The 126,487-nt window shown below is 54.1% G+C and overlaps 1 protein-coding gene across 1 annotated transcript; it reads left to right on the top strand.

Moving 5' to 3' along the window:
- Positions 1 to 24,080: 24,080 nt before the first annotated feature.
- On the top strand, positions 24,081 to 124,017 carry TGFA (transforming growth factor alpha). The gene is made up of 6 exons (XM_029066612.2): positions 24,081 to 24,236; positions 73,331 to 73,384; positions 108,096 to 108,213; positions 109,044 to 109,193; positions 119,781 to 119,893; positions 120,632 to 124,017. Exons 1-6 carry the CDS (start codon positions 24,197 to 24,199, stop codon positions 120,637 to 120,639), a joined length of 483 nt encoding a protein of 160 aa, XP_028922445.1. The 5' UTR covers positions 24,081 to 24,196; the 3' UTR covers positions 120,640 to 124,017.
- The last annotated feature ends 2,470 nt before the right edge of the window (positions 124,018 to 126,487 follow it).

Genomic DNA, 126,487 nt, shown 5'->3' with positions numbered 1-126,487 from the left:
TGATGCTATTTGTTAAGCGCTTACTGTGTGCCAAGCACCGTTCTAAGCGCTGAATAATGAGGATGTTATTTGTTAAGCGCTCAGTTCCAAGCCCTGTTCTAAGCACTAGGGAAGATACGAGGTCATCAGGGTGTCCCACGTGAGGCTCACGGTCTTCATCCCCATTTTCCAGATGAGGTCACTGAGGCACAGAGAGGCGAAGTGACTGGCCCATAGTCACACGGCAGACAACTGGCGGAGCCGGGATTAATAATAATAATAATGATGTTGGTATTTGTTTTTTTTTTAAATAGCATTTATCGAGCGCTTACTATGTGCAGAGCACCGGACTGAGCGCTCGGAATGAACAAGTCGGCAACAGATAGAGACGGTCCCTGCCGTCGGACGGGCTCACGGCCTGATCGGGGGAGACGGACGGACCGGAACAAAGTCACTTCACTTCTCGGGGCCTCAGTGGGAAATGGGGATTAAGACGGGGAGCCCCACCTGGGACAGGGACTCGCCCTACCTGATTAACTTGCATCCACCCCAGAGCTTAGAGCGTGGCATGTAGGAAGCGCTTAACCGCTTAAGCGCTCATCGTTGTTATTGTTCCGCGCCTAGTAAGCGCTCCGGAAATACGATTGACTGAATTGATCTCGTAGACCCTCGCAGTCTTTGTCCCCACTTTACAGACGAGGTAACCGAGGCACCGAGAAGTGAAGTGACCCGCCCCCAGTCGCCCAGTTGACAAGTGGCAGAGCTGGGATTCGAACTCATGACCTCTGACTCCAAAGCCCGGGCTCTTTCCACCGAGCCACGCTGCTTCTCTAAGTGACTTGTCCGAGGTCACCCGGCAGACGAGTGGTGGATCTGGGATGCGAGCCCAGTTCCTCTGATTCCCGGGCCCAGATAAGGCAATTTGCCCGCCATCTATGGAATTTCTCTTGTTTACTTTCTCTCTCTCTCTCTCTCTCTCTCTCGCAAATCGTCATCACTGATGGTACTTATTGAGCGCCTCATTCTGCATTCATTCAGTCGTATCTATTGAGCGCTTACCGTGTGCTCCTTGCGAGCAGGGCCGCTCACTCTTTATTGCTGTATTGTACTCTACCGAGCCCTTAGTGCGGCGCTCTGCACACGGTAAGCGCTCGGTAAATACAATCGAATGGATGCCAAGCACTGTAATAATGATAACGTTGCTATTTGTTAAGCGCCTACTGCGCGCGGAGCACCGTTCTAAGCGCCGGGGGAGATACAGGGTCATCGGGCGGTCCCCCGGGAAGCTCACGGTTAATCCCCATTTTCCAGGTGATCTGTCCATTCCAAGCGCCGAGCCCGGCGCTCTGCACACAGTAAGCGCTCGGTAAATGCTACTGGATGAATGAGGCCCGGAGAAGCGAAGCGGCTCGCCCACGGTCCCGCAGCTGACGAGCGGCAGAGCCGGGATTCGAACCCCTGACCTCCGACTCCTGAGCCCGGGCCCCCTCCGCTGAGCCGCGCTGCTTCTCTCGGGGCTCGGGAGGGTCTGAATCAGCAGAGATGGCAGCGGAGTCCTCCGCCCCCGAGGGCCTCCGTTAATATAAATTCCTGTGATAATAGTGATCGACTGATATATATTTATGACGCAGAGTTTTAGGGAAGGGCGTAGGTGCCGTGGGGGTGAGGGTAGGGCGGATATCAAATTTCCAAAGGCCGCAGGTTGAAACGCACGGACGACGACGGAGACGGGAGAGGGAGCCGGGGGACGGGACGGCTGCTTCGGGGAAGGCCTCTTGGAGGAGAAGCGGAAGCACAATCGGAGAGGCAGCGCGGCTCAGTGGAAAGAGCCCGGGCTTGGGGGCCAGAGGTCGTGGGTTCGAATGCCGGCTCGGCCGCTCGTCTGCTGCGTGACCTTGGGCCAGTCGCTTCGCTTCTCTGGGCCTCCGGGACCTCATCTGGAAAACGGGGATGAAGACGGGGAGCCCCACGGGGGACGACCCGATGACCCCCTGGGTCTACCCCGGCGCTCGGAACGGTGCTCTGCACATAGTAAGCGCTTAACAGATACCCACATCATTAGGAGGTGTCACCTTAATAAAGCCTCTCCCTCTCTCTCTCCCTCCTTTAGTTAGTGTCAACAGACGACACAGACCACTTAACGGCGGGGTGTTTGCCGATGGTTCTCTGACCGACAACAGGGCCAAGCGACCCTTGACTTCTTTGCGGTATTCGTTCGACCGTATTTGTTAAGCGCTTCCTGGGTGCAGAGCACCGTGATGATGAGAAGCGGCGTGGCTCAGCGGAAAGAGCCCGGGCTGGGGAGTCCGGGGTCATGGGTTCGAATCCCCGCTCTGCCCCCTTAACCGTAATAATGTCGTCGGCATTCGTTACGCGCTTACTATGTGCGGAGCACCGTTCTAAGCGCCGGGGGAGACACGGGGGAAATCAGGTCGTCCCCCGTGGGGCTCACAGTCTCCATCCCCCTTTTCCAGATGAGGTCACGGAGGCCCAGAGAAGCGAAGCGACTCGCCCGCGGTCACCCGGCTGACGAGTGGCCGGGCCGGGAGTCGAACCCGTGACCTCCGACTCCCGAGCCCGGGCTCTCTCCGCCGAGCCGCGCTGCTTCCCTTGTCGGTTGTGTGACTGTGGGCGAGTCACCTCCCTTCTCTGGGCCTCCGTTCCCTCATCTGGAAAACGGGGGTGAAGACCGGGAGCCTCACGTGGGACGACCTGATGACCCCGTATCCCCCCCCCCCGGCGCTTAGATCGGCGCTCCGCTCAGAGTGAGCGCTTAACAGATACCAACGTCACGATGACGACGAGGACGACGTCGTCCTCGTCCGTCCGTCTCCCCCCGATCAGACCGTGAGCCCGTCGGAGGGCGGGGACCGTCTCTACCTGTTACCGACCGGTCCATTCCGAGCGCTTAGTCCGGTGCTCTGCACCGAGTAAGCGCTCAGTAAATACTAATGAATGAATGACTTCATTCGTTAAGCGCCGCCTACGTGCCAAGCCCTGTTCTAACCGTCCCGAGCGCCTCGGTAATAAAGCGCGGGGGGAGACGGACCGACGAGGAGGATGATAACGTGCAGAGCGCTGTTCTAAGCGCCGGGGCAGACAGAGGGTCGCCGGGTAGCGTCAGTGGGCCCGGGCCGGCCTCTCCGGCCGTCCCCCGTAGGCCTCCGGGGCCAGGGGAGGCTCCCCGCCGGGCCTCCCCGCACCCCGACGGCCAACGGGAGCAGGACGTGAGCCGGGGACCTGCCCGGCCGACGGGTGGGCACGGCCCAGGTGGGCGGCGCCGGCCGCGTTGGGCCGAATGGGCCCCGGACCCGTCGTCCCCCGCCCGGGCCCAAGGCGGCCGGAGAGGCCCGAGGCACGTGCCGCTGCTTCCCGCGCGCGGCGGCCCAGCCCGGCGGCGGACGGACCTGGCTTCTGATCCCGGCTCTGCCACTCGCCTCCCCCCCCGGGACCCTGGGCCGCCTGACTCCCCTGGGCCTCCGCGAAACGGGGACGGAGGCCGCGAGCCCCGCGTGGGACGGGGACCGGGGCCCATCCCGTTTGCTTGGATCCCCCCCCCCCCCCCCCCCCCCCCCGGTCCAGCGCCCGGCACGGCGCTTATCGGACGCCGTTACCGTTGTCGTCGTTATCACTCATCGTGATCGTTACAAGGGACGCCATTACGGCACCCTCCGGGGCTCAGGGCCCCCGTTTTCGGCAGCGGAAACCGGAGCTGCCGCGGGAAGGGAGGGGGTGGAAATGGTCGTGGTCACGGTCCGGGGCAGAGAACGAGCCCGGGTTCGGTGGCAAGAGCCCGGGCTTTGGAGTCAGAGGTCACGGGTTCGAATCCCGGCTCCGCCACCTGCCAGCTGTGTGGCTGTGGGCGAGTCGCTTCACTTCTCTGGGCCTCGGTGACCCCGCCTGGAAAATGGGGCTGAAGACCGGGAGCCTCACGTGGGACGACCTGATGACCCCGTATCACCCCGGCGCCTAGAACGGTGCTCTGCTCATAGTAAGCGCTTAACGGATACCAACATTATTGTTATTATTAAATTCGAATGAATGAATGCTCCCACTGCCCTGATGGGCACACTGAGGCCAGCGGATGGGGAGCATCTGGCCCCGGGGCAAGGAGCGAGTCAGTTTCAAGGCCTAGAAGAGAGCACGGAGAGACCCACTTGATTTGATCAATTTTCTCTTAAAGTTGCCGAAATCAGCGTCTTCCCTTCTTCCCCTAGAGGCTGTAAAATCTCCTTACGATGACTTTTCACTTAAATAGCACCGTAACATTCGATGGTATTTATTGAGCGCTCACTATGTGCAGAGCACTGGACTGAGCGCTTGGAATGGACAAGTCGGTAACAGAGACGGCCCCTGCCCTTCGACGGCCTTAACGAGATGACGGGGATGTGTTTTCGTCTCTTTAAAAGATCTTACTGGAGAGTTTTAATTCAAGAAGTACTAAAGTGCAGCCGGCTGGGGCATCGATCGAGTGCTTACTGCGTGCAGAGGACCGTACTGAGCGCCTGGGAGAGAACAAGGGAGTTGGCAGACACGATCCCCGCCCACGACGAGCCTACAGACTAAAAGGGAGGTGAACGTTAAAATAGGTTACGGACTGGAGAAGCGGCGTGGCTCAGTGGAAAGAGCCGGGGCTCGGGAGTCAGAGGTCGCGGGTTCTAATCCCGGCTCCGCCGCTTGTCAGCTGTGTGACCTTGGGCAAGTCACCGAAGTGTCCGTTATATCGTTGAATTGTCTTCCCCCAAGCGCTCGGCAGAGTGCCCTGCACACAGTCAATCAACACGACTGACTGGCCGACCGCTTCTCTGGGCCTCGGTTTTCGCAACTCTAAATAAAATGGGGATTAAATAATAATGATGTTGGTATCTGTTAAGCGCTTACTCTGTGCCGAGCACCGTTCTAAGCGCTGGGGTACACACGGGGGAATCGGGCTGCCCCACGTGGGGCTCCCGGTCTTCATCCCCATTTGACAGAGGAGGGGACTGAGGCCCAGAGAAGTGGAGTGACTTGCCCGCGGTCACCCGGCTGACGGGTGGCGGAGCTGGGATTCGAACCCTGTTCCCTCCTGCAGATTAAACACCTGTTCTCGCCTACATAGTCCGGTCTGATCGTGTCCACCCCAGCGCTTAGTGCAGTGTTGAACACACCGTGAGTGTTTAACAAAGGCCATCTATTAAAAAAACAAAAACCACACCGCATGAAAAGAAATCCAAGTACATGCGATGCAGGAGGGAGAGGGAGGGAAATGAGGGCTTAGTGGGGGAAGCCTTCTTGGAGGAGGTGTGATTTTTTTAGGAGGGTTTTGAAGGTGAGATGAGAGAGTGGTGGTCTCGGTGTGAAAAATTAAGAGGGTTTTGTAATAGATTTAAATTTCATCGTACGAGAAGATCGTACCGTGACTCTTGGAGGAATGGATTCTTTTAAGTTGGTTTATCAGAGGAATATGTGTTCTGTTGGAAGCGAAAAGGATCGCTTCCGAAAGCCACTGGAGTTACGGATGACATCGACCTCAAAAAGGTAACAAAGCACATGACTTTGGATTCAGGAAAAAAAACAAAACCCCAACTGGCTGCCCTTTTGTACTTCTTGAATTAAAACTATCCGGTAAAATATTTTAAAGAGAGAAAACACATTCGTGTCAGATGGTTTTCCCAAGCAATTCCACGGTTACGTTGCTGTTTAAGTGAAAAGTAATCGTAAGGAGATTTTTAAGCCTCTAGAAGAAGAAAGGGAGAAGCTGACTTTCCAACTTGAAGGGAAACCTGAGCAAATTCATCCCAAGCCATCCTCCAGCCTCACGCAAAACGAATGACCTGTCATTTTGACTATTTTGCTATAACGCAAAACATTAATACATGAAAAGCTTCCCGATTCAAACCGGCATTTACTAAAACCACCTGCTTCGACGGGACTATCCCGAATGCTCGTATGACCGTTAACGTCTCCGACAGACCATCAGTCTGCACGTAGCGAGCGCTCGGGAGATCCGATGGATTGAACTGCATGTCGATCCACGTGGAGAAGCAGCGCGGCTCAGCGGAAAGAGCCCGGCCTTGGGAGTCAGAGGTCACGGGTTCGAGTCCCGGCTCCGCCGCTTGTCAGCCGGGTGACCGTGGGCGAGTCACTTCACTTCTCTGGGCCTCGGTCCCCTCCTCTGTCAAATGGGGATGAAGACCGGGAGCCCCACGTGGGACGACCCGATGACCCCGGATCTCCCCCAGCGCTTAGAACGGCGCTCTGCACAGAGTAAGCGCTGAACGAATACCAACATTATTATTATTGTTGTTATTATCTGACCCCCCCCGATGAGCAAGTCTTCAAAAGACAATTTAGGGGACCTCGAATGAATGTTTTATTAGAGGATCCCTTTTGCCTACTCTCCCGTTCCCTGGCTCTCCCATGGACCGACTCACCGCTTGGCCGGCTCTCCCATTGGCCTGCTCTCCCATTGGCCGGCCCTCCCATTGGCTCATTCTCCCACTGTCCGGCTCTCCCATTGGCCGCCCCTTCCACTGGCTGGCTCTCCCATCGGCCGGCTGGCCCACTGCCGGGCCCTCTCATTGGCCGGCCCTCCCTCCCGCTGTCTGGTTCCCCCACCGGCTGACCCTGCCATTGGCCGACTCTCCCGTTGTCCAGTCTTGCCATTGGCCATCCCTCCCGTTGGCCGTCCCTCCCACTGGCCGACCCTCCCACTGGCCGGCCCTCCCATTGGCCGACTCTCCCACTGTCCGGCTCTCCCATTGGCCGGCCCTCCCATTGGCCCACTCTCCCACTGTCCGGCTCTCCCATTGGCCGGCCCTCCCAATAGCCTGCCTTCCCATTGGCCGACTCTCCCGTTGTCCAGTCTTCCCATTGGCCGACTCTCCCATTGGCCGTCCCTCCCACTGGCCGACTCTCCCACTGTCCGGCTCTCCCATTGTCCCATTGGCCGGCCCTCCCATTGGCCGAATCTCCCACTGTCCGGCCCTCCCATTGGCCGGCCCTCCCATTGGCCGTCCCTCCCATTGGCCGACTCTCCCACTGTCCGGCTCTCCCATTGGCCGACCCTCCCATTGACCGACCCTCCCATTGGCCGACCCTCCCATTGACCCCCGCCGTCCCCCTCCACCTGCTGTCCCATTGGCTGACTCTTTTCACCCCTTGGCCCTTTCTGCTTTTCGCTGTCCCGTTCGCTGGCTCTGCAAAGCATTGAACAGATTCAATAATAATGATAATGATCATCATGAAAATAATAATGCTTGTTAAGGACTTACTATGTGCCAAACACTATATTTAACACTGGCGTAGGTAACGATAATAATAATAATCATAATGATATCATTTGTTAAGAGCGTACTCTTAGAGAAGCAGCCTGGCATAGTGGCAAGAGCCCGGGCCTGGGAGTCAGAAGGTCGTGGGTTCTAATCCCAGCTTGTCTGCTGGGTGACCTTGGGCGAGTCGCTTTACTTCCCTAGGCCTCAGTCCCCTCACCTGTAAAATGGGGATGGAGACCGTGAGCCCCACGGGGGACGGGGACTGCGTCCAACCCAATCTGCTTGTATCCCAGCTCCGCCCCTTGTCAGCTGTGTGACTGTGGGCAGGTCACTTCACTTCTCGGTGCCTCGGTGACCTCATCTGGAAAATGGAGATGAAGACTGGGAGCCTCACGTGGGACGACCCGATTGCCCTGTATCTCCCCCAGCGCTTAGAACAGTGCTCTGCACATAGTAAGCGCTTAACAGATACCAACATCATTATTACTACCCCACCTAGCGCTTAGTACGGTGCCTGGCACATAGTTAAGCACTTAACAAGTACCATTATTGTTATCGTGTGTCAAGCACTCTTCTAAGCGCTAGGGTAGATACAAGGTTGTCCCCCGTGGGGCTCACAGTCTTAACCCCCATTTTCCAGACGAGGTCACCGAGGCCCAGAGAAGCGAAGCGACTGGCCCACAGTAGCGGCGGAGCCGGGATTCGAACCCACGGCCCCTGACTCCCAAGCCCGAGCTCTTGCCACTGAGCCACGCCGCTTCTCTACAAGATGAGCGGATGGGACGCGGCTCTCCTGTGGGACAGGGACCGTCGGCCAGCTCTCCCATTGGCCGACTCTCCCCTTCCCCGAGACCCCCGCCTTTCCCGGCTGCCTGATTTTCCCGCTCTCCCATTCTCCAGCTCTCCCGTTGGCCGATTCCCCCCTCCTCCAGTCCTCGTTTCCAGGCCCTGACCTGGGAAGCGAGAGGACCACCCTCAGGACAACCAGGACCGGCCCGGCACCGGCTGGAGCCCCCCCCCCCCCCTTCCCCGCCAGCCTCGTGAGATGTTTTCCGTGGGAGGCGCTCCTTTATTAGCATTCGAATCCCGGCTCCGCCACTTGGCTGCTGTGTGACCTTGGGCGAGTCGCTTCACTTCTCTGGGCCTCAGTGACCTCATCTGGAAAACGGGGATGAAGACCGGGAGCCCCGTGGGGGGGGACAGGGTCCGTGTCCAATCTGATTAGCTTGTATAATAATAATGATAACGTCGGTATTTGTTAAGCGCTTACTCCGTGCAGAGCGCTGTTCTGAGCGCCGGGGGAGATCCAGGGTCAGCGGGCGGTCCTACGTGAGGCTCACAGGCTTCGTCCCCATTTTACGGATGAGGTCACCCACCGAGGGACAGAGAAGTGAAGTGACTTGCCCACAGTCACACAGCTCCAACCCAGCGCTTAGACCAGTATTTGGCACTCAGTAAACGCCTAATAAATACCATCATTATTCAGTGCTTAGTACAGCGCCTGGCACATATTCATGCATTCATTCATTCAACTGTATTTATTGAGCGCTTACGGTGTGCAAAGCACTGTACTAAGTGCTTAGTAAACACTTAACCAATACCATAATGATTATTATCACTGTGGCATTTGTTTGGCGCTTAACTGTGGGTCGAGCCTTGCTTTAAGCGCCGAGTTAATCAGGCTGGGCATCGTCACAGTCCCTCATGAGTTTCTCAGTCTAAGGAGGAAGGTGCTGAATTCTCATTTTACAGGTGAGGAAACTGAGGCGCGGGGCTTTTAAGTGACTTGCCCAAGGTCGCACAGAGCACAAATGGAGTTGGGATTAGAACCCAGGCCTCCTGACTCCTCTGGGTTCCAGACCCGCCTCCGTCACTTACCTGCTGGGTGACCTTGGGCAACTTCTCTGTGCCTCAGTTTCCTCGTCTGTCAAATGGGGACCGTGAGCTCGTTGTGGGCTGGGATTGTCACTGTTGATTGTTGTATTGTTCTTTCCCAAGCGCTTAGTACAGCGCTCTGCACGCAGTAAGCGCTTTAAATACGATCGAATGAACGAACGGGGGGATCTGCCCTGCTTTCCTTTAGACTGTGAGCCCCTGGTGAGGCAGGGATCGGGTCTGATCTGATGGCAATCAATCAACAGTGATATTTCTTGAGCGCTTACCGCGTGCAGAGCACTGTACTAAGCCCTGGTAGACCTGTTCCCTGCCCACAAGGAACTCTCAGTCTAGAGAGGAAGACAGACTTGAAAATAAAATACAGCTAGGGACCCAAGCTCTGTGGCGATGAAGGGGGAGAAATATCAAGGGCTTTTAAGGACTTTGCAGAGAGGAAGTACTTCATTCAGTCATATTTATTGAGCGCTTACTGTGTGCAGAACCCTGTACCAAGCGATTGGGAGAGGACAAATTTATTAAATGGAGAAGCAGCGTGGCCTAGTTCATTCATTCATTCATTCATTCAATAGTATTTATTGAGCGCTTACTATGTGCAGAGCACTGGACTAAGCGCTTGGAACGGACAACTGGGCAACAGATAGAAGAGCCCGGGCCTGGGAGTCGGAGGATCTGGCTTCTAATCCCAGCTCTGCCAGATCTTTGCTGTGTGTGACCTTGGGCAAGTCATTTCGCTTCTCCATGTCTCAGTTCTCCTGTTCTCCCTCCTACTTAGAGCGTGAGCCCCATGCGGGACAGGGACTTTATCCGAACTAAGTGACTTATCTCTAACCCAGAGCTTAGAACAGCATTTGACCCATAGTAAGCGCTTAATAAATACCATTTTTAAGAAAGCAATCATTTTTTTTTAGACCGTGAGCCGTCCTGGGGGCCCGGGACCGTGTCTCACCGCCCTCACCTCTGTATTCTTTTCCGGCACTTTGAACCTAATAAATACCACCGCTCAAGACACTCACAGTCTCGCAAGGGAGCCAGGTTCAAAAATAGTTTACAGCGAGGGGGGGAAGGAAGACGATGAGGAGAAGAAAAAAAGAGGAGGGTGAAGAGAAGGAAGAGGAGGAGGAGGAAGAGGAGGAAAAGGAGGAGGAGGAAGCGGTTATGTATATCTTATCAGCTGTGTGACTTTGGGCAAGTCACTTCGCTTCTCCGGGCCTCAGTTCCCTCGTCTGGAAAATGGGGATTAAGACCGCGAGCCTCCCGTGGGACAACCTGATGACCCTGGATCTCCCCCGGCGCTTAGAACGGTGCTCGGCTCATAGTAAGCGCTTAACCAACACCGTCTTTATTATTATTATTGTTGTTGTTGTTATATCCTGCCACCCTGCACTCAACAATCCCCCAGCGATCTAAAGCGCTAATGCTCGTCCCAAAGCGACTTAATTACTAGACTCTGAGAAGATTCATGAATCGATGGATGGTTGGGGCTCACGGTCTCCATCCCCATTATACAGATGAGGGAACTGGGGACCAGAGAGGCGAAGGGAGTTGCCCAAGGTCACACAGCGGGCGAGCGGCAGAGCTGGGATTAGAACCCGTGACCTCCTGACTCCCGGGCCCGGGCTCTTTCCACTAAGCCAGGGACATGTGCTTTGATCAGGCTCTGGAGAGCTCTTTGGTATTCTGTGTCCTTTGTCTCACCACTACCGGCTTCCTTGTGCTTTTACAATAATAGTAACGGTGGTATCTGTTAAGCGCTTACTGTGTGCCAAGCACCGTTCGAAGCGCCGGGGGAGATCCGGGGTCATCAGGTCGTCCCAGGTGGGGCTCCCGGTCTTCATCCCCATTTTCCAGATGAGGTCACTGAGGCCCAGAGAAGTGAAGTGACCCGCCCCCGGTCACACGGCCGATAAGTGGCGGGGGCGGGATCAGAACCCATGACCTCCTGACTCCCGGGCCCTCCCCGCTAGGCCTCGCCGAGGTGACCCGCCCACGGTCCCACGGCGGAGGAGTGGCGGGATGAGAAGCCAAATCCTTCCGACTCCCAGGCCCGGGCTCTTTCCACTAGGCCACGCTGCCTCTCCGCAAGCCGAGGCACGTCGGAGGGCGAAGCGGCCGGCGGAAAGGAGATCCAGAAAGGGGCTCCTCCCCGCGTAGAAAATTCCTGCCATTCCGAAGGGAGGGAATCATCCGGTCCCTCCCTCGCCGACAAAGCCCTTCGCCACGGCATTTTCCCCGTCTCTTTCGCAGGTGGATGGAAACCGTGTCAACAGACCTCACCCAGGGCGGGGGTGGGGAGAGGACGGACGGTCCGCGGGGAACGGATACCGGGCAGGGTTTCGGGGCCCGGGGGACCGGAGGCGGGGCGTGCCACTGCTCATCGTTGCCCCGGACTCGCCCAAACGCTTAGCCCGGTGCTCCGCACGCGGGAAGCGCTCGATACATACGACCCGCTGGATGAACGGACCAACGGGAGGCCGGAGGACGTAGGTCGGGGAGGCCGCCATCTCGGGCGGAGGGCGACGTCCTCACGAGGCCGGCCTCCCACGGCCCGCGGACGTGGTACTCGTGAAGCGCCGACCTGGGTGCCGGGCACCGTTCTAAGCGCCGGGGTAGATACGGGATCACCGGTTGGACCCGGTCCCCCGTAGGGTTCGCGGTCTTCATCTAACCGCCGCCGATCCGTACCCTCCAAGCGCTCGGTACGGTGCCCTGCACGTGGTGAGCGCTCGACAAATAAATACGATGGAATGAACTGGACAGTTGAGGGCCCCGAGCTCCTGAAGAGTGACTTGGCCTCGGTCGCGCAGCACCCTTGGAACCCAAGTCCTTTTGACTCCCGGACCCGGGTTCTAGCCACTAGGCCAGGCCGCTGAGTGTGTGTGAGTCAGTCATATTTATCGAGCGCTTACAGTGTGCGGACCACTGTACTAAGCTCCTGGGAGAGTCCGACAGAACAATAGAACAGGCACAGACAGTCAATCGTCATAATAGTAATGTCGGTATTTTATGAAGCGCTCACCGGGTGCAGAGCGCCGTCCTAAGCGCCGGGGGAGATCCGGGGTCATCGGGTCGTCCCACGTGAGGCTCCCGGGCTTCGTCCCCGTTTTACAGATGAGGGAACCGAGGCAGAGAGAAGTGAAGTGACTTGCCCACGGTCACCCAGCTGACAAGCGGCGGAGCTGGGATTCGAACCCACGGCCTCTGACTCCCTAAGCCCGGGCTGTCGCCACTGAGCCACGCTGCTCCTCAATCGTATTTACTGAGCACTTTCTGCTGAGCACTCTCTGGGCCTGGGCTGCCGGCGGCTTCCGAGGAAGGGCTCCACTTCCATCCGCCGCTCTGAGCCGGGCCCCGGGGGAGACCCGGCCCCCAGCCCCCTGCCCCGCTGGGGCCGCAGCCCCCTCGGCATCAACCGAAACCTCCTCACCGTCGGCTTTAAAGCCCGTCCGGCCCCCGGCCCCCTCCGGCCTCCCCTCCCTCCTCTCCTCCTCCTCCACGCCGGGCCGCACGCCGCGCTCCTCCGTCGCCGCTCGCCTCCTCCCCGGGCCCCCGGCTCGCCCGGCCCGCCGCCCGCCCCCGGCCCCCTTCCCGCCTCGAGTCCCACACACGATGACTCTCCCTCCCTCCCTCCCTTCAAAGCCTCGTTGCGGGCCCACCTCCTCCCAGAGGCCTTCCCTGACCGCGCCCTCTTTCCTCTTCTCCCGCTCCCTTCTGCGTCGCCCCGACCCGCTCCCTTTCTTCACCCCCCCACCCCCACACCGCTTCCGTCCACACCCGTCATTTATTTATTTCTATTCACGTCCGTCTTCCCCATTCTAGTCTGTGAGCTCCCAGTGGGCAGGGAATGTGTCCGTTTATTGTCGTATTGTCCCCTCCCAAGCTCTCGGTCCAGTGCTCTGTAATAATAATAATAATAATAATAAGGATGGCATTTGTTAAGCGCTCACTGTACGCAAAGCGGTATTCTAAGCGCCGGGGAGGATACAAGGTGATCGGGTTGTCCCCTGTGGGGCTCACGGTCCTCATCCCCATTTTACAGATGGGGTCGCTGAGGCACAGAGAAGTGAAGTGACCCACACAGCTGACAAGTGGCGGAGCCGGGATTTGGACCCGTGACCTCCGACTTTCCGCCGAGCCCCGCTAAGCGCTCGATAAGTACAGATGAATGAATAAAGGAACGAAGCCGCTGGCCGAAGCCGTGGTGGACTCTGGGCTTCCCCCTTATTCATTCATTCAATCGTATCTATTGAGCGCTTACTGCGCGCAGAGCACTGGGCTAAGCGCTCGGAATGGACAGTTCGGCAACAGATCGAGACCGTCCCTGCCCAGTGAGGGGCTCGTCTGGGAGAGGACAACGGAACAGACACGTTTCCTGGCCGCGACGAGCTGACGGTCTAGAGGGGGAAGGCAGACATCAATAGAAATGAAGAAATGAGAGCGATGGACATAAGTGGGGTGGGGCCGGGGGAGGGGGATGAATCAAGGGAGCAGGTCGGGGCGATGCAGAAGGGAGTGGGAGAAGAGGAAAAGCGGGGCTTAGTCAGGGAAGGCTCCTGGGAGGAGGCGGGCCTTCAATGAGGCTTTGCAAGTGGATGCTCAGGACAGTGCTCGGCACACAAGAGAGGTCTAGGACAGTGCTCCCCATCCAGCGGGTGCCCAGGACGGTGCTCGGCACACAGTAGAGGTCTGGGACAGTGCTCTCCTTACAGCAGGGGCCCAGAGCAGTGATGATGATGATGATGATGGCGGCACTTCTCAGGTGCTTACTATGTGCTGAGCACTATTCTAAGCGCTGGGGGTAATAATAATGTTGGTATTTGTTCAGCGCTTACTACGTGCAGAGCGCTGATCTAAGTGCTGGGACATCAGGTTGTCCCACGGGGGGCTCCCAGTCTTCATCCCCACTTTACAGATCCGGGAACTGAGGCCCAGAGAAGTGAAGCGACTTGCCCCCGGTCAGCCAGCTGACAAGTGGCAGAGCCGGGATTCGAACCCACGACCTCTGACTCCCAAGCCCGGGCTCTTTCCCCTGAGCCACGCCGCTTCATGCTACAGGGTCATCGGGTGGTCCCCCCGTGGGGCTCCCGGTCTTCATCCCCATTTTGCAGATGAGGTCCCTGAGGCCCAGAGAAGTGAAGTGACTGGCCCAAAGTCTCACACGGCAGACAGGTGGCGGAGGCGGGATTAGAACCCACGGCCTCTGACTCCCAAGCCCGGGCTCTTTCCGCTAAGCCACGCTGCTTCTCTTGTGCCCGGCACACGGCAGACGCCGAGGACGGTACTCTGTTCAGGCCAGTGCTCTACGTACACTAGGGGTGGAGGACGGTGCTCTGCTCACAGTAGGCGTCCAAGACAGCTGTCGGGGCACATGGTAAATGCTAATTCGGTGGCTTTCACGGACTGCCCACCGTCTGGAGGGGGAGACAGACATTGATATAAAGGAACAGATGACAAATTTGGACCTAAGGACCGTTCTCAGGGACGTTCTCTGCCCCTTCCCCATCCTCCGCCGGCGTCCAGGAGAGAGCGGCAGGCCCGGGCCGGGCCCCGGGGGAGGGCCCACCTGAAATCTCTCTTCCGTCCCCTGAGTCTCCTTGGGTTTCGAGACGCAGCGTTGCCCGGTGGCTGGAGCCCGGGTCCGGGAGTCACAGAGTCCCGGGTTCGAATCCCGGCCCCGCGCCTTGTCTGCCGGGAGACCTCGGACCGGTCGCCTGACTTCCCTGGGCCTCGGCTCCCTCATCTGGAAAATGGGGATGGAGACCGGGAGCCCCGCGGGGGACGGGGACGGTGTCCGACCCGCGTAGCTTGTATCCACCCCAGCGCTCAGCACAGTGCCTGGCGCGTAGTGAGCGCCCAGGAGATCCCACCGATTTGATGGCTACTTCCCGGGCTGCGCCGTGGCGATCTCCACAAGGTGAGCGGTCACTCGGCCCACCGCGTCCGGAACCTCCCAATAAATGGACAGTTCGGCAACCGAAGCCAGGCCCGCTGCTCTTTGACCTTGGAGCCATAAATTACAAAAATAAACAAGGGAAACTCTCAAGACTCCACCGGGGAACCCAGACCGATTGATTCGTAGTCACGGAAGATGCCAAAAAGACTCCAGCTCGCTACAGTTTGCTTTTGTGCAAGAAACTGAGAGAGGGAAAATTCAAATGTTTTTGCTTTTCCTCCTCGTTGGGACGTTCAGAATCCAGAGTAAACAGGGCGTCTGGGTCTCTCGCGTAAGACACGGACACACAGAACCCTTGTTAAAAGCCTCCTGCGCTTCGGCCCAGCAGGGCCCGATAATGATAACGGTGTCGGTATTCGTTAAGCGCTTACTATGTGCCGAGCGCTGTTCTAAGCGCTGGGATGGCTACAGGCTGATCAGGTTGTCTCACGTGAGGCTCCCAGTCTCCATCCCCATTTTACAGACGAAGGAACCGAGTCACAGAGAAGCGACTTGCCCACAGACACCCAGCTGACCAGTGGCAGAGCCGGGATTCGAATCCATGACCTCTGACCCCCCCCCAGCCCGGGCTCTTTCCGCCGAGCCCCACCGCTTAGTCGCTAGAGCCCCGGGCCTGGGAGGCAGAAGGACCTGGGCTCTGATCTCTTGTCCGCTGGGTGACCTGGGGCAATTCGCTTCACTTCTCTGCGCCTCAGTTCCCTCACCTGTCAAATGGGGATGAAGACGGGGAGCCCCGCGCGGGACGACCCGATTAGCTTGTATCTATCTACCCCAGCGCTTAGAGCCGTGCTTGGCGCGTAGTAAGCGCTTCAGAAATATCGTCAGGTGAGAGAGGGGAGTAAGGGGAGAAGGAGGTAATAGAGGAGCGGCTTGGGAAAATCCCCGTTAGCTGCCTTTTTCCTCGTCACCTGTGGGCATTTCCTGTCTTTCCCGCAACACCCTCTCGCACCCTCGGACACACACAGGAGGACCATTCACTCATTTCATCGTATTTATCGAATGCTCTTCCTGTGTGCAAAGCGCTGTACTAAGCGCTTGGGAGAGCACTGTGGAAAGATAGCCTCCACCAGACCTCTTCCTCTCATTTTACTTCCCCAAGGGCCCAGTACTCAGTGCATCATTCAATAAAGTGCTCTTGTCCCCAGGAGGTACTCGGCACAGCACTAGTTTTTATGGTGTTTGTTAAGCGCTTGGCAGACAGCGGGGTCGATGTAAAGCGCCGGGGTGGAGCAGCAGCATGGCGCAGCGAAGCAGCGTGGCTCAGTGGAAAGAGCCCGGGGTCGGGAGTAAGAGGTCATGGGTTCTAATCCCCACCCGGCCGCTTGTCAGCTGGGTGACTTTGGGCAAGTCACTTCACTCCTCTGTGCCTCAGTGACCGCATCTTTAAAATGGGGATGAAGACTGGGAGCCCCACGGGGGACCACCTGATCACCTCGTAGCCCCGCCCCAGCGCTTAGAACCGTGCTTTGCCCGTAGTAAGCGCTTAACGAACACCAACGTTATTTTTATTATTAGTGGATAGAGCCCGGGCCTGGGAGTCCGAAGGACCCGGCTGGCTGCCGGGTGACCTTGGGCGAGTCACCTCACTCCTCTGGGCCTCAGTTCCCTCGTCTGGGAAATGGGGGTTGAGACGGTGAGCCCCGAGCGGGACAGGGACTGGGTCCAGCCTGATCTGCTTGCATCCGCCCCAGCGCTTAGTACAGCACATAGTAAGTGCTCAGCAAATACCACGGTTATTCGGCCTGGGGGAGATACAAGGCTACTAACCCTCTCTCCTGCCCCTTCTTCTCTCTCCTTCCCTCCTCTTCCCTTTCCTCCGGAGCGGAAGCTAGAGTATTTAGCTGTCAGCGGATTCGGCTGGGGAATTTTCTCAACAAAGCAGGGAAGAAATTCCCTGCTTTCCTTTGATTCAGCTGGATTATATTTTCAACAGGTTTGTTGATTTACCCGCCGCCCCCCCCCCCCAATGATCTAAACCCAGGTCTACTTTTCCACTTGACTTTCATTTAATCGTTAGTATTTCCCCCCCCCCCCCCCAGCACCTTCGAATCCCGCCTCTGCCACTTGTCAGCCGGGTGACCGTGGGCAAGTCACTTCACTTCTCTGGGCCTCAGTTCCCTCATCTGGAAAATGGGGATTAACCGTGAGCCTCACGTGGGACCGCCTGATGACCCCGTATCTCCCCCCAGCGCTTAGAACGGTGCTCGGCACAGAGTAAGCGCTTAACAAACACCGACGTTATTATTGTTATCATCATGCCGACAGCTCTACCGGGCATCTGCTGGATGCTAACTGGGCCTGGAGTCAGAAGGACCCGGGTTCTGACGCCGGCTCCCCGTCTTAATCCCCATTTTACAGATGAGGGAACTGAGGTGCGGAGGAGATGAAATGACTTGCCCAAGGTCACACAGCAGACAAATGGCAGAGCCGGGATTGGCGCTGCGTGGGGGCGGCGGGGTCGTCTCCGGAGCGGGGCTGAGGTCAGCCCGCTGGGGAGGGGCTGGGAAGTCCGGGATTCTTTCCCCTGGCTCTGTTCCCAAGACTAAATTCCCTGGAAAATGATGAAAAGCGCAAACCACCTCTATTTCCTCTCTAATAATAATGACAATAATAAGATGCGTGGTTTAGCGGAAGGAGCACGGGGATGGGAGTCAGAGGGCCTGGGTTTTAATCCCGGCTCCGCCACCCGTCTGCCGGGTGACCTAGGGCAAGCCACTTCTCTGTGCCTCAGTTCCCCCGTCCGTAAAATGGGGATGAAGACGGCGAGCCCTACGTGGGACCACCTGATTGCCTTGTATCCACCCCAGTGCTTAGCACGGTGCTTGGCACATAGAAAGCACCTAACAGATACCATCATCGTTATAATTACGATGATGATGATGATGATGGTATTTGTTAAGCGCTGTGTTTCAGGTACTGTACTAAGCGCTGGGGTAGATGCAAGTTAATCATGTCGGACCCAGTCCCTGTCCCACAGGGGGCTCACGGTCTTAATCCCCATTTTCTGTCTCGTCTTACGCTGTCGTCTCCGACCCATCGCGCCGCCACGGCCCCACCTCTCCCGGAAGGCCCCGCTCTCCCTCCGCCGTCGTTCCGGCCGTGGATCCGCAGTGTTTTCCGGGGAAAAACGGGGCGGCGGTTGACCGTCGCCGCCTTCCGCGCGGTCAGCTCCGGTCTCCGCCCTCGACCCTCTCCCGGGCCGCCCGGCGCGGGGGAGTTTCGGGCCCGTGGCCGCTCCGCTCCGCTCTCCCTCCCGTAGCCGGGGCCGGCGGGGGCCCGGGAACTCTCCGGGTGCCACCCTGAGAAGGGAATCCCCATTTTCCAGACGAGGTAACTGAGGCCCAGGGAAGTGAAGTGACTTGTCTAAGCTCGCGTGGCAGGTAAGTGGCAGAGCCGGGATTAGAAGCAGCGTGGCTCAGTGGGCAAGAACCCGGGCTTGGGAGTCGGAGGATGTGGGTTCTAATCCCGGCTCTGCCACTTCTCTGCCGCGTGACCTTGGGCAAGCCGTTTCACTTCTCTGTGCCTCAGTTCCCTCATCTGGAAAATGGGGATGAAGACAGTGAGCCCCACGTGGGACAACGGCCTGATTAGCCTGTATCCGCCCCAGTCTTTCGAACAGTGCCTGGCACACAGTAAGCACTCGATAGATACTATCATTATTATTAGAGGACCTGGGTTCTAATCCCGGGGTCTGCCACTCGTCTGCCGTGTGACCTTGGGCAAATCACTTACCGGTTTTTATGGTTCTTGTCCAGGGCTTACTCTGTGCCAAGCACCGTGCCAAGTACTGAGGTAGATAGAAGAATCATCAGGTTGGACACGGCCCCCGTCCCACTTGTGGCTCCTAGGAAGGAGAACGGGAATTGCATCCCCCATTTTGCGGATAAGGAAACCGAAGCCCAGAGGAGTGAAGTGACTTGCGCAAGGTCACGCACGGCGGAGCCGGGAGCGGAACCCACGCCCCTCGTCCGCCGCGCGACCTGGGGCAAGCCACTTCACTTCCCCGGGCCTCGGTTCCCTCGTCTGTCGAACGAGGATGAAGACCCGTGAGCCCCAGGTGGGACGGGGACGGCGTCCAACCCGGTTAGCTTGGGTCCACCCCAGCGCCCAGTACAGCGCCCGGCATATAAGCAGATGCCCGACAGGTACCGCAGTGTTATTTATGGTCCGTAAGCGCTAGTGAGTACGGCGTTCGCTAGGCGCACAGAGGGAGCGCTCAGTAAGTCCCCCCGGACGGATCGACCGGGCCCCATCCGGGGCCAGGCCGGGAGGCCCGGGGCCAGGCGGAGGCTTGTTTTGTAGTCCCGCCTCACGGGGAGGGAGGGTGGCGATCTCTATCAGCCAGAGGTTTCTCGCCGCCTCTGTTTACCTGCCAATATCTCAGTCCTGCCATCTCACCCGCCAAACACCCTGCTCAGCTGGCTTAAAACACCGGCGGGGCGCGGGGAGGAATCAGGAAGGAGGGGGAGGCTGATTACAGTGAAGAAAGAGGCCATTGAAACACAAATATCCCGCTAATAAGCACGTTGAAGAAAGGAAATGCAGCGAAAACGGACAGAAGTGTTGACGGGACCGTGGGTAGGCCTCGGTTCTCCTGTTTGGCGTTCGTTCCTTCGTCCGGTCCTACCGACCGAGCCCTCACCCTGCGCAGGACGCTGTGCCGAGAGCTTGGAAAGTACAACGCGGTAACCGAGCGGCGGCGCGGCTCAGTGGGCAAGAGCCCGGGCTGGGGAGTCGGGAGGACGTGGGTTCTAATCCCGGCTCCGCCACTGCCTGCTGGGTGACCTTAGGGCAGTCGCTTCGCTTCTCTGGGCCTCGGTGACCGCGTCTGGAAAATGGGGATGAAGGCTGTGAGCCCCACGTGGGACCACCTGTTTACCTTGTTCACCCCAGCGCCGAGAACGGTGCTTGGCACCTAGTAAGCGCTTAACGGATAGCAGCATTATCATCATCGACGGGTAGAGACGACGACGGGCTCACGGTCCAGGAAGGTGGAGAGGCGGGAGAAGAGGGCTCCTCCTCAAGGGTCTAGGTCATCCGTCGTAGTTACTGAGCGCTTACCGGGTGCGGACCACTGGGATAAGCACTTGGGAGAGGACGACAGAACAATAATCGGACACGTTCCCTGCCCGCAAAGAGTAGCTCCCATCCCTCGCGAGGCCTGGGGAGGAAACCGTCGATGCCCCGGCAGTGGGGAGGAAGGAACTCAGTGCTCTGCACACAGTAAGCACTTAATAAATATGATTGACTGAATGACTAGTCATCCCCCCTCCCAGCCCTACAGCGGTGAAGTCCCCGTCTGTCATTTATTGATTTCTGTTCACGTCCGTCTCCCCTCTCTAGAGTCTAAGCTCACTGCGGACAGGGAATCTGTCTGATTATTCTACCGTCCTCTCCCAAGTGCTTAGTACTAGTGCTCCGCGCACCTCAAGCGCTCAGTAAATACAGTCGACGGCCCTGACGTTCATCCCCCCTCCCGGCCCCACGGCACTTGGGTCCAAATCTGCGATTTGATTTATTTCTATTCACGTCCCGCCTCCCCCACCGGGGCCGTCGGCTCGACGTGGGCAGGGAATGTGTCCGTTCTATCGTCCTCTCCCAAGCGCTTAGTAGAGGGTGCTGCACGTAGTAAGTGCTCAATAAGTATCACTGACTGACTGAAATTGCAGGGTCGCATCATCTGGGCGGCCCAGCTCGGAACACGCCGTCGCGGCACTCTGTGACCCGGAAGAGGCCGCCGCGTGTTGGCAGATCTGCCCGCTTTCGCGTCACCGGGAGGGGAACGTGACGGGAGCGGAGGCACGTTTCCGGGAGCCGGGAGAGGGATGCGCAGGGAAATCAGATGATTTCCACCCCAAGGAAGAGGAGGCTGCCCCCAACCTGTCCCCCACCACCTGCGGGGACCTGAGCTGGTCTTAAAACTCTGCCCCGGCGTGGGAGTCGGGAGGGGAGAAGGGAGGAGGCGGTTCCCCGTTTAAATGATTAAGGGCTTAGTACGGTGCTTTGCCCCGCAGTAAGCGCTCACTAAATACGATTGAATGAATGAACAGATTCTAAGGCCGAGTAAACCGGCAGGAAGTACTTAAGGAGGAAGGGAAAGCCCGCTCTCTGGTTGAGAAGCCCTGTGGGTCCCACAGCCGAAGAATGAAGTCCAGTAAAGGCCACTGATGCAATTTGTTAAGCGCTCACTACGTGCCAGGCGCCGTACCGGGCGCTGGGGTAGTTGGAAGCGGCGTGGCTTCGTGGCAAGAGCCCGGGCCGGGCAGACGGAGGCGGTGGGTTCTAATCCCGGCTCCGCCACTCGTCAGCTGTGTGACTTTGGGCAAGTCACTTCGTCTCTCTGGGCCTCGGTTGCCTCATCTGTCAAATGGGGATGAAGACCGTGAGCTCCGCGTGGGACAACCTGACGAGCCCGGATCTACCCCGGTGCTCAGAACAGTGCTGGGCACCCAGTAAGCGCTTAACAGATACCATTGTCATTAACAGGTTGGACACAGTCCCTGTCATTCATTCATTCGATCGTATTTCTTGAGCGTTTACTGTGGGCAGAGCACTGGATTGAGGGCTTGGAAAGTACAAAATTCAGCAAGGGAGAGAGCCAATCCCTGCCCACGGCGGGTCCGACCTGGGGCTCGGAGCCTTCACCCCCGTTTTACAGAAGAGGGGACCGAGGCCCAGAGAAGCGAAGCGACTTGCCCAAGGTCACACAGCGGACAAGGGGGCGGAGCCGGGATTGGAACTCAGGTCCACCCGCCTGCCAGGCCTGTGCTCTCTAATAATAGTAACGTTGGTATCTGTTAAGCGCTTATTACGTGCAGGGCACCGTTCTAAGCGCTGGGGGAGATACCGGGTCATCGGGTTGTCCCGTGTGAGGCTCACGGTCTTCCCCCCCCATTTTACAGATGAGGGAACCGAGGCCCAGAGAAGTGACGTGATTTGCCCACAGTCTCACCCGGCTGACAAGCGGCAGAGTTGGAATTCGAACTCGTGACCCCCGACTCCCAAGCCCGGGCTCTCTCCGCTGAGCCAGGCTGCTTCTCTATCCACTAGGCCACGCCGCGGAAGGTGAAAGGGAAACGGCGCGGACTGGTGGTCGGAGGCCCTGGCTTCCGATCCCGGCTCTGCCGGCGAGTCGCCTGCCGGGCGACCTTGGGAGAGTCACTTCGCTCCTCTGGGCCTCGGTTTCCTCATCTGGCAAATGGGGCTCCAATCCCTGTTCTTTTCTTCCCCTTAGACTATGAAGCCCGTGTAGGACGGGGTCTCTAGCTGCCTCGTTTAGCTTGTGTCTGCCTCAGTGCTTAGTGCCGCTCTTGACAGATAGTGAGTGCTTCACATATATCACCATTAATGACAATAATAATAGTAACAAGCACCGTAATCAGCTCCTGTTCCTCTGGGAGGGGTTGGAGATGGTTTTCTCCTTGCAAAGAGGAGGTCGGTCTTAAAGCTCCTTCGAAGCCTTACGGAAGGGCAGCAGCGCGGCTCAGTGGCAAGAGCCCGGGCTCGGGAGTCAGAGGTCGTGGGTTCCACTCCCGGCTCTGCCCCCCCGTCAGCTGGGTGACTGTGGGCGAGTCCCTTTACTTCTCTGGGCCTCAGTTCCCTCCTCTGCAAAATGGGGATGAAGACCGCGGAGCCTCAAGTGGGATCACCCGATGACCCTGGATCTCCCCCAGCGCTTAGAACGGCGCTCTGCACACAGTAAGCGCTTAACAGATACCAGCGTTATTCTTCTTCCTCCGAGAGGCCTTCCCAGACCGAGCTCCCCTTCTCCCCCTACCCCCTCCACCGCCCCCCCTTCACCTCTCCTCAACTTAACCCTCTCCTCCCCCCATCTCCCTCCGCTCCTCCCCCTCTCCCTTCCCGTCCCCTCGGCACCGTACTCGTCCGCTCGACCGTCTCTATCTTCGTCACCCTATTCGTTCCGTTAACGAAACGTACATCGCCTCGATCCTATCTAGTCGCCGTCGTCTTTAGGAGACGTCCTTCCCCTCGACTCTATCTATCGCCGTCGTCCTCGTCCGCCCGTCGGAGGGCGGGGACCGTCTCCATCTGTCGCCCGCTTGTCCGTTCCGGGCGCTTCGTCCACGTGCTCTGCACACAGGAAGCGCTCAATAAATACTACTGAATGAATGAATGAATTGAACCCCATCTGCTTGTATCCACCCCGGCGCTTGGCACATAGTAAGTGCTTAACAGATATCAGCATAATAAAATTATTATTATTATTAGGATGTAGGCCGGGATGGAGGAGGAGGAGGAGAGAAGGGAGGGGAGGGAGGAAGGGGTGACCTGTGTCCGCTGTCTGTGGCCCCCCACCCTTCTAGACGGCAGGCCCGGGGTGGGCGGGGATTCCTTCAATAGTATGTATTTATTGAGCGCTTACTACGTGCGGAGCACTGCGCTGGGCGCTTGGAGTGGACAAATCGGATCGTCTCTGTTGCTGAATTGTGCTTTCCCAGCGCAGTGCTCCGCACACAAGGAAGCGCTCAATAAACGGGATCGGAGGAAGGAAGGAAGGGGAGGGGAGGGGAGGGCGGTGGGTGAGGGAGCCCCGAGACCCCCACGTCCCCCCTGAGGGTGGGGGGGCTCCCCCTGCCCCCCCCCACCGACCCCCGGGGGCGGGCTCGGTCCCCCCCCCCGCGCCGCCAGGGGGCGCCACCGCCCCGGTGTTTCCCGCCACCCCGGGACGACCCTTGACCCCCGCGCGGGAGGCCTCGGCCCACCTGGCCGCCTCCCCCCGGGCAGCCCTCCGGCCTCGCGTTGCCCCTTGCCGGGACCCCCGAGGGGGAGAGGGGCTGTAAGGCCGTCAGAGGGCAGGGACCGTCTCTCTCTGTTGCCGATTTGTCCGTTCCAAGCGCTTAGTCCAGCGCTCTGCACAGAGTAAGCGCTCAATAAATACGATGGGATGAATGAATGGGGGTGAAGGGGGAGGTGGGTGCGAATTTCTCTGCCCCTCCCTCGCTCCTCCTCCCGGCTTCCCTCCCCTCCCTCCTCTCCCCTCCCCCCAGCACCACCTTCCCGGCGGGAGGCTCGGCCCCGCCACTCGGGAGGAGGAGGAGGAGGAGGAGGAGGAGGAAGAAGAAGAAGAAGAAGAGCAGGAGGAGGAGGCTCCTGGAAGATGGTCCCTTCGGCCGGAGAGCTGGCATGGATCGGCCTGGGTAGGTGCTGCGCCCCCTCCCCCTCTCCCCTCCTCCTGCCCCGGCCCCTTCCGTTGCCCCCCAAGGCCCGGGCCGGGCACGGTGGGGGCGGCCCCGACCCTACCCCGCCACTCTCCCCCCGCTCCCTGCCCCCGCCGGGGAGCGGGGGAGACGCCCCCCGGACGGACGGGTGCCCCCCCGGCCCCCCCCACCCCCCCCGGCTGGGCATTCGGGGCTCAGGGGGGTCGGGCCGGGGGTCCCCGTGTGGGTCCCTAAGCGTCGGGGGGAGGGGGGGGGGCGTGTCCACGGATGCGTGTGTCTCGGTGTGTCCGTGGGACCGTCTCTGTGCGTGGCCGTGGATGGGCGCGTGTCCACGCGTGTGCCCGTGGATGTGGGTGCGTCCGTTTATGTGCGCGTGCCCCCGCACGGGGGTCCACGTATGTGCGTGTCCCTGTATGCGTGTCCGTGTGTGTGTATCCATGCATGTGCGGGCGTCCATGTAGGTGTGTCCATGCGTGTCCATGTAGGTGTGGGCCCGTGCGTGGCCATGCATGTGTAGGCATGCATGTGCGTCCATGTACGTGCGTGTCCATGTATGTGCGCGTGTGTGCGTGTGTCCATGTAGATGTGTGTAGGAGGGAGGTGGGGCCGTTTCCTAGGACGCGACGACCCCCGGGGTCGGGTCCGGGCCCCCCGGACAGCTGACCCGACCCCTGACCCCTGGCCCCTGGCCCCTGGCCCCGCCCCCTTCACGGGGCCCCGCCCCCGAGGCAGAGGCTCCGCCCCCTTCCAGGGCCCCGCCCTGCGGCGCCTGCGCGCTGCCCCGTGGCCCCGCCCCCCCGCGCCCGAGGCTCCGCCCCCTCCCCCTGGGCCCCGCCCTTCGGCGCCTGCGCCCTGCCTCCCGGGGCTCCGCCCCCTCCCCTGGGCCCCGCCCCCTCTCCCTGGGCCCCGCCCTCCCGGCCCGGGCCCCCTCCCCGGACCCCCTCGTGTGCACGGCTCAGTGGACCGATCGTTGGCCTGGGAGTGGCAAGGATCTGGGTTCTAATCCTCCCCGTGTCTGTCTACCGCGTGGCCTCGGCCCTTGGCTTCTCGGGGCCTCGGTGGCCTCATCTGTCCAATGGGGACGGACACCGGGAGCCCCACGGAGGCCGGGGGGGGGCCGGGGACAAGCTAGCGTCTCCCGCCGTGTACAGTAGAGTGTGGGGCACGTAGCGAGCGGGGGACACATGCCAGGAAGATTATCCTTCTTAGTGGCTGAGGAGGCCCCGCCCCCAGGCCCCGCCCGCCTCCTCGGGCCCCGCCCACCTCCACATGGCCCCGCCCCCGTCCTACGTCACCGGAGGCCCCGCCCCCTCCCCGCCTCCCGAGGAGGCCCCGCCCTCCTCCCCGTGACTCCTCCCTTCCCGCCCCCTCAGACCCCGCCCCCTCATACGTCTACGTCTGATGAGGCCCCGCCCCCAGGCCCCTCCCCCACCCGAGGAAGCCCCGCCCCCAGGCCCCTCCCGCCTCATCGGGCCCCGCCCACCTCCTCATGGACCCGCCCGAGGCCCCGCCCCCTCCGAGGACGCTCCTCCCGAGGCCCCGCCCCCTCAGGCCCCGCCCCCTCCTCCGCCCTCCGTCACCTGAGGCCCCGCCCCCAGGCCCCCTCCCCCCTCCTGAGGAAGCCCCGCCCCAGGCCCCCGCCCTACGTCACCCTCCCTCCTTCCCCGTGGCCCCGCCCTCAAGCCCCCTCCTCCCCTGAGGAAGCCCCGCCCTCTCCCTTGGTCGCCCCCCTTCCCTTCTCCCGAAGAAGCCCCGCCCCCTCCTCCTGAGGCCCCGCCCCCAGACTCTCGTCCTACGTCACGACACGCCTCCTGAGGGAGGCCCCGCCCCCTGCCCTGAGGCCCCGCCCCCAGACTCTCGTCCTACGTCACGACACGCCTCCTGAGGGAGGCCCCGCCCCCTGCCCTGAGGCCCCGCCCCCCGGATACCTTCCTACGTCACGACACGCCTCCTGAGGGAGGCCCCGCCCCCTGCCCTGAGGCCCCGCCCCCAGACTCCCATCCCACGTCACTACGCGCCTCCTGAGGAGGCCCCGCCCACGGGTCTGAGGCCCCGCCCCCAGACCCCACCCTACGTCACCAGAGGCCCCGCCCCCTCCCGAGGCCCCGCCCCCAGCTCCCGCCCTACGTCACTTCACACCTCCTGGGGAGGCCCCGCCCCCTCCTCGGTCGGTTGCCCTCATTCTTCTTAATAATAATAATAACGTCGGGATTCGTTAAGCGCTGACTATGTGCCGAGCACTGTACTAAGCGCTGGGGGAGATACAGGGTCATCAGGTTGGCCCAGGTGAGGCTCACAGTCTTCAGCCCCATTTGACAGATGAGGTCACTGAGGCCCAGAGAAGCGAAGTGACTCGCCCACGGTCACACAGCTGATGGCCGGCGGAGGCGGGATTAGAACCCACGACCTCTGACTCCCGAGCCCGGGCTCTTGCCATTGAGGCACATTGCTTCTCCCCCTTGTCTTCATGAGAGCACTGTGGGCGGAGACCTGTCCCTTTGTTGGTTTATATTCCTCGCCCGAGTGCTTAGGGCAGTGCTTTGCACCCAGTAAGCGCTCAATATATACGACTGAGTGAATTGAATGATTTCCCCACCAGGGTCCAGACCTGAGGCTCACTCGGCCGGGCCAAGGCAGCAATAACTATAGTACTTGTTAAAGCACCTACTGTGTACCAAGCGCTGTTCTAAACGCTGGGCGGGTCCAGGTTAAGCAGGTGGGACCCAAACCCCGGCCCCCATGGGGCTCCCAGTCTTCATCCCCATTTTCCAGGTGAGGGAACTGAGGCCCAGAGAAGTGAGGTGACTTGCCCAAGGCCACACAGCAGGCGAGTGGCGGAGCCGGGATTAGAACCCAGGACCTTCTGACTGCCAGGCTTGGGCTCTACCCACTGAGCCGCCCTGCTTCGCCTTCACTGCCCTCTCAGGGAGGGCGTTCGTTCATTCTTTGTATTTACGGAGTGTTTACCTCGTGCCGAGCGCTGTCCTGGGCGTTCGGGAGAGTACATCGGTCGGGCTTCGGGAGACCCATCTCGGGTCCGGGCCGACGGACGTCGGCGGGGTCGGTCACCACGGAGACGCGGACGCTCTCTCTTTCTCCAGTAGAATCAAGCGGGCGGTTGTATTTATTGAACGCCTACTAGGTGCAGAACTTTGTACTGAGCGCTTGGAAGAGTCCACCGCCACATTCAACAGTATTTATTCATTCAATCGTATTTATTGAGCGCTTTCTCTGTGCAGAGCACTGGACTAAGCGCTTGGAATGGACAAATCGGCAACGAATGGGCCACAGACTTGGCAGGCGTGTTCCCCATAAAAGCGGCTAGCGGATCGCGCGGGAAGCTTGGCTCCATCCCGCAATGCATCCCGGCTTTTCCGGGTCGAGCCGCTGGAGATTCCCAGCGGGCCTGCCCCGGTCACGCCTCTTCTCTGAGCCTTGAAAAGTCATTTTCCAACCCTTAAGAGGGAGCGGCTAAAAGACGGGGCAAAGGGAAAATCATCCCCAAAAGGGTACACACCGGTGGAATTTGGACTGGAGGGTAGGAGGTGGACCCGAGGCAAACGCACACAAGAAAGAGAACCTTTTGAAGCGTCTCAGTGATAACGATGGTGGTATTTGCTAGGCGCTTACTATGTGCCAGGCACTGGACTAAGCGCCGGGGTGGATCCAAGCAGATCGGGTGGGTCACGGTCCCTCTCCCACCTGAGGCTCACGGTCTCCGTCCCCATTTGACAGTTGAGGGAACTGAGGCCCAGAGAAGTGAAGTGACTTGCCCGTGGTCACCCAGCAGACAAGCGGAGGAGCCGGGATCGGAACCCGCGACCTTCTGACTCCCGGGTCCGGGATCTAGCCACCGGGCCAGGCTGCCTCCCAGCCCGTCGGGAAAAGAGGTGTGAGGGGTCACAGACTTGTTGAGCTCGGTGTTTCCAAGCCTGGCTGAGAGGTGGAGGGGAAAAAGTGGGGTGAGTTTGATTCATCCCTTTGCAATAATGCTGTAATAAGAATAATTATGGTATTTGTTAAGTGCTTACTATATGCAGAGCACCGTTCGAAGCGCTGGGGTAGATACAGGGTCATCGGATTGTCCCACGGGGGGGCTCACGTTTTTTAATCCCCATTTTTACAGATGAGGTCACTGAGGCCCAGAGAAGTGAAGTGACTTGCCCAAGGTCACACAGCAGACAAGTAGCGGAGTCGGGATCAGAACCCATGACCACCGACTCCCAAGCCCGGGCTCTTTCCACTGAGCCACGCTGCTTCCCTTCTGCCATAGGGGTCCTGACAGATTAGACCGTAAGCCCGTCCGACGGCAGGGACCGTCTCTATCTGTTGCCGACTTGTTCATCCCAAGCGCTTAGTCCGGTGCTCTGCACATAGTAAGCGCTCGATAAATACTACTGAATGAATGAATGAACTAATTAATAATAATAACGATGATCGTATCTGTTAAGTGCTTACTATGTGCCAAGCACTGTTCTAAGTCCTGGGGTAGTTACAACGTCATCAGGTTGTCCCCCTTGAGGCTTTCATAGTCTTCATCCCCATTTTACAGATGAGGGGACTGAGGCCCAGAGAAATGAAGTGCCTCGCCCAGGGTCACCCAGCGGACAAGGGGCGGAGCCGGGATTCGAACCCGTGACCTCCGACTCCCAAGCCCGGGCTCTTGCCGTTAAGCCTCGTTGCTTCTCCCCTCCCGGCCCCGCGGCACTTATGTCCGTGCTTGTCATTTTATTGATTTCTATTCCTGTCCCTCTCCCCCTCTGGGCTCCTTATGGGCAGGGGATGTGTCTGTTTATCGTCCTCTTGTCCTCTCCTCGGCCCTTAGCGCAGTGCTGTGCACACGGTAAGCACTCGGTGACTACGACCGCCTGACTCTCTGTCTCGGTGCTCAGCTCTGCACACAGGAAACCCCTAACAATTAATTATTATTATTATTACCATCGTTATTCTTCTTATCACCTCCATGAGTAGAGCAGGTTCCTGCAGCCGGTCAGTTTCTTCAGCTAATCTCTCCTCAAAATAGCAGTCACCGTCCCGCCGGTCACCCAGAGGAATTGAGAAAGGCAAAACTTGTAAAAGTTGGCTTGGCCCGATGATGATGTTTTGTTTCTGTTTTCGTTCTGTTCCGCTTTGCTTCGCCGTCGGTCTCCCCCGTTTAGGTTGTGGGCCCCTCATTGGGCAGGGATCGTCTCTGTTGCCGAACTGTAATAGTAATAGTAACGTTGGGATTTGTTAAGCGCTTACTAGGGGCAGACCGCCGTTCTAAGCGCTGGGGGAGATACAGGGTCATCGGGTGGTCCCACGGGAGGCTCGCGGTCAATTCCCATCTTACAGATGTGGTCACTGAGGCCCAGAGGAGTGAAGTGACTCGCCCACGGTCACCCGGCTGACAAGGGGCAGAGCCGGGATTCGAACCCATGCCTATTAGACTCTCAAGCCCGGGCTCTTTCCACTGAGCCACGCTGCTTCTCATTGTACATTCCTATCGCTTATTACAGTGCTCTGCACACAGTGAGCGCTCAATAAGTAAGAATGAATGAATGACAGTGGGCCGGATCCTGGTTTTCACGCGTATAAGAGCTCTCCCACTCCAGTCCGACAGACCGTTATTCTCTCCAGAATCAAAACCCTCCTGAAACTCTACCTCTTCCAGAGAGCCTTCCAGGGTTAGTTCTCTCTCTCTCTCTCTCTCTCTCTCTTTCTGTCTCTCCCTCCCTCCTATCTCTCTCTCTCTCTCTCTCTCTCTCGCGCGCGCGCTCCCTGTCTTTCTCTCCAGCTCTCTATCTCTCCCTCCCTCCTGTCTCTCTCACCTCTCTATCTCTCTCTATCTTTCTCACGTGCTCTCTCTCACTCTTTCTCTCTCCTCTCTCTCTTTCCCTCGCCTCTCGCTCTTCTACCTCTCTTGCGGGCTATCTCTCTCTCCTCTCCCTCTCCTCTCTCTATCTCTTCTATCTCTCTCTATCTCTCTTGCGTGCTCTCTATCTCTCTCCTCTCTCTCTTTCCCTCTCCTCTCTCTATCTCTCTCTTTCTCTCTTTCTGATGTGCGCTCTCTCTTTCTCCTCTCTCTTTTTCTCTCTCTCTCTCTCTCTCTTTCTCTCATCTCTCTCTTTCTCTCTTATCACTCTCTCTCTCTACTTTTCTCTCTTGTGTGCTCTTTATCTCTCTCTATCTCCTCTCTCTTTCCCTCTCCTCTCTCCTGTCTCTCTCTATCTCTATCTCTCTCCCCAACTGTCTCTCTCTTTCTCTCTCTCCTATCTGTCTCTGACTTTCTGACATGCTCTCTATCTCTCTCCTTCTGTCGTCTTTATCTCTCTCTCTCTCTTAATCTATCTCTATCTTTCTCTCGCACGTGGACTCTCTTTCTCCTCTCTCTTTCCCTCTCCACTCTATCTCTAGCTCTCTCTCTCTCATCTCTCTCTCTCTCTTTCTCTCTCACGTGTTCTCTCTCATTCTCTCTTTCCCTCTCCTCTCTGTCTCTCTCTTTCTCTCTCTCCTATCTCTCTCTATCTTTTTCTCTTTCCCTCTCCTCTGTCTCTCGCTCCTCTCTCTTTCCTCTCTCTTTTCTCTCTTTTCCTCGCTTCCCGCCACCTCTCTCTCTCTCTCTCTCTCACACACACACACACAGTGTTAGCACTAAACTCATTTATACCTGTTCCCGGCCCTTGGGTCCCTATGTTTACTCAGTTGTGTATTAATTGTGATACTTTTTAAGCACTTACTATGTGCCAAACGCTGTTCTCAACGCTGGGGTCGATACCAGTGAGTCAGGTTGGACACAATCCCTTACCCCCTCATGGGGCTCGCCCTCTAAATATGAGGGAGTAGGATTTAAGCAGCGCGGCTCAGTGGCAAGAGCCCGGGCTTCGGAGTCAGAGGTCATGAGTTCGACTCCCGGCTCCGCCACTTGTCATCTGGGCGAGTCGCTTCACTTCTCTGGGCCTCAGTGACCTCATCTGGAAAATGGGGATTAACGGTGAGCCTCACGTGGGAAGACCTGATGACCCTGTATCTCCCCCAGCGCTTAGAACAGTGCTCTGCACCTAGTAAGCGCTTAACAAATACCAACATTATTATTATTATTATTAATTCCCATTTTAATAATAATGGTGTTTTTTAAGCACTTACTGTGTGGCAAGCACTGTTCTAAGCACTGGGGGAGATACAAGGACCCCAGTTCTCACACCGGGGGCCAGCTCCGCTGGCCACGGCAGCCCGGGAAGGCCAGCCAAGGGGGGTTGGAGTCGGACCAGCGGAGCTGAGGGGCGCCCAACAAGTCCCCGCGTGCTCACGTGCAATTTACGCCCGGCTCGAGGACAGGGAGGCTCGGCGGGGACCCCGGGGGCCGAGCGCCTCTCCAGAGGGTCCCACCCCCTCTGCCCGGTCACCCTTTTCGAAGTAACCGAGGCACCGACAAGCGCAGCGACTTGCCTGAAGTCACACAACTAGACCCGTGGCAGAGCCGGGATTAGAACCCAGGGCCTCTGACTCCCAAGCCCGGGCTCCTTCCGCTGAGCCACCCGGCTTCCACGAAGCCCTGCCGGGTCTGGCGTCGTCTTGGCTTCTTCTGTGTTTCTCTCCAAGGACTCAAGTGGAAGAGATGGAGAGGCGGAGTCACGAGAAGCAGCGTGGTCTAGTGGCTAGAGCCTGGGAGTCAAAGGCCCTGGGTTCTAATCCCAGCTCTGCCACTTGCCTGCTGGGTGACCTTGGGTGAGTCACTTCACGTCTCTGGGCCTCTTCTGTAAAATGGGGATTCAAGTTGCGAGCCCCATGTGAGACAGGGACCGTGTCCAACCTGATCGTCTCCTATCTACCCCAGTGCTTCGTTGAGTGCCTGGCACGTAGCTTAGCAAATACCAGGTGGAAAGAGCCCGGGCTTCGGAGTCCGAGGTCACGGGTTCGACTCCCGGCTCCGCCACTCGGCAGCTGGGTGACCGTGGGCGAGTCGCTTCACTTCTCTGGGCCTCAGTTCCCTCATCTGGAAAATGGGGATTAACTGTGAGCCCCACGTGGGACGACCTGATTCCCCTGTCTCTCCCCCAGCGCTTAGAACAGTGCTCTGCACATAGTGAGCGCGTAACAAATACCAACATTATCATTATTACCATAAAAAACTCGCTACGTTCATTTCCCCATGTGGCATTCCCCCATCAGTCGATCAGTCGGTGGTATTTATTGAGCCCTTACTCTGCGGAGCACTGTACCGAACGCTTAGGAGGGTGTAATAGAGGCGGTCGACAGGCTCTCTGGCCTCAAGTTGCTAAAACAAATTCCGGGGAGGAGGAAACAATCGAGAATTAAATATTCATTCATTCAGTTGTCTTTATTGAGGGCTTCCTGTGTACCGAACACCGTACTACGTGCTTGAGAAAGTACAACACAACAATAAGCAGTGACATTCCCTGCCCACGAGCCTGGAGTCTAGAGAAGCAGCGTGGCTCAGTGGCAAGAACCCGGGCTTCGGAGTCGGAGGTCATGGGTTCGAATCCCGGCTCCGCCACTCGGCAGCTGTGTGTCCGTGGGCGAGTCGCTTCACTTCTCTGTGCCTCAGTTCCCTCATCTGTAAAATGGGGATTGACCGTGAGCCTCCCGTGGGACGACCCGATGACCCCGTATCTCCCCCGGCGCTTAGAACGGCGCTCTGCGCATAGTAAGCGCTTAACAGATACCAACATTATTATCGTTAGGAGTTCGAAGGTCATGGGTTCTAATTTCGGCTCCTCCGTGACCCTGGCCCAGTCACTTCACTTCTCTGGGCCTCAGTTCCTTCATCTGTAAAATGGAGATTGAGACTGTGAGCCCCACGTGGACAACCTGATTACTCTGTATCAACCCCAGTGCTTAGAACGGTGCTCGGCACATATTCGTTCATTCAGTCGTATTGATTGAGCACTTACTGTGTGCAGAGCACTGTACTAGGCGCTTGGAAAGTACAGTTCGGCAACAGATAGAGACGATCCCTTCCCAACACCGGGCTCACAGTCTAGAAAGGGGGAGACAAAACAAAAGGTTGTCCCACGTGGGGCTCACAGTCTTAATCCCCATTTTACCCATAATAAGGGCTTAACAAATTCCGTAATTATTTAAGCTCTCAGTACAGTGCTTTGCACACAGTGAGCGCTTAATAAATACAGCCGAATGAAGCGCTTAACAAATACCGTTATTATTGTTATTATTACATTCCCTTCCTGGGTTCTCATCCCGGCTTCCGCCTCTCAATAATAACGGCGGTGTCTGTTAAGCGCTTACTCTGTGCCAAGCGCTGTTCTAAGCGCTGGGGTAGATACAAGGTCATCAGGTTGTCCCACGTGGGGCTCGCAGCCTTCATCCCCATTTGACAGATGAGGGAACTGAGGCACAGAGAAGTGACTTGCCCGAGGTCACACAGCTGACAAGTGGCGGAGCCGGGATTAATAATAATAATGTTGGTATTTGTCGAGCGCTTACTATGTGCAGAGCACTGTTCTAAGCGCTGGGGTAGAATCAGGTTGTCCCACACGGGGCTCCCGGTCTTAATCCCCATTTGACAGATGAGGTGACTGAGGCACAGAGAAGTTGTGACTTGCCCAAAGTCACACGGCTGACAAGTGGCGGAGCTGGGATTCGAACCCATGATCTCTGACTCCAAAGCCCGTGCTCTTTCTACCGAGCCACGCTGCCCCTCGTCCGCCGTGTCACCTCGGGCATGTCACTTACCTTCTCCGTGCCTCCATTTCCGCATCAGTAAAACGGGGATTAAGACCGTGAGCCCCACGTGGGACAGGGACGGGGTCCAACCCGATTTGCTTGGATCCACCCCAGCGCTTAGTACAGTGCCTGGCACGTACTAAACACTTATGAAATGCCACTCTTATTGTTATTATTTGCAGAGCACTGTCCTGAGCGCTGGGGAGAGGACAGTAGAGTTAGACGACTCCATCCCTGCCCTGGAGCAGCGGACACTACTGTGCACTGAACATTGTACTAAGCGCTTAGGAGAGTTCGGTAGGGTTAGTAGACAAGATCCCTGCCCTTAAAGAGCCTGCAAACGGTAGGTCAGTGGATTTATCGGGCACCTTCTGTGTGCAGTGTTGTGAGATAAAATAAATTAGAGATAGGGAAGCAACAGGGAGATATACATAAGGGCCCTGGGGTCGAGGTATCAGAGCGCTCAGTACAGTGCCCTGGACACAATAAGCGCTTAATACATACGATTGAATGAATCAGAGGGCTTCGTAGAGAAAGACCCAAGTCCACTGTTCTGTCTCACTCTCCTAAACGCACAGTACAGTGCTTTGCACGCGGTAAGCGCTCAGTAAATACGACCGAATGAATGAAGAGAGCGAGAGTAGGGTGGGGAGCCGCGGCGTGAGGGGAAGAACGCTCCCTTTCTCGGCACCGTCCGGGGACCCTCGAAGCACACCGACATTTCCTCTCACGACCGACCGCGTTTACGCTCTCGAAGTGTTTATAGATGGCACGTGGGGTCTCCGAAGTCGTGATAAAAGTCGAGCGCGGTCTTTTTAGCTCTTTAGTCTCTCTGTACGTCACGTCCCTCTATCTCTTGATCGTTTCCGTGGCGGTCTTTGAAGCCTCTCCAGTTGCGCCGCGTTTTTCAGGGGCTGAGGTGCCGGTGACCCCGTCTAAATCGGAAACCCTATTAGTTAGCAATCTTATTTTGGCTGATCGAGACCTTCCTCCGTCGGACGGAGAGGAGGAGGAGGGGAGAGCCAACCCCGGGGAAGAGAGGTTCGGAGGCTTCTGTCCAGGGACGGGACGCTTCAGCCGGCACAGGGCCCGGGGAATAAGCACAGAACTTTCTGGAACAATTCCCAGAGTTCTCAAACAATTCATCCCATTAACTCAGCACCTAGTGTTTGCAGGCTACTCTCATAATAATAATAATGATGATGATGATGGCATTTGTTAAGCGCTTACTATGTGCCAAGCACTGTTCTAAGCCCCGGGGGAGAAACAAGGTCATCAGGCAGTCCCACGTGGGACCGCGTCCAACCCGCTCGTTCGTTCATTCGATCCAGCGGATTTATCGAGCGCTTACTCTGGGGATGGTGGTGATGGGATTTGTTAAGCGCCTACTAGGTGCTAAGCGCTGGGAGAGGTACGAGGTCATAATAATGTTGGTATTTGTTAAGCGCTTACTATGTGCCGAGCACTGTTCTAAGCGCTGGGGGAGATACAGGGTAGTCAGGTTGTCCCACGTGAGGCTCACGGTTGATCCCCATTTTACAGATGAGGTCTCTGAGGCCCAGAGAAGTCAAGTGACTTGCCCACGGTCACACAGCTGACAAGTGGCAGAGCGGGGATTCGAACTCATGACCTATGACTCCCAAGCCCGGGCTCTTTCCACAGGTTGTCCCACGTGGGGCTCACGGTCTTCATCCCCATTTTCCAGGTGAGGTAACTGAGGCCCAGAGAAGTCAAGTGACTGGCCCAAAGTCACACAGCTGACAGGCGGCAGAGGCAGAGGGGGTAATAATGTTGGTATTTGTTAAGCGCCTACTATGTGCAGAGCATTGTTCTAAGCGCTGGGGGACATACAGGGTAATCAGTTTGTCCCACGTGAGGCTCACAGTTAATCCCCATTTACAGATTTTACAGATGAGGGAACTGAGGCCCAGAGAAATGAAGTGACTTGCCCACAGTCACACAGCTGACAAGTGGCAGAGCCGGGTTTCGAACCCATGACCCATGATTCCCAAACCCGGGCTCTTTCCACCGAGCGAGGTTTGGAAGGTCGGGAGAGTCGTCGTCTGTGGGATTTGAGGAGGGATGGGCCTTCCAGGCCCAAGGGAGGACGTGGGCTAAGGTATCGTGTCCACAGACTGCCGTATTAGGGAAGCAGCGTGGCTCAGTGGCAAGAGGCCGGGCTCGGGAGTCCGAGGTCGTGGGTTCTAATCCCGGCTCCGCCGCTTATCAGCTGTGTGACTTTGGGCAAGTCAATTCACTTCTCTGGGCCTCAGTGACCGCCTCTGTAAAATGGGGAGTAAGACCGGGAGCCCCACGTGGGACTGCCTGATGACCTTGTTTCTCCCCCGGGGCTTAGAACAGTGCTTGGCACATAGTAAGCGCTTAACAAATGCCATCATCATCATCATTATTATTATTATGAGAGTAGCCTGCAAACACTAGGTGCTGAGTTAATGGGATGAATTGTTTGAGAACTCTGGGAACTGTTCCAGAAAGTTCTGTGCTTATTCCCCGGGCCCTGTACTTCAGAGCCGATGGCTTATTGATTTTTATTTTCTCGAAAACTTCCAAGAGTTTTTTTCGATGAGCTATGATTAGAGGGTATGGAATGAGGTAAAATGAATGCATTTCCTGTATTTTTTGTGGGTTCCGTCGGGTCAGTACCATTTGGTCAAGTAGATGGATTCTTTAAGCTGTAAGCTCCTTCATCATAGGTAACCGATCCTTGATTACTTGATTAATCCTTAATCAATCCTTGTGGGCAGGGAATGTGTCTACCGATTCTATCACACTGTACTCTCCCAAACCCTTAAGGTAGTGGCGCTTTGCAAGTAGCAAGCTCGCAATACGTACGTCTGATTGATTGATTCTAAAGAGATCAGATATCCTGGTTCCTGTTTCTTTCGTCTTTGTCCCTGGGCGATGGGGGGCTGTCACTTTATTTTATTTGTTTAATGATATTTATCAAGCTTTTTACTGAACACGCTGAGAAGCGGCGTGGCTCAGTGGCAAGAGCCCGGGCTTGGGAGTCAGCGGTCTTGAGTTCGAATCCCAGCTCTGCCACTTGTCAGCTGGGTGACAGTGGGCAAGTCACTTCACTTCTCTTGGCCTCGGTCACCTCATCTGTCAAATGGGGATGAAGACCGTGAGCCTCACGTGGGACGACCCGATGACCCTGTATCTACCCCAGCGCTTAGAACGGTGCTCTGCACATAGTAAGCGCTTAACAGATACCAACGTTATTATTCACCGGCCTGGGAGTCAGAAGGACCTGGCTCCTCATCCCGGCTCCGCCACCTGTCTGCTGTGTGACCCTGGGCAAGTCACTTCATTCCTCCGGGCCTCGGTTCCCACATCTGTAAAATGGGGATGAAGACCGCGAGCCCCACGTGGGACAGGGCCTGCACCCAACCCTATTAGCTTGTATCTCCCCCAGCGCTTAGTACGGGGCCTGGCACGTAGTAAGCACTTAACAAATACCGTGGAAATAAAAGGGTGGCAGGGCAGAGGGGGATGGACCCTCTGGAAAGGCGCTCGGCCCCCGGGGTCCCCGCCGAGCCTCCGGGTCCTGGAGCTGGGCGGAAATCGCACGTGGCACGCGGGGACTTGTTGGGCGCTCCTCAGCTCTGCTGTCCCACTCGAACCCCCCCTTGGCTGGTCTTCCCGGGCTGCCGTGGCAAGCGGAGCTGGCCCCGGGTGTGAGAATTGGGGTTTCGGGTGTGAGTCGCAGGAGCCGGGGTTAGCGGAAGCCCACAAGCCAAACGAGCAAGCGAGGCGCTGCCATCCAGAGACCCCCAAGCGAGGACGTGAGACACCCCTCCCCACCCCCACCCCAGCTGAAGAGCTCTGGACTGAGCGTTGGGGAGAGGACAGGAGAGACGTGATCCTTTGTTAAGCGCTTACTATATACCGGGCACTGTTCTAGGTGCTGGGGTGGATACGAGCAAATCGGGGTGGATTTGGTAGATACGGACATAAGGGGCGCGGGGCGACGCAGAAGGGAGCGGGAGATGAGGAAAGGGGGGGACTTAGTCTGGGAAGGCTTCTTGGAGGAGAGGGGCCTTCAGTAAGGCTTTGAAGAGGGGGAGAGTCATTGTCTGGGAGATTTGAGGCGGGAGGGCCTCCGGGGCCAGAGGCGGGACGCGGGCACAGAGGTCGGCGGCCGTGGGCCGGGCGAGCCGGAGGCCCAGGGAGGAGGTGAGCGGCGGCGGAGGAGCGGAGTGTGCGCCCCAGGATGGAAGAGAAGGGAGGCGAAGGGTTGGACGGCTTTAAAGCCAGTGTTCGATGCGGAGGCGGATGGTATTTGCCGGTATTTGTTAAGCGCTTACTATGTGCAGAGCACTGTTCTAAGCGCTGGAGTAGATACAGGGGAATCAGGTTGTCCCTCGTGAGGCTCACAGTCTTAATCCCCATTTGACAGATGAGGTCACTGAGGCACAGAGAAGTGAAGGGACTCGCCCACAGTCACACAGCTGACAAGTGGCAGAAACACGCTGGAGTCTGTTTGAGGAGTGGGGTAACGTGTCCTCAGCGTTTTGTAGAACAACGATCCGGGAGAGCTCAGTTGAGTTAGTAGACACCATCCCCGTCCGCAAGGAGCTAACCGTCTACTGTGTGCAGAGCACTGTACTGAGGGCTTGGGAGAGGACAGTAGGGTTAGCAGACATGATCCCCGCCCTCAAGAAGCTTACAGCCTTCTCTGTGCAGAGCACTGAACTGAGCACTTGGGAGAGTCCAATAGAGTCAGCAGACGTGACTAGACATGATTAGATTGGATTCCCCCGATTCCACTGTAAACCCGTCAGTGGGCGGGGACCGTCTCTATCTGTTGCCCAATTGTCCATTCCAAGCGCTTAGTCCAGTGCTCTGCACATAGTAAACGTTCAGTAAATACTATTGAATGAATGAATGAACATGAATCCCTGCCCTCGAGAAGCTTATGGTCTACTGTGTGCAGAGCACTGTACCGAGCACCTGGAAGAGAACAGTCCTTAGACTGTCGAGAAGCAGCATGGCCTAGCAGAAAGAGTCCCGGCCTGGGACTCAGAGGACCCGGGTTCTAATCTTGGCTCTGCCAGTCGCCTCCTGTGCGACCGTGGGCAAGCTACTTAACTTCTCTGGGCCTCAGTTCCCTCACCTGCAAAATGGGGATTCAATCCCCGTTCTCCCTCCTCCCTAGATTGTGAGCCCCAGGTGGGATCTGATGATCTCCTATCCACCCCGGCGCTTAGCACGGTGCTTAATAATAATGTTGGTATTTGCTAAGTGCTTACTATGTGCAGAGCACTGTTCTAAGCGCTGGGTTAGATATAGGTAATCAGGTTGTCCCACGTGAGGCTCGCAGTTAATCCCCATTTTACAGACGAGGTCACGGAGGCACAGAGAAGTGAAGCGACTCGCCCACAGTCACACAGCTGACGAGCGGCAAGCCGGGAGTCGAACCCATGACCTCTGACTCCGAAGCCCAGGCTCTTTCCACTGAGCCACGCTGCTTAGCGCACGGTAAACGCCGAACGAATGCCGCAGTCGTTATTGTCGTCAATTCAGAAGGGGCGTGTGGCCATCCATTTGAGAAGGTTTTACCTGTTTAGGGACGGCGAGCTTAACTCGGCCCCGCAGCCAGCGGCCGCAATAAACGGTCAACGTTTTGGAACCGTTTCAGACCCGCGCCCCATATAGAAAAAGCTCCTCGAAACCCTCCAAGGGTCAAGCAGTTGTCAGGGAATTTCACGAGCTGCCGTATCTTAGACTCTCGAAGTCCTCCTAAGCTGCCTTGGGCTTGCCAAGGAAAAGAAGAGAAGGGGAGACGTTAAGCGGATTCAAGAGCGCCCAAGTGCCCAAAGGAAAACCATTAGGATCGTTGGGGTTTTTTTTTTTTGTTTTCTTTTGAGCGGAGGCTTCGTTTAGCAATCAGAACGCTTCCAAATTCACTGTGTTTGTCAACGTGTGTGCACAGATTGCAGGTGCTTAGTGATTCAGACATCTGTGCTAAAAGTAGACCGACTTTCAGACAGCCTCTTATAAATATTCGCTGGATTGGAATTAAGGACCACGGGGTTAAAATCCTGGTTAAAAATAAAATGCCGTAAACCATTTTAAGCAAAGGACCAAAAATATCAAACAAAAGGGATATTCTTTTCACTACCCAGATAATCTCTCTGTCGCCCCCATCGCGTCTTTTCCTTCTTTCAGTCAGTAAATGGTATTTGTTGAGTGCTCACTCTGTGTAGAGCACTGTGTTTGGGAGACTATAATACAACAGAAGCGGCGTGGCAGACTGGATAGAGCACGGGCTTGGGAGTCAGAAAGTCAAGGGTTCGGTCATTCATTCGCCCGTATTTGTTGAGCGCTTACTGTGTGCAAAACACTGTACTAAGCGCTTGGAAATTACAATTCGGCAACAGTCCCGGCTCTGCCGCTTGTCTGCTTGGCGACCTTGGGCGAGTCACTTTATTTCTCCGTGCCTCAGTTCTCTCATCTGTAAAACGGGGATCGAGACTGTGAGCCCCACATGGGACAGGGACCGTGTCCAACCCGATTTGCTTGGATGCACCCCAGTGTTTAGACCAGTGTCTGGCACATAGTAAGCGCTTAACAAATAGCATCATCATCATCACAATCACAACGGAGTTGGTAGACACCGGAAGCAGTGTGGCTTAGTGGAGAGAGCCCGGGCTAGGGAGTCAGAGGTTGTGGGTTCTAATTCTGGCTCTGCCACTTGTCAGCTGTGTGACCTTGAGCAAGCCACTTCATTTCTCTGCCTCAGTTCCCTCATGTGTAAAATGGGGATGAAGACTGTGAGCCCCACGTGGGACCACCTGATCACTTTGCGTCTACCCCAGCGCTTAGAACAGTGCTTGGCACATAGTAAGGACTTAAGAACATCAACGTTATTATTATTATTACATTCCCTGACCACGAGTTCAATGGTATTTACTGAATACTTCCTGGGTGCAGGGCACTGTTCTAAGCACCTAGGAGAGTACAATACATTACAATTGGTGGGCCGGGAATGTGTCTTTATTGTTGTAGTGTACTCTTCCAAGCGCTCAGCAGAGTGCTCTGTGCAGGGTAAGCACTCAATAAATATGGTCGAATGAATGAATGAACTTAGGAGACACGTTCCCTGCCCACAAAGAGCTTATAGTCTAGAGGAAGAGGCAGCTCTTAATAGAAATAAACTAAATTCCAGTTATGGACATGAGTTCCGAGCTGATTTCCCCTCTCCCTAAGCCCCTTTCTCTCTCTTTTCTACCCCCACTCTATCCTCTCCCCACCTCTTGCCCCTTCCCCTCATATTTTTGTAGATTATTATTATTATCAAAGGCCGTCGAGTCATCTCCAATTCATAGCGACTCTATGGATTGATTTTCTCCCCAGCGGCCCATCCTCTGCCGTAATCTGTCACCTTGCTAACGTTCTTCCGTTATCATTCATTCATTCATTCAGTAGTATTTACTGAGCGCTTACTATGTGCAGAGCACCGTACTAAGCGCTTGGAATGGACAATTCGGCAACAGATAGAGACCATCCCTGCCCATTGACGGGCTCAGGGTCTAATCGGGGGAGACAGACGGACAAAAAAACGAGACAACGTAATCACGATAAATAGAATCAAGGGGATGTACACGTCATTAACAAAATAAATAGGGTAATAAAAATAAACGTTGTTACGGTCTCTCTCCATCTAAATGCCGGTCTGCCTCTTCCTTGTTTTCCCTGGACTTTTCCTAGCATTAGTGTCTTTTCCTGAGAATCAGTCCTCCCGATCACGTGTCCAAAATATGCTAACCTAAGTCGAGTCATTTGGCCTTCCAAAGACCACTTTGGCTTCATCTGCTCCACAGTCCATCTGTTTGTTTTTCGGGCAGGCCACGGTTTTCGCCATAGAACGATCAAACAATTTCTGGAACGTTGATGGGACAACAATGCATGGTATCTGCTAGTTCGGGTGTAGGGTCTTCAGACAAGAATTGTTTTTCTTTTAGTGGGCTAGGCGGTGTCAGGGCTAGTGAAAAGCAGCATGGCATAGGGGGAAGCGCCCAGGACTTTGGGGTCAGGAGAACTGGGTTCTAATTCCGGTTCTGCCACTTGCCTGCGGTGTGACGTTAGGTAAGTCACTTGGCTTCTCCGGGCCTCCACTTCCTCCTCTGGTAAATGGGGATGAAATACCTGTTCTCCCGCCCTCTTAGACTGTGAGCGACCTGTGGGACAAATGACCGTGTCTGATTCGATTGTGTCTTACCTCCTCCAGTGTTTGACTACCATTATGAGGTGACTCCTATTTCTATTATCCTCTCCCAAGCTTTTACCTCAGCGCTCTGCACACAGTAAGCGCTCTGCCGCCCCTCACTTCGCCCCTCCAGAGCCAACCTACTCGCTGTACCTCGAGCTCGCCGCCGACCTCTCGCCCACATCCTGCCTCTGGCCCGGAACGCCCTCCCTCCTCATAGCCCACAGACAATGACTCTCCCCACCTTCAAAGCCTTACTGAAAGCCCATCTCCTCCAAGAGGCCTTCCCTGACTAAGCCCTCATTTCCTCTTCTCCCACTCCCTTCTGCGTCGCCCCGACTTGCTCCCTTTATTCACCATCCCCGCCCCCAGCCCTACCGCACTTACGTCCATATGCTGGTGAACAATCGCCACAAGAATACAGATTGTCAGTTCTGTGGTGTTTCCAGTGACGACGTACGGATCTGAAAGCTGGACAGTGAAAAAACAGGGTAGAAAGAACGTCGATTCTTTTGAAATGTGGTGTGGGAGAAGGCTTTGGCCAATACCATGGCTGGCCCGAAAGACAAACAAATGGATTTGGCAACAGATGAAACCCAAGTGGTCTTTGGAAGGCCAAAAGACTCGACTTAAATGAGCAGATTTTGGACACGTGATCAGGACGGATTCTCTGGAGAAGATGCTAATGCTAGGAAAAGTCCAGGGAAAACGTGGAAGAGGCAGCCCGGCAGCTAGATGGATAGAGACCATAACAGCAAGAACGGGAAAACCTTTAGAAAGGTTGCGATTAAGGGAGAGGGCAGAACGTTTTGGAGAAAATCGATCCGTAGAGTCGCTAAGAACCGGAAACGACTCGACGGCCGTTGATAGTAACAATAAATGTCTCTCTCGCTAGACTGTAAGCTCATTGTGGACAGGGAATGTGTCGGGTTATCATTATATTAAATTCTCCCAAGCGCTTAGTACCGTGCTCCTTAAGTATGATTGATTGATTATTATTGTTATTATTGGGACCCCTAAGGTGGGTGTCCAAGCTGAAAAGCAGTGAGACCTGGTAGTGAACGAGAAGGCTCCGGTGGAAAAAGTTTCAGCTTAGGACCCATGTCTCCTTGTTAATCGATCATTCAATCGTATTTACTGAGCACTTTCTATGTGCTGGGCACTTGGGAGAGTCCAACGGAACAGTATTAGCGGACACGTGCCCTGCCCATAACGAGCTTGCAGTTTAGAGAAGTTATTTATGATATATAATTTAAAGATATCTACGTAAGTGCCGTGGGGTTGGGGATGGGGCGAATATCAAGTCCCCAAAGGTCACAGTTCAAAGTGCACAGACAACACAGAAAGGAGAGTGAGCAGGGGAAAAGAAGGCTTCATCAGGGAATTATTATTATTATTATTATTTTTAAGCACAAATTATTTGCCAAGCACTGTTCTAAACACTGGGGTAGATACAAGTCAATCAGGGCAGACGCAGTCCCTGTCACACATGGGGCTCCCGGTCTGGGAGAACAGTTATTTAATCCCTATTTTATAGGGTTTTTCAAAATGATTTTTACTATGTGTCCGGCACTGTACTAAGCGCCGGTGTAGAGCAAGCTAATCAGGTTGGACACGCTTCGTGTCCCTCAAGGAGCTCCCACTCTTCATCTCCATTTTCCAGCCGAGGTCACTGAGGCCCAGAGAAGTGAAGCGACTTGCTCAAGGTCCCACAGCCGACAAGTGGCAGAGCCAGGATCGGAACTCGGGTCCCTCTGTCTCCCAGGCCCGTGCTCGATCCATTCGGCCACGCTGCCTGTCCAGTTGAAGAAACCGAAGCACGGAGAGGTGAAATGACTTGCCCAGGGCCTCTCTATGTGGTTTCGGTCCCGCGCCTGAGCCTGTGGAGAACGTTATTTGGGGAGGCCATTTCAGAGTGACTGACTATGGTATTTGTTAAGTGCTTACTATGTGCAGAGCACTGTTCTAAGCGCTGGGGTAGATACAGGGTAATCAGGTCGTCCCACGTGAGACTCACAGTTAACCCCCATTTTACAGATGAGGTAACTGAGGCACAGAGAAGTGAAGTGACTCGCCCACAGTCACACAGCTGACAAGTGGCAGAGCCGGGAGTCGAACCCATGACCTCTGACTCCGCAGCCCAGGCTCTTTCCACTGAGCCACGCTTCGCCCTGCGGACAGTGACGCCCACCCTCCGCCTTCTTTCTCTGAACCCGTCGCTGGTTCTCTGCCTCAGTCGGACTGGCCGACTCAAGCCAAACCCGTCACCGCCAACCATCCGGTTGCAAGCGAGGCCTTGGTGTCGCTGGCAGGGCTCGGCACACAGTAAGCGCTCAATAAATAGTATTGGATGAATGGCCCGTTTTGGCTGGGCAGAGCCCATCCTCGTGGCAGAGCAGTCTGAGATAGCAACCTCGGGGACAGCTGTGAGCCCTCTCCCCTATAGACCGTGAGCTCGTTGTGGGCAGGGAATGGGTCTGCTTAGACGGTTTGATTGTACTCTGCCCAGCGCTTAGTACAGTGCTCTGGACGCAGTAAGCGCTCAATAAATACGATTGGATGAATGAATGGGAATAGACTCCAGAAAAACAGGCCTGGTTAATGTTCCAAAACCTCTCCTGAAGGGAGTCAGTCATATTTATTTACTGACATGAAAGTAAAGTCATATGAAGTGTATGACTTTGGGCAAGTCACTTCACTTCTCTGGGCCTCAGTTACCACATCTCCCCCTCTAGACTATAAGCTCACTGCGGTCAGGGCAAATGTCTGTTTGTTGTTGCATTGAACTCTCCCAAGTGCTCAGTACAGTCCACTGCACACAGTAAGCGCTCAGTAAATATGCTTGAATGAATGAATGAATGAATGAGCCCAGCAATCGTACCTACTCGTTTGGATTGGATTCTCCCAAGCGCTCAGCACAGTGTTCTGCACACATCCAGACATTCGGCACTCAATAAATACCACTGATGATGATGATGATGATGATGGTGTACTACCCACCCTGTTGGATTGGACTCCCCCACGCATTCGGTACAGTGCTCTGCACGCGATAAGCGTTCAGTAAATACCATTGATGAGTGTGGCTTAGTGGAAAGAGCCCGGGCTTGGGAGTCAGAGGTGGTGAGTTCTAATCCCGGCTCTGCCACTTGTCAGCTGTGGGACTTTGGGCAAGTCACTTCACTTCTCTGTGCCTCAGTTCCCTCATCTGTAAAATGGGGATGAAGACTGTGAGCCCCACGTGGGACAACCTGATCACCTTGTAGCTATCCTAGCGCTTAGAACAGTACTTGGCACAAAGTAAGTGCTTAACAAATACCATTATTATTATTATAATGCTGTCGTACCCCCTCTGTTGGTCGGGACTCTTTCAAGAGCTCAGTCCGGTGCTCTGTACTTAGAAAGCGCTCAATAAATACCTCTGATTCCTAGGTGGGGGTGAATCTTGGATTTCTTTCACCTGAGAGAACTGGCCAGGTTGAAGCATTCATTCATTCATTCATTCAGTAGTATTTACCGAGCGCTTACTGTGTGCTGAACCCTGGACTAAGCGCTTGGAAAGTAGAGTTCGGCAACAGATAGACACACCCCTTGCCCTACAACGGGCTCGCAGTCTAGAAGGAGGAAAGAGACAACAAAACAAAACAAGTAGACAGGCATCAATAGCATCAAAATAGATACATAGAATCATAGATCTATGCATCATTAATAAAATAGAGCAATAAATAATAGATACAAATATGCCCAAGTGCTGTGGGGAGGGGAAGGCCCAGGGAGGAGGTGAGCGGCGGCAGAGGAGCGGAGTGTGCGGCCCAGGATGGAGGAGGAGGAGAGAAGGGAGGGGAGGCAGGAGGGAGTCGGGGGAGGGACGGGCTTTAAAGCCAAGGGTGACGAGTTTTTGTTAGCTGCGGTCGTGGATGGCAACCACTGGAGCTTTTCGAGGACGGGGGTGACGTGCCCAGTGCATTTCTGTAGAAAAACAATCCGGGCCGCGGAGTGAAGTACAGACTGAAGCGGGGAGAGACAGGAGGTTGGGAAGCATACATTTTCTGGGCTGGGCTGGGTCAGTGTCACCTGTGAACTGTCGGCTGTGTCTCCATTTAGAGATTCCAGAACTTCTTCGGCCACACCCAAGGTAGAAAGGGGAGGAATGTGGGGGTGCAGTCTTTCTCAAGAGAAGTGCCTTAGCTGGATTTCAAGAAGCCCGTTGGGCTAATAATAACAACTCTGGTATCCGTCCCAAGCGCCGGGTTAGGTAGAAGCTCATCAGGTCGGGCGGTCTGTATCCCACGCCTATCTAAGGGGTGGGAGAAGAGGTGTTGAATCCCCATTTTACAGCTGAGGAGACTGAGGCCCCGAGGAGCGGAACGACTCGCCCGAGGCCGCCCGGCAGACGGGCGGCGGAGCCGGGATTAGAACCCAAGTCCTCCGACTCCCGGGCCCCGGGTTCTTTCCACTAGGCCGGGCTGCTTCTCGTTGGGAGTCTCCGGCATCTTGGGCCGGGTTGGCCCGAGCGGCAAAACCGGCACCAGGACTGGCCCGCCTTCCGGAGTTTCATCAGAGTCCTGCTGGGCAGGATTAATGGGCCGGCGGGGAGAGGAGGCCGGGAGGGCGGCGGCCCGCCGCGCCGATCGGTTCCGTCATCGGGAAAGCCTTCCCTCGCCGCCTGGCGTGGTTTCTGAGGTCCGCTGACGGCCGTCAGACTCCCGGGGGGTGTCCTTGGCCTCCAGGATGGGCAGGCCTCTGGCTCCGTGGCCAGGAGGGACTTATTTCAGAGTCCCGGGTGGTTTTGGTGACGGGCAGGCGTTCGGCTTCACGGCCGGACAGGACTGACTTCAGCTCACGGGGGATGTGCGTGGCCTCCGTGATGGGCCGGGGTCTGGTTTTAGGCCGGGCGAGACTTGTCTGGGACTCGACAGGGGGTTCTTGGCCTCCGTGATGAGAAATATAACAATGAGGATGGCATTCATTCGGTCGTATTTATTGACCGCTTACTGTGTGCGGAGCGCTGTGCTGAGAATGCGCGGAGCACCGTGCGGCGCGGGAGGGTAGCTACAAGTTTTTTTTAACGGCGCTTGTTAAGCAGCGTGGCTCAGTGGAAGGATCCCGGGCTTGGGAGTCAGAGGTCACGGGTTCGAATCCCGGCTCCGCCACTTGTCAGCTGTGTGACTGTGGGCAAGTCACTTTACTTCTCTGTGCCTCAGTTACCTCATCTGTAAAATGGGGATGAAGACTGTGAGCCTCATGTGGGACAACCCGATGACCCTGTATCCACCCCAGCGCTTAGAACAGTCCTGTTGCACATGGTAAGCGCTTAACAGCGTGGCTCAGTGGAAAGAGCACGGGCTTTGGAGTCAGAGGTCATGGGTTCGCATTCCGGCTCGGCCCCTTGTCAGCTGTGTGACTGTGGGCGAGTCGCTTCACTTCTCTGTGCCTCAGTTACCTCATCTGTAAAATGGGGATTAACTGTGAGCCTCACGTGGGACGACCTGATGACCCTGTATCTCCCCCAGCGCTTAGAACAGTGCTCGGCACATAGTAAGCGCTTAACAAATACCAACATTATTATTAACATTATTAAGTGGCAGAGGTGGGATTAGAACCCATGACCTCTGACTCCCTAGACCGAACTCTCTCCACTAAACCACCCTGCTTCTCAGATGAATGGCAGATTTGGGATTAGCCGGGCTCCGTCTCTGTCTCTCTTGGGGCTCGTCTGGAGGGGAGCAGCAGGGAATGTAGCACCATCTTACAGAGGAGGAAACTGAGGCCCAGAGAGGTCACACAGCAGGCAAGAGAGAAGGGAGAAGCAGCACGGCCTAATGGCTAGAGCCCGGGCCTGGGAGTCAGAAGGATTTAGATTCTAATCCCGACTCTGCCGCTTGTCTGCTGTGTGACCTTGGGCAAGTCAGTTCACTTCTCTGGGCCTCAGTTCCCTCCTCTGCTAAATGGGGATGGAGACAGTGAATCCCACGTGGGACAGGGACTGTGTCCAACCTGATAAACCCGTAACTACCCCGGGGGTTGGAACAGTGCTGGGCACATAGTAAGCGCTTAACAACTACCATAATTATTATTCATTCCTTCAGTCGTATTTACTGGGCACTTACTGTGTGCAAAGGCCTGCACTGAGTGCTGATTATTAGGAATCCCCAGAATCTCCCTGGGGGTCCCCGGGGCCCTTGGGGATGGAGCAGACACCAAGACCCTCCTCTCTCCTCCAGAGTCGAGGTGGTTCCGAGGTGCTACAAGAGGACACCAACACCCTCCAGATCGGGGTGTTTGGAGCTGGGAGGGACCCATCAAGGGAACCCATTATCGCCTCCCCACATCCCGCCTCTCCAAATTCCACCTGGCCTTCGCTTCCATCTCACTCCCACAAGACTGTAGACATACCCAGTGGCTACTCAGTCGCTGACTCCTCCCTGTCCTTCTCTTCTTCCTCCTCCTCCTCTTCCTCTTCCTTCTCCTGCTCCCCTTCCCCTGCCTGCTCCCCCTCCTCCTCTTTTTCCTCCTCTCCTCCCCCTCCTCTCTCTCTTCTCCCTCTCCTCTCTTCCTCCTTTTGTTCCTTCTCTCCTCCTCTCTCCTCCTCCTCTCCTCGCTTCCTCTCTCCTCCTCTCTCTTCCTCTCCCTTCCTCTCTCTCCTCTTTCCTCCTCTCTCCTCTCTCTTCCCTTTTCATCCTCTATCTTCCTCTCTTTCCTCCTCACTCTTCATCCTCTTTTCCTCTCTCTCTTCCTCTCTCCTTTCCTCCTCTCTCTCCTCTCCCCTCCCTCTTTATCCTCTGTCTTTCTCCTCTCCGCTCTCTCTTCTCTACTCTCTCTCCACTCTCCTCTTTCCCCTCTCTCCTCCTCTCTCTTTTCTCTCCTCTCCTCTCTCCTCCTCTTTTTCTCTCTCCTCTCCTCCTCCGTTCTCTCTCCTCTTCTCCTCCTTTCTCTTCTCTCTCTCCTCCTTTTCTCCTCCTCTCTCCTCTTCTCTCTCCTCCACTCCTCCTTTCTTTTCCTCTTGCTCCACCTCCTCCTCCTCATCATCTCATTCTCTTCCCCTCTTCCCCCCCCCCCCCCGTCCCCCTCCATCTCCTCCCGCTCTTCCTCCTCATCCTCGTATGTTTGGTTCTTTCCAGAGGTGTCTAGCTGAGCATTAAGTAGAGGGTTGGCAGGTTTTACCACGGATGGATCGATGGAGAAACAGGAACAAGACGGGCAGGAGAGTTGACCGGTGCTGTCAGGGATCGATGGTGCCACTCCCGGGGCCGGGCTGCGGGTGACGGAAATCCAGGGCTCGTGATTTCATTCAGTCGGATTTATTGAGCGCTTAATATGTGCAGAGCACTGTACTAAGTGATTTCCTGGGGCAGTGTGGCCGGGGCCTCCGGCGATGAGCCGACAGCCGCCCGGACGGCAAATGCAGCCTGCCCCTTGGCATGACTGGTAACACTGGGGCATGGCAACCGGAGAGGGGTTTGGAGAGGGAACTGGGGGCTTTGACCCAAGCCAAGGTCGGAGCTGAGGCCGGGCTGGGGCCGGGACTGACCAGAACCTATTGTATTCTCCCAAACGCTCAGTACAGTCCTCTGCACGCAGTAGACTGGCAGCGCCCCGAGAGCCGGGATCATATCAACTCCGTTTTACTCTCTCAGGCGCTCAGTAGAGTCCTCTAGACTGTAACAATAATAGTAATTATGGTATTTGTTAAGCGATTACTATGTGCCAAGCACTGTAAGCTCCTTTTGGGCAGGGAATAGATCTACCAACTCTGTTAGATTGTTCTCTCCCAACAGCTTAGTTCAGTGCGCCGCATTCGGGAAACGCTCAACAAACACACTTGATTGACTGATTGCTCTGCCCATAGGCGCTCAGTCAGTAGTACTGAGGGACCGATGGAGCTCTTATTCATTGACTGAAAACTTTTCCTCTTCTCCCACTCCCTTCTGCGTCGCCCTGACTCGCTCCCTTTATTCATCCCCCGTCCCAGCCCCGCACCACTTCTGTCCGTATCCCTCATTTATCTATTTATATTAATGTCTATCTCCCCCCTTAGACCGTCAGCTCTCAGTGGGCAGGGAATGTGTCTGATTATTGTTATAGTGTCCTCTCCCAAGGGCTTAGCACAGTGCTCTGCACACAGTAAAGGCTCAGTAAATACAATTGACCGGCCGGCTATGTTCTTTGAAACTGCTAGTATAGAGAGCAGGAGGAGACGGGGGTGGCCAATGCACTTTTGATAGGCCTAAAGAAGCAGCGTGGCTCAGTGGAAAGAGCCCGGGCTTGGGAGTCACAGATCATGAGTTCAAATTCCGGCTCTGCCACTTGTCAGCTGTGTGACCGTGGGCAAGTCACTTCACTTCTCTGTACCTCACTTCCCTCGTCTGTAAAATGGGGATTAACTGTGAGCCTCACCTGGGACGATCTGATGGCCCTGTATCTACCCCAGCGCTTAGAACAGTGCTCTGCACATAGTAAGCGCTTAACAAATACCAATATTATTAATAGGGTATTCGTGTGGCTAATATTTTTGGCAAAAGACCTACAAAACTGCTGGACTCTAACAGGAATATGACCCCAGTGCTTGGAATAGCACTTGACACAGAGTAAGCGCTTAGCAAATACCATAATCATCGTCATAATGGTATTTTGTTAAGCACCTACTATGTGCCAGGCACTGGGGTGGATGCAAACAAACCAAGTTGGACACAGGTCCTGTCCCACATGGGGCTCATAGTCTTCATCCCCATTTTACAGATGAGGGAACTGAGGCCCAGAGAGTGAAGTGACTTGCCCAAAGTCACACAACTGACGAGTGACAGAGCCAGAATTAGAACCCATGAGCTTCATCATCCCCAAGATGGTTTCTTTTGGAATATTCCCTTTTTCCTCATCCCCCCATCTCCTAATGTCTGTCCTTCCCGGCCTGGCTTTCCGATTTCGGTTCCTGAGCTTTGCTTCTCGGCAGCTGCTTTCCTCACGGAACGAGCCCGGGTCCGGGAGTCCGGAGGCTTGGGTTCGAGACCCAGTTCTGGGCCCTGGCCTGCTGCGTGACCTCGTGCACTTAACCTTTCTGAGCCTCAGTTTCGTCATCGGTAAAGCGGCGATCGTATAATATAATACCTTGCCCCTCGCGGCGATGCGGGGAGGATGAAAGGAAATGTTTTAAGAGTTCTTTGGAAAAAGAAAATGTCCCACACATTCCAGGTCTTTGTGTGATTTTGGGTGGTGTTGGTGTGTGTGTCTGGGGGAATCTGAAGACATGATAGTCATCAATCCAAAATAATGGCAATAATAAAAATAATAATAAGTGGCATGGCATAGTAGATAGAGCAAGGGCCTGGGAGTCAGAAGGTCATGGGTTCTAATTCTAGCTCTGCCACTTTGTGTGTGTGTTTGATAGTCATCAATCGAAAATAATAGCAATAATAAAAATAATAAGCGGCATGGCATAGTAGATAGAGCAAGGACCTGGGAGTCAGAAGGTCATGGGTTCTAATTCTAGCTCTGCCACGTTGTGTGTGTGTTTGGGGGAATCTGAAGACATGATAGTCATCAATCCAAAATAATAGCAATAATAAAAATAATAATAAGCGGCATGGCATAGTAGAGCAAGGGCCTGGGAGTCAGAAGGTCATGGGTTCTAACTCTAGCTCCACCACTTGGAGCCTTGAGCAAGTCCCTTCACTTCTCTGGGCCTCATTTGCTTCATCTGGAAAATGGGGATTAAGACTGTGAGCCCTGTGTGGGTCAGGGACTGTGTCCAGCCCGATTTGCTTGTATCCACCCCTGCGCCCAGTATAGTGCCTGGAACATAAACAATGCTTAACAAATGCCATACTTATTATTCTTAATAATAATGGTATTTATTAAAGCTCCTTATGTGGAATTTGGTGTGTGCTTTCTGTATATCAAGCATTGTATTAAGCACGGGGGTAAATATGAGAAAATCTGATCAGACACAGTCCCTGCCCAAGTCCTAATAAGTCAGTCAATCGTATTTATTGAGCGCTTACTGTGTGCAGAGCACTGTACTAAGCATTTGGGAGAGGACAGTAGAACAATAAACAGACCTGCCCATAATGAGCTTTCGGTCTAGAGGGGGAGAGAGACATGAATAGAAATAAATAAATGACGGAGGTGGACAGAAGTGGTGTGGGGCAGGAAGGGGGGATGAAGAAAGGGAGCGAGACAAGGGGATGGAGAAGGGAGTGGCAGATATTAATAGAAATAAATAAATGACAGAGATGGACATAAGCATTGTGGAACTGGGAGGGGGGATGAATAAAGGGAGGGAGTCAGGGTGACGCAGAGGGGAGTGGCAGAAGAGGAAATGGGGGCTTAGTCAGGGAAAGCCTCCTGGAGGAGATGGGCCTTCGATAAGGCTTTGGAGGGGGAAGAATAATCATAATGATAATAATTGTGGTATTTCATTCAATCCTATTTATTGAGCGCTTACTGTGTGCAGAGCGCTGTACTAAGCGCTGGGGTAAGAGCATCAGGTCCCACATGGCGCTTACTAAGGTCCAAGTAGGAGGGCGAACTGGTATTGAATCCCCATTTTGCAGGTGAGGCAACTGAGACACAGAGAAGGTAAGCGACTCATGCAAGGTCACCCAGAAGATGGGTTCCAGATAAGCAGGTTCATTCATTCATTCAATCGTATTTATGGAGCACGTACTGTGCGCAGAGCACTGTACTAAGCGCTTGGAAAGTACAATTCAGCAGTAAAGCGAGAAAATCCATGCCCGTAACAGGCTTATGGTCTAGAAGAGCGGGAGACAGACAGCAAAATGAGTAAATAGGCATCAATAGAAATAGATAGAATTATATATAAACATCAAAATAAGTAAACAGGTATCAATATAGAGTTAGATATATATATATATATATATATATATATATATATATATACACACACAAGGTGATCAGGTTGTCCCACGTGGGGCTCCCAGTTTTTAATCCCCAATTGACAGATGAGGTCACTGAGGCCCAGAGAAGTGAAGTGACTTGCCCAGAGTCACCCAGCTGGTAAGCAGCAGATCCAGGATTTGGACCCATGACCTCTGACTCTCAAGCCCGGGCTCTTTCCACTGAGCCAGGCTGCTTCTCTATTGAGCGTTTACTATGTGCAGAGCACTGTACTACACCTCCCTTCTGCGTCACTTCTATTCTCTCCCTTTGCCCTTCCCTCCTACCCTAACTCACCCCACTAGAAAGAGCCCGAGCTTGGGAGTCAGAGGTCATGGGTTCGAATCCCAACTCTGTCACTTGTCAGCTGGGTGACTGTGGGCAAGTCACTTCACTTCTCTGGGCCTCAGTTCCCTCAACTGTAAAATGGGGATGAAGACTGTGAGCCTCATGTGGGACAACCTGATGACCCTGTATCTCCCCCAGCGCTTAGAACAGTGCTCTGCACATAGTAAGCGCTTAACGGATACCCCAATTATTATTCTACGGATGAGGAAACCGAGGCCCAGAGAGGTCAGGTGATTTGCCCAAGGTCACCCAGTGGGCCAGAGCCAAGTGAAGGCTCCAGTCTGAGCTTCCCAACTCCTGGACCTCCTCCAGGAGGCCTTCCCAGACCGAGCCCTCCCTTTCCCTCTGCCCCTCCTCCCCTCCCCACTGCCCCGACTCCCTCCCTCTGCTCTACCCCCTTCCCCTCCCACAGCACTTGTGGATATTTGTATCTATTATTTATTAGTCTATTTTATTAATGATGTGTAGATTTATCTGTTATGATGGTATTGATGCCTGACTCCTTGTTTTGTTTTGCTGTCTGTCTCCCCCTTCTAGACTGTGAGCCCATCGTTGGGTAGCGATTGTCTCTATCTATTGCCCAATTGTCCAGTGCTTAGTACAGTGCTTGGTACACAGTAAGCGCTCAATAAATACGCCTGAATGAATGAATGAATGAATGAATGGACCAGTGCTCCCTCCACTAGGCCTGTCCCCACCTGCTGCTGGCCGGGCTTTCCCGGACTTTCCCGGGCTTTCCTGCCCGGCCCGGCCTGAAGAGGTGGGTGCTCGGAGGGAGATGCTTCTGGGCCCGGTGAATCAGTTCTTATAAACGTGGCCGGTGGCTGCTCCTCGATTCTCCCCGCCACTCCCGCCTCCCGCCCTCCCTGCCTCCCATCCCATCCTCCCTCCCCGACCATCGCGTTCCAATCCATCAATCCTATTTATTGAGCGTGTGCTGTGTGCTGAGCGCCGGACTAATTGCTTGGGAGAGGACACTAGTACAGAGTTGGTTGTCAACGTTCCCCACGCATGACTAGCTTACAGACTAGAATCTAGTCTTCTCCCCTCCTCCTTGTCCTCCTCCTCATCCTCCTCGTCCTCTTCCTCCTCTTCTACCTCCTCCTCATCCTCCTCCTCCTCGTCCTCATCCTCCTCTTCTTCCTCCTCCTCCTCTTCCTCCTCCTCCTCTTCCTCCTCCTCCTTCTTCCTCCTCCTCTTCTTCCTCTTCCTCCTTCTCTTCCTCCTCGTCGTCCTCCTCTTCTTTTTTCTCCTCCTCCTCCTCCTCCTCATCCTCCTCATCCTCCTCTTCTTCCTTCTTCCTCCTCCTCTTCTTCCTCTTCCTCCTCCTCGTCCTCCTCTTCTTTCTCCTCCTCCCCCTCCCCTCCACTTCTTCCCCTCCTCCTCCTTTCTCTCCTCCTCTTCTTCCTCCTCCTCCTTTTTCTCCTCCTCTTCTTCCTCCTCCTCTTCCTTCTCCTCCTCCTCTTCCTCCTCCTCATCCTCCACCTCCTCCTCCTCTTCTCCTCCTCCTCTTCTCCTCCTCCTCTTCTCCTCCTCCTCCTCCTTTTTCTCCTCTTCTTCTCATCCCCCTCTTTCTCCTCCTCCTCCTCTTCTGCTCTTCCTCCTCCTGCTCCTCTTCTTCCTCCTCCTCCTTTTCCTCCTCCTCCTCTTCCTCTTTATCCTCCTCCTCTCCCTCCTCCTCCTCCTCCATGCCCCCTCCTCCTTTTCTTCCTCTCCCTCCTCCTCCTCCCCACCCCTGCCGATAATGTGGTCAACCCCGGGCGACCAGTTGACCCTCAATGACCCTCAGCCCTACCCTTTGCAAGCGGAAGAGTGAGCTGGAATAAAGCCTCTTGCCTGCTGTGTGACCTTGGTGAAGGCGCCTTGCCTCTCCGGGCCTCAGTTGCCTCACTGTAAATATCTGTTCTCCCTCCCCCTTCAACTGGGAGTCCCGTCTGGGTCAAGGCCTGTAATAATAATGTTGGTATTTGTTAAACACCTACTATGTGCCAAGCACCGCTCTAAGCGCTGGGGGAGATACAGGGTCATCAGGTTGTCTCATGTGGGCCTCACACTTTCCAACCCCATTTTCCAGATAAGGTAACTGAGGCACCGAGAAGCGAAGCGACTTGCCCAAAGTCACCCAGCTGACGAGTGGCGGAGCTGGGATTAGAACCCACGACCTCTGACTCCTAAGCCCGAGCTCTTGTCGCTGAGCCACGCTGCCTCTCTACCGAGCCCAGGGCTGGATGTTCCGCCCGGCACCTAATAATAATGTTGGTATTTGTTAAGTGCTTACTATTCATTCATTCAGTCAGTAGTATTTATTGAGCGCTTACTGTGTGCAGAGCACTGTACTAAGCGCTTGGAATGTACAAATCAGTAACAGATAGAGACAGTCCCTGCCCTTTGACGGGCTTACGGTCTGATCGGGGAAACGGACAGACAAGAACAATACCAATAAATAGAATCAAGATAGCAATGCAGAGCACTGTTCTAAGCGCTGGGGGAGATATAGGGCAATCAGGTTGTGCCACGTGAGGCTCACGGTCTTCATCCCCATTTTACAGATGAGGGAACTGAGGCCCAGAGAAGTGAAGTGACTTGCCCACAGTCACACAGCTGACAAGTGGCCGAGCCGGGATAGTAAGTGCGAAAGGGATGCCACACTCCCTCTCCGGACTTTTCTTCCGATTGTGATGGCAGGCCGGGACTGGGCTCAGGGGAAGGGTCCGGTGTGTGCTACTGCTGCCCGTCTCCTTGTTTTGTTTTGCCGTCTGTCTCCCCCTTCTAGACCGTGAGCCCGTTGTCGGGTAGCGATCGTCTCTATCTGTTGCCCGGCTGGCCTTTCCAAGCCCTTAGTCCACTGCTCTGCACACAGTAAGCGCTCAATAGAGACGATCGAGTGAATGAATGATGGAGGGCGTCCAAGCCTTCCCACTCCATCTCGTCCCCCCCAGCCCCCGTCTCGCCTCAGGGCTGGTCCCGTCTGGGCGGCCCGGGGTTTCTCCTCCCGTCCGTCCCGCCCCTGAGTCAGCGGCCGGCTGGTTTTTCTGGGACGCGGGGCGGGCGGGAGTCCCGCGGTGGCCGATGGTATCGCCCGGCAGCCGGAACGGGTTCTGCGGGTGCCCAGCCTCGGCGGAGCCTCCCGGGAGCCCTCCGGGGCGGCCGGAGCGGGCCCGACCCCGGCCTGCCTCCCCGGGGGTGGACCACGGGACATCAGACACGGGCCGGGCCCGGCCGTCGGGGCCGGGACCCCGCCGGTGGGGCCGGGGGGCGTCCAGCTGGGCCTGCTCCTCGAAAAACGAACACTAGCGCTATTTCTTAAGCGCTTACTATATGCCAGGCACTATACTAAACAGTGGGGCGGATCCGAGCAGATCGGGTTGGACACGGTGTCTGTCCCGGGTGGAGCTCACAGTCTTATTCCCCATTTTACATGTGAGGCCCAGAGAAGTGAATAATAATAATAATAATGTTGGTATTTGTTAAGCGCTTACTCTATGCAGAGCACTGTTCTAAGCGCTGGGGAGATACAGGGTCATCGGGTTGTCCCACGGGAGGCTCACAGTCTTCATCCCCATTTGACAGAGGAGGGAACTGAGGCACAGAGAAGTGAAGTCACTTGCCCACGGTCACACAGCAGACAAGTAATAATAATAATAATGTTTGTATTTGTTAAGCGCTTACTATGTGCCGAGCACTGTTCTAAACGCTGGGATAGACACAGGAGAATCAGGTTGTCCCACGTGGGGCTCACAGTCTTAATCCCCATTTTACAGATGAGGTAACTGAGGCGCCGAGAAGTGACGTGACTTGCCCAAAGTCACACAGCTGACAAGTGGCGGAGCCGGGATTAGAACCCATGACCTTCTGTTCTACCCATTAGGCCGGGTTAGAGATGAGGTCACTGAGGTCCAGAGAACTACAGTGACTTGCCTAAGGTCACCCAGCAGACAAGGGGCAGAGCCGGATTAGAACCCAGGTTCTAATAATAATTATGGTATTTGTGAAGTGCTTAGTATGTGCCAGAAACTGCACTATGTACACGGTCCCTGTCCCACATGGGGCTCACAGTCTCAATCCCCATTTTACAGATGAGGGAACCGAGGCGCAGAGAAGTGAAGTGATTTGCCCAAGGTCACACAGCAGACAAGGGGTGGAGCCGGGACTAAAACCTAAATTCTCTGACTTCCAGGCCCCGGCTCTACCCACTGGGCTAAGCTGCTCTTTGCAGGTCAGTCGGTCCTATTGAATGAACACTCTATAATGGTGATATTTGGTAAGCACTTACTACGTGCCCAGCACTGTATTAAGCACTGCGGGAGAGTCAAGATGATCAGGTCGGACACGGTCCCTGCCATACACAAGGGGCTCAGGGTCTGTATTGAGTCAAGCAGCGTGGCTCAAGGGAAAGAGCCCGGGCTTGTGAGTCAGAGGTCATGGGTTCGAATCCCGGCTCTGGCACTTGTCAGCTGTGTGACTGGGGGCAAGTCACTTCACTTCTCTGGGCCTCAGTTCCCTCATCTGTAAAATGGGGATGAAGACTGTGAGCCTCACGTGGGACGACCTGATTCCCCTGTATCTACCCCAGCGCTTAGAACAGTGCTCTGCACAGAGTAAGCGCTTAACAAATACCAACATTATTATTATTTACAGATGAGGAAACTGAGGGCTCGAGAAATTAAAAGATTTACCCTAGGCCTCTCAGCAGATGAATGGCAGAGCTGGGATTAGAACCAGGCCCATTGTTCCTCCACACAGAGTATTAAGCACTAAAAAGAAGGCAGTAATAGTAATAATAATAATTATTATGGTATTTGTTCATTCAATCATATTTATTGAGCGCTTACTGGGTGCAGAGTACTCCGAAAGTACAATTCGGCAACACATAAGAGACAATCCCCACCCACAGCGGGGGTTAGACGCTTACTATGTGCCAGGCACTGTTCCTAAACCCTGGGGTGGTTACAGGGTAATCCCCATTTTCCAGATGAAGTAACCGAGGCCCAGAGAAGTGAAGCAACTTGCCTCAGGTCACACAGTAGTCATGTGGCGGAACCGGGATTAGAACCCATGTCTTCTGACTCCCAAGCCCGGGCTCTTGCCGCTAAGCCAAGTGGACATGGTTCCTGCCCTCAGGGAGTTTATAATCTATAAAGTAAATGGCAGGTAGTGGGGAAGTAGTAGATTTAAAGATCTGCACCTTAGTCAATCACTTGTATTTATTGAGCGCCACTCTGTGCAGAGCACTGGGCTAAGCAGTTAGAAGAGGATAGTATAAAAGAAACACATAAACATATATGCATATGTATATATCATGTGACATATATATGACAGAGACACATGTAACAGACATGAGAAGCAGCGTGGCTCAGTGGCAAGAGCCCGGGCTTGGGAGTCAGAGGTCGTGGGTTCGAATCCCGACTCTGCCCCTTGTCAGCTCTGTGACTGTGGGCAAGTCACTTCACTTCTCTGGGCCTCAGTGACCTCATCTGGAAAATGGAGATGAAGACAGTGAGCCTCACGTGGGACAAGCTGATGACCCTGTATCTACCCCAGCGCTTAGAACGGTGCTCTGCACAGGGTAAGCACTTAACAAATACCAACATTTATTTATTTATTTTTAATCCCGGCCCCGCCACTTGTCAGCCGTGAGACTTTGGGCTAGTCACTTTGCTTCTCAGTGCCTCAGTTACCTCATCTGGACAGTGCTAAGCGCTTAGTCCAGTGCTCTGCACACAGTAAGCGCTCAGTAAATACGACCGAATGAATGAATGAAAATGGGGATTAAGATAGTAAACCCCACCTGGGACAACCTGATAACCTTGTATCTCCCCAAGTGCTTATAATAGTGCTTGGCACATAGTAAGTGCTTAACCAATACTATTATTATCAATATTATTCCCTGCCCACAAGGAGCTTACAGTCTAGAGGGGGAGACGGACAGTAATGTAAATAAATAAATAATGTTGGTATTTGTTAAGCGCTTACTATGTGCAGAGCACTGTTCTAAGCGCTGGATTACCGGTATGGACATAAGAACTTCGTCTCCCACTCCCTTCTGCGTCACCCTGACTCGCTCCCTTTGCTCTTCTCCCCCTCTACCCACCCCACACAGTTTATTTATATATCTGTCATTTTATCTATTTCTATCGATATCTGTTTACTTGTACTGATATCTGTCTCCCCCCCCGCCCCAAACTGTGAGCTCACTGGGGGCAGGAATTTTCTCTCTTTATGGCTGTATAGCACTTTCCCAAACGCTTAGTGCGGGGCTCTGCACACAGTAAGCGCTCAATAAATAACAGTCGAATGAATGAGCATGAGAGTTAGGAAGGGACTGGACTGTCGAGGGTATAGGTGAATGTGCAAATAGCCGCAGTGACGAGGATGGGTATAAATAAGGACACAAGTGCAAGAGGGAGCTGATGGGTTAATGTGTATTATATTATATAAAAAATATATATAAAATATGTATATTATATATAAAAATGATTGTGGTATTTTAGCACATACTGTGTAGCAAACACTGATCAAGGTGCTGGTGAGGATCCAAAGTAATCCGGTCGGACACAGTCCCTGTCCCACCTGGAGCTCACAGTGTAAGTAGGAGGGAGAACTGGTATTGAACCCCCATTTGGCAGTTGAGGAAACTGAGGCCCAGAGAAGTGAAGTGACTTGCCCGAGGTCGTATAGCAGACAAGAGACAGAGTTGGGATTAGAAGTAGCGAGGCCCGGTGGGTAGAACGCGGCTTGAAGGCGGAAGGACCTGGGTTCAGATCCCGGCTCGGCCGCTTGTCCGCTGTGTGATCTTGGGCAAGCCAATAAACTTCTCTGGGCCTCAGTTGCCTCATCGGTAAAATGGGGATTAAGACTGAGAGCACTACTGCGTGGCTCAGTGGAAAGAGCCCGGGCTTGGGAGTCAGAGGTCATGAGTTTGAATCCCAGATCTGCCACTTGTCAGCTGTGTGACTGTGGGCAAGTCACTTCACTTCTCTGTGCCTCAGTTCCCTCATCTGTAAAGTGGGGATGAAGACTGTGAGCCTCACATGGGACAACCGATGACCCTGTATCTCCCCCAGCGCTTAGAACAGTGCTCTGCACATAGTAAGCGCTTAACAAATACCAACATTATTATTATTATTACTGTGGGACAGGAATTGTGTCCAACCGACTATCTTGTTTCTACCCCAGTGCTTAGAACAGTGCCTGGCACATAGTAAGCACTTAACCAATTCCACAATAATAATATTAATTATTATAATAACCCAGGTTCTCGGAGTCCTAGGGCTGTGCTCTTTCCACTAGGCCACACTGCTTCTCTTGATTTGTGCCTTGTTCTTTTTTTTTTTTAAAAAAAGGTGTTTGTTAAGCATTAATTATGTGCCAGGCAGTGTACTAAGCACAGTGGTAAATACCAGATAATCAGGCCGGACCCAGTCCCGCATAGGGATCCCAGTCTCAATTCCCATTTTACAGATCAGGTAACTGAGGTCCAGCGAAGGCCACCCAGACAAATGTCAGAGCTGAGATTAGAACCCAGGTCGTCGGAATCCCCGGCCCCCATTCTCTCCACTAGGTCACAGTAAGGCGGTTCATGTGCACCCCCTTGATTCTATTTATCGTGATTAAGTTGTCTTGTTTCTGTCCGTCCGTCTCCCCCGATTAGACCGTAAGCCCGTCGTTGGGCAGGGATTGTCTCTATCTGTTGCCCAATTGTCCATTCCAAGCGCTTAGTACGGTGCTCTGTACATAATAAGGGCTCAATAAATACTATTATGTATGAATGAATGAATGAATGAATTGGAAATGGGATAACTGATGAGGCCACAGTTAAATCGAATCAATCAAACCTATTGATTGACTGCTTACCGAATGCAGAGCACTGTACTGAGCACTTTGGAGAGTACAGTCCGACAGAGTTGGTAGGCGTGGTCCCTGCCCACAACGAGTTTACAGTCTAGAAGTTTAGAGAAACAGCAGGACCTAGTGGAAGGAGCCCGGACCTGGGGGTCTGAGCACCTGGGTTCTAATCCCAGCTCTCCCGCTCATCTGCTGTGTGACCTTGGGGAAGTCACTGCACTTCTCTGGGCCTCAGTTCCCTCATCTGCAAAATGGGGCTGGAGACTGTGAGCCCCACGTGGGGCAGGGACTGTGTCTGACCTGATTATCTTGTATCTACCCCACGCTTAATATAAATACTTGGCAAATGGTATTTGGCAAATAGTATGCTTAATAGAGTACTTGGCAAATAGTGAGTACTTAAGGGGTCCTGGAATAATCAATGGTCATAATAGTAACTTTAGAATAAATTACAGATTGGAAAAATGGCAGAGCGTAAGGATACGGATTTAAGGGCTGGGGGGCTGAGGCGGGGATAAATACCAAGTGCTTAAAGGGGATGGATCCGGTGCATGGATGACGAGGGCTTAGTCAGGGAAGGCCTCTTGGAGGAGGTGTGATTTCCCCCGCTTAGACTGTGAGCCCGTCATTGGGCAGGGATGGTCTCTCTGTTGCCGAATCGTCCATTCCAAGCGCTTAGTCCAGTGCTGTGCACATAGTAAGCGCTCAATAAATACGATTGAATGAATGAATTTTCAGGGGGGCTTTAAAGGTGGGGAGACTGGTGGTCTGAGATGTATGAAGGAGAGGGCGACCCCGGCCAGAGGGAGGATGTGGGCGAGGTGTCGGTGGAGAGACAGACGAGATGGAGGTAGAGTGCGTGAGTTGGCTTTAGAGGAGCGGAGCGTGCGGGCTGCGAGGGAGGAGGAGAGAAGGGAGGGGAGGCAGGAGGGGGCCGGGGGATGGACGGGCTTTAAAGGCGACGGGGACGAGTTTCTGTTTGAGGCGGAGGTGGATGGGCGACCGCCGGAGGGTCTTGAGGAGCGGAGAGGCCAGAACTGAACGTTTATTGTAGAAAAGCGATCCGGGCAGCAGAGTGAAGTGGGGACTGTGGAGCGGGGAGAGACAGGAGGCAGGGAGGTCAGCGAGGAGGCTGATAATAATAATGATGGTATTTGTTAAGCGCTTACAATGTGCCCAGCACTCTTCCAAGCGCTGGGGTAAATACGAGGTAATCAGATTGTCCCCCGTGGGGCTCACGGTCTCAATCCTCATTTTCCAGATGAGGAACTGAGGCCCAGAGGAGTGAAGTCAGTTGCCCAAGGTCACACAGCAGACCAGGTGGCAGAGTCGGGATTAGAACCCACGATCTCTGACTCCCAAGCCCGAGCTCTATTTATCGCCATCGTTCTCGTCCGTCCCGTCCTCCCCCGATCAGACCGTAAGCCCGTCAAACGGCAGGGGACCGTCTCTATCTGTTGCCGACTTGTTCATCCCGAGCGCTTAGTACAGTGCTCTGCACATAGTAAGCGCTCGATAAATACTTTTGAATGAATGAATGAGCTCTTGCCACGGGGCCATGCTGCTCCTCTGCAGTCATCCAGGCGGGAGGAGATGAGTGCTCGGATCAGTTCGGTAGCACCTTGGATGGAGAAAGGAAAGGGCGGATTCCTGAGGTGATTCCTTCCATCTTAGAATTTCTGCCTCCTCAAGGATTCCGTTCTCGGCTCAGCGGATTCAAGCTTGGGCCTCACGGAGTCCTTTTCATTCATTCCGTCGTATCTCCTGAGCGCTTACTGGGGGTAAAGCACTGTACTAAGCGCTTGGGAGAGTCCAACAGAAATAAACGGATACCTTCCCTGCCCACAACGAGCTTCCAGTCTAGAGGGGGAGACGGACATGAATAGAAATCAATAAGTGAGAGATCCTTGAGAGATCTCTCCTTGCTCCTCCCCGTGATGTGGATTACAGTGGAATTTAATAATAATAATGTCGATATTTGTTAAGCGCTTACAATGTGCAGAGCACTGTTCTAAGCGCCGGGGTAGATCCAGGGTCATCAGGTTGTCCCACGTGAGGCTCACAGTCTTAATCCCCATTTTATAGATGAGGTCACTGAGGCCCAGAGAAGTGAAGTGACTTGCCCACAGTCACACAGCTGACAAGTGGCAGAGCCGGGATTCGAACCCATTACCTCTGATTCCCAAGCCCGGGCTCTTTCCACTGAGCCAAGCTGCTTCTCTGGTCCCTGTGATTTGCTTCTGCTTCCTCACACGCTGTGCTCAGTGTTCCGGGGAGCACGGCTACGAGCAGGGCTCGGCGCTTAGAACAGTCCTTGGCACATAGTAAACGCTTAACAAATTACCAACGTTATAATTATCAGCCACTGGCACTAGCACCAACTCCTCCACGCCGAGTCTCTTCTGCGGCCTCACTCATTCGTAATTTATTGAGCCGCTTACTGTGCGCAAACCCCTTTACTAAGCTCTTGGGGGAGAGAATCATCTGCCGTTCGTGGCCTAGTGGATAGAGCCCGGTCCTGGGAGTCAGAAGGTCCTGGGTTCTAATCCCAGCTCCGCCTCTTGTCTGCCGGGTGGCTTTGGACAAGTCACTTCACTCCTCTGGACCTCAGTTCCTTCATCTGGAAAATGGGGATTAAGACTGCGAGTCTCATAGGGGTCAGGAACTGTATCCAACTCGACTTGCCTGTATCCCCCGGAGCTCAGTACAGTGCCTGGCGCATAGTAAACACTTAACAAATATCATTATTATTGTTATTATTATTATGTGCCAGACACTATACTGAGCACTGGCATAGATACAAGATTATCAGGTTGGACACAGTCCGTCTCCCACAAGGGGCTCATAATCTGAATCTCCATTTCCCGATGAGGGAACTGGGAAACAGAGAAGTTCATTCATTTCATTCAATAGCATTTATTGAGCGCTTACTATGTGCAGAGCACTGGTACTAAGCGCTTGGAATGTACAAATCGGCAACAGATAAGAGACGGTCCCTGCCCTTTGATGGGCTTACGGTCTAATCCGGGGGAGACGGGGCAGAACAAGAACGATGGCAATAAAAGTAATAGAAGTGACTTGCCCAAGGTCACCCAGCCAGACAAGTAGCGGTTGTTTTTAAAATGATCTATATAAAAAAGTTACCTTCCCAAGAGGGAGAAAAATCATTTTCATTCTAGGAGGTGGCTTCTCTTTCCTGCCTGAGAAGTCAGGAAAACAGCCTAGCTAGCTAGAGGCCCAGCCTCAAACTATTTAAGAAATTATTAACATTATTATTATTATGACATTTGTTAAGTGCTTACCATGTGTCAAGCACTGTTCTAAGTGCAGAGGAAGATACAGGGTCACCAGGTTGTCCCACGTGGGGCTCACGCTTTTAATCCCCATTTTACAGATGAGCTGAGGTACAGAGAAGTGAAGTGATTTGCCCAAGGTCACCCAGCAGCCAAGTGGCAGAGCCGGAATTAGAACCCACGACCTCGGACTCCCAAGCCCGGGCTCTTGCCACTAGGTCACGCTGCTTCTCAGAAAGGGAGCTTCTCCCCAAGCAAACTAAGGGGAGGTTTAAAGGCAATTATCTGTCCGGGATATTTAGGTTAAACCAGGCTCGGAAAATGGGACTGTGAGCTCAACAACTGACAATTAATCCATCAATAGTGTTCGGTGACAAAGGAGTACTCATTCATTCAATAGTATTTATTGAGCGCTTACTCTGTGCAGACACTGTACTAAGCGCTTTGGAATGTACACATCGGTAACAGATAGAGACGGTCCCTGCCCTTTGACGGCCTTACGGTCTACATCGCGGGAGAAAAATGATATTTCTACTCGGTTTGGAACCAAGGACCTTTCCCGTGTTAGGCGAACGTGAATGACCACTACACTACGGAAACCAGCAATCATGGTACTCATTAAGTGCTTAATTCTACAGAGCACTATTCTAGACACTTAGGAGAGCACGTTGGAGTGATAGATGTGACCCCTGCCCTCAAGCAGCTTATATTCTAATAATTACTAAATACTATTACTAATAATAATACTGTTGGTAATTTGTTTAAGCGCTTACTATATGTGCAGAGCACTGTTTCTAAGCGCTGGGGGATACAAGGTGACAGGTTGCCCCACGTGGGGCTCACAGTCATCATCCCCATTTCCCAGATGAGGTCACTGAGGCCCAGAGAAGCGAAGGGACTTGCCCAAAGTCACACAGCTGACAAGCGGCGGAGCCGGGATTCGAACCCATGACCTCGGACTCCCAAACCCGGGCTCTTGCCACGGAGCCTTGCTGATGGTATTTGTTAGGCGTTTCCTATGTGCCAAGCACTGTTCTAAGCGCTGGGGTAGACACAAGCTAATCAGGTTGGACACCGTCCCTGACCCACGTGGGGCTCCCAGTCTTTAACTGCATTTTAGAGCTGAGGGAACCGAGGACCAAAGGAGTGAAGCGACTCGTCCGAGGTCACACGGCAGATGAGCGGCGGAGCCGGGATGAGAACCCGGGCCCTTCCGACTCCCGGGCCCGGGCTCTATCCATTAGGCCATGCTGCTTCCTACTCTGTGCAGAACACTGTACTAGGCACTTGGGAGAGTACATTAATAATAATAATAATAATACTGTTGGTATTTGTTAAATGCTTACTATGTGCCGAGCACTGTTCTAAGTGCTGGGATAGACACAGGGGAATCAGGTTGTCCCACGTGGGGCTCACAGTTTTAATCCCCATTTTACAGATGAGGTAACTGAGGCACCGAGAAGTTCAGGGACTTGCCCAAAGTCACACAGCTGACAAGTGGCCGAGCTGGGATTCGAACCCATGACCTCCGACTCCAAAGCCCGGGCTCTTTCCACTGAGCCACGCTGCTTCTCTATTGAGAAAGTAGAAACGATCCCTGCCCTCAAGGGCATTTATAAATATAATTCTATTTATTTTATTATGACGTATATATAATTCTATTTATAACGATGCTACTGATGCCCGTTACTTGCTTTGATGTCGGTCTCCCCCTTCTCGACCGTGAGCCCGTTGTGGGCAGGGATTGTCTCTCTTTGTCGCTGAATTGTACTTCCCAAGCGCTTAGTACAGCGCTCTGCACACGGTAAGAGCTCAATAAATACGATCGAATGCATGAGGAGCGGCTTGTATTCTACCCTGCGCAGAACACTGTATTAGACACTCGGGAAAGGACAGTCGACTTAGAAGGTGCGATTTCTGCCTTCAAAGAGCTGACAGCCTATTCATTCATTCATTCAATAGTATTTATTGAGCGCTTCCTATGTGCAGAGCACTGGACTAAACGCTTGGAATGGACAATTCGGCAACAGATAGAGACAATCCCTGCCCAGTGACGGGCTTACGGTCTAATCGGGGGAGACCTATTATGTGCAGAGCACTGTAGTAGACATTGCTGTGGGACTCAGTCAGTGGTAGTTATTGAGTGCTTACTGTGTAATGACAATAATAATTGGGGTATTTGTTAAGTTCATACTATGTGCCAAGCACTGTTCTAAAGCACTAGGGTGGATACAAGCTAATCGGGTTGGACCCAGTCCCTGTCCTCCATGGGGCCCCAGGTCTTCATTCCCCATTTTTGCGGATGAGGTCACTGAGGCCCAGAGAAGTGAAGTGACCTGTCCAAGGTCACACAGCAGACAAGTGGCGGAGACGAGATTAGAACCCAGGCCCTCCGACTCCCAAGCCCCAAGCTCTTGCCACTAGGCCATGCTGCTTCCCAGAACGCTGTACTGAGCGCTCGGAGAGAGTACGGTACAACAACAGAGCGGGCATGCTGCTTCTCTAATCCCGGCTCCGCCGCTTCCCTTCTGCGGGACTCTGGGCAAGTCACTTTACTTCTCTGGGCCTCAGTTCCCTCATCTGTACAGTGGGCGTTCAATACCTGCCCTCCCTCCTACCCTCCCTTCATGCTGCCATGAAGCAGCATGGCAGAGTGGATAGAGTACAGGCTTGGGAAGGAGAAGGTCATGGGTTCTAATCCTGGCTCCTCCACTCGTCTGCTGTGGGACCTTGAGCAAGTCACTTCACTTCTCTGCGCCCCACTGACCTCAACTGTCAAAATGGGGATGGAGACCGTGAGCCCCACGGGGGCCAGGGACCGGATCCAACCCCATTTGTTTGTACCCACTCCAGTACTCAGTACAGTGCCTGGCACTTACTAAGCGCTTAACAAATACCATAATAGTAATTATTATTATTATTTAAAATGTGAGCCCCATGGGGGTCCTCAAGGTCTAGTCTCCCTCTAGATTGAAACCTCGCTGTGGGTAGGGAACGTACCTATCAGCTCGATTATGTTATCCTCTCCCAAGCACGTAGTACGGTGCTCTACACGTAGCGAACGCTCGTTAAATGAGAAGCAGCGTGGCTCAGTGGCAAGAGCCCGGGCTTGGGAGTCAGAAGTCATGGGTTCGAATCCCGCCCTTGCCACTTGTCAGCTGTGCGACTGTGGGCAAGTCACTTGACTTCTCTGGGCCTCAGTTCCCTCATCTGTCAAATGGGGATTAAGACTGTGAGCCTCACGTGGGACAACCTGATTAACCTGTATCTACTCCAGCGCTTAGAACAGTGCTCTGCACATAGTAAGCGCTCGACAAATACCGACATTATATTAAATGTCATTGATTGGAGTCTGGGCTCCCCTCAGGATGGGGTCCCCTGGGGCAGAGAGAGCGTGGGCCGGGAGTGAGAATGAGAATAATAATAATAATGTTGGTATTTAAGCGCTTACTAGGTGCAGAGCACTGTTCTAAGCGCTGGGGGAGATACAGGGTCATCGGGTTGTCCCACGTGAGACTCACAGTTAATCCCCATTTTACAGATGAGGTAACTGAGGCCCAGAGAAGTGAAGTGACTCGCCCACAGTCACACAGCTGCCAAGTGGCCGAGCTGGGATTCAAAGTCATGACCTCTGACTCCCAAGCCCGGGTTCTTTCCACTGAGCCACGCTGCTTCTCTAGTGATAGTAACTGTTGTATTTGTTAAGTGCTCACTATGTGCCAGGCACTGTACTAATCGCTGGGTTGGATCCAGTCCCTGTCCCACCTCAGGCTCACGGTCTCAATCCCCATTTTCCAGATGAGGGAACTGAAGCCCGGAGAAGTGCCCTGCCCCAGGTCACCCAGCGGACGAGGGGCGGAGCCGGGATTAGAACCCATGACCCTCTGACTCCCGGGCCCGGGCTCTCTCCACTAGGCCGTGCCGCTTCTCCGAACCCTGGTGTGGGAATCTTTCTTTTCCAAAACGGGCTGGGGTCCAGGTCCACAGGCTGCCAGCTCCCCGACGCCCTCTCCCTCCTCCCGCCCCGCAGGCTTTAGCAAGTTACTTTATCTAGGAATGCAAGGGGCAGAAAGGGAATATTCTTCTTTTAATGTTCACATTGTGAATAATAATAGTAATAACAACCCGGCGCTTTCATCTGTGGAACAGGGTGCTTTTGCAAACATTAATTAATTCCCTGAACACCTTTGTGAGCTAAGGAGCTGTCATTATCCCCATTCCACGGATGAGGAAACTGAGAGACGGGGAGGTGAAGCGAAGTGCCCTTTGGCGAGGAGTTGCTAGGCGGCTTCACAGCTCCCCTGCTCATTTTCAGGATGGCAAGTATATATATATATATATTTTTTTCTAGAGTGGTATATCTTAAGCACTTACTGTGTGCCAGGCACTCGTTTGCGAAGCAGCGTGGCTTAGGGGCAAGAGCCCGGGCTTGGGAGTCAGAGGACGTGGGTTCTAATCCCGGCTCCGCGCTTGTCCGCTGCGTGACCTTGGGTGAGCCACGTATCTTCTCTACGCCTCAGTGACCTCATCTGTAAAATGGGGATGAAGACTGTGAGCCCCACGTGGGACCACCTGATGACCTTGTATCTCCCCCAGCGCTTAGAGCAGTGCTTGGCTCATAGTAAGCGCTTAACGAAGACCAAAATCATCGTCATTATTATTATTACTGTTAAGCGCCGGGGTAGATACAAGTTTATCAGATTAGATACCGTCTTCTACTTCTACTCCAACGCAGCCCGCACACTCGGCTCCTCTAATGCCAACCTTCTCCCCGGGCCTCCAGCTCGCCCGTCCCGCCGCCGCCGCCCGGCCCACGTCCCGCCTCTGGCCCGGAATGCCGTCCCTCCTCAAAATCCCACAGAAAATCACTCTCCCCCCCTTTCAAAACCTTACTGAAGGCCCACCTCCTCCAAGAAGCCTTCCCTGATTATGTCCTCCTCTTCTCCCGCTCCCTTCACTCATCCCCCCTCCCCGCCCCGCCCCACTTACGTCCACATCCCTCATTTATTTATTTCTCTTCATGTCTGTCTCCCCCTCTAGACTATCAGCTCACTGTGGGCAGGGAATGTGTCCGTTTACTGTTCTACCGTCCTCTCCCAAGCCCTTAGTCCGGTGCTCTGCACAGCGCTCAATAAATACGATTGAATGAATGAAGGAGGGAACTGAGGCCCAGAGATGTGAAGCGACTTGCCCTAGGTCACACAGCAGACAGCAGAGCAGGGTTTAGAACCCAGGTCGTCTGACTCTCAAGCCCACGCTCTTTCCACTAGGCCACGCTGCTTGTTAAGCGCTTACTATATGTGAGCCACCATTCTACGTGCCGGAATAGATACGAGATGATCGGGTTGGACACAGTCCCTGTCCCTTGCCTACAGTCAAGCGTTTCCGCCTTCCGAGATTCCGGCTCGCAGATTTACTCCCAGGATCCACGTTTTTGTCCCGCCGTCGTCCAGCAGAGCCGTCGACGGTGTCGTGTGCCTCCACGCCCACGTATCGGGGAGGGAGAGATGGTATTTGTTGAGCACTTACTACGTGCCGGGCACTGTGCTAAGGATCGGGTCGGACACGGTCCCTGTCCCACGTGGGGCTCGCCGTCTCAGTTCCCCGCTTGACAGATGAGGGAACCGAGGCCCAGAGAAGTGAAGTGACTTGCCCGAGGTCCCACAGCAGAGCCGGGATTAGAACCCACGACCTTCTGACGCCCGGGCTCCGGCCCGTCCGCCACGCGGGGGCCGGGGTTCGTCTCGGTCTGGGCCGGAGAGGAGCCGGGAGCAGCAGGTTAATTTGACTCACTCGGGGCAGGAATGTGAAGCATTTCACGGCGAGGAGGCTGGGTCTGCTCGGGATATAATTATAGGTCACCATCTGTCATCGCCCCAGGGTGGTTCTGGAGGGAGGGAGCCCGGCAATCGGTCGATCGTATTTATTGAACGCTTACTCTGTGCGCAGCGCTGGACTGAGCGCTTGGGAAGACTCGTCTCGCTGCTCTCCTCCTCCAACCCAGCCGGCACGCTTCGCTCCTCTAACGCCCACCTTCTCCCCGGGGCTCCGTCTCGCCGCCGACCTCTCGCCCACGTCCCGCCTCTGACCCGGGACGCCCTCCCTCCTCGTATCCGACGGACGATGACTCTCCCCGCCTTCCAAGCCTAATTGAAGGCCCGTCTCCTCCAGGAGGCCTTCCCCGACTAAACCCCACTTTTCCTCCTCTCCCACTCCCTTCCGCGTCGCCCCGACTCGCTCCCTTTCTTCATCCCCCCTCCCGGCCCCACGCCACTTAGGTCCGTCTCGGTCATTTATTTATTTCTCCCCCCCCCAGACTGTCAGCTCACTGTGGGCAGGGAATGTGTCTGTTTATTGTTCTCTCCCAAATGCTTAGTACAGTGCTCTGCATTCATTCATTCATTCAATAGTATTTATTGCGCGCTTACTATGTGCAGAGCACTGGACTAAGCGCTTGGAATGGACAATGCGGCAACAGATAGAGACGATCCCTGCCCAGTGACGGGCTCAAGGTCGAATCGGGACAGAGTAAGGGCTCAATAAATACGACTGAATGACTGAATGAACCCGGAAACTTCACTCCCCGAGTATCAGCTTGCTCACTGGGCCCCGATCTCGTCTATCTCGCCGCCGACCCCCAGCCCGTGATGGGTTGGGACTCCCACCCCGTCCATATCCGCCAGACTACCCCTCTCCCAGCCTTCAAAGCCGTATTTAATAATAATAATAATGTTGGTATTTGTTAAGTGCTTACTAGGTGCAGAGCACTGTTCTAAGCATTGGGGGAGATACGGGGTCATCAGGTTGTCCCTCATGTGGCTCCCAGTCTTCATCCCCGTTTGACAGACGAGGGAACTGAGGCCCAGAGAAGTGAAGTGACTTGCCCACAGTCACACAGCTGACAAGTGGCAGAGCTGGAATTCGAACTCATGACCTCTGACTCCCAAGCCCGGGCTCTTTCCACTGAGCCTCCTCCAAGAGGCCTTCCCCGATGAAGCCCTCTTTTCCCCCCGAATCCCTCTCCCTTCTGCGTCGTTCTGTGACCTCTGGGCACTTGATTTTCGCCTCGTCCTCAGCCCCCGGCACTTATGTCCAGATCTACGTAGCTCAGTGGAAAGAGCCCGGGCTTGGGAGTCAGAGGTCGTGGGTTCGAATCCCTGCTCCGCCATTTGGCAGCTGTGTGACCGTGGGCAAGTCACTTCACTTCTCTGGGCCTCAGTTACCTCATCCGGAAAATGGGGATTAACTGTGAGCCTCACGTGGGACAACCTCATTACCCTGTATCCACCCCAGCGCTTAGAACAGTGCTTTGCACCTAGTAAGCGCTTAACCAATACCAACGTTATTATTATTATCTGGAAACTACTTCTATTAATGTCTGTCTTCCCCTCTAGACGGAAAGCTTGTGAGCTGGGAATGTGTCGACCCATTCCGTTGGATTAGACTTTCCCAAACACCTAGTACAGTGTTGTGCACATAGTAAGCACTCAATAAATACCACGGATTGATTGATGTTCAGGACGAACCGTTGCTCACGGAAGCTCTCGGATTGACCCTTTTCCATAGAATAATTGTGGTATTTCTTAAGCGCCTACTATGTGCCAGGCTCTGTCCTAAGCGCTGCAGTGGATACCAGCAAATCGGGTTGGACACGGTCCTTTCAGTCACCTCCCCCGAGCCCCACAACACTTACATCCAACTCTGTCATTTATTTATTTCTATTAATAATAATGATGTTGGTATTTGTTAAGCACTTACTATGCGCCAAGCACTGTTTTAAGCACAAGCTCATCAGGTTGTCCCAGGTGGGGCTCACAGTCTAATCCCCATTTTACAGATGAGGTAACTGAGGCCCGGAGAAGCGAAGCGACTTGCCCAAAGTCACACAGCTGACAAGCGGCGGGGTCGGAATTAGAACCCACGACCTCTGACTCCCAAACCCGGGCTCTTGCCACGGAGCCACGCTGCTTCTCAGCGTGAATGAATGAACATAGTGATGTCCAGGCCTAGGAATGGGTCACTGCCTTGTTTCGAACTTCCCAAACTCTCAGTCCACTGCAAGGCAGCCAGTGATCGGACCAAAGCTCATCCAAATGATCAGACCATTTTCTGATACCCATCGAGCACTGCGGAGCACTGTACTAAGCGCTTGGGAGAGTCCAATACAGCCATAAACGGACACATTCCCGGCCCTCACAAGCTTATAGTTTAATGACAATAAAGATGGTATTTGTTAAGCGCTTACTATGTGCCCAGGACTGCCCTAAGCACTAGGGTAGATACAAGGCGATCAGGCCGTCCCACGTGGGGCTCACAGCCTCCCTCCCCATTTTCCGGATGAGGGAACCGAGGCCCAGAGAAGCCAAGGGACTTGCTCAAGGTCGCACAGCAGACAAGTGGCGGAGGTGGGATTATTCATTCATTCAATAGTATTTATTGAGCACTTACTATGTGCAGAGCACTGGACCGAGCGCTTGGAATGGACAAATCGGTAACAGATAGAGACGGTCCCTGCCCTTTGCCGGGCTTACGGTCTAATCGGGGGAGATTAGAACCCAGGACCTCCGACTCCCAAGTCCGTGCTCTTGCCAGAGGGAGGAGAGACGGATCGGGACGAAGGAATCGTTCATTCATTCATTCGGTAGTATTTATTGAGCGCTATCAGAAACGGTGAATAGAATGTTCCCACCAGAGTGAGGCCGGAGAGGAGGAAATGCACCGCTAACCACTGGGGTTCGTTGAAGCGTTCGTAAAATTTGTCCGTCTGTTTCTCTCCTCAGGTATTTTATTAGCTGCCTGCCAGGCCCTGGAGAACACGACGTCGGCCTTGAGTGGTGAGTGAGTATTTTGCGAGAAACTAATGATCGTGATGAATGATTATGGCATTAACAAGATGACCCCACGGCCCCACCTACCCATCTATCAAAGATCTCACTCCATCGGTGGTATTTAAAAAAAAAAAAATGGTGGTATTTGTTAAGCGCTTACTATGTGCAAAGCACCGTTCTAAGCGCTGGGGGATACGAGGTGATCACGTTGTCCCCCGTGGGGCTCGCAGTTTGAATCCCCATTTTACAGATGAGGGAAGTGAAGTGACTTGCCCAAAGTCACACAGCTGGCAAGCGGCGGAGCTGGGATTAGAACCCATGACCTCTGACTCCCAAGCCCGGGTTCGTTCCTCTGAGCCACGCTGCTTCTCTACTATTTACTGAGCGCTCACTGTGTGCAGAACACTGTACACTTGTGTGCTCGGACCCTGCATGTGGGGAGAAATGTCCTTCAACAAGAGAGCCCCAGGGTCTCACCCTTCCATCAGTCCACCAGCGTGACCTTGGGCAAGTCTCCTCACTTCTCCCTGCCTCAGTTCCCTCATCTGGAAAATGGGGATGAAGACTGAGAGCCCCACGTGGGACAGGGACTTTGACCCGATTTGCTTGGATCTCCCCCAGCGCTTAGGACAGTGCCTGGCACAAGGAAAGCGCTGAACAGATGCCATCATCATTATTATTATTATTATTATTAATATTAGTCTCATTTGATAGGTGGGCTTACTATGTGCAGAGCCCTGTATTAACCGCTTGTGAGAGCCCAGTAAAGTAGAGTTAACCGGCACAATCTCCACTCACAAGGAGTTTACACCCAAGGATGGACTGAGAAACTGCTATATGAATTCAAAAGTATTTATTGAGCGCTTACTATGTGCAGAGCACTGTACTAAGCGCTTGGAATGGACAATTCGGCAACAGATAGAGACAATCCCTGCTCTTGCACAGCGCTGTACTAGACGGTCGGGATAATACAATCGAATTTTCATTCACACAATTACTGTGTGCAGAGCACTGTGATAACAATAATAATTGTGGTGTTTAAGGGTTTACTCTGTGCCAGGCACTGTACTAAGCGCTGGAGTGGACACAAGTAAATCGGGTTGGACTATGTCCCACATGGGGCTCACAGTGTCAATCCCCGTTTTACAGATGAGAAAATTGAGGCCCTTAGAAGTGAAGGGACTTGCTCAAGGTCACACTGCAGACAAGTGGCAGAGCCGGGATTAGAACCCTTGACTTTCTGACTCCCAGGCCCGAGCTCTAGCCTCTAAGCCATGCTGTACTAAGCGCTTGGGAGAGGACAGTGCAATAGAGTTGGTAGACAGGTTCCTGACCTACATAAGTCTGATAGATGAAGGAATTGGTAGATATTTATAATGATGGTATTTGTTAAGCACTTACTATGTGCCAAGCACCGTTCTAAGCACTGGGGTAAATACGAGGTCATCAGGTTGTCCCCCGTGGGGCTCACGGTCTTCATCCCCATTTGACAGATGAGGTCACTGAGGCCCAGAGAAGTGAAGTGATGTGCCCAAAGTCACACAGCTGAGAAGCGGCAGAGCCGGGATTAAAACCCACCACCTCTGATTCCCAAGCCTGCACTCTTTCTTACTATACATAAGAACCGCTTACTATGTGCCAGGCACTGGACTAAGCACTGAGAGCCCCCTTCTAGACCGTGAGCCCGTTACCGGGCAGGGATTGTCTCTATCTGTTGCTGAGTTGTCCATTCCAAGCGTTTAGTCCAGTGCTCCGCACATAGTAAGCGCTCAATAAATAGGATTGAATGAGTGAATGAACGAACCCAGGTCCTTCTGACTCCCACGTAGCCGCACTGTTTCTCTTCTGAATGTGAAGGGGATGGGAGTTCCAGGCCCGAGGCGGGCCGGGGGCCGGGGGTCGGCGGTGGGCCGGGCGAGCGGCGGCGGAGCGGAGGAGCGCGGTGTGCGGCCCAGGGTGGAGGAGGAGGAGAGGAGGGAGGGGAGGCCGGAGGGGGCCGGGGGACGGACGGCCTGAAAGATGCCGGGGACCGGTTTCTGTTTGACGCGGAGGTGGACGGGCGACCCCCGGAGGGTCTCGAGGAGCGGGGAGACGTCGACGGAAAGGCTCTTTCGAAAGTTGATCCGAGCGGACAGGGTGAAATCTGGACGGGAGTGAGGAGAGCCCGCAGGCCGGGAGGACGCTGAGGCGGTATTCATCCATTCAATAATATCTATTGAGCGCTTACTATGTGCCGAGCACTTGGAATGTACGATTCGGCAACAGTTAGACGATCCCTGCCCAACGACGGGCTCACACTCTGAACGGGGGAGACAGACGGCAAAGCAAAAGAGAACAAAACAAAAAACAAGACGACATCACCAAGATAATGATGAGGCAGCAGCGTGGCTGAGTGGCAAGAGCCTGGGCTTCGGAGTCAGAAGTCATGGGTTCGACTCCCGGCTCTGCCACTCGGCAGCTGTGTGACCGTGGGCGAGTCACTTCACTTCTCTGGGCCTCAGTTCCCTCATCTGGAAAATGGGGATTAACGGTGAGCCTCACCTGGGACAACCTGATTTCCCTATATCTACCCCAGCACTTAGAACAGTGCTCTGCACGTAGTAAGCGCTTAACAAATACCAACATTATTATTATAAATGGAATCAAGGGATTGTGCACCTCATTAACAAAATAAATAGGGTAATAAATAATATATACAAATGAGCACAGTGCTGAGGGGAGGGGAAGGGGGAAGAGCAGAGGGTGGTGGGGAGGGGAGGGAGTAGTGGGGATGTGACAGCTCGGGGGCAGTTTGGATGGAGAGGAAGGGATGGATTCTAGAGATTTTGTAACGCGTGGAACCGAAAGGGAGAATGCCGAGCCTCATTGATTCATTCGGTCGTATTTATTGAGCGCTTACTGGATGCAGAGCACTGGACTGTGTTTAGACCGTGAGCCCGTCCCTTTGGACCGTGAGCCCGTCGTTGGGCAGGGATGATCTCTATCTGTTACTGAATTGTCCATTCCAAGCATTTGGTACAGTGCTCTGCACATAGTAAGCGCTCAATAAATACTACTGAATGAATAGTGAGCGCTCAATATATACGACCGAATGAAAGAAATGGACTAAGCGCAGCACGGTGTAGTGGTTAGAACCCAGGCCTGGGAGTCAGAAGGTCGTGGGTTCTAATCCCGGCTCCGCCACTCTTCCGCTGTGGGACCTTGGGCAAATTATTTCGCTTCTCCGGGCCTCGGTTCCCTCATCTGGAAAATGGGGATTGAGACCGTGAGCCCCATGTGGGGCAGGGACTGTGTCCATCCCGATTTGCTTGGATCCGCCTCAGCGCCTGGTAGAGTGTCTGGCACATAATAAGTGCTTAAAAATATCTCAGTACTTATTATTAATAACAACAACAAACAGACACATTCTCTGACCACAACCCTGCCCTAGACAGTCCTACAGTCTACTGGAGCTGACAGTCTACTGTTTGCTGAGCACTATACTAAGCACTTGGGAGAGTAAAGTAGAGTTAGGAGAACCAATCCCTGGACCCAAGGATCGTAGAGTCTATCGGGAGCAGAACACCGTCCCAAGTTCTTGAGCGAGTAATATAGAATTAATATTCTTCCTCAAAGGTCCCAGGTCCTGCGGACTTCCAGGCCCGGGCTCTGTCCACTAAACCATTTTTGATTGCACACATGCTCCACCGCCCTCCCAGCCCCATGGCACTTATGTCCTTATTAAGTAAATTTACTTATTTATAATAATACTAATATTAATACCTGTGGTATTGGTTAAGTGCTTACTGGGTGCCAGGCATCCAGCAATCAAGGACTGGGGTGGGTACAGGCAAATCGGGTTGGACACAGTCGCTGTCCCGCGTGAGGCTCCCGGTTTCGATCCCCATTTTCCAGATGAGGGAACCGAGGCCCAGAGAAGTGAAGCGACTCGCCCGAGGTCACCCAGCTGACGGGTGGCGGAGCCGGGATGAGAACCCGGGTCGTTCCGACTCCCAGGCCCGGCCTCCGTCCGCTAGACCGTGTCTGCCTCCCCCTCTAGACCGCAAGCTCCTTGTGGGCAGCGAATGTGTCGGTTTAATAATAATAATAGTGGTATTTTTTAAACGCTTACTATGTGCCAAGCACTGTTCTAAGCGCTGGGATGATACAAGGTGATCAGGTTGTCCCACGTGGGGCTCACGGTTTTAATCCCCATTTTACAGATGAGGTCACTGAGGCCCAGAGAAGTGAAGTGACCTGCCCAAAGTCACGCAGCTGGCAAGCGCGGAGCCGGGATTAGAGCCCCTGACCTCTGGCTCCCAAGCCCGGGCTCTTTCCACTGAGCCTTGCTGCTTCTCTAACGGTTTATTGCTCTTTCGTCCTCTCCCGAGCGCTTAGTCCAGTCCTCTGCCCGCAGTAAGTGCTCAATAAATACAGTTCCAGGTCCCCCAGTCTCTCCCCGCTGCCGGAGGCCTTTGCTCCGTAGTCTGGGAGCTGAAGAACGCACCCCAATTGCGGATTGGCCCGGTCCGGCCGGCTACTGCTTGCCCATCTGTGTCTCGCATTTTAATGAGTTTCAGTGGAGCGCCCGAGGGCTGTGTGGCCCGGGAGCCCGGACTCCTGGCTCCTGCACACCAGCCTCCCCTCCCGCGTTGGCCGCCCGTGCCCCTCGGCTTTTTTGAGAAGCGGCGCGGCCTAATGGGTGGACCCCGGGCCTGGGAGCCAGAAGGATCTCTCGTTGGTTGAGACGTATTTAACGAGCGCTTGTTGCGTGCGGAGCACTGCGTTAAGCGCTTGGGAGAGGACGACGCAACAGTAGACACATAATAATAATGTTGGTATCCAGTGCCGAGCACTGTTCTAAGCGCTGGGGTAGACACGGGGGAATCAGGTTGTCCCACGAGGGGCTCACAGTCTTCCTCCCCGTTTTACAGATGAGGTAACAGAGGCACTGAGAAGTCAAGTGACTTGCCCAAAGTCACACAGCTGACAGATGGTGGAGTAGAGATTAGAACCCGTGACATTCCCTGCCCCCGCGGTGAGCCGACAGCCTAGAGACGAGCTGGAAGTCAGGGGAACCCGGGTTCTCCTCCCGACTCCGCCACTTGTCCCCTAAGGGACCTGGGGCAAGTCCCTTCACTTCTCTGGGCCTCGGTTCCCTCATCCGGAAGATGGGGATCGGGTCTGTGAGCCCCACATTGTGAGCAGGAATATATTTATTGTTCTATTATACTCTCCCAAGTGCTTAGTACAGTCCTTCGCACACAGGAAGCCCCCAGTAAATACGATCGAATGAACGTGGGACAGCGACCGGATCCAACCCGATTAGCCTGTATCCACCCCGGCGCTTAGTACAGCGCCTGGTGCAGAGTACGTGCTTAACCGATGCCACAATCATTATTATTATTATTATTCCATCCCGTGGTTCCCTCCCCCGGCTGTCCCGGATAGCAGATGGGTTAATTAAGTCCGGCCCGGGTGCGGATCAGAAAGAGCCAGGAGGTCGATCGGTTTCTAATTTTAATTGAGCATCTGAGGGGGGCGGCGGGAAGGTAGGCGAGAGGGGGCTCGATGTAATAATAATAATAATAATAATAATAATGACGATGATGGTACTCGTTAAGCGCTCGCTACGTGAAGGGGGAGGGGGTGAGCCGGTTTGGCGGGCGGGGGGGAGGGGAAGGCTTAGCGTCTGACAGGCCGTGGGTTTGGAGGCGTGGTTGTTTTTCCGAACAGGTAGGCCGGAGCCCCGGCGGCGGGAACCCAAGCCTCTTCCTCATTCCACCGTCCGGAGTTTCCCGTAGCCGGCTCGAGTCGTCGGAAAACGAGCCGGCCCGCCTGGGGGAGACCGGCTCCCGGGTTCAGCCGCTCCAGGACGGTCGTCTGCTGGGTGACCTTGGCCAAGTCACTTGGATGATAATACCAATTGCAACGGTGGTGTTGGTTAGGTGCTCGCCGGGTGCCGGGGACACTGTACTAAGCGCCGGATTGGAGCGAATCGGGTTGGACTCCGTCCTTGTCCCACGTGGGGCTCCCGGTCTGCGTCCCCAGTTTTACAGATGAGGGGAACCGAGGCCCAGAGAAGGGAAGTGACTTGTCCAAAGTCTCACAGCTGACGAGCGGCGGAGCCGGGGTTAGAACCTTCTGACTCCCAGGCCCGGGCTCTTCTCTGTGCACTTGGAAGGGAACAGTAGAGCTACGAGACGTGATGCCTGCTGGCCAGGAGTTTAGAGTCTACCGTGTGCAGAGCACTGTTCTGAACGTTTGGGAGAGGAAAAATTGAGTTAGGGGGCACGTTCCCTGCCCTCAAGGAGCTGGCAGTCTACTACTGGGTGCAGAGCACTGTTCTGAGCCCTTGGGAGAGGAAAAATTGAGTTAATAGACATGTTCCCTGCCCTCGAGGAGCTGGCAGTCTACTACTGTTCACAGAGCACTGTTCTGAGCACTTGGGAGAGCACCATAGAATTAATAATAATAATGTTGGTATTTGTTAAGCGCTTACTATGTGCAGAGCACTGTTCTAAGTGCTGGGGTAGATACAGGGTCTTTCCCGGCCCTCAAAACATTTACAATCTACTGTGTGCAGAGCACTGTTCTGAGCACTTGGGAGCGGACAACAGAGTTAACAGACACACTGCCGGCCCTCAAGGAGTTTATAGAGAAGCAGCGTGGCTCAGTGGAAAGAGCCCGGGCTTGGGAGTCAGAGGTCGTGGGTTCTAATCCCGGCTCCGCCACTCACTTCATTTCTCTGGGCCTCAGTTACCCCATCCGTAAAATGGGAATGAAGACTGTGAGCCCCACGGGGGACAACCTGATCGCCTTGTATCTACCCCAGCGCTTAAAACGGTGCTTGGCACATAGTAAGCGCTTAACAAATACCAACAATATTATTATAACCTGACAGGAAAGGCAGACTGTGCTAATTACTCTCCCCCCCCCCCCCTTCAAAGCCCTGGTGAAGGCCCGTCTCCTCCCAGAGGGCTTCCCAGATTAAGCCCCCCTTTCCTCTTCTCCCCCTCCCTTCTGCGGCGCCCCGACTCGCTGCCTTTGTCCCGGCAGCGGTGCCTGGCACCTGGTAAGCGCTTAACAAATACTCTCCCGTGGGCTTAGTACAGTGCTGTGCACCCAGTAAGCGCTCAAAAAATACGACTGAGCGAATGATTTATTTCAGTCTGCATATGCTTAGAGTAGGGCTCTGCACACAGTAGGTGATGAGAAAATATCATTACTAATAATAATGTTGGTATTTGTTAAGCGCTTACTACGTGCAGAGCACCGTTCTAAGCGCTGGGGTAGATACAGGGTCATCGGGTTGTCCCACTTGAGGCTCACAGTCTTCATCTCCATTTTACAGATGAGGGAACTGAGGCCCAGAGAAGTGATTTGCCCAAGGTCACACGGCAGACACAAAGTGATTTGCAGTTAGGACGAAAGACGGATTCCGACTGGTTAAAACGGGGACCGGAAAGACCAATAAGTGAATAGATACGTGTTTAAGTCGTGTAGTTTTTATTTAGCGAATAGAAGCGCTCTGTTATTTCCTTCTACTCGCAATTTATGTTAAAAGTCCATTTCTCCTGATAGACCGGAAGCTTCTTGAGAGCAGGGATCGCATCTACTCGTGGACAGAGCCTGGACCTCGGAGTCAGAAGGCTATGGGTTCTAATTCTGGCGCCGCCGCCTGTCGGCTGCAATCCCCATTTTACAGATGAGGGAACCGAGGCCCCGAGGAGTGAAGTGAACTGCTCAAGGTCACACAGCAGTGCAGGGCCCTGCACAGAGTAAGCGCGCGATAAATCCGATCAATCGATTGAAATGGCCATGCGGAAGTAATAATAGTAATGTGGGTATCCGTTAAGCGCTTACTATGTGCAGAGCACCGTTCTAAGCGCTGGGGGAGAAGCAGGGGAATCGGGTTGTCCCGCGTGAGGCTCACAGTCTCCGTCTCCATTTTACGGTACCGTTACTAGAGGTGGCTGAAGGAGTACGTGGCTCGGGGCTGGGGGATAAATCGGGGAAGGCCGGTTGGAGGAGGTGGGATTTGAGGAGGGATTTGAAGGCGGGGGGAGCTGGGGTCTGACGGAGGTAGGGGAGGGAGGGAAATTCCAGGCCGGAGGTGCAGCGGGAGCCGAAGGACGGAGGAGGGAGAGTCCGAGCGGGGGACGGACACGAGTCGGGCCGGGGAGGAGGGAATTCAGCGAGTCGGGCGACAGAGGGAGAAGAAAGCAGAGAAGTGAGGTGGGGTTGGATGGGAGGTTCCTTTATGGTATTTGTTCATTCATTCATTCAATCGTATTTATTGAGCGCTTACTACGTGCAGAGCACTGGACTAAGCGCTCGGAATGTACAGATCGGTAACAGAGACAGTCCCTCCCCTTTGACGGGCTCACAGGCTAATCGGGGGAGACGCACGGACAAGAACAATGGCAATAAATAGAATCGAGGGGATGGACATCTCATTAACAAAATAAATAGCACTTACCACATGGCAGACACCGCTCTAAGCACTGAGGTAATAACAATGTTGGTATTTGTTAAGCGCTTACTATGTGCAGAGCACTGTTCTAGGCGCTGGGGGAGATACAGGGGAATCAGGTTGTCCCACGTGAGGCTCCCGGTCTTCGTCCCCATTTTACAGATGAGGGAACCGAGGCACAGAGAAGTGAAGTGACTCGCCCACGGTCCCACAGCTGACAAGGGGCAGAGCCGGGATTCGAACCCATGACCTCTGACTCCCCAGCCCAGGCTCTTCCTACTGAGCCACGCTGAGGTAGACAAGATCACCAAATTGGACACAGTCCCACACGGGGCTCACAGTCCTCATCCCCATTTTACAGATGAGAGAACTGAGATATAGAGAAGAGAAGTGACTTGTCCAAGGTCTCACGGCCGACGAGCGAGAATCCAGCTCTCTCCGCTGGTCCTCGCTGCTCCTCGGCAGCCTTGATGTCCAAGGGAAGTGGAATATCAGTCGGCGGTATTTGTTGAGGGGCCTCCGTTTGGATGATTCCCAAATCTCCCTCTCCATCCCCGATCCCTCCTTCTCCGCAGTGTCGCATCTCCCCCTGCCTTCAGGACGTCTCCGTCTGGATGCTCCACCGACCCCCTCAGACTTCAAGGCAGAACTCCTCAATCGGTGGTGTGTAGCGTGGCTCGATGGAAAGAGCCCGGGCTTTGGAGTCAGCGGTCATGGGTTCGAGTCCCGGCTCTGCCCCTTGTCAGCTGGGTGACTGTGGGCGAGTCACTTCACTTCTCGGTGCCTCAGTTCCCTCATCTGTAAAATGGGGATTAACTGGGAGCCTCACGTGGGACGACCTGATGACCCTGTATCTACCCCAGCGCTTAGAACGGTGCTCGGCGCATAGTAAGCGCTTAACAAGTACCAACGTTATTATTATTTATTGAGTGCTTTTTGCTCGTGGAGCAGAGTACTCAACTCTTGGGAGAGTACAGGACGGCAGAGTTGGGAGAGGAAATCCCTGCCCACCACGAGCTTACAGACTAGCGAATAGAGAAGCGGCGCGGCTCAGTGGAAAGAGCCCGGGCTTGGGAGTCCGAGTTCATGGGTTCGAGTCCCGGCTCTGCCACTCGGCAGCTGGGTGACTGTGGGCGAGTCGCTTCACTTCTCTGGGCCTCATCCGGAAAATGGGGATGAAGACGGTGAGCCTCAGGTGGGACAACCTGACGACCCTGTATCTCCCCCAGCGCTTAGAACGGTGCTCGGCACATAGTAGGCGCTTAACGAATACCAACATTATTATCCCCACCACCCTTCCCGTCTCACAAGCGGCCATAACCTTGGCATTACGTTCGACTCATTTCTCCCATTCAACCCTCATATTCCGTGGGAAAGTGTCTGTTTTATCGTACGCTGCCAAGCCTTTAATACAGTGCTCTACACACAATTAGCGCTCGATAAATACGATTGACTGATTCGATCAGTCGTATTTATTGAGCGCTTCCTCGATACAGGGCACAGTATTAAGCGCTTGGAAGAGAACCATATAATAATAATAATGACGTTGGTATTTGTTAAGCGCTTACATGTGCAGAGCACTGTTCTAAGCGCTGGGGGAGATACAGGGTAATCGGGTCGTCCCACGTGAGGCTCACCGTTAATCCCCATTTTACAGATGAGGGAACCGAGGCACAGAGAAGAGAAGTGACTCGCCCACAGTCGCACAGCTGACAAGCGGCAGAGCCGGGAGTCGAACCCATGACCTCTGACTCCGAAGCCCGGGCTCTTTCCACTGAGCCAGTGTTGGTAGACACGTTGTCACTCCATAATAAGCTTACAATCTAGCGGACGTCAGATGAGAGCCCGTAGTTGGGTAGGGGTTGTCTCTGTTGCCGAATTGTACTCTCCAAGCGCTTAGTACAGTGCTCTGCACACAGTAAGCGCTCAATAAATACGACTGAATGAACGAATCCATCCAAGTTCTTTTCAATAGTATTTGTTTAGCTTTTTTTTACGCAGTGCTGTACATAAATGGTGCGCGGCTGGGGAAAGAGGGATGAATGAAGGGAGCGAGTCAGGGCGACGCAGAAGGGAGCGGGAGAAGAGGAAAGGAGGGCGCAGGCAGGGAAGGCCTCTCGGCAAGCGTACGGACTTGGGCGTCAGAGGACGTGGGTTCTAATCCCGGCTCCGCCGCTTGTCTGCTGTGTGACCTTGGGCAAGTCACTTCAGCCCAGTGGCAAGAGCCCGGGCTTGGGAGTCGGAGGCCGTGGGTTCTAATCCCAGCTCCGCCACTTGTCCGCTGTGGGACTTCGGGCAAGGCCCTTCGCTTCTCTGTCCCTCGGTTACCTCATCTGTAAAATGGGGATAATAATAATAATCATTATGGTATTTGTTAAGCGCTTATTACGTACCGAGCACCGTTCTAAGCGCTGGGGGAGATACGGGGTCATCGGATTGTCCCACGTGGAGCTCACATTTTTTAATCCCCAGTTTTACAGTTGAGGTAACTGAGGCCCAGTGAAGTGACCTGCCCAAGGTCACACAACAGACAAGTAGTGGAACCGGGATTAGAACCCATGACCTCTGACTCCCAAGCCCGTGCTCTTTCCACTAAGCCACTGTGAGCCCCACGTGGGACAGCCTGGTTACCTTGTGTCTGCCCCAGTGCTTAGAACAGTGCTTGGCTCCTAGGAAGCGCTTATCAAATGCCGTTATCCTTATTATTAATTATTATTCCCTCATCTGGAAAATGGGGATGAGGACTGGGAGCCCCTCGGGGGACGGGGGCTGTGTCCAACCTGATGACCTCAAACCTTACCCAGAGCTTAGAAGAGCGCCTAGCACACAGTAAGCACTCAATAAATATGATTGAATGAATGAAAGTAAGTGCTCAACGAAGACCAGAGCCATTACCGCAATTATCATCATCCACCTCCACGTCAGTAATAATAATAATGTTGGTATTTGTTAAGCGCTTACTATGTGCAGAGCACTGTTCTAAGCGCTGGGGGAGAAGCAGCGTGGCTCAGTGGAAAGAGCACGGGCTTTGGAGTCAGGGCTCATGAGTTCGAATCCCAGCTCTGCCACTCGTCGGCTGTGTGACCGTGGGCAAGTCACTTAACTTCTCTGGGCCTCAGTTCCCTCATCTGTAAAATGGGGATTAAGACTGTGAGCCCCACGTGGGACGACCCGATTCCCCTATGTCTACCCCAGCGCTTAGAACAGTGCTCGGCACATAGTAAGCGCTTAACAAATACCAACATTATTACACAGGTTGTCCCACGTGAGGCTCACAGTTAATCCCCATTTTACAGATGAGGGAACTGAGGCACAGAGTAGTGAAGCGACTTGTCCACAGTCACACAGCTGACAAGTCGTGGCTCAGTGGAAAGAGCCTGGGCTTCGGAGTCAGAGGTCATGAGTTCGACTCCTGGCTCTGCCACTCGTCAGCTGTGTGACGGTGGGCGAGTCACTTCACTTCTCTGGGCCTCAGTTCCCTCATCTGTCAAATGGGGATTAACTGTGAGCCTCACGTGGGACGACCTGATGACCCTGTATCTGCCCCAGCGCTTAGAACAGTGCTCGGCACATAGTGAGCGCTTAACAAATACCGACATTATCAAGTGGCAGAGCCGGGAGTCGAACCCGTGACCTCTGACTCCGAAGCCCAGGCTCTTTCCACTGAGCCACGCTGCTTCCCTGATGTCCCGAAGGCGGGAAGAGCTGGTGCCTGGGGACCCCCAGAAAGGGAAGACTTCCACCCGGGGCCGGGGTCTCTCCGCCGTCCCCCGGCCGGGCGGGTTTCTGGTGAGCCGCCCCGCGGGGGTATTTACTCGGCGAGGCTCCGGCCGGGGGCCCGGCGTCCTCGGGCCGTGACGTTTGTCCGTCGCGGTCCTGGCACGGGAATAAAACCTCCTTTCTTGGCCGGGCCGCCCGGGGGTGAATGGCCGGTCTGTATCCCCAGATTTCGCCCGGTGCCGCTGGCAACCGACACTGAGAGGGTTACTGTTACCAGCCGGGCTCGCCGATCGGGATGAAAAATGAGACGGCGACTCCACCCCGAGAATATTCCCCTTTGTGAGATGAGGTTTGGAAGGGGGGTTCCCTCGCGCGCGCGCGCGGACGGACGGGAAGGGAAAACCTCCCCCAGGCCGCTTCCTCGACGGACACGTCGGGCGGGCGGTCGACGGTTTCTGCCCACGGCCTGCCGAGCGCCCTTTTGACCCTTTCTTTCATTCGATCGTACTTATTGAGCGCTCACTGGGTGCAGAGCACCGTTCTAAACGCTTGGGAGAGGACGGCGCAGCAGTAAGCAGACCCGTTCCCTGCTCGCGTTCGTTCATTCGATCGTATTTATTGAGCGCTCACTGTGCTTCCCAGACTAGAGGGGCACTGGGAAGAGTGTAATAGACCTGACAGATGCGATCCCTGCCTTGAAGGAGGTGACAGTCTAGGGGGTGCAGAGCACTGTGATGAGCGATTGGGAGAATCCAGTCAGCGTGGCTCAGTGGAAAGAGCCTGGGTTTCGGAGTCAGAGGTCGTGGGTTCGACTCCCGGCTCTGCCACTCGTCAGCCGTGTGACTGTGGGCGAGTCACTTCACTTCTCTGGGCCTCAGTTCCCTCATCTGGAAAATGGGGATTAACTGGGAGCCCCACGTGGGACAACCTGATTCCCCTGGATCTCCCCCAGCGCTTAGAACAGTGCTCTGCACCTAGTAAGCGCTTACCAAATACCAACACTATTATCCCTGCCCACAAAAAGCTCGCTGCCTGTTATCTGCAGAGTGCTGTCGTGAGGGCTCGGGAGAGTACGGTAGACTTGGAAGACGTCACCTGCCCTCAAAGAGCTTGCAGTCTACACCGTGCAGAGCACTGTACTGAGCGCTTGGAAGAGTACAATAGAGTGGGAAGACCCGATCTCTGCCTGTAAAGAGCTGCCAGGCAAGCAGGGATAAGGAAGACAACGTAATTTACAAATAGAAGAAGAGAAAGAAGCAGAGAAGCAGAAAGAAGACAGGTGGCGGAGCCGGGATTAGAACCCACGTCCTCTGACTCCCGAGCCCGGGCTCTTTCCACTTAGCCACGTGGCTTCCCGTTAGAGAAGCAGCGTGGCTCAGTGACAAGAGCCCGGGCTTGAGAGTCAAAGGTCGTGGGTTCTAATCCCGGCTCTGCCACCTGGGTGACTTTGGGCAAGTCACTTCACTTCTCGGTGCCTCAGTTCCCTCATCTGTAAAATGGGGATTAAGACTGTGAGCCTCTCGTGGGACAACCTGATGATCCTGTATCTCCCCCGGCGCTTGGAACAGTGCTCGGCCCATAGTAAGCGCTTAACAGATACCAACATTAATTAATTGATTGATTAGAGGGGACAAAGGAGGTGAAGGGATTTAAATCTCTCCCTGGGGGCCAAAGGGCACGAGAAACAGCACGGCACAGTGGAGAGAGCCCGGGCCTGGGAGTCAGAAGGTCATGGGTTCGAGTCCCGGCTCCGCCCCTTGTCATCTGGGTGACTGTGGGCAAGTCACTTCACTTCTCTGTACCTCAGTTCCCTCCTCTGTAAAAGGGGAATTAAGACCGTGAGCCTCCCGTGGGACAACCTGATGACCCTGTATCTCCCCCGGCGCTTAGAACAGTGCTCTGCACAGAGTAAGCGCTTAACAAATACCAACATTATTATTATTAATCCCAGCTCCGCCCCGTGTCTGCTGTGTGACCTTGGGCAAGTCAGTTCTCTGGGCCTCAGTTCCCTCATCTGTCAAATGGGGATGGAGACTGGGAGCCCTACGACAGGGACTGTGATTAGCTTGTATCCACCCCAGGGCTTAGTACGGCGCCGGGCACATAGTAAGTGCTTAACGAATACCGTAATTATTCATTATTATTATGGGGGGGCAGGAGAGGAGGTGGGGGTCTCTCCCCGGGAGGGTGGAGGGGGCTGGGGGGCGTCTCTCTCCCCGGGCCCGGACTACCGACGCCGGCTCGGCGGCTGCGCGGGTGGCTGCCCGGGGGAGGTGGGCACCTCCTGGGAAGCCCAGGGACGTTGGGCAAGCGGCGCGTGGGAGGGGAGAGAGCGCGGAGCCCTTCCGCCTCTCTCTCTCTCCCTCTCGGTGTATATTTTGTGTGTGTAAGTGGCCCAGGAGGCCCAGACCGGTCCAGAGCGGCATTCCGCCGGACACCTGGGAACACGGTCGCCCAGCCGGGGACGCCTGGGGCCGGGGCTCGGCTGCCCCCCCCGGGCCGGCCACGGTGACCCCGACAAGGGCGCATCACGGGGTCTCGCCGGGGCGGGGAGAGCGGATGGCTACGGGGAGGCGGTGAGATCTCAGAAGGGCTTTGACGGCGGGAGCGTCGCTTTTGGGTACGAACGCGAACATCGCCGTCATCCCTGTCGGGGAAAATAAAAAAGGGTGATATTTGTTGCGTGTTGGAGTGGGGAGAGGCAGGAGGCAGGGAGGTCAGCGAGGAGGCCGACGCAGTAGTCAGAGGGGGTTGAATCCGTCCTCGGACCAGCAGGCTGGCGGTCTGGACGGAGAGGGAGGGGCGGATTTTAGCGACGTGGCGGAGGCGGAACCGACAGGATTTGGCGAAAGATTAAATACGTGGGTTGAGCGAGAGAGATGAGTTGAAGATAACGTCCAGGCTATGGGCTCGTGAGACGGGCTGGAGGGTGGTGGCGTCTACAGTGATGGGAAAGACAGGATGGAGGACAGGGTTTGGGTGGGAAGGCGAAGATGAGAAGCACCGTGGCCTGGTGAGTAGTAGATCACAGGCCCGGTTCGAATCCGGGCTCCGCCACTTGCCCGCTGTGGAACCTGGGGCAAGTCGTTCCGCTTCTCTGCGGCTCAGTGACCTCATCTGTAAAATGGGGATTCAGACTGTGACCAACCTGCCTCATTACCTTGCCTCTTCCCCAGGAGGGGAGATTTTAGGGAGATCTCGCCTGGGGGTTTCAGTTTTTCAATGAAATAGCTGCCCGGGTCAATAGGGGCAAGAGATGGGGGTGGCGGGAGACGGGCGGTTTGAGGTGGGAGTTAAACATCCGAAATAGCTGGCGCAGACAAAGACCGTCGGAGTCAGTGAGGACAGAGAAGTATTGTTGTCCTCGATCTAGTGGCTAGAGCCCAGGCCTGGGAGTCAGAAGGACCTGGGTTCTAATCTCGGCTCCGCCGCTTGTCTGCGGTGTCACCTTGGGCAGGTCATTTCACTTCTCTGGGCCTCAGTTCCCTCATCTGGAAAATGGGGATGAAGACTGGGAGCCCCACGCGGGACAGGGATTGGGTCCGACCTGATTAGTTTGTATCCGCTCCAGCACTTCATTCAACAGCATTTCATTCGACAGTATTTATTGAGCGCTTACTATGTGCAGAGCACTGTACTAAGCGCTTGGAATGTACAAATCGGAGTACGCTTGAGTACAGTGCCTGCCCCATAGTAAGCACTGAACGAATACCACAATTATTATTATTAATAATCATCAAGGCTATGTACTGAGTGCCTTTCGTACTATTATCATTCTTATCTTAGCACATCAATTTATTGAGCGCTTACTATGTGCCGAACACCGTACTGAGCCCTTGGGAGAGTACACTGGGGGAGCCCTATATGGGACAGGGGCTGTGTCTAACCTCATTAGCTTGTACCTACACCAGTGTTTAGTACAGTGCCTGGCACATGGTAAGCGCTTAACAAATACCGCAATAATTATCGTCATCATTATTTCAATGCGGCAGAATTGGCGGAGACGTCCCCCGCCCATTACGAACTCACCCGTGCATTTCATCCCGCAACTTTCGGTGGGTTCACTGGGAGAAGCGGCCCGACCTAGCGGTTAAAACAGGGGCCTGGGAAGTCAGAAGGACCCGGGTTCTAATCCCGGCTCGGCCCCGTGTCTGCTGAATGACCTCGGGCGAGTCGCCGGGCTTCTCCGGCCCTCAGTTCCCTCCTCTGTAAAGTGACCGTGTACCTAACCCCGGCCCGAACAAGCGCTGAACAAATCCCGCGATTGTTAACGATTCTTTTCCTGGAGGAGCCGAAACCCCCAGAGGAATGTGGTGGCCCGGAGTTAAGGAGGGAATTCCCGGGAGCTAGACGGACATAGTCGGACCAGGAATGTGCTGAGCAGATGATGGGAGAATTGTGTCTCTGGGAGCCGGTGGGGGGAGGAGAGAGGGAGGCTCGCCCTGACACAAGAGGCCAAAGCGACAATCCCTTTCGGTCCTTCGTTCATCCCATCCTATCGATTGAGCGCTTACCATGTGCACAGAACTGTACTGAGCGCTGAGGAGAAGCAGCGTGGCTCAGTGAAAAGGGCGTGGGCTTCGGAATCAGAGGTCATGGGTTCGACTCCCGGCTCCGCCGCTTAGCTGTGTGACTGTGGGCGAGTCACTTAACTTCTCTGTGCCTCAGTGACCTCATCTGTAAAATGGGGATTATCAGTGAGCCTCACGTGGGACAAACTGATTACCCTGTATCTGCCCCAGCGCTTAGAACAGTGCTCGGCACATAGTAAGCGCTTAACAAATACCAACATTATTATTATTATTATTACAGCGATAAGCAGACGCCTGCCCTTCCCGTGCGAGAGAGAGCTCTGATGGTGTCGACGCCTACCTGTTTTGCTTTGTTGTCCGTCTCCCCCTTTTAGACCGCGAGCCCGTCGTTGGGCGGGGATCGTCTCTCCCCGTTGCCGAATTGTCCGTTCCAAGCGCTTAGTCCAGTGCTCTGCACACAGCGAGCGCTCAGTAAATACCACTGAACGATCGAATGAGCAGCGGCCCAGCAGATGGGCAACATAAATCGTTCGGGACCTTCGGGGGCGATAGAAACTCTTCGTTTTCTCTAGGGGAGTCATTTCACTTCTCCGGGTTTCCTCGTCTGTGAAATCGGTTCTTCCTCCTCCTACGTAGACTGTGGTGATGATAGATTTTGTTAATGATCATGATTATGGGACTTCTTTGGTGCTTACTATGTGCCAAGCACTGTTCCAAATGCTGGGGTAGATAGAAGCTAATCAGATTGGACCCGATCCCCGTCCCTCGTGGGGCTCAGGGTCTTCATCCCCATTTAAAGAAGAGGTAACTGAGGCCCAGAGAAGTCGGGACTTGTTGAGCGCTTACTGTGGGTCAAGCACTGTTCTAAGCGCTGAGGCAGGTACAAGAACACAGACCCTGTCCCACATGGGGCTCACAGTCTCCATCCCCATTTTGCAGATGAGGTCACTGAGGCTCAGAGAGGTAAAGTGACTTGCCCAGGGTCACACAGCTGATGAGTGGCGGAGCTGGGATTAGAACCCGGGCGCATCTGACCCCCAGACCCATGCCCCATCAATCAATCAATCAATGGTATTTATTGAGCAATTACTGTGTGCAGAGCACTGGACTAAGCACTTGGGAGAGTCCAATACAACAGAGATAGTAGACACATTCCCTGCCCACAATGACTTTGCAGCCTAGAAGGCCAGAGACCGTGTCTCTGTGTCACTGGTTATCTTGCATCCACCCCAGAGCTTAGTACAGTGCTTGGCACAGAGCATTTAAGCAGCGTGGCTTACTGGGAAGAGCCCGGGCTTGGGAGTCAGAGGTCGTGGGTTCTAATCCCGGCTCCGCCACTTGTCAGCTGTGTGACCGCGAGCGAGTCACTTCACTTCTCTGGGCCTCACTGACCTCACCTGGAAAATGGAGGTGAAGACTGTGAGCCCCGTGTGGGACAGCCTCATTACTTTGTATCTCCCCCAGCGCTTAGAACAGTGCTTGGCACATAGTAAGCACTTAACAAATACAATGATCGTTATTATTATTAATAAATATCACTTTTTTTTAATGAAAGGGATGGTTGAGATCTACGCATTCGTATCCAACAAACCCCAGCGCCCCCACCTTCAAAGCCCTCTTGAAATCTCCTCTCCTCCAGAAAGCCTTCCGTGATTATTAATAGTATTAATAATGTTTCTTTAATAATAATAATGGTATTTGTTAAGCATTTACTATGTGCCAAGCACTTTTCTAAGCACTGAAGTAGATACGAGGTAGTCAGGTTGTCCCATGTGGGGTTCACAGTCTTTATCCCCATTTTTTACAAATGAGGTCACTGAGGCCCAGAGGGAAAAAAAAAAAGGTATTTGTTAAGCGCTTACTATGTGCCAACACTGCTCTAAGCCCTGGGGTAGATACAAGCAAATCAGGTTGTCCCACGTGGGGCTCACAGTCTTCATCCCCATTTTACAGATGAGGTCATTGAGGCCCAGAGAAGTGAAGTGATTTGCCCGAGGTCACGCAGCTGACAAGTGGTAGATCTGGGATTCGAACCCACGACCTCTGCCTCCCGAGCCCGGGCTCTTTCCACTGAGCCACGCCGCTTCTCCGCTCCAGTGTGTAGTACAGTGCCTGGCACACAACGTGCACTTAACAAATACCACATCGTTGTTATTATCGCAGTGCCTGGCACACAGTAAGTGCTTAATAAACACCACGATTATCATTATTATTAGAGATTATAGATATGGACATGTGCTGCTGGACTGAGGGTGGGGCAGACACCAACTGAGAAATGGGAGGTTAGTCGGGAAGGCTTCCCGGAGGAGATATAATAATAATAATAACAATAATGATGATGTTGGCATTTGTTAAGCGCTTACTATGTGCAGAGCACTGTTCCAAGCGACGGGGGAGATTCAAGGGAATCGGGTCGTCCCACGTGAGGCTTCCAGTCTTCATTCCCATTTTCCAGATGAGGTCACTGAGGCCCCGAGAATAATAATAATAATAATGATAATGTTGGTATTTGTTAAGCGCTTACTGTGTGCAGAGTACTATGTTCTGAGCGCTGGGGGAGATACAGGGTCATCGCGTCGTCCCACGTGAGGCTCACAGTTAATCCCCATTTTCCAGATGAGGTCCCTGAGGCCCGGAGAAGTGAAGCGACTCGCCCACAGTCACCCAGCTGCCGAGTGGCAGAGCCGGGAGTCGAACCCGTGACCTCTGACTCCCAAGCCCGGCCTCTTTCTCCACTGAGCCACGCCGAAGTGACTTGCCCACAGTCCCGCAGCTAAGTGGCAGAGCCGGGATTCGAACCCATGACCTCCGACTCCCCAGCCCGGGCTCCCTGTAGGGCTCCGAAGGTGGGGACAGCGGGCACGAAGGGGGTGGGACATCCCACGGGGGCGAGGGGGCGGCGGCAGGACGGGGGGCATTAGAGGAGCGGAGCGTGCGGGTTGGGGAAGGAGAGCAGGGAGAAGCGGGAAGGTGGGAAGTCTCCCGGAGGAGAAGCGCTGGAAGCGGGGGACGAAAATGGGGGATTTGAAGGGGGGAAGGGGAATATTTTCCCACCCAGACCCCCAAACACGGACACACGCGTTGCTGTTTTGCCGTTGGCCTGCAGCTGCTCCTCACCCGGCCCGCCTATTTCCGTCCAGACCCCTTCTGCCCGTCCTCCTCAGAGACCGCGCTCCCGAGGGCCTCTGTCTCTTCGCCGTCTCCCACCCCCTCACCCGCTCTAAATCGATCCGTGCAACGGACCCGTCGGTCGCGGTTATGCGGGGCTTCCGGGCTGCGGGGCTCTGTACTGAGCGCTTGGGAGAGGAGGACGGCACAACGGCGTGGGGATGGAGTCCCTGCCCGCAAGGAGCTTCCGGTCTAGAGATACAGCGGTAGCTTTTAGAGAAGCGGCGGGGCTCGGTGGAAAGAGCCCGGGCTTGGGAGTCGGAGGTCGTGGGTTCGAATCCCGGCCTGTCAGTCGCGGGACCTTGGGCAAGTCGCTTCGCTTCTCTGGGCCTCAGTCGCCTCATCTGGAAAAGGGGGACGAAGACTGTGAGCCCCGCGTGGAACGATCCGACGACCTTCTTATCTACCCGGCGTTTAGAACGGTGCTCGGCACATTGTAAGCGCCTAACAAATATCAACGGTATTTTACTGTGCTAAGCGCTTGGCGGAGCGTTGTAAGCGTTAGGAGACACGATGCCCACTCTCGAGGTGTTTACAGTCTACAGGGTGCAGAACACTGGACTGAGCGCTTGGGAGAGTTTTGGAGGGTTTTTTATGGTATTGGTTAAGCGCTTACTATGTGCCAGGAACTGTGCTAGGCAATGGGGCAGATATAATCGGGTTGGACACAGTCCCTGTCCCACATGGGGCTCCCAGTCTTCATCCCCGTTTTCCAGATGAGGGAACTGAGGCCCGGAGAAGTGAAGTGACTTGCCTAAGGTCATGCATCGTAGCTTAGTGGTTAGAGCCCGGGCCTGTGAGTTCGGAGGTCATGAGCCCTAATCCCGCCACTTGTCTGCTGTGGCTCAGTGGAGTCAGAGGTCATGGGTTCGAATCCCGGCTCTGCCACTTGGCAACTGTGTGACTGTGGGCAAGTCACTTCACTTCTCTGGGCCTCAGTTCCCTCATCTGGAAAATGGGGATCGAGACGGCGAGCCCCACGTGGGACCACCTGATTACCCTGTGTCTACGCCAGTGCTTAGAATAGTGCTCGGCACATAGTAAGCGCTTAACCGATACCATTATTATCATTATTATTAGAGAAGCAGCGCGGCTCGGTGGCAAGAGCCCAGGCTTGGGAGTCAAAGGTCATGGGTTCTAATCCCGGCTCCGCCACTTATCGGCTGTGTGACGGTGGGCAAGTCACTTCACTTCTCTGTGCCTCAGTCACCTCATCTGTCAAATGGGGATGAAGACTGTCCCACGTGGGACAACCCGATCACCTTGTATCCCCCCGGCACTTAGAACGGTGCCTTGCACATAGTAAGCGCTTAACAAATACCATCATCATTATTATTATTATTATTATTATTACCGGGTCCGACCCGATTTGCTCATATCCATCCCAGCGCCTAATATAGTGCCTGGCACATAGTAAATACTTAACAAATGCCATTATAATTATTAAGGTCCCACAGCAGCCTTCCCAGACTAAGCCCCCTTCTCCTCGGCTCCCCCTCCCATCGCCCCGACTCGGCCCCTTTGCTCTACCCCCTCTCCGCGCCCCACAGAACTTGTGTGTCTATATATGTACGTATCTATAATTCTATTTATTTATATGAATGCCTGTTTATTTGTTCGGATGTATATATATATATATATATATCTTATTCTATTTATTTATATTGATGCTATTGACGCCTGTTGACTTGTTTTGTTGCCTGTCTCCCCCCTTCTAGACTTTGACCCCATTTTGGGGTAAGGATTGTCTCTCTTTGCTGCCGAATTGTACTTTCCAAGCGCTTAATAAATACAGTTGAAGGAATTCGTTCACTCAATCGTATTTATTGAGCGCTCCCTGTGTGCAGAGCACTGTCCTAAGCGCTTGGAAAAGACAGTTGGGCAACAGATAGAGACCATCCCTACCCAACAACGGGCTCACGGTCTAGAAGATGAAGGAATGAAGCAGACAAGTGGCGGAGCTGGGACGGGAGCCCAGGTCCCGACTCCCTTCTGAGTCCCGTTGAGTTAGGTGACACGGTTCCTGCCCTCAAAGAGCTGACGGTCTGTTGTGTGCAGAGCACTATACTGAGCGCTTGGGAGAGTCCAATAGAGTTGGTAGACGTGATCCCTGCCGCCCTCGAAGAGCTGACAGTCAACTGGGTTCAGAGCACTGTACAGAGCACTTGAGAAAAAGTACAGTAGAGTTAATAATAATAATAATAATGGTGTGAAGTGCTTAACCACGCGCCAAGCACTGTTCTAAGCGCTTGGGTTGATCCAAAGTAATCAGGTTGGACGCAGTCCCAGATGGGGCTCACGGTCTCCATCCCCCTTTGACAGACGAGGGGACCGGAGCACAGAGAAGTGAAGCGACTTGCCCAGGGTCGCCCAGCAGACGAGCGGCGGAGCGGGGATGAGAACCCACAGGGATTGTCACTATTTGTTGCCAAATCGTACTTTCCAAGCGCTAAGTCCAGTGCTCAGCGCACAGTAAGCGCTCAATCAATACGATTGAATGAATGAAGCCACGTCCTCTGACTCCCAAGCCTGAGCTCTTGCCACTAGGCCATGCTGCTTTTCTGACAAGATCCTTGCTCTCAGGGAGGTGACAGGCAACCGTGGGCAGAGCGCCGTACTGAGCACTTGGGCGAGTATCATGAGGTTAGAAGGCACAATCCCTGCCTTCAAGGAGCTACGGTGTACTGTACTGAGTGCTTGGGAGGGGACAACAGAGTTAATAGACACGATGTCTGCCCTCCAGGAGTTTACCTGGAAGTTTAGAGAAGCAGCGTGGCTCAGTGGAAAGAGCCCGGGCTTGGGAGTCAGAGGTCGTGGCTTCGAATCCCGGCTCTGCCCCTTGTCAGCTGGGTGACTGTGGGCAAGTCACTTCCCAGAGCCTCAGTTACCTCATCTGTCAGATGGGGATTAACCGTGAGCCTCGCGTGGGACAACCTGATGACCCTGTATCTCCCCCAGCGCTTAGAACGGTGCTCTGCGCATAGTAAGCGCTTAACAAATACCAACATTATTTACCATCAAGTGGATTGTCCCAGGACACGGGGATTATTTCCTTGGTGCCTCTGTAAGTTTCCTGTTGGTTTCAACGCCCCAGAGCTATCCCCTGACCCTCAGACCCTCTGGTTGTTGATTGGAAATCTTTCCCCTCCCACATGCGCTCCCGGGTGGCCTTCACCCCCAGCGGAGAAGCCGCGTGGCCTAATGGATGGAGCCTGGGCCTGGGAGACAGGAGGACCTGGGTTCTAATCCCTCCTCCGCCACTGGTCTACCGTGCGCCCTTAGGGAGGTCACTTGGCTTCTCTGGGCCTCAGCTGCCTCCTCTGGAAAACGGGGATGAAGACCGTGAGCCCCACGTGGGACAGGGACTGTGTCCGACCCGATTAGCTTGGGTCTACCCCAGTGTTCAGGACAGTGCCTGGCACAGGGTAAGCGCTTAGCAGATGCCATAAAAAAATAAAAAGTAGTGGAGACGTCTTTGAACCCGAAGGGCGACTGTGTCCTTGTTAATGGGGATCACGGCCGGCACGGCGGTGACGCCCAAAGCGTCGCCATCCCTGACTCAGCGGGATGGGAATGAGGAAAGGCGGCAGACGGAGGATCAGGGGGTCAGAGTGGACCTTCGGGGAAGTGAATCAACAGTGCAAGCGATGGAAACATGGCGTGATGGAAAGAACACCGGTATGGGAAGCGGGACACCTGGATTTTACTTCCGACTTGGCCGCTGCCCTGCTGTGTGACCTTGGGAAAGCCGCTTAACCTCTCTGGGCATCTGTTTTCTCACCTGTAGAACCGGGATAATAATTTCTTTCCCTTCTTACCTCACCTCACGGGTGTGTTGTGTGGACAAAATTAGCTCGCTGATGGGAAGGTATTGTGGAGAAGTGAAAAACACCATAGTAATTTTTTTGGGGGTGGGGAGGATGAAGGGGTCGGCATTATTTGATACTTTCTGTGGGTCGGGCACTTTACTAAGCGCCGGGGTAGGTAGAAGGTAATCAGGTTGAACACAGTCCCTGTCCCACGTGGGGTTCACGGTCTTAATCCCCCATTTTACAGAATAAGGAGCTGAGGCCCAGACAAGTGGCTTGCCCACTTGACGAAGTTATTCGCCAACTTCATTCAGAGAAGTATCAAAGCGTAGTTAGGGTATTTAAATGTTTACTATGTGCCAAGCAGCGTGGTGAGTGCTGGGGTAGATGCAATATGATCAGATAGAACAAAGTCCCTGTTCCCACATGGGAACACAGTCGAAGGGGAGAGTTCTTACCTCCTCGCTGACTTCCCGGCCTCCTGTCTCTCCCCACTCAAACCCAAACTGCACTCTGCTGCCCGCGTCATTTTCCTACAAAAACGTTGAGACCATGTTTCCCACCTCCTTAAGAACCTCCAGCGGTCGCCCATCCACCTTGACATCAAACAAAAACTGGTTCCCGTCGGCTTTAAAGCCGGTCCATCCCCCGGCCCCCTCCCTCCTCCCCTCCCTTCTCTCCTCCTCCTCCATCCCGGGCCGCACACTCCGCTCCTTCGCCGCCGCTCGCCTCCTCCCCGGGCCTCCGGCTCGTCCGTCCCACCGCCGACCCCCGGCCCACGTCCCGCCTCTGGCCCCGAAGGTCCTCCCGCCTCAAATCCCACACACGGTGACTCTCCCCCACCTCCAAACCCTTATTGGAAACCCATCTCCTCCAAGAAGGCTTCCCTGACTGCGCCCTCCTTTCCTCTTCTCCCACTCCCTTCTGCAGCACCCTGACTTGCTCCCTTTCTTCATCCCCCTCCCCCAACCCCACACCACTTCTGTCCATATCTCTAATTTATCTATTTATTTCTATTAATGTCTGTCTCCCCCTCTGGGCTGTCAGCTCATTGTGGGCAGGGAATGTGTCTTTTTATCATACACTCCCAAGCGCTTAGTACAGTGGTCTGCACACAGTAAGCGCTGAGTAAATACGATTGAATGAATGAATGTGGGACAAAAACTGTGTTCATCCTGATTTGCTTGTATCCTCCCCAGAACTTAGTACAGTGCTTGGAACAGAGTAAGGGCTGAACAAATGCCACTGTTATGATCATCATTATTTTTGATGAATGATGGCATTTGTAAAGCGCTTACTATGTGCAAAGCACTGTTCTAAGCGCTGGGTGGATACGAGGTGATCATGTTGTCCCACGTTCGGCTCACGGTCTTCATCCCCATTTTACAGATGAGGTCACTGAGGCACAAGAGAAGTTAAGTGACTCGCCCAAATCCGGCAGAGCCAGGATTTGAACCCATGACCTCTGACTCCCCAAACTTTCCACTGAGCCACGCTGCTTCTCTTGTTTAGTAAGTGCTTAACAAATGCCATCATTATTATTAATAATAATAATAATCTCTCTGGGCCTCACTTTGATATCTGTGAAAATCAGATCTCATAACAGATAACGCCTCCGGGAAGTCAAAATGAAAGGCCAGCCCAGGGTCCGGAGAGCTAAATGATAATTATGGTATTTATTAAGCACTTACTACGTGCCGGGCACTGTTCTAAAGGAATCTGGGGGAGCTAGAGATGGGGCTCGGACGGGAGATGGAGGGGGGAGTGGGAGGAGAGTTTAGACTTAAAAGTTTTGACAAAAAGGAAGTGTTTTTCCCCTCCGGGCCAACTTCTCAGCCCGTTACCCTCCTGTCACGATTTTGATTTTCGACAACATAGGAAAGGGGGGAAAAAAAAAATGAAACCCAGACGCATGAATTCTGCTAAGCTCCCGCCCAGGGCTCTAACTGCATTTTGTGATTAGAAAAATGGCAGCCTTCAAAGAAGAATCCATCCTCTGTGTAATTCAAAGCAGCCGGGGCCAAGGCCTCGCCGCCCCTAATGACTGTGTTTGCTGAATAAACGGAATTATGATACGATTGACAGTTCTGGGAGCTCTCCAAGAGGATGGAATTAATGGGGACGGAGACCCCTGGGTTGGAAAATCCAAAACGGGGGACCGGGGGGACTTTGAAGTGGAGCTTCGTGACGGTCGGAGGTGAGCGGGTTTCCGGAAGAGCCGTTGAGGCCTCAAAGCTCTGCGCACGGTAAGCGCTCAGTAGATAGGCTCGAAAGCTTCGGCCAAACCTAAAGATGACTCAAAGTGGGGAGTGGGAGAAGGCGGGGGGGAGAGGAAGGAGGCGATTTTAGGATGGAGAGGGAGGAGAGATTGTGCTGCCTTGATTCCTTTCGGTTGGATTTTCCTCTGTGCTTTAGGATATAGAGGAATTCAATCATATTGATTCATTCACTCGTACTTATTGAGCGCTGACTGGGTGCAGAGCGCTCTCCTAAGCACTTGATCTTCTACAGTGTGTTAGGATACAAGTCATAAAAGCCTGTATTCGGGGAAACTCAGGCTGGTGTTCTTGCGGTGTTTGATTTGGTTTTATTGTGGTATTTGTTAAGTGCTTACTTTGTGCCAGGCACTGTAGAAGCAGCGTGGAGAAGAAGTGTAGCAGTGTAGCAGTCTAGCAGTGTAGAAGTGTAGTGTAGAAGAAGCAGCGTGGAGAAGAAGCACTGGAGAAGCAGCGTGGCTCAGTGGAAAGAGCACGGGCTTTGGAGTCAGGGCTCATGAGTTCGAATCCCAGCTCTGCCACTTGTCGGCTGTGTGACTGTGGGCGAGTCACTTAACTTCTCTGTGCCTCAGTTCCCTCATCTGTAAAATGGGGATGAAGACTGTGAGCCCCACGTGGGACAACCTGATTCCCCTATGTCTACCGCAGCGCTTAGAACAGTGCTCGGCACATAGTGAGCGCTTAACAAATACCAACATTATTATTATTATCACTGTACTGAGCGCTGGGGTGGAACCAAGCAAATTGGATTGGACCCAGTCCCCGTCCTACATGGGCTCACAGTCTCAATCCCCATTTTACAGATGAGGGAACTGAGCCACAGAGAAGTGAAGAGACTCGCCCAGGGTGTGTGTGAGCACACATGCAAACAATAGTTTCTTCCAAAACTGCACGGATAATAATAATATTAATTCATTCATTCAATAGTATTTATTGAGCGCTTACTATGTGCAGAGCACTGTATTAAGCGCTTGGAATGTACAAATCGGTAACAGATAGAGACAGTCCCTGCCCTTTGACGGGCTTACGGTCTAATCGGGGGAGACGGACAGACGAGAACAATGGCAATAAATAGAATCGAGGGGATGAACATCTCATTAAAACAATAGCAAATAAATAGAATCAAGGCGGTAATTATTATTATTGTGGTACTTGCTAAGAACTTACTACGTGCCGAGCACTGTTCTAACCTCTGGAGTAGACACAAGATAATCATGTTGGACCCAGTCCCTGTCCCACATGGGGCTCGCACTCTTAATCCCCATTTTCCAGATGAGGGAACTGAGGCCCAGAGAAGTGGAGTGACTTGTCCAAGGTCACACATCTGACAGGTAGCGGAGCCGGGATGAGAACCCAGGTCCTTCTGACTCCCAGGCCGGGGCTGTAAACATTAGGCCACACTGCTTCTCTATGCACATTCATTTCCTCCATCACCACAGGTGCACAGATGTTTCTTCCACGTGTACGTGCACGGAACTGGCACTGTACTGAACACTTGGTTGTGTCCAGTAAAATCAGTAGACACCATCCCTGCCCTCAGAGAGCTGACAGTCTGCTGAGCGTAAAGCACTGTACTGAGAACTTCATTCATTAATTCAATAGTATTTATTGAGCGTTTACTCTGTGCAGGGCACTGTACTAAGCGCTTGGAATGGACAGATCGGTAACAGATAGAGACAGTCCCTGCCCTTTGACGGGCTCACGGTGTAATCGGGGGAGACGGACAGACAAGAACAAGAGCAATAAATGTTTATAAATTATATATTATGAATTAGTTCTATTAATGTATCTTCCCCTTTAGACCACAGGCTTGGTTTTTGGGGTTTGTTGTTTTTTAAATGGTATTCATTAAGCACTTACTGTGTTCCAGGCACTGTTCTAAGCGCTGGGGTAGATGCAAGGTAATTAGGTTGGACACAGTCTCTGTCCCACATGGGGCTTGGGAGAGGACAATAGAGTTAATAATAATGTTGGTATTTGTTAAACGCTTACTATGTGCAGAGCACTGTTCTAAGCACTGGGGTAGATTTACCGGGTAATCAGGTTGTCCCACGTGAGGCACACAGTCTTAATCCCCATTTTCCAGATGAGGGAACCGAGGCCCAGAGAAGTGAACTGACTTTCCCAAGGTCACCCAGCAGACAAGGGGCGGAGCCGGGATTAGAACCCAGGTCCTTCGGACTCCCAGGCCCGGGCTCCAGCCACCAGGCCAAGCTGCCTGTGAGGATATAACAGACACATTCCCTGCCCACAACGAGCTGACAGTCGAGAGGGGGAGGCAGATATGAATAGAAATAAATAAAATGACAGTTATGGACATAAGTGGTGCGGGGCTGGGAAGGGGGGACGAAGAAAGGGAGCGAGTCCGGGCGACGCAGAAGGGAGGGGGAAAAGAGGAAAGGAGGGCGCAGCCAGGGAAGGCTTCTTGGAGGAGATGGACTTCCCAATCTTCCAGAATGTGTCTTCATGTGGACTCCACTTCCTGGATGGAGGTCAGCTCGCCATAGCTCCCGCTTCCCTGATCCAATTTCCCGCCTCTCTTCCTATCCTACGGCATTTGCGAGGCGCTTCCCAAAGGCCCAGCACCGTACTGAGCGCCGGAGGTGTCGCGAGGCCATCGGGTCGGACACAGACCGCGAGCCCCACGTGGGACGGGGACTGCGAGATTAATTCGTCTCTACCTCAGCGCTTAGATGGGGGCTCGGCACATAGTAGACGCCGGTTTCACCTCTACAATATCGCCAAGATCCGCCCTCTCCTCTCCACCCAAACGGCTACCTTACCGCTACGGGCTCTCGTCATATCCCGGCTAGACTACCGTGTCGGCCTTCTCTCCGACCTCCCTCCCTCCTCTCTCGCCCCGCTCCGGTCTGTCCTTCACTCCGCCGCCCGGCTCATCTTCCCGCAGGAACGATCTGGGCCCGTCACTCCCCTTCTTAAACAACTCCGGTGGTCGCCCGTCGACCTCCGCTCCAAACAGAAACTCCTCACTCTGGGCTTCGAGGCTCTCCGTCACCTCGCCCCCTCCTACCTCTCCTCCCTTCGCTCTTTCCACCGCCCGCCCCGCACGCTCCGCTCCTCCGCCGCCCGCCTCCTCGCCGTCCCCCGGTCTCGCCCGTCCCGCCGTCGACCCCCGGGCCGCGTCCTCCCGCGGTCCCGGAACGCCCTCCCTCCTCGCCTCCGCCGAACCGATTCCCTTCCCCTCTTCGAAACCCTACTTCAAACTCACCTCCTCCGAGAGGCCTTCCCAGACCGAGCTCCTCTTCTCCCTCTACTCCCTCTACCGCCCCCCCTTCACCTCTCCGCAGCTAAACCCTCTTTTCCCCCCATCTCCCTCCGCTCCTCCCCCTCTCCCTTCCCATCCCCTCGGCACCGTACTCGTCCGCTCGACCGTATATATTTCCATCACCCTATTTATTTTGTTAATGAAATGTACATCGCCTCGATGCTATTTCGTCGCCATCGTCTCTACGAGACGTTCTTTCCCTCGACTCTATCTATCGCCGTTGTTCTCGTCCGTCCGTCTCCCCCGATCGGACCGTGAGCCCGTCCAACGGCGGGGACCGTCTCTATCTGTTGCCGACTTGTTCGTTCCAAGCGCTTAGTACAGTGCTCTGCACATAGTAAGAGCTCAATAAATACTATTGAATGAACGCTTAACAAACAGCGCAACGATGGCAATGATAATTATACCGGAGTCGCAGTACGGCCTAGTGGAGAGGGCACGGGTCTGGGAGTCGGAAGGATCTGGGTTCTAATCCCGGTACCTCCACTCATCTGCTGTGCGACCTCGGGAGAGTCCCTTCACTTCTCTGGGCCTCAGTTCCCTCATCTGTAAAATGGGGATTGAGACTGTGAGCCCCACGGGGGACAGGGACTGCGCCCAACCTGAGTAGCTGGTATTTACTCCAGTGCTTAGAACAGTGCTTGGCTCATAGTAAGAGAAGCAGCATGGTTCAGTGGAAAGAGCACGGGCTTTGGAATCAGACGTCATGGGTTCGAATCCCGGCTCTGCCACGTGTCAGCTGTGTGACTGTGGGCAAGTCGCTTCACTTCTCTGTGCCTCGGTGACCTCATCTGTAAAATGGGGATTAAGACTGTGAGCCCCACGTGGGACAACCTGATTCCCCTGTGTCTACCCCAGCGCTTAGAACAGTGCTCTGCACATAGTAAGTGCTTAACAGATACCAACATTATTATTATTATTAAGAGCTTAACAAAACCATCATTGGTATTAGTATTAAAGAAGAAGGTATCAGAGAAGCAGCGTGGCTCAGTGGAAAGCGCCCGGGTTTGGGAGTTAGAGGTCATGGGTTCTAATCCCGGCTCCGCCGCTTGTCAGCTGTGTGACTTTGGGCAAGTCACTTCACTTCTCTGAGCCTCAGTGACCTCATCTATAAAAGGGGGATGAAGACTGGGAGCCTCACGTGGGACAACCTGATCACCTTGTATCCCCCCGCAGCGCTTAGAAAAGTGTTTTGCACATAGTAAGCGCTTAACAGATACCATCATTATTATTAAACCAGAGGCCGCCGCTGCTTCTGCGTCTCCGGAGTTTGGGGTTTTGTAAAGTCGGTTAGTCCAAATGTCAGGCGTTTGGGCCCCGGGGCACTCCCGTGCTTTCCCTCCCTCAGACTGCTTGTTTCTGGGCATTCTGGTGTGTTTACTTTGAGCGACTCCAAAGTGAAGAGAAGAGCAGGCCCTTACCCTCCTCCCTCCACCCACCCGCTCCATCGTAGAGAAGCAGCGTGGCTCAGTGGAAGGAGCCCCGGCTTGGGAGTCAGGGGTCGTGGGTTCAAATCCCAGCTCCCCCGCTTGTCAGCTGGGTGACTTTGAGCAAGTCACTTCACTTCTCTGGGCCTCGGTGACCTCATCTGCAAAACGGGGAGTAAAACTTTGAGCCCCACGTGGGGCAACCTGATCACCTTGTATGCTCCCCAGTGCTTAGAACAGTGCTTTGCACATAGTGAGCGCTTAACGGATGCCATCATTATTATTATTATTATTATTGTTATCTCCCTCAGAGCCCAGTGCCAGAAAGGGCGGTATGTGTGAAGCAGCGTGGCTTAGTGGAAAGAACACAGACTTGGGAGTCAGAGGTCGTGGGTTCTAATCCTGGCTCTGCCCCTTGTCTCCCGGGGGACCTTGGGCCAGTCACTTCACTTCTCTGGGCCTCAGTGACCTCATCTATAAAATGGGGATTAAGACTGTGAGCCCCATGTGGGACAACCTGATGACCTTGTACCTACCCCAGCACCTAGAACAGTGCTTGGCTCCTAGTAAGTGCTTAACAAATACCATTATTATTATTACAGCGCCTGGCATTCACTCATTCATTCATTGAATAGTATTTATTGAGCGCTTACTATGTGCAGAGCACTGTACTAAGCGCTTGGAATGGACAATTTGGCAACAGATAGAGACAATCCCTGCCCAGTGACGGGCTCACAGTCTAACTGGGGGAGACAGACGGACAAAAACAAGACAACATAATCACGATAAATAGAATCAAGGGGATGCGCTTAACAAATACCGCAGTTATTATTAGTAGTATCTGTAGTAATAATAATAAATTCATCCCCGAGGATTCTGGTCCATTTGGGGGCCGCCGGGCCGCTGGATTTGGATCAGGTCCCACCCCGCCAGGCCCTGAGGTGGGGAGGGGACCTCGGTGGCAGGGATGCCGCTCCTCCTCCCGCAACCGTCCAGCTGCCAACAGATAAATCGGGCGGGAACTCCGAGGGGGTCGAGCCTGCCTGATGGGATCTGGGGCACCTCAGGCCCGCCTCTCCCCCTGTGACCTCCGATCCGGAACCGAACCCGGTGTCCGTCACTTGGAGGCCATTTGGCGAGACCGTCCTCGTCCGAGGAAGCAACTGTCTTTGAATTTACGATCCACCCGGTAAAAACCCCCAAGATTTTGGCGAGAGGTTTTGCCCTTTGGGCAGAGAATGCATCTGCCACATCTGGTTCCTTCCTTCCTTCCTTCATTCAATCGTATTTATTAAATATTTACTATAATAATAATAATGTTGGTATTTGTTAAGCGCTTACCATGTGCAGAGCACTGTTCTAAGCGCTGGGGTAGACATAGGGGAATCAGGTTGTCCCACGTGGGGCTCACAGTCTTAATCCCCATTTTCCAGATGAGGGAACTGAGGCCCAGAGAAGTGAAGTGACTCGCCCACAGTCACACAGCTGACAAGTGGCAGAGCTGGGATTCGAACTCATGAGCCCTGACTCCAAAGCCCGTGCTCTCACTGGACTAAGCGCTTGGGAAAGTACAATATAACACTAAAGAGTGACAATCCCTACCCACAGTGAGCTCACAGTTTGGGGGGAGCAGAGACAGATATCACTATAAGTACAAAGGCATCAATACAAATAAAATGACAGATGTGGACATACGGGATGTGGGGCTGGGAGGGAGGAAGAGCAAAGGGAGCAAGTCGGGGTGACGCAGAAGGGAGGGGGAGAAGAGGAAAAGTGGGGCTTAGTCTGGGAGGGCCTCTTGGAGGAGGTGGGCCTTCAGTAAGGCTTGGAAGGGAGGGAGAGCCATTTTGTGTGGGATTTGAGGAGGGAGGGCCGTCCAGGCCAGAGGCAGGACGTAGGCAGACTGTGAGTCCCACGTGGGACCTGATAATCCCGTATCTACCTCAGTGCTTAGTACAGTGCCTGGCACAGAGTAAGCACTGAATACCACCATTATCATTATCGTTATCATTTTCATTATTATTATTCACTTTTGCCTATTATTTTTGCCTTGGGTTTCTTGTGTCTAGCTACTGGATTCTAAACTCCCCTGTGTCTGACTCGATTAACTTATTTCTACCCCAGCATTTAACCCAGTGCTTGGTACAGAGTAACACTTGGGGAAGCAGCGTGGCTCAGTGGAAAGAGCCCGGGCTTCGGAGTCAGAGGTCACGGGTTCAAATCCCGGCTCTGCCACTTGTCAACGGTGTGACTGTGGGCAAGTCACTTCACTTCTCTGGGCCTCAGTGACCTCATCTGGAAAATGGGGATTAACTGGGAGCCTCACGGGGGACAACCTGATGACCCTGGGTCTACCCCAGCGCTTAGAACAGTGCTCTGCACATAGTAAGCGCTTCACAGATACCAACATTACTATTAACAAATGTCATGATTATTTTTATGAATGTTATTAATAAAGTAGGCTAGACTGGTAGCTCCTCCATGTCAGGGATCATGTCTAGTAGAATTTACTCTTCCATGTGCTTAGTGGGTGCTTAATAAGTTTGATCCAAGTTTCCAGTTATAGTGCACTATATTATTATTATTATGGTGTTTACTAAGCACTTGAGACAGCACGAAGCAGTGTGGCTAGTGGATAGGGCATGGGTCTCAAAGTCAAAAAGGACATGGGTTCTAATCCCGGCTCCTCCACTTGCCTGTTGCGTGACCCTGGGCAAGTCACTTAACTTCTCTGTGCCTCAGTTTTTCATCTGCAAAATGGGCATTCGATCCCGGTTCTCCCTCCTCCTTAGACTGTGAGTCCCATGTGGGACCTGATGATTTTTTTGTTCACTCAATCGTATTTACTGAGCGCTTACCATGTGCAGAGCACTGTACTAAGCGCTTGGAAAGTACAGTTCGGGAACAGATGGAGACAATCCCTACCCAACACTGAGTTCACAGTCTAGAAGGGAGAGAAGGGGGGTTTTCTCTACCCCGTGCTTAGTCCGGTGCTTGGCAGATAGTAAGCACTGAACAGATACCATCATCGTTATGATTATTGTTAAGGAGCTGACAGCCTACTAGGTGCAGAGCACTGGGCCGAACGCTTGGAAGCGTCCAATAGAGTTAGTAGATACGGTCTCAAGGAGCTTCCAGTCTACCTTGTGCAGAGCGCCGTGCTGAGTGCTGGGGACCGTGTGTGGAGCACCCCAGGTATTCGCAGGTGGTCAGTTCATTATTCAGTCATCGTATTTACCGAGCGCTTGGTTTCAAAGCCGTCCATCCCCCGGCCCCCTCCTCCCTCCCCTCCCTTCTCTCCTCCTCCTCCTCCACCCCGGGCCGCACACTCCGCTCCTCCGCCGCCGCTCGCCTCCTCCCCGGGCCTCCGGCTCGCCCGGCCCGCCGCCGACCCCTGCCCCCTGTCCTTCCTCTTCCCTGGAAAGCCCTCCCTCCTCACATCCGCCAAACTAGCTCACTTCCCCCCTTCAAAGCCCTCCTGGGAGGTCACCTCCTCCAGGAAGCCTTCCCAGACTGAGCCCTCCCTTTCCCTCTGTTCCCCCTCCCCTCCCCATCGCCCCGACTCCCTCCCTCTGCTCTACTCCCCTCCCCACCCCACAGCGCTTGGATATATTTGTACGTATTTATTGCTCTATTTTATTAATGATGTGTAGATATCTAGAATTCTATATATCTGTTTTATTGGTAGCGATGCCTGTCTACTTGTTTGGTTTTGTTGTCTGTCTCCCCCTTCTAGACTGTGAGCCCGTCGTTGGGTAGGGATGGTCTCTCTCTGTTGCCCAATTGGACTTTCCAAGCGCTTAGTCCAGCGCTCTGCACACAGTAAGCGCTCAGGAAATACGACTGAATGAACGGACGAGACTTACCGTGCGCAGAGCGCGAGGCTAAGCGCTTGGGAGAGGACGACGGAAGGATGAACGGAGACATTGCCTGCCCGCGAGGAGCTCGCGGTCAGCCGGTGCTGCCGGGCGGGCGGGCGGCGGGCGGCGGCGGGCTCTCGGCCGGGGGGTGACCGTCCGCGGGCTCGGTGTCCCTTACCGACAGGCGCTCCCGTGCCCGCGGCCGTCCGCTCCCATTTCAACGAGTGCCCGGACTCTCACAGTCAGTTCTGCTTCCACGGCACCTGCAGGTTCTTGGTGGAGGAGAACAAGCCGGCGTGCAAGTAAGTGTCCTGTCCGTTCGCGGGGCGGGACCCGGGGAGGGCCGGAGGGGCCGCCCCCTGCCCGCCACGGAAGTCGGACCGGGGCCAGGGCCGCGATGGGGGTCTGGAGTGGGGCCGGGGTTTGGGGGGGACCAGGCCTGGGGCGGGACACTTGCCACAGCACAATAGGGTGGGCAGACTCGGCCCCTGCCCTCAAGGAGCCGACAGTCTGCCGTGCGCGGAGCACTGTGCCGAGCGCTTGGGAGAGCACGCTGGAGGTAGTAGACGCGGTCCCTGCCCGCAAGGAACCGACAGGCCAGTGGGGCCTTCCCGGTGGCCGGGGAGATCTCTGTGGCTGGGCGGACGGGGCGGGCGGACGGACAGACGGATGGATGGGGCCTCCGGGAGCCCCGTCCGACCACTTTCCCTGGGGCTTTCACCCCCTTGGTCCCCCTCTCTACCCTGGGACCCTGGGCCAGAAGCAACTTAACTTCCAGGGCTGCCCTGACTTTCCCTCTGTGACCCCTCTCCGTCTCTCCGTTCCTCTCTTTCCCTCTCTCTCCCTCCTTCCCTCTTTCTCCTTCCCCTCTTTTTCCCTTCTTCTCTCTCTCTCCCTTCCTCTCTCCTCTCCCCCTTTCCTCCCTTCCTCTCTCCTTTTTTCTTTCTCCTTCCCCCTCTCCCTTCTTTCTCCCTCCCTCTTTCCCCTCTCCCTCTCTTTCTTCCTCCCTCTCCGTCTTTCCCACTCTCTTCTTCCTCCCTCTCTCCCTCCCCCTCTCTCTTTCCCTGTCTCCCCGCCTCCATCTCTCCACCTTCCCGCCTCTGTCTCTCCGTCTCTCCGTGTCTCCCCGCAGGTGCCACTTGGGGTTCATGGGAGAGCGGTGTGAGCACGCGGACCTGCTGGCCGTGGTGGCGGCCACGCAGAAGAAACAGACCATCACCGCCCTGCTCGTGGTGTCCGTCCTGGCTTCCGTCACCCTGGCGGCCGCCTGTGTCCTCATACAGTCAGTGTCCTCCTCTGTGTGTGTCTGTGTGTGTGTGTGCTGTTGTCACAGACCGCGTCGTCACGTGTGTGCTGATGATACGGTGAGTGGCCGCGTGTGTGGGTGCTGCCACGGCCAGTGTCCGCGGCGTCCGTGCCGATGACGAGGAGTATCCTTAGCCAAGGAGGGTCCTCACGTGTGTCTGCTGGGACAGTGAGTGTCCTCATGAGAAGCAGCCTGGCCTAGTGGGTAGAGTCAGAAGGTCCCGGGTTCTAATCCCGGCTCTGCCGCTTCCTTCATTCGTTCATTCGATCGTATTGACTGAGCGCTCACTGTGTGCGGAGCGCTGGACTAAGCGCCCGGAAGGTACAGTTCGGCCACAGATAGAGACAATCCCCGACCCGACAACGGGCTCACGGTCTTGTCCGCTGCGTGAGCTTGGGTAAGTCGCGTCACTTCTCTGGGCCTCAGTTTCCTCATCTGGAAAAGGGGGATTGAGACTGAGCCCCACGTGGGACAGGGACCGAGTCCAACCCCATTTGCTTGGATCCGCCCCAGTGCTTAGTACGTACCTGGAACACAGTAGGTGCTTAAAAAATACAGTTATTATTATTATTATTATTATTATGTGCAGGTGCTGGTACGGTGAGTCTCCTGATGTGTGTGCTATTTATACAGCGAATGTCCATATAATAATAATAATAATGTTGGTATTTGTTAAGCGCTTACTAGGTGCAGAGCACTGTTCTAAGCGCTGAGGTAGATACAGGGTCATCGGGTTGTCCCGCGTGAGGCTCACAGTCTTCATCCCCATTTTACAGATGAGGTAACTGAGGCACCGAGAAGTGAAGTGACTTGCCCACAGTCACACATGTGTGTGCTTATTCAGTGAGCGCCGTCGTGTGTGTGCTGATGATACAGCGTGTCCTCATGTGTGCGCTGATGATGCAGTGAGTATCCTCATATGTGTGCGTGCTGGTGATGTAGTGAATGTCCTGGTGTGTGCTGATGAATGGGTAGGCATTGTCTCTATTTGTTGCCAAATTATACTTACCAACCGCTTAGTACAGTGCTCTGCACGCAGTGAGTGCTCAATAAATATGATTGAATGGATGAATGAGTGAATGCAGGGAAGCAGCGTGGCGCAGTGGAAAGAGCCCGGGCTTTGGAGTCAGGGCTCATGAGTTCGAATCCCAGCTCTGCCACTTGTCGGCTGTGTGACTGCGGGCGAGTCACTTCACTTCTCTGGGCCTCAGTTCCCTCATCTGTAAAATGGGGATTAAGACCGTGAGCCCCACGTGGGACAACCTGATGACCCTGTGTTTACCCAAGCGCTTAGAACAGTGCTCTGCACATAGTAAGCGCTTAACAAATACCAACATTAGCATTGAATGAATATAGCGAGTGTCCTCATGGGTGTGTGTCGATGATATGGCGAGTGTCCGCCACCCCTCTTCGCGCAGCACGGGCTACAGTGCTCTGCACATAGTAAGCGCTCAATAAATACGATTGAACGAATGAATCAAGCAGGACACGTGCTGTCCGCTGGTTCGGTCACTGGAGAAGCAGCGGGGCCTAATGGATAGAGCCTGGGCCTGGGAGTCGGAGGACCCGGGTTCTGATCCCGGCTCCAGCCCCTTCCTGCTTGGGCAAGGAACTGCCCTTCTCTGGGCCTCAGTTTCCTTGTCTGGAAAATGGGAATTCAGCCTATGAGCCCTATCTGGGGCATGGATTGAGTCCAACATGATTAGCTTGGATCTGTCCTGGTGCTTAGGGCAGTGCCTGGAACATAGTAAGTGCTCCATAAATTCGACTGAACGGATGCTTAACAGATGTCATTGAAAGAAAAAGTCGCTTAATCTCTCTGGGCCTTGTTTTCCCCATCTGTAAAGTGGAATTTAAAATATGGGCCATCCCCTCCCTCACAGGGAATTTGTGAGGACAAAGTGAGAGAGGAGCAGCGTGGCGTAGTTGATGGAGCCCGGGCCTGGGAGTCAGAAGGTCATGGGTTCTAATCCCGGCCTCACCACTTATCTCTGGGTGACCTTGGCTAAGTCACTTCACTTCCGGGCCTCAGTTTCCTCATCTTTAAAATGAGGATGGAAACCGTGAGTCTCACATGGGGCAGGGACCCATTTGCTTGTATCCAGCCCGGTGCTTAGTACAGTGTCTGGCACATAGTAAGCGCTTAACAAATATTATTATTATTATTCAATCTGGGCTATAGGAAGGAACCAACTGGATGGGGGAGGGGAGAGAAGGAGCAAAAAGGCGGGAACTGGGGTCGATCTGGGCTAAAGGAAGGAACCAACTGGATGGGGGTGGGGGGGAGAAGGGGCAGAAAGGTGGAAACTGGTTCAAACTGGGCTGAAGGAAGGAACCAACTGGATGGGGGGAGAAGGGGCAGAAAGGTGGAAACTGGTTCAAACTGGGCTGAAGGAAGGAACCAACTGGACTGGGGAGGGGTGGAGGGGTAGAAAGGTGGAAACTGGTTCAAACTGGGCTGAAGGAAGGAACCAACTGGATGGGGGGAGAAGGGGGGGCAAAAAGGCGGGAACTGGTTGTTCAATTGGGGCTATAGGAAGGAACCAACTTGGTGCATTGGTGGGGGGGGAGGTACTGGAAAGGCTCATTTGTGCTTAAATGTGACTGTGGACAAGTCACTTAGCTTCTCTGTGCCTCAGTTCCCTCATCTGTAAAATGGGGATTAACTGTGAGCCTCACGTGGGACAACCTGATGACGCTCTATCTACCCCAGCGCTTAGAACAGTGCTCTGCACATAGTAAGCGCTTAACAAATACCAACATTATAAAGGGGAAGGAGCCACTGGGTCAGGGAGGGTTAGAGGAAAGAACCAACTGAGGAAGGGAGCAGGGGTGGGGCAGTGCAGGAACTGCTCATTAAAGGAATCAATCAATCAATCAGTCCATCAATGGTAGTTATTGAAAGGGTATGACTGGATGGAGGTGGTAATGTGGGACCTGCTGGTTCAGACTGGATTAATAATGAGAAGCAGCAAGACGCAGTGGATTCCCTGCCCACAACCAGCTTCCAGTCTAGAGGGGAAGACAGACAAATTACAGCTATTCATTCATTCAGTCATATTGATTGAGCGCTTACTGTGTGCAGAGCACTGTGCTAAGTGCTTGGAAAGTACAGTTCAGCAATAAAGAGAGACAATCCCTGCCCACACCGGGCTTACGGTCTAAAAGACTGGAGAAGACAAGAAGACAGCTATGGACATAAGCGGGTGCGGGGCCGGGAGGGGGGGATGAAGAAAGGGAGCGAGTCGGGGCGACGCAGAAGGGAGTGAAAGAAGAGGAAAGGAGGGCGCAGTCAGGGAAGGCCTCCGGGAGGAGGTGGGCCTTCAGTGAGGCTTTGGAGGAGAGGAATTATCTGTGGGATTTGAGGCGGGAGGGCGTTCCAGGCCAGAGGCGGGACGTGGGCCAAGGGTCGATGGCGAGACAGGAGAGATGGAGGCCCAGGGAGAAGGTTTTCAGTGGCAGAGGAGCGGAGTGTGTCGCCCAGGATGGAGGAGGAGGAGAGAAGGGAGGGGAAGTAGGAGGGGACCAGGAGATGGACAGGCTTTAAAGCCGATGGGGACGAGTTTCTCTTTGATGCGGAGGTGGATGTAAAACCACCAGAGTTTCTTGAGGAGGGGGGTGACAGGTCCTGAACATTTTTGTAGAAAAAAATGATCCAGGCAGAAGAATAAAGTATGGACTGGAGTGGGGAGAGACGGGAGGCCGGGAGGTCAGCGAGGAGGCTGATGCAGGAATCCAGGCAGGAGAGGACGAGCGACTGTACTAACGTGGTAGCCGTTTGGATGGAGAGGAAAGGGTGCATTTTAGCTGTGTTGTGAAGGTGGAACCTACCAGATTTAGTGATGGATTGAATAGGTGGGTTGAATGAGAGAGAAGAGTCAAGGATGACACCAAGGTTACGGGATGACGGGAAGGATGGTGGTGCCGTCCAGAGTGATGGGAAAGTCAGGGGGAGGACAGGGTTTGGGTGGAAAGATACGGAGCTCTGTTTTGGACACGTTAAGGTTGAGGAGATGGGAGGACATCCAGGTAGAGATGCCTTGAAGGCAGGAGGAAATGCGAGGCTGGAGAGGGAGAGAGATCAGGGCTGGAGATGGAGAATTGAGTGTCATCAGCATGGAGACAGTAGTTGAAGCACTTATTACAGTGCTCCGCACACAGCACTCAATAAATACGACTGACTGAATGAATAATACTAATGATGGTATTTGTTAAGCGCTTACTTTGTGGCAACCACTGTTCTAAGCGCTGGGGGAGATACGAGGTCATCAGCTTGCCCCTCGTGGGGCTCATAGTCTTCATCCCCATTTTACAGGTGAGGTAACCGAAGCCCAGAGAAGGGAAGTGACTTGCCCAGAGTCACACAGCTGATAAGTGGCGGATCCGGGATGAGAACCCACGACCTCTGACTCCCAAGCCCGGGCTCTTGCCACTAAGCCACGCCGCTTCTCAATGAATGAGCATGCTCTCTTTGTTTTGATGGCATTTAAGTGCTTACTTTGTATCCAGCACTGTGGTAGATATGTTCATTCATTCATTCAATAGTATTTATTGAGCGCTTACTATGTGCGGAGCACTGGACTAAGCGCTTGGAATGGACAAATCGGCAACAGATAGAGACGGTCCCTGCCCTTTGATGGGCTTATAGACTAATCGGGGGAGACGGACAGACAAGAACAATAGCAATAAATACAGTCGAGGGGAAGAACATCTCATTAAAACAAAAGCAAATAAATAGAATCAAGGCGATGTACATCTCATTAACAAAATAAATAAGGTAATGAAGATATATACGGTTGAGCGGACGAATACAGGGCTGAGGGGATGGGAAGGGAGAGGGAGAGGAGCAGAGGGAAACGGGGGAGAAGAGGGTTTAGCTGCGGAGAGGCGAAGAGGTGGGGGTGGGTAGAGGGAACAGAGGGGAAAGGGGAGCTCAGTCTGGGAAGGCCTCTTGGAGGAAGTGAGCTTTAAATGTGATGTTAATCATATTTACTGAGCACTTACTATGCACAGAATACTGTACTAAGTGCCTGGGAGAGCCCAGTACAACAGAATTAGCAGGCACATTCCCTGCCCTCAAGGAGCTTACAGTCTACAGGAAGAGACAGACATTAGTATGAATAAATAAATAATTTATAATATATAATTGAAAGACATAAGTGCTGTGGGATTGGAGGGTGAGGCAAATATTCATGCAATAAATACGATTGCATGACTGACTGACTGAATGACTATCAGATGCCCAAAGGTCACAGATAGAAGGGCATTCATTCATTCAATAGTATTTATTGAGCGCTTACTATGTGCAAAGCACTGCACTAAGCGCTTGGAACGTACAAATCGGCAACAGATATCGGCAAATCGGCAACAACGAAAGGGCAGAGATGATGCAGAAGGGAGAGGGAGCTGGGGAAAAGAGGGCTTCATCGGGGAAGGCCTCTTGGACACAGTCAGATTGGACACAGTCCCCGACCCCACATGGGACTCACAGTCTAAACAGGAGGGAGAACGGGGATCGAATCCCCATTTTGCAGTTGAGGGAACCGAGGCCCAGAGAAGAGAAGCTACTTGCCCAAGGTCACCCAGCAGACAAGTGGCGGAGGCGGAATTAGAACCCAGGGCTTCTGGCTCCCAGGCGCCGACTTTACCCCCTAAGCCACGCCGCTTCTCTGTCCATTCTTCTCACCATGGTTTATATATTCAGAGATGAGTTTTTAGAGTCCAACTGACTGATCAGAGTCAATCCCGGAAGTCTGTGCTTTCTGCCCAGGCTTTCTAGAGAAGCAGTGTGGCCTAATGGCTAGAGCCCGGGCCTGGGAGTCAGCGGGTCATGGGTTCTAATCCCGGTTCTGCCACTTGTCTTCTGTGTGACCTGGGGCGAGCCCTTTCACGTCTCTCTGCTTCAGTTTCCTCATCTATCAAATCGGGATTAAGCGTGTGAGCCCCGTGTGGGACAAGGACTGTGTCCAACCTGATTACCTTGTATCTACCCCAGTGCTTAAAACAGTGCTTGGCACATAGGAAGCACTTAACAGACACCGTCGTTATAATTAGTAGTAGTCTGTTTTCAGTCAGCTGGGGTCCAGCCCCGCCTGGTAGATGGAGAAAACCGAGGGGCGGTCTCAAGTCAGGGATCCCCAAGCCCCTTCCTGAGTCACTGGCGGAGCCGGGAAAACGAGAAAAGCCAGTGCTCACAGGTGGAGATTTGGGGAACCCGGGGGAGAAAGGATAACACCACCTTGTATTTGTCCGCCGTGTTTGTTTTTCTAAAAGACGTTTGAGTCAGTGATCTCATTTTATCCTCACAAGATCCCTGAGAGGCAGGGCCGGTCCTCCCCGTCTTCCAGGTGAGGAAACAGAGGCCCAGAGAGGTGAAGGGATTTTCCCAGGGACACACAGCAGACCGACGGAGAAGCCAGTGTGGGACTCTGGCTCTCAGCTGCCCCGCACGCTCTCTGCTAGAACTGGAAGCTCGTTCTCTGGACTGGAAACTCGTTGTGGGCAGAGAATGTAATAATAATAATTGTAGTATTTGTTAAACACTTGTTTTGCGCCGGGCATTGTACTAAGCACTGGGATGGATAATAATAATAATAATAATTATGGTATTTGTTTAGCACTTACTATGTGCCAGGCACTGCACTAAGCGCTGGGATGGACACGAGCAAATCGGGTTGGACACAGTCTCTGTCCCACATGAGGCTCACAGTCTCAATCCCCATTTTACAGATGAGGGAACTGAGGCCCAGAGAAGTGAAGTGACTTGCCGAAGGTCCTAAGGTTACACGGCAGACAAGTGATGGAACTAGGATTAGAACCCATGACCTCGTGATTCCCAGGCCCATGCCTTATCCACTACGGACCTGCTAACTCTGCTAACTGTCTGTTAACTCTCTTGTATTTTTTTTTTAAATATAGAACTTATTAAGCACTTACTAGGTGCCAAGCACTGTTCTAAGTGCTGTGGGGTTGGGAGAGGGGAAGAACAAAGGGAGCAAGTCAGGGCGACGCTGAAGGGAGTGGGAGATGAAGAAAAACACTGGGGTGGATACAAGTTATTCAGGTTGCTCACGGTCCCTGTCCCACACGGGGTTCATACTCTTATTCCCCATTTTACAGATGAAGAAACTGAGGTCCAGAGAAGTGAAGTGATTTGCCCAAGGTCCCACAGCAGACATGTGGCAGAGCTGGGATTAGAACCCAGGTCCTGCCGACTTCCAGGCCCGTGCTCCATCTACTAAACCAGACTGCTTCTCAATATTACTATTATTATCATTTTTATTATTATTACAGCCCAAGCCCTCCCTCTGCCCTGGAGTACTCTCCCTGTTCATAATAATAATAATAATACTTATTAAGCTCTTGTGTCTCAAGCACTAAAGCGCTAAGGTTGACATGAGTTCATCAGATATGAGATAATTTTCATCAGAGCAATCCTCGCCCCGCCTTCCAAACCCGGCTAAAATTACATTTCTCCACATGAGAGAGCCAGCACAGTCGAATGGAAGGAGTGCGGGCCTAGAAGTCGGAGGTAAAATACAACAAGAAACAGTCCCACATTCCCTACCCACAACGAGCTTACGATCTAAAGCCGGGGAGACATCAATACAAATCAGAGGTCATGGGTTCGAATCCTGCCTCTGCCACTTGTTAGCTGTGTGACTGTGGGCAAGTCACTTCTCTGTGCCTCGGTTACCTCATCTGTAAAATGGGGATGAAGACTGTGAGCCTCACGTGGGACAACCCGATTACCCTGTATCTACCCCAGCGCTTAGAACAGTGCTCTGCACGTAGTAAGCGCTTAACAAACACCAACATTAAATAAATACAATGACAGATACCTCATCTGTAAAATGTCGATTGAGACCGTGAGCCCCACATGGGACAGGGACTGAGTCCAACCCCATTTGCTTGTCTCTGCCCCAGCGCTTAGTACAGTGTCTGGCAAATAGTGAGTGCTTAATAGATACCATTATTATTATAAGTGCTGTGGGGCTGGGATGGGGGGAAGAGCAAAGGGAGCGAGTCAGGGTGATGCAGAAGGGAGAGGGAGATGAGGAAAAATGGGGTTTAGTCTGGGAAGGCCTCTCGGAGGAGGTGGGCCTTCAGTAAGGCTTGGAAGGGGCAGAGAGAGTCATTGTCGGATTAGGGGAGGGAGGGCGTTCCAGGCCAGAGGCAGGACGTGGGCACAGGGGTCGGCGATGCGATAGGCGAGATGGAAGCCCGGGGAGGAGGTGAACGGCGGCAGAGGAGCCGAGTGTGCGGCCCAGGATGGAGGAGAGAAGGGAGGTGAGGAAGGAGGGGGCTGGGAGATGGACGGCTTTAAAGCCAAGGGTGAGCAGTTTTTGTTTGACACAGAGGTGGATGGGCAACCACTGGAGTGTTTTGAGGAGTGGGAAGACATGCCCTGATCATTTTTATAGAAAAATGATACGGGCAGCAGAGTGAGATATGGACTGGAGTGGGGAGAGACGGGAGGCTGGGAGGTCAGCGAGGAGGCCGATGCGGTCATCCAGGCCAGAGACGACGAGGGATTGGATGAACGTGATAGCCGTTTGGTTTGAGAGGAAAGGGTGGATTTTAGTGATGTGAAGGTGGGACCGACAGGGATTAGTGATGGATTGAATATGTGGGTTGAATGAGAGAGAGGAGTCAAGGATGACACCATGATTATGGGCTTGTGAGACAGGAAGGACGGTGGTGCCGTCAACAGTGACGGGAAAGTCAGGGGGAGGACAGGGTTTGGGTGGGAAGATAAAGAACTCGGTCTTGGCTTTGTTAAGCTTCAGGTGACGGGAGGACATCCAATTAGAGATGGCTTAAAGGCAGGATGAGATGCTAGGCTGCAGAGAGGGAGAAAGATCGGGGTTGGAGATGTAGATTTGGTGTCTTTCATTCATTCAATAGTATTTATTGAGCGCTTACTATGTGCGGAGCACTGGACTAAGCACTTGGAATGGACAATTGGGCAACAGATAGAGACGATCCCTGCCCAATGACGGGCTCCGGGGGGAGACAGACGGACAAAGCAAGACGACATAATCACGATAAATAGAATCAAGGGGATGGACACCTCATTAACAAAATAAATAGGGTAATAAAAATCTAGACAAATGAGCAGACGAACACAGTGCTGAGGGGCGGGGGAAGGGAGAGGGGGAGGAGCAGAGGGAAATGGGGCTTAGCTGAGGGGAGGTGAAGGGGGGAAGGGGCAGGGAGCAGAGGGCGGCGGGGGAGCGGAGAGGGAGCAGAGGGAAAAGGGGAAGCTCAGTCTGGGAAGGCCTCTTGGAGGAGGTGAGAGTTGAAAAGAGTTGGGAATTGAAGCCCTGGGAGCGAATGGGTTCTCCAAGGGGGTGGGTGGAGATGGAGAAGAGAAGGGGACCTAGAAATGGGCCTTGAGGGACCCCCTAAGTTAGGGGTTGGGAGGCAGGGGAGGAGCCTGTGAGGGAGACCGAGAATGAAAGGCCAGAGAGATAAGACCAGAACCAGGAGAAGACAGAGTCAGTGAAGTCAAGGTTGGATAATGTTTCCAGGAGAAGGGGGTGGTTCAGAGTGTCGAAGGCAGCCGAGAGGTCGAGGGGGATGAGGATGGAGTAGAGGCCGTCGGATTGGGCAAGGAGGAGGTCGTCGGTGACCTTTCAGAGGGCGGCTTCTACGGAGACAAAGGGATGGAAGCCAGAGTGGAGGGGATCAAGGAGAGAATTGGAGGAGAGGAATTTGAAACAGTGGGCGTAGACGACTCGGAGAGGAATGGTAGGAGGGAGGTGGGGTGATAACTGGAGGGAGGTGTGGGGCAACGGAGGGTTTTTATAGGATAGGGGAAACATGGCCATGTTTGAAAGCAGTGGGGAAGAAGCCAATGGACAGCAAACAGTTGAATAATAAATATGGTAGTTGTTAAGCGCTGACTGTGTGCCAAGCACCGTTCTAAGCCCTGGGATAGAGACAAAATAATCAAGTTGGACACAGTCCCTGTTCCACATGGGCTCCAGTCTTAATCTCCATTTTACAGATGAGGGAGCCGAGGCCCAGAGAAATGAAGTGACGTGCCATTGGGCACCCAGCAGACAAGTGGAGTCAGAGGTCATGGGTTCGAATCCCAGCTCTGCCACTTGACAGCTGTATGACTGTGGGCAAGTCACTTCACTTCTCTGGGCCTCAGTTACCCCATCTGTAAAATAGAGATGAAGACTGTGAGCCTCAAGTGGGACAACCTGATGACCCTGTATCTCCCCCAGCGATTAGAACAGTACTCTGCACAAAGTAAGTGCTTAACAAATACCAACATTATTATTATTATTATTATTATTAGAACCCACGTCTCTGACCCCCAAGCCCATGCTCTTTCATTCATTCAGTCAGTCCTATTTATTGAACGATTACTATGTGTAGAGCACTAGGGTAAGCACTCGGGAGAGTCCAGTGTAACAATAAGTAGATACATTCCTGCCCACAACGAGCTAGGCCATGCTGCTTCTCAGCTGCCGCCGGTGTGTTTCGGGGACCCCGTTTGCAGTCCCCCGCCATCCCCTTTCCCCGCTAAGCCCTCTGTCTCTTTTCCAGCTGCTGCCAGATAAGAAGACCCTTGGAGTGGTGCCGGGCAGTGTCCTGTCGGCAGGAGAAGCCCAGCGTCCTCCTCAAGGGGCGGGGGGCTTCCTGCTGCCGCTCCGAGACAGGTGAGCCGCAATGTGGCCGGGATCTGCTGGCCAGGGTCCCCCGGGCTGGGAAGGCGGTCTCACCCCTGGGGCCTCTCTGACAGAAATCCGGTTTCGCCGGACGGGGAAGAAGAGTTTTCTGGGTCTTACCCCCCAGCTCTGAGCATGTTGCTTGGCCCAGAGTGGGTGCTGAAGTAGGACGTGATGATGATGGCGGGGATGAGGATGGTAATCGTTACTACTAATAATAATTAGGGAGGAAGAGGGAGAGGGTAAAGGGGGAAGAGAGGGAAAAGCGGGAGATGGGGAGAGGGAAAAGGGGATGGGAAGAGAAGGAAAAGGGGGAGAAGAGAGAGGGAAAAGGGGAAAGGGAGAGAGGGAAAGGGGGAGAAAGGGAGAGGAAAAAGGGGGAGGGGAGAGGGCAAAGACAGAGGAGGGTCATTGTCTGCTATGAGGGGAGACGGCAAAGGTCACTGGGGGATCCATGGTGGCTGATGGAAGTCAGAGGAAATGGCTCAAGCCCCTTGGCCAAGAGAGCCACGTCATCGAACGGCATTGGCTGTCTATCAGTGGTATCGTCTGAGCGCCTACCGTGTGCAGAGCGCTGCGCTGGGCACCCCCAGAGGAGAGCGCTGTAGATGGAAGGGCCGCCGGAAAGACTTCCGGGGCCCTTCTGACACCCGGGTCAGTGTGGCGGCCTGAGCTAAGGGCCGGTCTTCATCACCCTCCCCTCCCCCTTTCCCGTTCTCTTCCCCACAGCGGTCTGAAAGGGCCGGGTCAGGGCCGAAGCCCCGCGGACCACCTCGGCCTCGGCGGAGAGGAGGGGGGCTTCCGGAGAAGAGCCGTTGCCGCTGAAGCAAGACATGCTGGGAGATTCACCGGTCCTCCCTGCGGCCCCTCACCCTCCCCGGCCTCCTGTCCGCTGCCGGCTGGGCCTTCCGCATTTGGCCGGACCGAGAACCCCTTCCGCTCGGGGCGATCCGGCGTGGAAACAAGAGGGAATCGGCAGACCGTCCCTTTCCCCCCGCTCCCCCCGCCTCTCCCACCTCCCCACAAGGACCGTCCGAACGGAATGAAAGTTGGGAGGGGGCCCTCAGAGGTGCGGGTAGAGAGGCGGGGGGTGGGCACCTGTGGGCGTGCGCGTGTGTGAGTGTCTGGTTGCCGGGAATCTCTGGCCCCGGTCGAAATTCCCCTGCTCGCGTTCCAGGGAGCCTCTGGCCCAGGTGGGATCGGGTCTGGAGCTGTTGGGTAAACTGGCGGAAACGTCCTCGGGGCTTGTGCAGAGCCCCGGGGGCTGGGCCGAAGCACTGGGAATCCAGGGATCCCCTCCCGAGCCCCGTCGGACGGGACGGGGAACGTCTCCGTCGACGAGACCCTCCGTCCCCCCGCCGCTCTTTCCTCCTGAGAGCCGAGACGGGGACGGGGGCCGCCGGCGTCGGGGGAGCGGGAATCTCAACTCGGGGGCAGAAACCAACCCCGCCTCTCCACCGTCTGCTCGGATGCCCTTTGGGATCACTCGGAATTTTTGCAGGCGGGTGATGGGAAACCGGGCCAACTGGCTCTGAGCGGCCCCTTTCCGACGGGAGCGACGATCGGATGCGGAAATGGGGATGGATTCTTCGGCCCCCCCAAGAGTGAAGTGTGTGTGAGTGTGTGTGTGCGTGCACGCATGTGTATGGGGGGAGGGGAGGCAGGTCTGCCATCAGCCCAAGTACATATAAAGCCTGCCCCTTGTTTTTTTGGAAAGCATCGACATCTCCTACCGAAATCTTCCCCGGCTGCTTTGCGGGAGGCGAAAACTTCCAGAAGTTCCAGGCCAGGCTCACGGAGGGATCGCCGACGGCCGATTTTCCAACTCGCCGTTTGGGGTGATCGCTTTCCTCGGGAACGGGGAACCCCAAACGTCCAGGAAAAGGTTCTAGTGAGAAGTTAGGATTCTCTTCTTTCCCTCAGAGAACGTCCATCGGGAAAAGCGGCTGACCGCCTTCCCCCAGGCCCCGCCCGGGTCTCCCTCCCCACCGTCAGTGACCGCCTTCATACGGGGCCTGCCCAGGGGCCTGATTTGATCGCCTCCTTATTTATGAACTGCTCTCCGCCTCTCAGCTGCCCAGCCGGGCCAGAATTCTTCACTGAAATTTGGAAATAGCTATACGATGAAGTAGATCCATATGAATATACCGTACCATATATGAGGAGATTATTTATTCATTAATGTTGGAACCCAACCCCTTGAATCTTGCGGGAACGGAAAATGGCGGGAAAGCCCTCCATTTCACGTCCTCCCCATCCCCGCCCCTCATCCGGCTTCCTGTCGGCCCCGGGGCTTGACCGGGGACGTCGGCTCTTCCCCCCTGGTGAGTCCGTGGATGCCCCTGAGCTGTTTGAGACTGATGTCTCTGACTGTCCCGGATGAGGAAGTCTTAGCGAGGGGCTGAGGCGCTTTCAAGAAGGGTACGTTTTGGGGCACCCGGCAACTTTCCGCCGCTCCGAGAGTCCCCTCCCGGCTACGGCGCCCCCGGATTCTAGAGAGAGACATCGGTTCCTCTTGAACGGTCCTCAAAGCCCCAGCGGGAGCCCCCATCTCACACCAGGCTGTTCCCGGGCCGAATAGCCGAGCTCCACTTCCCCGGAACCGGCACCCCCAGCCCCCACCACCGAGTCCAGAGCAGCCCCCGGGCTCCGGCCAGAGTTAGAAGAGGGTCTCCGTGGGCTGTTCTTAAGCCAGGCTTGCATCCTCTTCTCCACAGGTGCCATTCGCTCAGCCCAACTCCCTTTCCCAGGTGCCTTCGCAGGGATGCAGTTTGGTCTGGAAGTTGGCCAGGCCCTACATCCAAGTAGTTCCGCTGAGAGGAGTGGGTGACGGGAACAATTGCCACGTTCTTTGTTCCGGTTTTCTGGATTCTTGGTTTTCATTCCAAGCCACCGTCCTCATCCTGAATCTCCCTAGGACAACCGGCTTTGTCTCCCGCCGGCCTTCCTGGGCAGCTGGGAGGCGGGGATGGCTCCTCCGGGACAAAATGCGGGGGGGTCCGAGACAGAAAGGAAATTTGGGAGCCGGGAGTTGGGGCTCAGGGGACCACCCTTCCCCCTCAGACATGGACTCCCGCTCAGAGACGAGATGACAGACGGTGGGTTACTGGTGCCGTTCCCAGGCGATGGTGCCTTTCTGCCGTTGGTTCCCAAACAACGGTACCCTTTTCCTCAGTGGCACCTTCTCACCCGCCGGCGTCTTGCACCCGCTTTCCACAGATGGAACCGGCCCAGGAAGCACCGAAAAGTCCGATTAGCCCACGGAGCCCCACTCGCCAAACCGGTGTCCAGGCGGTCGGTTCCAGAGGGAGAATTTCCCGGGTCAGGGTGGGCCCCTGAGAGCCGGAAGCTGAAGAAAATGGGGACGGGAGCCGTAAAGATGAGAACTTTAGCTCTCCCGCTGCCATCTTGGTGGCAAAACCCGTCTCTGAGAGAGATTGCACTGGAAGCGGCGCATCGTCGGGTTGCTCCATCGTCGAGCCTCGGGGCCGAGGCTGGGCGCGGGTCACCCATCGAAAAGGCCGTCCACACACACGGTTGTGGGCAGACGGTGGCTCGCCCCAGCGGGGAGAGTTGTCTGTTTTCGTCATGGGAACTGGCCTCCTCCTCCAGCAACATTGCCAGGAATCCCAGGGTCTGTCGGGCCTCGGTCCGGCCCAACCGCCCCCCGAGCCAGACCTCTGGGGTGCTGCTCAGGGACCTAGAGTGACCCCGGAGGAAGACCCCCAAAACTAGGCAAGCCTGGAGAGGCTGCAGGGAGGAGGTGCCAGTCAAGACCACCCTTGTGGGAAAGGCCAATATCTCTCTCTCCCACACACACAGATCCTCTTCCACTTCCAGTTTTCCCCAACCGAGTTGTTCAACTTCTCGTCGACTTTAATAAGTTTATCATAACCAACCTGATACCCCTTTTTTTTTAGTAACGGTTACTCTGTCCTCTGTATATGTTGCACTGAAAAGGTTAATATTTAATGTTTTAATTTATTTTGTGTGGTAAATTAATTTTGATCTCCGTACTATGTTCATGTGATTGGCTGTTCTTTCCTTAATATCTGAAGTAGAGTTATTTAAAGAGGAGTGACATGAAATACAGTTGGCTTTTTTTTTTTCCAGAATTGATGCTTTGTCGTTTTGATTGTATCTCGTTGGGAAGGGGTTGGATTAGGGTTTTCGCCTGAGGCAACCGTGGGGTTGGCTTTGCTTTTCAATGAGGCCACATATTGTTAAAACAAATTGAACAGTTTGCACGGGGCAAATAGTCAGAGGGAGATAAATGAGTTAGATGTTCTTGGCGCGTCACGAAAATCCTAAAAATTACCAGGGGAGGCTTGCTGAGAATCCAGTAATAATAACAACTGTGGTATTTGTTAAGTGCTTACTACGTGCCAGGCACTGTACTAAGTGCTGAGTTGGATACAAGCTGATTGGATTAGACAGAGTCCCTGTGCCACATGGGGCTTACAGTCTTAATCCCCATTTTGCAGATGAGGTAATTGAGGCACAGAGGAAGTGCAGTGACTTGCCCAAGGTAATTCATTCAATTCATTCATGGAAAGAGCCTGGGCTTTGGAGTCAGAGGTCATGAGTTCGAATCCCAGCTCTGCCACTTGTCAGCTGTGTGACTGTGGGCAAGTCACTTAACTTCTCTGTGCCTCCGTTCCCTCATCTGTAAAATGGGGATGAAGACTGTGAACCCCACGTGGGACAACCTGATTCCCCTGTGTCTACCCCAGCGCTTAGAACAGTGCTCTGTACATAGTAAGCGCTTAACAAATACCAACATTATTGTATTTATTGAGTGCTTTCTGTGTGGAGGTCACACAGCCGACAAATGGTGGAACCCAGGACTTTCCGACTTCCTGGCCCGGGCTGTAGCCACTAGGCCATACTGCTTCCAGGAGGCATCAAACGGGCACACGTTGTGTGCAGAGTGTTGTATTGAGTGCCTACTGAAGGTAGAACACTGTACTGGACACCTATGTCAGAACACTTTACAGGGCGCATCCTGTGTGCAGAGCACTGTACCAGACACCTGTTGTGTCAGAGCATCATACTGGGAACCTACTGTGAGCAGAGCACTGTACAGGTTGTCTCCCATGTGCAGAGCACTGTACCGGACACCTGTGTCAGAGCACTGACTACTGCAGCCTGGCCTAATGGAAGGAGCCCAGGCCTGGGAGGATGTGGATTCTAATCTCCGCTCTGCCACAAGTCTGCCGGGTGACCTTGGCAAATCACTGTACTTCTCTGTGCCTCAGTTACCTACTCTGTAAAATGGGGGTGAATAATAATAATGTTGGTATTTGTTAAGCGCTTATTATGTGCCAAGCGCTGTTCTAAGCACTGGGGGAGATACAAGGTTATCAGATTGTCCCATGTGGGGCTCACAGTTTTAATCCCCAATTTACAGAGGAGGTAACTGAGGCCCAGAGAAGTGAAATGACTTGCCCAAAGTCACACAGCTGACAAGTGGCGGAGTGGGGATTAGAACTCACGACCTCTGCCTCCCAAGCCTGAGCTAGACTGTGTGAGTCCCATGTGGGACAGGGATTGTGTCCAACCCGATTACCTTTTATCTACCCCACCGCTTAGAAGGGTGCTTGGCACATAGTAAGCGCTGACCAAATACTACAGATTATAATTATTATCATTATTATTACCGTGTGCAGAGCACGATACTCGGAGCCGCCCATATACAGAGCAGTGTAGTGGGCACCTGCTAAGTGCAGAGCGAAGGATGAGTGTGGGGAGCGAAATAAGCAGCAATTGTAGCGGAAGAGGGGGAGGGGGAGAATCAGAGTCAAAGTGTAATTGGAGTTTGATGCCTCAGGCTGCTGTGGGCGATCCCACTTGGAGGACGGAGAGTGAGGGGGAAGGGGAATATATGAGGCGGAAAACTCCCATCCCCTCCCCTCCCCCTCATTCATTCGTTCACTCAATTGTATTTATAATAATAATAATGTTGGTATTTGTTAAGCGCTTACTATGTGCCGAGCACTGTTCTAAGCGCTGGGGTAGACATAGGGGAAGCAGGTTGTCCCACGTGGGGCTCACAGTCTTAATCCCCATTTTACAGATGAGGGAACTGAGGCACAGAGAAGTTAAGTGACTTGCCCACAGTCACACAGCCGACAAGTGGCAGAGCTGGGGTTCGAACTCATGAGTCCTGATTCCAGGGCCCATTTATTGAGTGCTTACTGTGGGCAGAGCACTGTACTAAGCGTTTGGGAGAGGGCAATAGAACACTCTAACAGACCCATTGCCTGCCCACTGTGAGCTGAAGTCTAGAGGAAGAGATGGGCATTAGTATAAATTAATTTCAGACGTGGACATAAGGGGTGTGGGGCTGGGAGGGGGGATGAATAAAGGGGGGAAGTTAGGGTGACGCAGAAGGGAGTGGGAGAAGAGGAAAGGAGGGCACAGTCAGGGAAGGCCTCTTGGAGGAGGTGGGCATTCAATAATAATAATGATGATGCTATTTGTTAAGTGCTTACTAAGTGCAAGCCACTGTTCTAAGCACTGGGGGGGGGGGGGGGGCGGGTAACAAGGTGATCAGGTTGTCCCAGTGGGGCTCACAGTCTTAGT

Source organism: Ornithorhynchus anatinus, chromosome 5, assembly GCF_004115215.2.
Source record: "Ornithorhynchus anatinus isolate Pmale09 chromosome 5, mOrnAna1.pri.v4, whole genome shotgun sequence".
Classification (NCBI taxonomy): Eukaryota; Metazoa; Chordata; class Mammalia; order Monotremata; family Ornithorhynchidae; genus Ornithorhynchus; species Ornithorhynchus anatinus.
The sequence above is the reverse complement of the archived record's forward strand: the minus strand, read 5'-3'. Positions and strand labels throughout refer to the sequence as shown.

Coding starts and splice junctions, on each gene's coding strand:
- TGFA (XM_029066612.2), top strand. CDS start 24,197: ATGGTCCCTTCGGCCGGAGAGCTGGCATGGATCGGCCTGG. Junction 24,237..73,330: donor GCTGGCATGGATCGGCCTGG/GTAGGTGCTGCG, acceptor TTCTCTCCTCAG/GTATTTTATTAGCTGCCTGC. Junction 109,194..119,780: donor GCCGCCTGTGTCCTCATACA/GTCAGTGTCCTC, acceptor TCTCTTTTCCAG/CTGCTGCCAGATAAGAAGAC.